The sequence below is a fragment of the Diorhabda carinulata genome, chromosome 4, assembly GCF_026250575.1.
Source record: "Diorhabda carinulata isolate Delta chromosome 4, icDioCari1.1, whole genome shotgun sequence".
NCBI classification, from domain to species: domain Eukaryota; kingdom Metazoa; phylum Arthropoda; class Insecta; order Coleoptera; family Chrysomelidae; genus Diorhabda; species Diorhabda carinulata.
The window spans coordinates 33970499-34114677 of record NC_079463.1 but is presented as its reverse complement, the minus strand read 5'-3'; the positions used below and the strand labels follow the sequence as shown (position 1 = coordinate 34114677).

At 29.1% G+C, this 144179-nt stretch overlaps 8 protein-coding genes and 3 long non-coding RNA genes across 20 annotated transcripts; 6 read left to right on the top strand and 5 right to left on the bottom strand.

Moving 5' to 3' along the window:
- Positions 1-2335: 2335 nt before the first annotated feature.
- LOC130892330 (uncharacterized) lies at positions 2336-7899 on the bottom strand. The gene is made up of 2 exons (XR_009059023.1): positions 7603-7899; positions 2336-2680 (listed from the first exon to the last, which is right to left on the bottom strand). It is a non-coding gene; the product is annotated as an uncharacterized LOC130892330 (long non-coding RNA).
- A 28439-nt stretch (positions 7900-36338) lies between these two features.
- On the bottom strand, positions 36339-40301 carry LOC130892329 (protein kintoun). Of its 2 annotated transcripts, none has more exons than XM_057797709.1 (4): positions 39548-40301; positions 37652-38906; positions 36922-37285; positions 36339-36821 (listed from the first exon to the last, which is right to left on the bottom strand). In XM_057797709.1, the coding sequence occupies exons 1-4, from the start codon at positions 39950-39952 to the stop codon at positions 36623-36625; spliced, it is 2223 nt and encodes a 740-aa protein (XP_057653692.1). In that variant the 5' UTR covers positions 39953-40301; the 3' UTR covers positions 36339-36622. The 2 variants fall into 2 exon arrangements, with proteins under 2 accessions (XP_057653692.1, XP_057653693.1); XM_057797710.1 differs by having other exon boundaries at positions 36922-37282; positions 39548-40294.
- A 477-nt stretch (positions 40302-40778) lies between these two features.
- LOC130892509 (uronyl 2-sulfotransferase-like) lies at positions 40779-43670 on the top strand. Its single transcript, XM_057797953.1, has 6 exons — positions 40779-41057; positions 41258-41607; positions 41869-42026; positions 42121-42243; positions 42526-42692; positions 43412-43670. The coding sequence occupies exons 2-6, from the start codon at positions 41266-41268 to the stop codon at positions 43561-43563; spliced, it is 942 nt and encodes a 313-aa protein (XP_057653936.1). The 5' UTR covers positions 40779-41057; positions 41258-41265; the 3' UTR covers positions 43564-43670.
- Positions 43671-43785: 115 nt separating this feature from the next.
- Positions 43786-61276, bottom strand: LOC130892851 (serine protease nudel-like). 2 transcript variants are annotated; one of them, XM_057798526.1, is made up of 10 exons: positions 60945-61276; positions 48586-48739; positions 47708-47839; positions 46771-47114; positions 46544-46706; positions 46190-46401; positions 45693-45808; positions 45327-45508; positions 44101-44277; positions 43786-44040 (listed from the first exon to the last, which is right to left on the bottom strand). In XM_057798526.1, the coding sequence occupies exons 1-10, from the start codon at positions 60993-60995 to the stop codon at positions 44009-44011; spliced, it is 1563 nt and encodes a 520-aa protein (XP_057654509.1). In that variant the 5' UTR covers positions 60996-61276; the 3' UTR covers positions 43786-44008. The 2 variants fall into 2 exon arrangements, with proteins under 2 accessions (XP_057654509.1, XP_057654507.1); XM_057798524.1 differs by lacking the exon at positions 60945-61276 and adding an exon at positions 49087-49183.
- On the top strand, positions 44818-63212 carry LOC130892852 (uncharacterized). The gene is made up of 2 exons (XR_009059116.1): positions 44818-45197; positions 63001-63212. It is a non-coding gene; the product is annotated as an uncharacterized LOC130892852 (long non-coding RNA).
- A 1981-nt stretch (positions 63213-65193) lies between these two features.
- LOC130893286 (elongation factor Tu, mitochondrial) lies at positions 65194-67916 on the top strand. Its single transcript, XM_057799262.1, has 6 exons — positions 65194-65404; positions 65470-65760; positions 65817-66194; positions 66286-66600; positions 66739-66940; positions 67480-67916. The coding sequence occupies exons 1-6, from the start codon at positions 65368-65370 to the stop codon at positions 67664-67666; spliced, it is 1410 nt and encodes a 469-aa protein (XP_057655245.1). The 5' UTR covers positions 65194-65367; the 3' UTR covers positions 67667-67916.
- Positions 67917-68209: 293 nt separating this feature from the next.
- On the bottom strand, positions 68210-71934 carry LOC130893288 (GTP-binding nuclear protein Ran). 3 transcript variants are annotated; one of them, XM_057799271.1, is made up of 3 exons: positions 71666-71934; positions 70179-70622; positions 68210-68895 (listed from the first exon to the last, which is right to left on the bottom strand). In XM_057799271.1, exons 2-3 carry the CDS (start codon positions 70608-70610, stop codon positions 68680-68682), a joined length of 648 nt encoding a protein of 215 aa, XP_057655254.1. In that variant the 5' UTR covers positions 70611-70622; positions 71666-71934; the 3' UTR covers positions 68210-68679. The 3 variants fall into 3 exon arrangements, with proteins under 3 accessions (XP_057655254.1, XP_057655252.1, XP_057655253.1); XM_057799269.1 differs by lacking the exon at positions 71666-71934 and adding an exon at positions 71050-71453; XM_057799270.1 differs by lacking the exon at positions 71666-71934 and adding an exon at positions 70741-70999.
- Positions 71375-97342, top strand: LOC130893287 (syntaxin-1A). Of its 6 annotated transcripts, XR_009059182.1 has the most exons (12): positions 71377-71575; positions 71887-71976; positions 72405-72504; positions 79411-79485; positions 81059-81241; positions 81739-81812; positions 82412-82549; positions 86358-86468; positions 87730-87800; positions 87893-87936; positions 88790-88860; positions 88950-89133. XR_009059182.1 is itself a non-coding variant. In XM_057799268.1 (11 exons), the coding sequence occupies exons 1-10, from the start codon at positions 71543-71545 to the stop codon at positions 87897-87899; spliced, it is 882 nt and encodes a 293-aa protein (XP_057655251.1). In that variant the 5' UTR covers positions 71375-71542; the 3' UTR covers positions 87900-87936; positions 88790-88925. The 6 variants fall into 6 exon arrangements, 5 of the variants coding, with proteins under 5 accessions (XP_057655251.1, XP_057655249.1, XP_057655250.1 ...); XM_057799268.1 differs by lacking the exons at positions 86358-86468; positions 88950-89133 and adding an exon at positions 86849-86959 and having other exon boundaries at positions 71375-71575; positions 88790-88925; XM_057799267.1 differs by lacking the exon at positions 88950-89133 and having other exon boundaries at positions 88790-88925.
- A 1156-nt stretch (positions 97343-98498) lies between these two features.
- Positions 98499-100449, top strand: LOC130893064 (uncharacterized). The gene is made up of 6 exons (XM_057798838.1): positions 98499-98784; positions 98860-99020; positions 99366-99494; positions 99771-99826; positions 99900-100107; positions 100167-100449. Exons 1-6 carry the CDS (start codon positions 98736-98738, stop codon positions 100377-100379), a joined length of 816 nt encoding a protein of 271 aa, XP_057654821.1. The 5' UTR covers positions 98499-98735; the 3' UTR covers positions 100380-100449.
- A 4757-nt stretch (positions 100450-105206) lies between these two features.
- LOC130893056 (transcription factor Sp9-like) lies at positions 105207-107173 on the top strand. Its single transcript, XM_057798824.1, has 2 exons — positions 105207-105269; positions 106280-107173. Exons 1-2 carry the CDS (start codon positions 105207-105209, stop codon positions 107171-107173), a joined length of 957 nt encoding a protein of 318 aa, XP_057654807.1.
- Positions 107174-109369: 2196 nt separating this feature from the next.
- On the bottom strand, positions 109370-110951 carry LOC130893065 (uncharacterized). The gene is made up of 2 exons (XR_009059140.1): positions 110836-110951; positions 109370-109866 (listed from the first exon to the last, which is right to left on the bottom strand). It is a non-coding gene; the product is annotated as an uncharacterized LOC130893065 (long non-coding RNA).
- Between the last annotated feature and the right edge of the window lie 33228 nt (positions 110952-144179).

Sequence of the window (144179 nt, the reverse complement as noted above, 5' to 3'; positions counted from 1 at the left end):
GATACAAGAAAATAATAAATTTTAATAAATTCTAACGATGGTTTAGAAAATATGTATTCTTAAGAAATTTCATACAGATATTATAATGAAAAAAATTGTAAGAACTCAAAACGAAGATGACAAGATCTTCTACGGGAAATAAAATGTATGTAAGTATACAGTAACAATAAATAACTAATTTCAAAATAACAATTCTGGAATAATTATACAGTGAAAATTTAACATTTATCCACAAAATTGCACTTGAAATTTAAATATAAGAAAATAATTGAAGATTGAAAAAAAAATTAAAGAAAAAAAAACAATTTTAAAATATCACAATTCCAGAAATAAAAAAATGAAATAAGTCCAAAAGATAAAAATATATCCAGAATATTATTTGAGAAATAAATTTTATATTCACAAAAATATTAAACATGAATAATACAAAAATGAAAATAGTAAAGACAGAAATTACTTACATTTGTAAATGATGCACTTCACAATTCACAAAAATTTTCAAAAGGATTTAGAATAATAAGTTACAACGTAAGCTTAAGCGCCGCGAAAATTTATAATGTAATGACATACAATGGATGAAAACGAGGTTTTTATAACAGAGGCCCTTCTTCCTTCACCCAACTTTGTTCTCGGCCAATCGAAACAAGGGTTCGAAAGATGTAGCCAATCCCAACAAAGCGACCAGAACATGTGGGGTGGGGCATTTTTCATTCTTCTTAGTATTTTTGTGGTGAAAGGTTCAAAATTATGAACACCAAGACCGTTTGTCCCAAAAATTAATAGAGAATATTCTACCTTTCAAAAATTTAATTTTATAATATTCTACATTGAAAAAAAAAACAGTGTATAATAATTTTATAATTCAATTAAATGTTTCGGAGTTTACGTTAGATATTTATCACATGATTTTATATCTACAAATTTCAAATTTTTAAGTCGATAATGGAAAAGAATGATGAACATTTATACAAATGAAGTAGCTGTCGATATGAAGATTGGGAAACTTAATTTTTTACACAAGTTTGATTCCTATTTGATGGACTTTGGAAAATTTCCATTTCGTGAAAGGTATTTATTATTATTACACACATACTTTCTTCTGTTAACTTCACCAGAGAATATTAAAAAAGAATAGATGCAGTGTTTTTTAATGATATAAATTAGAAATAATTTACGTTTGAAAATATTTTCCAAATGGCTTAATTAATAAAATAGACTAAAAATAAAATTAATAAAATGATTTTTTTTTCAAATGATTATTGAAGAAATGGAATTTTACTTTCGAAAAATTCAATTTTATAAAAATTTGTTTTAGAAAACAACGATGTATAATAACTTTGAAAAATTTTTCCAAGTGGCTCAATTAATAAAATAGTCCAGAAAATGATTTTTTTTTCAAATTATTATTAAAAATATGGAATTTTAGTTTCGAAAAATTTAATTTTATAAATTTCTGCATAAGAACAAAACAGTGTATAATAATTTTATCAATCAATTATCAAAGTAATCCACAGATCCGAAATTTACAATATTTTATATTTTTAAATTTCAGGTCCAGTTTGGGAAAGAAAGACGAAAATTTATAACAAATGAAATAGCTGTCGATATGAAGATTGGAAAACTTGATTTTTCACACAAGTTTGCTTCCTATTTGATGGACTTTGGAAAATTTCCATTCCGTAAAAGGTATTTATCATTATTACATACATACTTTCTTCTATTAACTTGATCAGAGAATATTAAAAATAAACAGATTCAGTGTTTTTTTTAAATGATTGATATGTATTAGAAATAATTTACATTTGAAAAAATTTTCCATTTAATTTAACTAACTTGAGCAGAAAACATTCAAAATTAAAAAAGAAACAGATGCAGTTTTCTTTTTTTAAGGGTTGATATGACTTAGAAACAATTAACGTTTGAATAAATTGTTCACAGTCGATTATAAAATAAAATGTCCAGAAAATATGTTTTTTTTTCGAATTATTATTAAAAAAATGTAATTTTCATCTCGAAGAATTCAATTTTATCAATTTCTGCATAAGAACAAAACAGGGTATAATTATTTTATCATTCAATTATTATCAAAGTAATTCACATATTCGAAGTTTACAACATTTTATATTTTTAAATTTCAGGTCAAGTTTGGGAAAGAAAAACGAAAATTTATAACAAATGAAGTAGCCATCGATATGAAGATTGCAAAACGGAATTTTTTACACACGCATACAAGATACAATAATTATCACACACATACTTTCAATTTACTTAACTGAAAAAAACAAAAACATAAAAAGACAAATTCATACGAATATTATTCTCCAGATATCTATAATTTTTTTTATATTTGTAAATTTAATTTGTAAAAAATTTATTACATAAAAAATTTTTTTTTCAGACAGGTTAAGTATTGGAAAGAAACGTGACACAGAAAAACGATAATAGAAAATAGAATTTTACATGTATTCATATATTCCTCATGCAGCAGCATTTCCATTTTAGAAACACATATATTTGTAATTTAAAATACATATTTGTTACAAAAATTGAAGAAATATGTTTTATTGTTATTTATTCAACAATCACCTTCCTTTTGGCAAACCGCTTTATCGATTCGCACACTATATATTTTTCGTTTCGTTAACGGGTTAAAATTTCGCATCGAATCGCGCACAAACACCTAAAACAAAAAAAAATAAATTCAAATCTTCCATTTTTTAAAATTGTTTGAAAAATAACCTGAGCGTTAATACGAAATCAAATAATTATAATACATAGATATTATGTTTTTTTTTTCAAAATTTCCGTTAAGCAATTTATTTAATCTATTTTGATAAACATTACATTTTGTCATTAGAGTTTTTGTTGTAATATCTAGTTGAATTAATTACAGCGTTCTTTTATTTACCGACGATTATTATATAAATTTACCCACACCTCTCAAAGAACTAAAAAAAACCTCATCCTCATGTTTTTATAATTATGTTTCGCTTGTTCGAAATAATTTCAAATTATGGACCTCAAAGACATCTAATAAAAAATGTTTTTAAAATGAACCCCTAATACTTAAATTTTTAGCTGCGTTGGCACACCCTGTATATCAATATAATTTTATATCAGATACAAAGAGAAGTAGGCACTTAAAAAAATGTTTTCTACTGAAATTATTACTGAAAAGTAATGAAATACAGCTTTTCAATAAGAGGTGGCGCTATTGGGTATTCGACCATCATGAACAGTTCGGAGAGTGTTTTTCAATTTTTAGACTTTTCTATTTACATTTTCTTCATAATTAAATCATTAACTCAATAAAAAATATGTTTCTACACTTCGATACAACTTTAGTTTTAATGAAAAATTAAATTAGTGTGAAAATAGCGGACGCCATCTTCCTTTCAGTTTTGTAAATAGGTGACAAAAAGTCGAGAGCCGAGACATACGAAATAGTAGAAATTAATATTAAAATAAGCTCAGTATGAGCTTCTCTGTAAAGATGGCGTTGCTAGTGCTAAAAATCTAAACCAAAAATTATTTTATTATTTCTTTAAACTTCTCATAATAGGTAATTGGTTTGTGGTTATTAAATTAAGAAAATCCAAAATTTTGAAAAATAAACCGTCAAAACTTAAAGCTGGAAAGCAAACTTTGTATTCCAAAAGCATAATACGAATAACCTTCCTAGCCTTCAGATCTGGCATCTTTTGAATCTTATGAAATTATAATATAATTTCATTTATCATCGTGTTGTTTAAAATAAGTGAAAAATTCGTCCCGCTCTTGCTCGCTCGCCGAAAGGAAATTTCCATGATAAATAAAACAAGAAAAATTATAATTGGTTCTTGGTTATTACAATAAGAAAATCCTGGATACAATATAAACATCATAATCATTAGAAAATAATAAGCATTCTCAATATACATCTAATAAGTAACACAAATGAAATCATTTCAATGAAAACTACGAAACTAACTGAACTTTCATTTCCCAAAATTTAACTTTTGTCAAACTGTTGATGGGATGGGTATCTTAAATTTTTATTTTGCCTTTATAATATATAACAATTTAATTTGGTGTAGAGATTATAAATATACAAATCCTTTCTTGGTATTCTATTGCAAATGAAATTTTTTTTACTGTATTTTTCAAATGATAACGCTTTGCAGTAACATTGAAAATATGAAAGCTACTACAGAAAGTTCGTATGAAAGTTTTACATAAAAGAATATTGTTGCAATCCAAATAGAGTCATAGAATTAATTGATATATGAAATTGTCCGAAGGAATCTTGAATATTTGAAATAATTTTAAGTTCACTATAAAAATTTCTTATAGAATAACCATTGTTTTCCTGAACATATAACTATTGGCTAAAATTACTAATCAGGGAATAGGATTTCATATTATAATACATCTTGAGTGATTTTTTGAAAAAATTGAGAGAATGGAGCACGAAGAGCAACATTGGTGTTGCCGTATATACAGGATGGTTAGCAATTATATTTCAAAACATAATAGTAAAAGAATGACAGTATAATATTTATGCTGTGATTTGAAAATTTTTCAAAAATATTATGTGGTCCTCGTTCCTATCTTAGTATCACAAAAAAAAGTTTTCGCATCATTTTTCTTTCAAAAACTTACGAAAATATGGTATGGACACGTATATTCGAAACTATCTGTAACAATTTTCGGAAAATTCATAAACGGGAATTTTCCGTGAAGCTCGTTTTAATTGATTACCACTAAGATTACATCAAATTTGTTTTTCGCGCTACCGCATGTTTCAGTTTTTATAAGTGAATTTACATTCAAATTATAAAGAAGAAAATGGTTATTTTCCATATAAAGATACACCTTCATAATAATTCGGGAAATTTGAGGAAACCCCGCTTTGTATTAAACTTTATCAGAATTGTTTGTACTTTCATATCTTAGTTTTTCCTACTACTTTGTTTTACAGCCTTATTTTCAATTAATGATTACAAGTAATTTCAAATAAATATATTATTTGCTTGGTGAATGTAGAATTTGGACACATTAGTATCGGGCGGTTATCGTTCTTAAATAACGATTGAGAGGATATAAAATTTTGTAAAATAATAAACATGAAAGGATCAAAAAGGTTCCATCGAACGTGATGTTTCTAGAAAATATATAATTTTACATTTCGGCAACAATAAAAGTATAATAAAGTTGCATTCCCTGAAATAAGAAAAAGGAAGTCCATCATAAAATATTAAATTCTTTTAACTAAATAACGACATCAATAGAACGAACCTACCCGTATACTAAAAATAATTTTGGGTATTTTTGCAAACTCTGAAACGTGTATTTTTGAATATGAAATTTTGTAAAATAATAAACATGAAAGGATCAAAAAGGTTCCATCGAACGTGATGTTTCTAGAAAATATATAATTTTACATTTCGGCAACAATAAAAGTATAATAAAGTTGCATTCCCTGAAATAAGAAAAAGGAAGTCCATCATAAAATATTAAATTCTTTTAACTAAATAACGACATCAATAGAACGAACCTACCCGTATACTAAAAATAATTTTGGGTATTTTTGCAAACTCTGAAACGTGTATTTTTGAATATGAAATTTTGTAAAATAATAAACATGAAAGGATAAAAAAAGGTTCCTTTGAACGTGATGTTCCTCGAAAATAAATAAATTTAAATTTCGGCACCAATAAAAGTATAATAAAGCTGCAATCCCTCAAAATAATAAAAAGGAAGTCCATCATAAAATATTAAATTCTTTTAAATAAATACCGACATCGATAGAACGAATCTATCAGAATACTAAAAATAATTTTGGGTATTTTTGCAAACTCTGAAATGTGTATTTTTGAAAAAAATGTACAAGACTTTTATTAAGGATCATTGAGAAATAGCATTACTTGATCGTAATAAGAATACTTTTATTATTGATTTATTGACAATTAATTTGATTTGATATGGACATTTTGGACAGCAGATCATGTGTATAGGGTGAGTTACATGTTATAATTCAGTTGTTTCTAGTAAACAAACTGTGCACAAATTCAGAGTTTATTCATAATACGGTATATACCAAAATTAGTTGAACAAATGAAACATATGAATCACATTTTTTAATTTTACACGGAAACTAAAGTCAACTCTGAGAAAAGTTTCATTTACCATCAAGTTTAAAAACAAAGAATTGAGAAATTTTTACCAATAGAACAAAAAAATCACGAGAGGACACAGTTAGGTAATTACAGAGTAATTTATATAAGGGACAACGAGAGAAGAGTCCTTAATTGATTCACAAGAAAAATTAAAAGATGGGCTAAATACTTTGAAGGAATTTTGAATGGAACAGGAAGAACATTGTGGATCTCGTGAAGGAAACAACAATAAAGACATATCAGTGTGTGGTGCAGTAGTACAGCTAAGAGGTGGTGGAATATGTCCAATATTAAAGAAGAAAAAAACGAGGTGTGATGAAACCGAATTTTCATTAATAGAAATATTCGAATAGTTGTTTGAATACAGAGTGTCCTTGTATGGACAATAATTAGGAATTCAATGCTGAAATATACAAGAATTTTTGTTTCGAGATTACTTCTAGTACAAATAACATTCATTATTTTCAACCATTCCAAAGTTTCTCGTCTCCCTGTAAATCTAAATAACCTACATATTTTCTAATTTATTCTAATTTCGTATAACCAAGTTATCCTAGTTGTAAATAAGTCATACCTATCTCTCAACTGATACTCCCTGTATACCTTTATTATCATTATCAATTTTCGTTTATTAGTAATAAACCCTCAACATGTATAGTTATTTTGGTATTATTACGAGTATGTATCTAGAATACTGCGATTTTAAAATTTCTCATAGTGTAGGGTGGTCCTTATCTCTTTAAGAATTCTGTTAAACGTAATCTCATAAATGCCAAAAATAAGATTGAAATGTAAATACACAATTCTTCGAACAAAGACAAAGCATCCAAGAAGGGGCTGCACGGTCATTTTTCGTTATCGGTATTAAACCCTCGATATAATGTAAACAAACTATTCTACAAACAGATAAAAAAGGTTCCTAAACTGCACCGCACGTGTTGTTTTTCAAATATATTATACCTCTTGTAAATTCTCGATAACCAATGTAGAAAAATAAATGAAGGATACTTTTAACAAAAAAAAAGGGTGTAATGATGGTTCATAAATGATAAAAGATTTCTAAAATAAACATACCAGACTCCATAGTAGTAAACCATTAAAAACATTGAATTCTAAACAATCTACCTACACCTTAAGAATTTCTTATAGAATAACCATTGTTTTTATGAACATAAGATGGTTAAAATTACTAATCAGTAAAAAAGAATTCATTCAGATTATAAAAATCCTTAAGTAATTTTTTGAAAAAAATGAGAGAATTTTCCAAAATGAGGTTTAATTTTATGATCTTTGAGTATAAATCTTGCTTGGATACTAATTATACAGAGCGTTCATTACTTTTCAATAATAATGTTTGAGGATGGTATAAAAAAAATTAGTAATTTAACTTACTATGCAAATATTTTACGAAGTTAATTTGATACGTAAAATCATTTGTACTCACATAACTTTGTCCACATAGGAAAGCCTCCATATCCATTTTCCATTTCCATGATATCCATCACTTAAAACCGATTCGCGACACAGCGAAATCGATACCGAAAATTACGAATCACTTTTCCATATCGCGGCCGTTGCCTACCTCATTTATGACATTCATCACACAATCATCTCATTAACCCAACAGATTTGTTCTCAAAGATCAGGAAAATCTCAACAGATTACTCGGAAAGTCATTTGAATGGAAATCACATCTTCAAGTTACTTAATTATCTAATTATCATTTATATTGATCAGAAGGATCCATGTACCACTATTTCGAATCAAAGTGAATTTGAGGTGTATTGGAGCAATTCTATCATATGATTATCATCATAATTATTCATCAAATATTTACTGGACTTAAATGTGTTACAGTAAACGCTGAAAAGAATTGATCAATCCAAAATAACAACGTCAAGATTTTATTTGATCAGTATCATATAATGAGAAAAATTAGTTTTAGTCATAAATATTAACAATCTTCTGTTTGAATGTAAGGGAGTAGTCGAAATTTGGATATTTGTTAAAACTTTCTGAATGTTAAAAAAGTTATTCAAAAATAAATTCAATCTATTTTTCTTCAATAATTAAATCTGTTACTGTATTAATCTCAACAAAATATTCTTAGGATTCCAAAAAACACAAAAACCAACAACATCTGATCAAAGTTCTGCTCACTCAATAAATAACAAAAAAAATCATTTCAATCAAAATTTGATGCAATAATTCGGACCGAAAATTTCAGAAAAATTTGAATAAAAAGTTTTAATAACTGATTTTAGTATTTCCTTCATACGAGGTACATCCACAATTTAAGTTCCTTTTCTAACCTATATTTCGAATAGTCATAGGGGATGAAATTTTGGTATCTTACGATACCCCTAAGCAAATTTCGACACCTCGACAACTCATTTCCACCGTTTGCTCCGACGTTTTGCCGTTTGATTTAGGCACATGCGTGGAAATTAAGAAACAGGGCAAACTCCGAGGATTACTGTCAAATGGTTTTTGTTTTTTTTTTCACGATAATGCCCCATCTCCCACTGTGACGTGACAAAAAAACCGCTCCAAGAATTTGGCTGGGGTGTGTTTGATCATCCTCCGTATAGCTCGGACCTCACTCCTACCGACTTTCATCTCTTCTTATACCTGAAATCTCTCGCTAAAAGTTGAAACGAGCCGGAAGAAAAATTTTCGAAACTACATAGAAAATTAGGTTAACAGCATGAAAAATATGTTTTTTGACCTGCTCGTATGTTCTTTTATAACCAAATGGAACTTTCTTAGTGGATATTCCTCGTATATCATATTGAAATTGTGTTACATTCAATTTTTGGGAAAAATATCAATTTATCAGCATATATTTTGGAATAATGGATGGAGAAAAATTTATTTGATTTAAAATATTGGAAAATTTCATCGTACGTTTAAATGAATTGAATTATCTAGCAGTACCAAGTAGAAACGTAAAATATGTCGTTTGAAATATTTGTTATGAAGAATGGAAAATCATTTTTTTTGTTATTTATCCAACAATCAACTACTTTTTGGCAAACCGCATTATGGAACGTGTCCTACATTTACCTTTCGTTTCGTTAACGGGTTAAAATTTCGCGTAGAATCACGCACCAACACCTTAAACAAAAACATGAATTGTAATATTTTTTCTAAATACCCTTGCAATTAATAAAGTACAAAAAAATTATGCAAATAGATTGTGTCCCTTTTATTTATTCACGTCAAACCATTCAATCAAACACTATATTTATAAACAGATTGCCCCTGTATGTATAATAAATGAAAATTATGTAACAATATATTCAGAAAAAAACTTTTATTACTTCTTAAATCTGTCAGCCACTAAAGTTTTCCCCCTCGTAAATATCAAGTACACAATTTTTAGATGGTACCCGGTATTATAAATTCAAAGTTATATTACCCAAGATGTTGTAATTTATTCGACTTGAGTGAGTTAATTATAAAAGAAAATTATATCAATAAAATCAAATTTTCAAAATGAACTTCACAAAAAATATCCGTGTTGCAAGCAAAAAAGTAAAAAATCACCTAAGTAATCACATTTGTCGAATTCGCCTTCGTGGTTTTCAAGTTAAACAAAATATAACAAGAAAACTTCTCACGGAAAATTACTTTTTCACTAATTTTGCGATTCTCAAATCAAAATTCCTACAAAATTATACAAAATCATTCCCACTAAAACGATATTTTTTGCTTCGCTTCCGAATTCCAATTATACAAAAAATTCCTTTTTTGTTTCAAAACTTGATTTTATTAGTTTTTTACAACTAAAAGTAATTTTTTTTTATTTTTTGTTATTTAACAGAAGCGAGGACTACATTATTTTATTTCTGAAATTATTTTTACCAAAATTTTTTTACCAATTATGATATACAGGGTTTTTCTCAACTTTTTGTATTTTACGATATAATATTAGAAAAATACCAATCATATATATATGTTTTCTAGTAGTTTTCCAAAAAAAAAATTCCTTTCTTACAAACACATTTTTTTGTAAATGCTTTGCAAAGTAGATTATATATATAGGGTGAGTCTTCCGGATTGATCACATTTTTTGAGGAAATGGTAATAATGACGGTTTACAAAAATTTGTAGCAATTTTCTTATAAATTTAACGTATAGGGAATACTAAAAAAAATTACACGATGATAAATTCCAGTATGATACATTCGAAAGAAGAAAAATAGTGAGAATTTCAATTTTGGGCTCACTTTGTATATAAAATAACAAATAATTACAATTTAATCGACTACGATGATATTGCATCATATCAAGAAAGTCAGTTAAACTCTTTTACTTAACTTACAATAAGTTACAGAGGGTTCTTTTATTTACCAACATCTCATATAAATTTGAATACAACTCTCAAAGTACTCAAAAAATTTTGATCTCATTTTCGTATTAAAACGACCCCCTAATACTCAACTTTTTAAAAAAATTGGCGCACCCTGTATATCAATATAATTTTATAGTGGAAACAAAGAGAACTAAACATTTAACAAACAATGTTTCCTAATGAAACTAATACTCAAAATTTATGGAGCCGAACTATTCAATAAGAGATGTCACTATTGGGCATTCGACCTTCAACCACTATTCGAAGATTATGGGATTCAATTTTTTAGAAGTTTCCATTCATATTTCCGTGATGGTGGACACATTATTCAATAAAAATATGTTTCTTCACTCTAACACAACTTTGGTCTTAATAAAAAAATAAATTGGTGTGAAAATAACGGACGCCATCTTCCTTTCAGTTTTATAAATAGGTGACAAAAAGTCAAGAGCTGAGACATACGAAATAGTAGAAACTAATATTGAAATGAGTTCAGTATGAGCTTCTGTACATAGATAGCGCTGCTAGTACTAAAAATCTAAATCAAATTCACGTTTTGGAATTTTTGTAAATAGAATAAGTGACGCAGTTTGTTAATTTATGTCTCGAGTAAATAATAAAGATTTCAAGATAAATTTTCGCCTTTCCATTTTGCAAATCCATTCGAGAGTATTTCGTTACTCGGTTAAATATATACGTAGAAGGAAGTCACCACAGAAATTTCCATATCTCAAATTTTTGAACTTTTTTTTTATTTGAAGAACTTCAAATGCAAAATTTTTGAAAATAAACCGTCAAAAGTAGAGGGTATGAAAGCTGCAAAGCAAACTTTGGTATTCCAAAAGCATAATACGAATAATCGTCCTAGTCTTCAGATCTGGCATCTTTTGAATTTATAATATGATTTCATTTATCATCGTATAGTTTGAAATAAGTGAAAAATTCCTCACACTCTTGCACGCCGATTTCCAAGAAAAATAAAACAAGAGAAATTTCAATAATTTCATAATTTCGTCCCCATTATTAATTGACAATAAGTACAATATAAATTTCATCATCATCATGGAAAAAGACAAACATTTTCATTACACACAATTATACAAAAATGAAAATATTTCAATGATAACTAAGGTTTAATTTGCCACGTATCAACTAATTTCTATAGATATATCACCCTATTGTATAATAAAATAAAAAATATTTAAAACGCCGTTTTAGTTGAAACAATTCTTAATCTTTTCTTTTCTTTTCAAAACTATAGATTCTGAGAGAAACATAAATACAAATTTGATAATAAAGAAACTAAAAGTTACTATTTTCCGCAATCTTTACGATTGCACGAAATTTCTCTGCCTACTGAAATTCCAAATAAATAAAACTCAATTTAAGGTCTCAACATTGTAGTTGTGATATCTCCAAAAAAAAGGTGGAGTGAAAATAATGTTTCATCACTAAAATGCATCTTACTTTTATACAATCATCTCCTATATATTATTATTATTAATATATGTAGATTAGAAGTACTTGAAACAATAAAATAAAACATTTTAGCAAAACCTAGACACATGGTAATTTACACAAAACTGACTCATACTTTTCATGTCGAGTTGAAAATTTGAACAAATAGAACATTTCGTCTAAAAAAATTATCATATATTTGTTATGTTCAATTACTTTCGGGACATCCTATTTGCCAAACAAAAATATACAGATTCTACGTCTTCGTTTTTCGAATTAGTCATTTCATTAGTGATTACAAGTAGGTACATGAAAATGTTTATTAAGTAAAGAAAATCGTAGAATTTATACAGTGATAAATTTATTTCAAGTTTAAAAATTTCTGTTTCATTTTCTACGCAGTAATAAATAAAGCCTTTATCAAGTGCTAAATTTTGGATACATTTAGAATATGAATAACAAAAGGAAACATCTAGAAGAGGTATATCAGTTTGCTTAAATAAACAAAAAAGGGTGGTTGGTTTTCGAAGATATATAATACCTAATTTCACTATAGATCATTGGAACAAATAAAAAGTAGGTAGTAGAGGGTTATTTTTCAATAACACATTTATATTCTTGATATAACAAATGTAGCAAAAAAAACTAAATTCTTGGAAGGATAAAGAAAGGGTCTGAGAAGGTTCCACAATTTATCAAAATATCGATCATAAATATTACATTTGGACTATAAAATAAACATAAGATTTTAAAAATAGAATAACAATCCCTCGGAAGATATTGAAATATCAAATCTAAAAAATATCTTCCACCTACCTACGAATTATTGTACCCCGAGAAGCTCATACAAGAAATTAAATAATTGAAAAGTGAATATTAAAAGTTTTGACTGAACAATTCTCAAAATGCAAATCAGTCACCTGAAAAACATTCTTGATAATTTCATTAGCTCAAAATTTTTTCTATTTGAAAGAACAAAGATATTGAAGCAGCAAAGCACTAAATTCAAACAACAAATTATCTTCTCTTTCCTATACCTACCAATTATTGAACAAGACGAAAAAATACCAGAAAAAAAATATTTGAAACCTTCACTTGGAAAATATGAAACAGAAAACTCAATTATTAGTTTAGTAACAACTCTTTAACTAATTATGTATTGAGTATCTATCAATAAAAAAAAATATGTGAAAAACGATTAGATTAATTTTTGTTTTATTAAAAGATTCCCAGTTTAATGCGCTTGAAATTTCAAAGTTCCAAAAGAATGGCCGCATATTATCAATATATAAAAGAAAATAGTTTTCACTCCATAATCTGAGACCAAATGACAAGAAATATTTTGGGTAGTAAATTTAAAATCAAATAAATAAGACAAAAAATCACTTACCAGTTCACAAATGAGGAAATCACCATCTTGGTAGTTAAGAATTTTCCGGGTATCCATGATTTTCACCACGCAATATTGTATTGAAACATGGAAAATTCTTTTAATGTTTATTTTCAATCCGTTTCACGAAAATTTTAAAATAAAAACTATTTTTTATCGATATACTGAAAATTTCCAAAGTTTGCAATAAAAATTTTCAATATTAGTCACATTTTTAAAACTAGAAATCGAAAGATTTTTTTGTCGTTATTAATCAAACAAATCCGATATCTCTGTATTTTATTTATCTAATAATAACTATTCTGTACTACAATCGAAATAAGGTATTTTAATATTAATATCTTTATATATTTTTATATGAAAAAACACATTACAGTTGAAAAGATTCGGCGTGAACAATAATTGCGTCGACATACAAAGATGGCCGATAAGCTGTCTAGACAGACAAGGATAAACGAACTTTTTGATGCTATATTTTAGATTATCGTTTATTTAATGTTCATAAGTAAATCAATGATTTACACAAGTTCAAATTATCTGAAGAAAATGCTTAATTTTTATTACTTTGAAAATATTAAAAAAAAAATTATAAAACCTTAGCTTTCCATAAAATGTAATACACTGAAATCGTTTATTTCCCTGGAAACTTAATTGGACAAATCTCGTTAATTTTTACATTGAGAGAATTATATCTTACCTATATCAATAAGAAAATAGTTTTCACTTCACAATCGAAAACAAAATTACACGAAATTTTACGATTAGAAAATTTAGCATCAAATATGTCTGCCCGAATTTGTAATACTGTCAAAGTTTCATTATCTCAATAATTAAATGCATTGTTTAAAGCTTGTGACTTCAACATTCATAGTGCGCAGGTCAAAAACAAGTCTAGACATTCGCAAAGAATTCGAAATGGGACAATGATCTGAGAAGGTGTAAAGTTTTGATTTATTAAATAATAAGTAATTAAATATTATATATTTTGTTATATAATTTCCATATTGAATAAAATAGTGTTTTCAAAGATAAAATAAAATAAAGCAAGATATATTTTTAATATTTCTAAGAAAGTTTTAAATAATTATTGATAATAGATATAATATATACAATAAAATATGGCATAGATTTGATTATTACAATTCACAATAACTTAATATCATTAAATGACTATATAAGTATAGGTTGTAGGCAGCAAATAATAGTAATTTCCTTCTGGGAATCTGTATACTCTTAATGTTTTACGACATAACTTCGTTTTTCGAATAGTACTTTCATTAGTGATTACAGGTACACGAAAATTTTTATATTAATTAAGGATCGTAGAATTTGAAACAATGTTACTGAAATTTATTCTAAGTTCCAAAAAATTAGTTGCATATGTATAAAGACCAAATCAAAACATTTTTGTTATCTTGATATTGAGAATTCTGTGATTTTAAAACTTCCTATAATGTAGGGTGGTCCTCATCCTATTGAACGTTATATTTCCTATGAATATCAAAAATCGATTCCAAATGTAAAGTAAATAAAAAATTCTTCAAACAAAGACAAAGGTAAGTAAGAAGGACCATGCACGTGTAATTTTTCGGAGTTTCCAATAACAAACCCTCAATATATATTGTATTATTTTAATTAATTATCGAGAATACTGGAAATTTCTCATAGGGTAAGGTGGTCCTTAACTCCAAATTAAATAAAACAATTAGAGAGAATCGTAGTGAACGTTATTTTTCCTTACACCATATCTACGTTTTTTAATTAGTAATTTTATTATTGATTACAGGTAGGCATATGAAAATGTTTATTAATTGAAGAACGTAGAATTTAAAATAATGTTATTAAGATTTATTTGAAGTTCCAAAAAATAGCTGCATATGTATAAAGTACAAAACAAAATATTTTTGTTATCTTGATATCGAGAATTCTGTGATTTTAATATTTTCAGTTCCTATAGTGTAGGGTGTTCCTTATCCCCAAATATATTTCCTATGAATATCAAAAATAAATTCGAAATGTAAAGTAATTAAGGAATTCTTCCAACAAAGATGAAGTCGTCTAAAAAGGGGCTGCACGGTCAATTTTCGTTATCGGTATTAAACCCTCAACATGTATAGTTATTTTGGTATTATTACGAGTATGTATCTAGAATAATGTGATTTTAAAATTTCCCATATTTCGAGTGGTCCTCATACCCAAATTAGACAAACATTAACAAAAGATTTTGCCGAACGTTATTTCATATATATTAAAAAAAAATATTCCAAATGTTAGGTAAACAAGAAATTCTTCGAACAAAGACAAAGGCATCCAAGAAGGGTCTGCACGGTCTTTTTTGTTATCGGTATTAAACCTTCGATATAATGTAAACAAACTATTCTACAAACTGATAAAAAGTGTTCTAGAACTGAACCGCACGTGTTGTTTTTCAAATATTTTATACCTCTTGTAAATTCTCGATAACCAATGTAGAAAAATAAATAAAGGATACTTTCAACAACAAAAAAGGGTCTAATAATGGTTCATAAAAGATTTCTAACATAAACATACCAGAATTAAAATATTTGGAACCCTGAAGATTTTTTTGGTACAGTTTATTCAAAAGTAATGTTTTGTAGTTATCGAACTTGGTGGGCTTTTATATTCTTTTTCCTATTACTATCGATCTGCATTCGAAATTCTTTATATACTTGTTAAAATTTGCACATTTAAACACCTTGGAGAATAAATACTACGATGTCGATTAAATGAAACGAAAATAACACTCAACTTTGTTGAAAATTCGTAAGAAAATTAAATTATTATTTTAGAATCAATCAATTTTTATACAAATATGAAGAAAAATGCTTTAGTTATTCGATTAATAAGAAGAGAAAAGAATTTTTTGTGTATAAAATGTGAAAAGCGATTCTAAACAAATGAAGGGGTGATGACAAAAAGTTTATTAAATGAAGAAATAATTTCTAACAGTAACTGTTCCATTGAAAAGTCATATTTTCTCCGTGTATTTATCTTACAGAATGATTTGAGATTATTTCCATATTGTTTTCAGTAAATAAAAAGTGTGTACAAATAATTGATTCCGCACTAATACAAAATGATGATGGTTATTAAAAAAATGATCTCTATTTCCTCCAAAATAAACACCCCCACTTTGTAACATAGCTGCAATAATATAAACAACGATTTTCTGTAAATTGGATTTTAATGGAAGAAGATGAATGATGAATTAAACGACTCAAAAGATCTCCAGGTTGTGAATCCTCGAAACTTGATTAATTATCATATTGTTTTTCCAAGTTTGTGTGAGAAGAATTTTTGAGACTTAAATTATTTTGGAGAGACGGTAAAAATATCAGCATTTTCTCAAAATTTGATAATCAATCTTGCCAAATATGATAGTGAACTATTTTGTTTTGGTCAGCTCTGTACAAAATGTAAAACGGTCCGAACCCATAATATTTATTACTTTATTATTTTGTTATCTGTACATTTTGAATGGGTCTTATTGGAAAAATCCATATCTTTACCTACTACTACAGCAATAAAACATCTTGTTCACAGATGTGAGAATATTTTTTCGAAAGGACGTAATGGACTATAACTATAGAAGCCTACGACATTTTTTATAAATTATTAATATGAAATATAAACTAATTTATTTACAAATTTTAACAAAAATGAATTTTGATATTGCCATGTCTTGATACTTGGACAACTTGTTTTATAATTTTGAATATACTCAAAAGAAAAAGATATTTCGATTAAATATAGATGAAACCCAAATTCACCACTCTTCGAATACAAAGTGTTCTTGTGTGAACAACAATTAGAAGTTGAATGCTGCGATATACAAGAATTTTTGTTTCGAGATTACTTCTAGTACAAATAACATCCATTATTTTCAACCATTCCAAAATTTCTCGTCGCCCTGTAAATCTAAATAACCGACATATTTTCTAATTTATTTTAATATCGTATAACCATTGTTACACTATCATTTTCTAACCTATATTTATTTTCCACAAATAATTATATATAAGTCATATTTCTAAACTGTTACTCCACGTATAAATTATTATTATTATATGTAAAAAATAAATCAATAAAATCGTAGCTTTCGATAAAATGTAATTAACTGAATTCACACAAACTTTAGATGGATAATTCTTGTTGATTTTACATAGAGAGAATTAATTATATCTTACCTATATCAATAAGAAAATAGTTTTTACTTAACAATCTAAAATGAAATTACACGAAATTTGACTAATAGAAAATTTAGATGTCTGCCCGAATTAATAACAATGTCAAAATTTCACTATTTAAATAAAAAAATGAATTGTTTAAACTTATTGATGTCAACATTGGTAGTCAATAACAAAGCCACGCCACGCCACGAATACGAACATCAAAGAAAAACAAATAACTTTTAATGTTTATTTTCAATCCGTTTCACGAAAATTTTGAATTAAAAACTATTTTCTATCGATATACTGAAAATTTCCAAAGTTTCCATTAAAAATTTTCAACATTAGTCACATTTTTAAAACTAGAAATCGAAAGATTTTTTTGTCGTTATTAAACAGATCCGGTATCTCTGTATTTTATTTATCTAATAATAACTATTCTGTACTACAATCGAAATAAGGTATTTTAATATTAATATCTTTATATATTTTTATATAAAAAAACACATTACAGTTGAAAAGATTTGGCGTGAACAATAATTGCGTCGACTTACAAAGATGGCCGATAAGCTGTCTAGACAGACAAGGATAAACGAACTTTTTGATGCTATATTTTAGATAATCGTTTATTTAATGTTCATAAGTAAATCAATGATTTACACAAGTTCAAATTATCTGAAGAAGATGCTTAATTTTTATTACTTCGAAAATATTAAAAAAAAATTATAAAACCTTAGCATTCCATAAAATGTAGTACACTGAAATCGTTCATTTTCCTGGAAACTTAATTGGACAAATCTCGTTAATTTTTACATTGAGAGAATTATATCTTACCTATATCAATAAGAAAATAGTTTTCACTTCACAATCGAAAACAAAATTACACGAAATTTTACGATTAGAAAATTTAGCATCAAATATGTCTGCCCGAATTTGTAATACTGTCAAAGTTTCATTATCTAAATAATTAAATGCATTGTTTAAAGCTTGTGACTTCAACATTCATAGTGCGCAGGTCAAAAACAAGTCTAGACATTCGCAAAGAATTCGAAATGGGACAATGATCTGAGAAGGTGTAAAGTTTTGATTTATTAAATAATAAGTAATTAAATATTATATATTTTGTTATATAATTTCCATATTGAATAAAATAGTGTTTTCAAAGATAAAATAAATAAAGCAAGATATATTTTTAATAATATTTCTAAGAAAGTTTTAAATAATTAGTGATAATAGATATAATACATACAATAAAACATGGCAGATTTAATTATTACAATTCATAATAACTTAATATTATTAAGTGACTATATAAGTAGAGGTTATGGGCAGCAAATAATAGTAATTTCCTTTTGTGAATCTGTATACTTTTAATGTTTTACGACATAGCTTCGTTTTTGGAATTAGTAATTTCATGAGTGATTACAGGTACATGTTAATGTTTCTTAATTGAAAAACGTAGAATTTAGAACAATGTTACTGACTAAAACAATGTCAAGTTTCAAAAGAATGGCTGCATATCTTGGTATTATTTTTGATTGTTTATCGAAAATACTGTGCATTAAAAATTTCCCATGGATGGGGGGTGGTCGCCATCCCCAAATTAGATAAACAATATCAGAAAGTATTCTATTAAACGTTATGTTTCTCAGGAATATCAAAAATCAATTCGAAATTCAAAGTAAATAAAAAATTCTTTCAATAAAAACAAATACATCTAAGAAGGTGCTTCACGGTCAATTTTCGTTATCAGTAATAAACCCAAAACATGTATAGTTATATTGGTATTACCATCGATTATTATTCATCTAGAATACAGTGATTTCAAAATTTCTCATAGTGTAGGGTGGTCCTTATCTCCAAGTTAAATAAACATCCTGAAAGGATTCTGTTGAACGTTATCTCATATATATAAAAAAAATATATTCCAAATATTAAGTGAACAAGAAATTCTTGGAACAAAGACAAAGACATCTAAGAAGGGTCTGAACGGTCAATTTTCGTTTATTAGTAATAAACCCTCAACATGTATAGTTATTTTGGTATTATTACGAGTAAGTATCTAGAAAACTGCGATTTTAAAATTTATCATAGTGTAGGGTGGTCCTTATCTCTTTAAGAATTCTGTTGAACGTAATCTCATAAATGCCAAAAATAAGATTGAAATGTAAATACACAATTCTTCGAACAAAGACAAAGGCATCCAAGAAGGGGCTGCACGGTAATTTTTCGTTATCGGTATTAAATCCTCGATATAATGTAAACAAACTATTCAACAAACAGATAAAAAAGGTTCCTAAACTGCACCGCACGTGTTGTTTTTCAAATATATTATACCCCTTGTAAATTCTTGATAACCAATGTAGAAAAATAAATGAAGAATACTTTCAACCAGGGTGTAATGATGGTCCGTAAAATATATCTAAAATAAACATACCAGACTCCATAGTAGTAAACCATTAAAAACATCGATTTCTAAACAATCTACCTACACCTTAAGAATTTCTTATAGAATAACCATTGTTTTTCTGAACATATGATGGCTAAAATTACTAATCAGTAAGAAGGAATTCACTCAGATTATAAAAATCCTTTGAAACAATTGATAAAATTTTCCAAAATGAGGTTTAATTTTATGATGTTTGAGTATAAATCTTGCTTGGATACTAATTATACAGAGCGTTCATTAGTTTTCAATAATAATGTTTGAAGATGGTATAAAAAAAATTAGTAATTTAACTTACTATGCAAATATTATTTAAGTTTATGATTTAGAGTTAGGAAGTTAATTTAATACGTAAAATGATTTGTACTCACATAACTTTGTCCACATAGAAATGCCCCCATATCCATTTTCCATCACTTAAAATCGAATAGCAGCACACCGAAATCGATACCGAAAATTACGAATCACTTTTCCATATCGCGGCGGTTGCCTACCTCATTTATGACATTCATCACACAATCATCTCATTAACCCAACAGATTTGTTCTCAAAGATCAGGAAAATCTCAACAGATTACTCGGAAAGTCATTTGAACGGAAATCACATCTTCAAGTTACTTAATTATCTAATTATCATTTATATTGATCAGAAGGATCCATGTACCACTATTTCGAATCAAAGTGAATTTGAGGTGTATTCGAGCAATTCTATCATATGATTATCATCATAATTATTCATCAAATATTTACTGGACTTAAATGTGTTACAGTAAACGCTGAAAAGAATTGATCAATCCAAAATAACAACGTCAAGATTTTATTTGATTAGTATCATATAATGAGAAAAATAAGCTTTGGTCATAAATATTAACAATCTTCTGGTTGAATGTAAGGGAGTAGTGCAAATTTTTGACATATTCTGAGTAATCTAAGTAATAATTTAGAGAATAAACTTGCTTTAAACACGAGTGAATTATGAATTTTATGCTCAAATGAAATATTTAAATTTAACTTCACATTTCAATAGATCCCTAAAAATTTCGAAAACATTGTTTAGTAAATATAATTGGATGTTTGTTAAAACTTTATGAATATTAAAAAAATTATTCAAAAATAAATTCAAACTATTTTTCTTCAATAATTAAAATCTGCAACTGTATTAATCTCAACAAATTATTCCTAGAATTCCCAAAAACACAAAAACCAACAACATCTGATCAAAGTTCTGCTCACTCAATAAATAACAAAAAAAAAATCATTTCAATCAAAATTTTATGCAATAATTCGGATCAAAATTTCTAGAAAAATTTGAATAAGAAGTTTTAATAACTAATTTTAGTATTTCCTTCATACGAGGTACATCCACAATGTAAGTTCCTTTTCTAAGTTGCAATAAAAACCTATATTTCGAATAGTCATAGGGGATGAGATTTTGGTATCTTACGATAATTATGTAACAATATATTCAGAAAAAAACTTTTATTACTTCTTAAATCCGTCAGCCACTAAAATTTTCCCCCTCGTAAATATCAAGTCCACAATTTTTAGATGGTACCCGGTATTATAAATTCAAAGTTATATTACCCAAGATGTTGTAATTTATTCGACTTGAGTGAGTTAGTTATAAAAGAAAATTATATCAATAAAATCAAATTTTCAAAATGAACTTCACAAAAAATATCCGTGTTGTAAACAAAAAAGTAAAAAATCACCCAAGTAATCACATTTGTCGAATTCGCCTTCGTGGTTTTCAAGTTAAACAAAATATAACAAGAAAATTTCTCACGGAAAATTACTTTTACACTAAATTTGCGATTCTCAAATCAAAATTCCTACAAAATTATACAAAATCATTCTCACTAAAACGATATTTTTAAATAAAATTCTGTTCGCTCTCGAATTCCAATTATACAAAAAATTTCTTTTTTGTTTCAAAACTTGATTGTTGTTGTTGTTTACAACTAAAAGTTTTAAGATTTTTTGTTATTTAACAGAAGCGAGGACCACATTATTTTATTTCTGAAATTATTTTTACCAAAATTTTTTTACCAATTATGATATACAGGGTTTTTCTCAACTATTTGTATTTTACGATATAATATTAGAAAAATATCAATCATATATATGTTTTCTAGTAGTTTTCCAAAAAAAATTCCGTTCTTACAAACACATTTTTTTGTAATTATTTTGCAAAATAGATTATATATATATATAGGGTGAGTCTTCTGTATTTGAGATATAAAAAATATTCACTTTCGTAGCTATTTAAACATCAATCACGTTTACAATCTAAACTTATCTACAGGACGTCCCCAAAATAATCAATTAAACCAAATAGACGATCTTTAACTAATGATTGAACCATTCTAAAAAGATTCTGATATATCATGATATCAAATTAATTTTACCAATTCGTGTATAAAAGTTTTTTTTATCTAGTTATTTATTTTTGTCTTTTAACATAATATAGATCTTGAAAGAGTTACACAAAGTGTACCAAATAATAGTTGATGTCATTAAAAATTATATTTTGAAATAATCCCGAAATATACAGATTGTTCCAACCCCTTTACAAACCAAACATATTAAATTGATAGATAGGAGCCCTTTATAGTATACCGGATTGACCACATTTTTTGAAGAAATGGTAATAATTAGGGTTTACAATAAATTTTAGCAATTTTCTTATAAATTTAACGTATAGGGAATACTAAAAAAATTTACACGAAGATAAATTACAGTGTGATACATTCGAAAGAAGAAATATGATGAGAATTTCAATTTTGGCCTCACTTTATATATAAAATAACAAATAATTACAATTTAATCGACTACGATGATAATGCATCTTATTAAGAAAGTCAGTTAAATTCTTTTTCTTAAATTACAATAAGTTACAGATAAGATAATTTCAAAATATGGATCTCAAATACAACTAATAAAAAAATGTTTTTGATACGTATTAAAACGACCACCTAATACTCAACTTTTTAACAAAATTGGCGCACCCTGTATATCAATATAATTTTATAATAGAAACAAACAGAACTAAACATTTAACAAACAATGTTTCCTAATGAAATTAATACTCAAAATTTATGGAACCGAGCTATTCAATAAGAGATGTCACTATTGGGCATTCGACCTTCAACCACTATTCGAAGAGTATGGGATTCAATTTTTTAGAAGTTTCCATTCATATTTCCGTGATGGTGGATACATTATTCTATAAAAATATGTTTCTTCACTCTAACACAACTTTGGTCTTAATAAAAAAATAAATTGGTGTGAAAATAACGGACGTCATCTTCCTTTCAGCTTTGTAAATAGGTGACAAAAAGTCAAGAGCTGAGACATACGAAATAGTAGAAACTAATATTGAAATGAGTTCAGTATGAGCTTCTGTACATAGATAGCGCTGCTAGTACTAAATATCTAAACCAAATTCACGTTTTGGAGTTTTTGTAAATAGAATGTCACTCAATTCGCTAATTTATGTCCCGAGTAAATACTATTTATTTCGTTACTCGGTTAAATAGATACGTAGAAGGAAGTCGTCACCACAGAAATTTCCATATCTCAAATTTTTGAACTTTTTTTTTATTTGAAGAACTTCAAATGCAAAATTTTTAAAAATAAACCGTCAAAAGTTAAGAGTATGAAAGCTGCAAAGAAAACTTTGGTATTCCAAAAGCATAATACGAATAACCGTCCTAGTCTTCAGATCTGGCATCTTTTGAATTTATAAAATAATTTCATTTATCATCCTACTGTTCAAAATAAATGAAAAATTTGTCGCACTCTTGCACACCGAAAGGAAATTTCCAAGAAAAATTAAACAAGAGAAATTTCAATAATTTCATAATTTCGTCCCCATTATTTTTTGACAATAAGTACAATATAAACATCATCATCATAGAAAAAGACAAACTTTTTCATTACACACTGTTAGAATATATGGAACGCAACCAATTTTTATTTAACTGTCAAATGTTGTTAATGTAAGTTGACGTCTGTCAATAGATCTAATCAATCTTGCTCTTTTATGTGTAAGACTGAAATTATAATAAATTGTTTGTACTGAAAATCATATCAGTTATTATTTTCAAACCACGTAATTTTTCTTTATGGTAGAAGAGCGTGGTTCTGTGGAAATAACAGAAGACTGAAGGAAGTGATTATACAACTGTTAAAATTAAGTTAAGTAATTTGGAAGTTATAAAACTTCATCTTCAAAATGGGTTCAAATTTGTCTAATTTGGAAAAACTAGTCGGAAGAGAAAATTTTACCACTTGGAAATTCACTATGAAAATATATTTACAGCATGAGGATTTGTGGTGTTGTATCGAACTGTCTGATAACAAACCAATTGAAGCAAGTAAGGATGTAAAGGCCAAAGCCAAGTTGATTCTACTTCTGGACCCTCAAAATTATGTTCATGTTCAAGATTGTTCAACTGAAAAAGAGGTATGGGAATGTTTATAACAAGCTTTTGATGATAAAGGGCTCACGCGAAGAGTTGACTTACTAAAAGACTTGATAAATACTAAATACTACATTGGAATCTAGTAATAGTGTTGAAGAATATGTGAGCAAGATCATGAATACTGCTCACAAGCTGTGTAACATTGATTTTGACGTAAACGATGAATGGCTTGGTACTTTGATGCTGGCAGGCTTACCAGATGAATACAAGCCCATGATTATGGAGCTTGAAAGCTCGGGCATTAAAATAAGTGTTGATTCAGTTAAGTCTAAGTTAATACAATAAATTAGTACATCAAAGTCAACAGTCTTTTATACAAATTATAAGAAATCCAGAAGTAATACTCAGCAAGTTAAAAACAGAGGACCAAAATGCTATAATCGCAATAAATATGGTCATTTTGCTAAACTATGTAAACAACCAAAGAAGTTAGCGAATAAAGGAAAAGGTTCAAGTTTTGTAGCTGCTTTCTCAGTAACTGTTAAACAAAATGTGAGTGATAAATGGCTAATAGACTCAGGAGCATCTTTGCACATGACTTGCAGAGATGACTGGTTGTATAATGTCACTGAGCCAACTGTGAAAAGTGTTACTGTGGCAAACAGAGAGCCATTAACTGTAAAAGGAGTTGGATGTGTGGACATTCAAATAAATCAAAAAGATAAAATACAAGTTAAAAATGTACTGTTTGTTCCTGGTTTAGTTGCCAATCTCCTTTCAGTCAGCACAATCGTGAAGAAAGGGCATAATGTTATATTTTATGACAAGGGATGTGACATTCAGAATGCTAAAGGAGAGGTTATCTGTAATGCAGTATTAAAAAATAACCTATATGTTATGAACATAAGTGGAGAAGAGGTTCATCTGACTTCAAGTGCTATGAATTCTAATGACACTTATCTGTGGCATCTGTGAATGGGACACTTGAATTTTTCAGATATTAAGAAACTGCCAAATTGTGTTGAAGGTGTGCTTTGACTTCAGACAAAGGTAATGTGATCACATGTATTTATTGTTGCGAGGGAAAACATGCTCGGTTACCATTTAAAAATGTAGGTTCAAGAGCAGTAAGACCACTTGTACTAATACATTCTGATTTATGTGGCCCTATGGAAAATATTTCATATGGAGGTAAGAAATATTTTATAACTTTCATTGATGACTACACACGAATGGTACATTGTACTTTCTTAAAGATAAAATGAGTGTACCTGATACGTTCAAAAATTTCAAGTCAAAAGTAGAGAATGAATTGAATTGTAAAATTAAAAAGTTACGCACAGATAATGGTAAAGAGTACTGTAATAACAATTTTGAGAAATTTTTAACTAATCATGGTATAATTTATCAGACATCTACTTCGTATACTCCAGAGCACAATGGCTTGGCAGAACGAATGAACAGAACACTAGTGGAGCGAGCAAGGTGTATGTTGTTTTATGCCAACCTGGAGAAGAAACTATGGGCTGAAGCTTTGGCAACTGCTGCGTATATTGTAAATAGATCTCCTACAAAGGCTTTGGAAGGTAAAACACCTTATGAACTGTGGAAAGGTAAAAAACCCAATTTATCTCATTTAAAGATTTTTAGTTCTGTTGCTATGGTACATGTACCAAAAGAAAAACGTCAAAAATGGGATAAAAAATCTGAGAAAATGTTGATGGTAGGTTATTGTGAAAATTCCAAAGGATATCGATTAATAAATCCTTTAACACATAAAACAGTAAAAAGTAGAGACATAACTTTTATTGAGAAGTATACTGAAGATAATAATATACTTATACCTTCCGATGTTGAAGTTGCAGACATGGAGGGCCGGTCAGCCAGTAATAGCACTGCTCCTACCAGTACTAGGATGTCATCTGATATTCAAAATCAGGAAATACACACTCAGGAGTCATCAAGTAAGGAATTTAATGAACCTATAAGTAGAAGCGAAGACTCACTATTTTCTATGAAACAGAAAACTCAATTATTAGTTTAGTAACAACCCTTTAGCTAATTATGTATTGAGTATCTATCAATCAAAAAAAATATGTGAAAAACGATTAGATTAAGTTTGTTTTATTAAAAGATTCCCAGTTTAATGCGCTTGAAATTTCAAAGTTCCAAAAGAATGGCCGCATATTATCAATATATAAAAGAAAATAGTTTTCACTCCATAATCTGAGACCAAATGACAAGAAATATTTTGGGTAGTAAATTTAAAATCAAATAAATAAGACAAAAAATCACTTACCAGTTCACAAATGAGGAAATCACCATCTTGGTAGTTTAGAATTTTCCGGGTATCCATAATTTTCACCACACAATATTGTATTAAAACACGGAAAATTCTTTATCCGATTATTGTAAACACGCCACGAATACGAACATCAATCCGTTTCATGAAAATTTTAAAATAAAAACTATTTTCTATCGATATACTGAAAATTTCCAATTAGAATTTTCAACATTAGTCACATTTTTAAAACTAGAAATCGAAAGATTTTTTTGTCGTTATTAAACAGATCCGGTATCTCTGCATTTTATTTATCTAATAATAACTATTTTGTACTACAATCGAAATAAGGTATTTTAATATTAATATCTATATATATTTTTATATGAAAAAACACATTACAGTTGAAAAGATTCGGCGTGAACAATAATTGCGTCGACATACAAAGATGGCCGATAAGCTGTCTAGACAGACAAGGATAAACGAACTTTTTGATGCTATATTTTAGATAATCGTTTATTTAATGTTCATAAGTAAATCAATGATTTACACAAGTTCAAATTATCTGAAGAAAATGCTTAATTTTTATTACTTTGAAAATATTAAAAAAAATTAAGAAAACCTAAGCTTTCCATAAAATGTAATACCCTGAAATCGTTTATTTCCCTGGAAACTTAACTGGATAAATCTCCTTAAATTTTTACATTGAGAGAATTATATCTTACCTATATCAATAAGAAAATAGTTTTCACTTCACAATCGAAAACAAAATTAAACGAAATTTTACGATTAGAAAATTTAGCATCAAATATGTCTGCCCGAATTTGTAATACTGTCAAAGTTTCATTATCTCAATAATTAAATGCATTGTTTAAAGCTTGTGACTTCAACATTCACAGTGCGCAAGTCAAAAACAAGTCTAGACATTCGCAAAGAATTCGAAAGGAGTCAATGAACTGAGAAGATGTAAAGTTTTGATTTATTAAATAATAAGTAATTAAATATTACATATTTTGTTATATAATTTCCATATTGATTAAAATAGTGTTTTCAAAGATAAAATAAATAAAGCAATATAAAGCAAGATATATTTTTAATAATATTTCTAAGAAAGTTTTAAATAATTAGGCATAGATTTAATTATTACCATTCAAAATAACTTATATTATTAAAAGGCTATATTAGTAGAGGTTGTGGGCAGCAAATAATAGTAATTTCCTTTTGGGAATCTGTATACTTTTAATGTTTTACGACATACCTTCGTTTTTCGAATTAGTACTTTCATTAGTTATTACAGGTACATGAAAATTTTATATATTAATTAAGGATCGTAGAATTTGAAACAATGTTACTGAAATTTATTCCAAAAAATTAGCTGCATATGTATAAAGTACAAAACAAATCATTTTTGTTATCTTGATATCGAGAATTCTGTGATTTTAAAATTTCCCATAATGTAGGGTTGTCCTCATCCCCAAATTAGACAAAGATATCAGAAAATATTCTATTAAACGTTATTTTTCTCATGATTATCAAAAATAAATTCTAAATGTGAAGTAAATAAGAAATTCTACCAACAAAGATGAAGTCGTCTAAAAAGGGGCTGCACGGTCAATTTTCGTTATCGGTATTAAACCCTTAACATGTATAGTTATTTTGGTATTATTACGAGTATGTATCTAGAATACTGTGATTTTAAAGTTTCTCATAGTGTAGGGTGGTCCTTATCTCCAAATTAAATAAAAATTCACAAAGGATTCAGCCGAAAGTTATTTCATATATATAAAAAAAAATATTCCAAATGTTAGGTAAACAAGAAATTCTTCGAACAAAGACAAAGGCATCCAAGAAGGGGCTGCACGGTCATTTTTTGTTATCAGTATTAAACCCTCGATATAATGTAAACAAACTATTCTACAAACAGATAAAAAGAGTTCTAGAACTGCACGGCACGTGTTGTTTTTCAAATATTTTATACCTCTAGTAAATTCTCGATAACCAATGTAGAAAAATAAATAAAGGATACTTTCAACAACAAAAAAGGGTCTAATAATGGTTCATAAAAGATTTCTAACATAAACATACCAGAATTAAAATATTTGAAACCCTGAAGTTTTCTTTGGTACAGTGTCTTCAAAAGTAATGTTTTGTAGTTATCGAACTTTGCTGGCTTTTGTTAGAATATGCACATTTAAGCACTTTGGAGAAAAAATACTGCGATGTCGATCAAATAAAATGAAAATAACAATCAATTTTGTTGAAAATTCGTAAGAAAATTAAATTATTATTTTAGAATCAATCAACTTTTATACAAATATGAAGAAAAATGCTTTAGTTATTCGATTAAAAAGAAGAAAAAAGAATTTTTTGTGTATAAAATGTGAGAAGCGATTCTAAACAAATGAAGGGGGAATGACAAAAAGTTTATTAAATGAAGAAATAATTTCTAACAGTAACTGTTCCATTGAAAAGTCATATTTTCTCCGTGTATTTATCTTACAGAATGATTTGAGATTATTTCCATATTGTTTTCAGTAAATAAAAAGTGTGTACAAATAATTGATTCCGCACTAATACAAAATGATGATGGTTATTAAAAAAATGATCTCTATTTCCTCCAAAATAAACACCCCCACTTTGTAACATAGCTGCAATAATATAATCAACGATTTTCTCTAAATTGGATTTGAATGGAAGAAGAAGATGCTTTAATATACCACTCAAAAGATCTCCAGTTTGTGAATCCTCGAAACTTGATTAATTATCATATTGTTTTTACAAGTTTGTGTTTACCAAGAAAACAATTATGAATTAGAGAAGAATTTTTGAGACTTATATTATTTTGGGGAGACGGTAAAAATATCAACATCAAAATTTGATAATCAATCCTGCTAAATATGATAGTGAACTATATTCTTTTGGCCAACTCTTCATAAATTGTAAAACGGTCAGAACTCATAATATTTATTACTTTATTATTGTGTTATCTGTACATTTTGAAAGGGTGTTATTCGAAAAATCAATAAATATCTTTACCTACTACAGCAAATAAAACATCTTGTCCTCAGATGTGAGAATATTTTTTCGAAACGGCGTAATGGACCATAACTATAGAAGCTTACAACATTTTTTACAAAGTATTAATATGAAATATAAACTAATTTCTTTTCGAATTACAAGCAAAATGAAATTTGAAATTGCTATATCTTACATGGATTTTGAAAATACTCGAGAGAAAAAGATAATTCGATTAAATAAAGATGAAACTGAAATTCAGTAGATAAAAATGCACCTCTCTTTGAATACAGAGTGTCCTTGTATGGACAATAATTAGTTAGAAGTTCAAAGCTGCAATATACAAGAATTTTTGTTTCGAGATTACTTCTAGTACAAATAACAATAATTATTTTCAACTATTCCAAAGTTTCTCGTCGCGCTGTAAATCCGAATTAGTAACAATGTCAAAATTTCGTTATTTAAATAATTAAATGCATTGTTTAAAGTTATTAACGTCAACAATCGCAGTCAAAAAAAAAGTCTAGACATTCACAAAGAATTTAAAAGGGGTAAAATAGTTTTCACTCCATTATCTGAGACCAAATGACAAGAAATATTTTAGTAGTAAATTTAAAATCTTTATCGGATTATTGTAAATACGCCATCAAAAAAAAACAAATCATTTTTAATGTTTATTTTCAATCCGTTTCACGAAAATTTTAAAATAAAAACTATTTTCTATCGATATACTGAAACTTTCCAATGTTTCCATTGAAAATTTTCAACATGAGTCACATTTTTAAAACTAGAAATCGAAAGATTTTTTTGTCGTTATTAAACAGATCCGATATCTCTGTATTTTATTTATCTAATAATAACTATTTTGTACTACAATCGAAATAAGGTATTTTAATATCAATATCTATATATATATATTTTTATATGAAAAAACACATTACAGTTGAAAAGATTTGACGTGAACAATAATTGCGTCGACCTACAAAAATGGCCGACATGCTGTCCAGACAGACAAGGATAAACGAACTTTTTGATGCTATATTTTAGATTATCGTTTGTTTAATGTTTATAAGTAAATTAATGATTCACACAATTTCAAATTATCTGAAGAAAATGCTTAATTTTAATTACTTTGAAAATATTAAAAAAAAAATTATAAAACCTTAGCATTCCATAAAATGTAATACACTGAAATCGTTCATTTTCCTGTAAACTTTAATTGGACAAATCTCGTTAATTTTTACATAAAGAGAATTATATCTTACCTATATCAGTAAGAAAATAGTTTTCACTTCACAATCGATAACAAAATTACACGAAATTTTACGATTAGAAAATTTAGCATCAAATATGTCTGCCCGAATTTGTAATACTGTCAAAGTTTCATTATCTCAATAATTAAATGCATTGTTTAAAGCTTGTGACTTCAACATTCACAGTGCGCAAGTCAAAAACAAGTCTAGACATTCGCAAAGAATTCGAAAGGAGTCAATGAACTGAGAAGATGTAAAGTTTTGATTTATTAAATAATAAGTAATTAAATATTACATATTTTGTTATATAATTTCCATATTGAATAAAATAGTGTTTTCAAAGATAAAATAAATAAAGCAATATGAAGCAAGATATATTTTTAATAATATTTCTAAGAAAGTTTTAAATAAGTAATGATAATAGATATAATACATACAATAAAACATGGCATTGATTTAATTATTACAATTCACAATAACTTTTTATTAAATGGCTATATAAGTAGATGTTATGGGCAGCAAATAATAGTAATTTCCTTTTGGGAATCTGTATACTTTTAATGTTTTACCATATACCTTCGTTTTTCGAATTAGTACTTTCATTAGTGATACAGGTACATGAAAATTTTTATATTAATTAAGGATCGTAGAATTTGAAGCAATGTTACTGAAATTTATTTCAAGTTCCAAAAAATTAGCTGCATATGTATAAAGACCAAATCAAAACATTTTTATTAACTTTATATCGAGAATTCTGTCATTTTAAAACTTCCCATAATGTGGGGTTGTCCTCATCCCCAAATTAGACAAAGGATATCAGAAAATATTCTATTAAATGTTATTTTTCTGATGAATATCAAAAATAAATTCGAAATGTGAAGTAAATAAGAAATTCTTCCAACAAAGATGAAGGCATCTATAAAGGGGCTGCAAGGTCATTTCTCGTTATCGGTATTAAACCCTTAACATGTATAGTTATTTTGGTATTATTACGAGTATGTATCTAGAATACTGTGATTTTAAAGTTTCTCATAGTGTGGGGTGGTCCTTATCTCCAAATTAAATAAAAATTCACAAAGGATTCTGCCAACGTTATCTCATATATTATATCAAAAAAATATATTCCAAATGTTAGGTAAACAAGAAATTCTTCGAACAAAGACAAAGGCATCCAAGAAGGGGCTGCACAGTCATTTTTTGTTATCAGTATTAAACCCTGATATAATGTAAATAAACTATTCTACAAACAGATAAAAAGAGTTCCAAAACTGCAAGTGATGTTTTTCAAATATAAATTTCAACCCAAGGATACTTTCAACAAAAAAAAGGGTCTAATATTGGTCAATAACAGAATATAATATAAAGGAAAGATTTCTAAAATAAATATACCAGAATCCATTGTAAACCATTAAAAACATTGAATTATAAACACTCTACAAACACCATAACAATTTCTTATACAATAACCATTATTTTTCTGAACATATGATGGCTAAAATTACTAATCGGTGAATAGGAATTCATACAGATTATAAAAATCCTTGAGTAATTGCTTGGAACAATTGAGAAAATTTACCAAAATGAGGTTTAATTGTACGATCTTTGAGTATAAATCTTGCTTGGATACTAATTATACAGAGCGTTCATTACTTCAATAATAATGTTTAAAGATGGTAAAATTATAAGTAATTTGACTAACTATACAAATATTATTGAAGTTTATGATTTAGAGTTAGGGAGTTAATCTGATACGTAAAATGATTTGTACTCACATATCTTTGTCCACAAAGGAAAGATATAATTTTTTTAACACTGTTTCCTGTATATTTCCTGTATATTTCCATCAAAAGCAAATCTAGAATACATCTTTGCTTTAAGCAGTTCTGTTTTCATTTGTACCAAATACATGGAGATTTATTATTCTAACTATCATAAAACGATTGCCAAATATATGAATATACAAAAAGAATTTTTCAAAGTTCAATGCCACATCGAATAAATTAGAAAAGTAATATATTGATGAAATTTGAGACATTCAGATACAAATTCACCTTTTTTTCAATTTAAGAGTTGTCAGCTCAAGTTTCATATTTGTTTTCAAATGTATCACAATTCAAGATGGATCCAGCCGAGACTTCTCAGACTTCATATTCATCAATGGTAACATTGAAGTGTCTTCCATAACTTAATCAATAACTTTAATTTGCCTGAAATAGTTGCTTTAGGTCCTTTTGATGTGCTGTTCCAGAATAAACTTTAACCTGCAGAATGATCGTTATCCTAATTTGAATTTAATTAAATAATTTATTTAATACCTGGTAAATTTAATGTTTTACTTGCAACTGTCCCCATCAACGTTTTTTATTATACATTCTATCAAATAATAATGACAAATTTGTAGACACGTTTTGAGTGCAAATCTTCAAATTTCCCATATAAAAAATATCTTAGTCCGATTTTCAGCATTGCTTTTCCTTCCCGTTAAAATATCATGAAAATATAATCAAATTATGTTCACATAGATGTGAAAAATATTATTTACATGTACTACTACGAATTTGGTGTTAATGATGAATAATACAAGAATTAAAATTATAGTTATAAATCATAAATACAACAGAGTTATTGTTATAACCCAATAACAATCCCTAATTCCAAAAATGAACCTAACCTTAATATAATCTTGTTCTATTCGAAAATTAAACATATTTAATGGAGATAGCTCCAAAATATTGAATTCTCCCCTGCAAATCTTAATATTTGAAATAATTTCATTTATATTTTAGTTTATTATTCCATTAATATTCGATGTTTAATAAAAAAGAAGACTATATATCCGATCGAAAAAGAAGAATTTAATATTGAAGAAAAAAGAAGAATTGCATAGTTCAAAAAGTTAACGTCTCTCTGTTTATATTTTCTCTTGTGTAAACTTAAAATAATTACATATTTTGTGATGGATTATACTGTAAGAAGTATAGCTGATTTAATAACACTGATAATAAAATTAAAGTCAAGAGAATTTCAGTCAAACTAAACGAAAAGAAACAAGGTAAGGGTAGAAAGCTGGATATCAAACAAGTAAACGAGGGAGGAAACACTAATCTGAAGAAAAAAATGCTTATCAACTAGTAAAAATAATATAATTTAACACGATAATGAAGTGAGTAGCTCGGAATCTATTTTGAAAACAAAAGAGGAACAAAAAAATAAAAAAAAAGTATCAAATGATGGATGGCAGCACAGTTGATAAATAAAGATAAGGATACTACAGAACCAAGTCCAAAAAAAATAAAGAAAACAAAATTATCAGGTAGCAGCCATTTAAATGGATCAGTTAATGGTGAAGAAGAACAAGTAAATGGAAAAGATAGTTTAGAATGTAGTCTGAAAATAAAGAAGGCAAAGAAAGATAAATTATTAACAAACAGTGTTGTAAATAGTATAGTTTATAGTGAAATGTTTCTATAGATAGATTGTAAAAAGAAAAATATCAAAAGTGTTTTAAAAATATAAATATGGACCAATTGAGGAGACATTAAGGTTTAAAGATATACCCTTGTCATCCAAAAATACCCAAAAAAGTGGCTGCCATCAAAAAAGAATTTCATCCTGATATAAAGAGTATGTATCTATCTTTTATTTTAAAGGTAATATTTAATTTCCAAATCAGATATATTATATTATTTCAAATGCTATCTAAATTTATTAATTAACAGATTCAACATAGGTAACTAATGGAAATTCATATTAAATTTTATTATTGATTACTTTAATATTTTCTCATTAGTATTGGCATTTTTTACAGATTTGTCTAACAAGAAGATGCTCAAAATGCGGTTCAACAAAATAATAATATTTTCAAAGAAAAGCATTTGTGTGTTTGTTGGTGTGGATCTACTACAAAAAATGATGAGTGCAAGGCAATATTTATTGGAAATTTGAATTTCTCCAAGTTTTATTAATGTCATACATATTTTTGAATATTCAATAAGTATTAATTATATTTATTATTTCCTTTGAGATCTAAGGAGCTGTTGAAGAGCAGTTATGGAAATTATTTGAACCTTATGGTTTGATAAAATCAACTGTTAGAATTGTCAGAGACCCTCGTACCAGTATGGGAAAAGGATTTAGCTATGTCAATTTCAAAGATGGCGATGCCGTACAATTAGATCTCCAAATGGAAAATGTGAAACTTTGTGATCAGGAATTGAGAATTAAAAGCGAGTCGTATAACTGGTTGCGGATTTGACAGGCGCTACAAAAACACTTTCAGTAAAAATCAAACAAGAAAATTGAATTTTCACGAAAACCATTGCTCAAATTCGAAAACCGATGTGATTTTCGGAATCTTCATGAGAAATTACATGATTCCACGTGTTTTTTCGATACTTTCCTTTTTCTGATGTGATTAGATACGTTATTTTTAGAAATATCAAATTTGTATATAATTGATTTAGTCTCACCCTTAAGGAGAGGCAACCAATCATACACAATGCTTAGAACTGGTTGTTGTATAAACAGGAAAAAGACAATTAATAGTTTCCGGCGTCGCTCGGTAGACAGCGACAAAATCGTTAAATCATAGAATAAGTAAAAGGTTTGAGGTTTCTTATCAATAAAATATATTATTTTATCTGAGTCGTATAACGGGTTGCGAATATGACAGGCGCTACAAAACACGTTCGTCCTCTGTGCGAAAATGCCCGAACCACACTTTGCTCACAGTTTTCACTGTATAGTAGAGAGGAAAGTTTGTGTCTTGTCGGGCAAATGGCGATGGGTGAATTAAGAGGAGAAAATTGGATTTTCATGAAAAACGTTGCTCAAATTCGAAAACTGATGTGATTTTCGGAATCTCTCTTAACCCAAACCTTACCTAACAAAAAAAAAAATTATGTTTTGAAATTCTTTATTAACGAAAACTGCATGAGGTATAATCGTGACGTGGCCGTATATACAGGATGATCCCTAATTATAAAAGCATTAATTTAAGTAATATTTCAACAAAACTTTTCAAATAATTGGGAGAGATTTTCTCCCATGGGTTTTTTTAATTAGTATACGTTTGACAGTGAGTAATATTACTATTATTTAGAGTTTTTTTCTTCTTCTTTTATTCTAATAGGAAATCATTGAAGTAACTACAACTAATGTTTATAATTATTCTTTGAAAGTGCAGACTTTTGGTCTGATTAGTTATTTTAAACAAAATAAAATTCATAAATTTATTTCAAAACAGCTAAGTAGCAATTTTAGTTATATTTTGATTCTAAAATTATTAAATTATCGTGAAAATTTGTTTTTAAAATGTTCTATGTTATTTAATAAAATAGTGGAATGAAAAAAATAACAGAAAAAAACATTTCAACACTTTTACTGATGATCTAAATGTATAAAATTGGAATATTCAATGAAATCAGTGAGTAACATCAATTTAACATAATATATAAATATGAATAACATGCAATTATTTTTTTTTGTAATTTTTTTTGTACTTTCCACGAATCCAAATCCAAAACGAACAAAAGCAAAATATATATATAGGATGAAACATTTAATTCATGTAAAAAAAATACCAGCCACAAGTCGTCATTATTGCTGCATGTACAAATTCTTAAAACGATCAATAATAAGAAAAAATTTCAATTATCGACTTCCAAATGAAAAATATTATCGTATTTTTTAAAATTGTCCTTTTTGAAATCGCAGTCCTTTAAATCTCCTTCTTTTTTCTCATCACCTGATGCTTCGCTTTCGCTATGACGACGTTCCATTGCCCGCTTTTTATTTCTAGCTTTCCTCTGATTCTTCTTTTTCTGACCTAAAATACTGGAATTTGACCTAAAAGAAAATAAAAAATATTGATATGAGTTTGCGAAAATAATTTTTGTTATGTATCGACGAACTAAATTAAAATAATACACATTTTATCAATACGTACCTAAATAATTGACTCATAACGACATCATTGAACCTGACAGTTTTCTTTTCGGAAGAAGATACTTGACCATCTTCGGGTATAACAGAATCTAGGCTGGTGTAACAATTTTCATAAGAAGAAAATGCATAATTATCTAAACTCGATTCAGATATACTACGACCGACTGAAAATCGATTGGACGATATCCTTTTTAATATACCCTTATTTTTAGATGGACTAAAGCTACTGCAGCTCAATTCATCACCACTCGATTCATAAGACGTACCAACAATGTCGATAGCTTTGGATTGTTTCCCATTTAAAATACCATCATTTTGATCTTGTTCATGTTTTCCCCGAGTTGAAGAATCAATAACACCAACTTCTGTAATAATTCGCAAACATGTACTATTATTTCCCAATTTATACAACACTATACAAAACTTTTCTATTTTTAATAATATCACTTATTTTTTATCATTGTCCTAATCATTAATATAACATCAAAAAGTTACAGGGTGAAAAGACAAACAGAATTAATTTCAATAGCTGTAAACTGTAAACAAATCGAACAACTTATCATTCGTTTTAATATTGTTTTTAACAAAAGTTTAAGGTTCTATATATATATTTTTTCTAGAAATTTTCATTTCTATGATTTTTTGAAAAGTATTTCTTGTTTAAATCGATAATGAAAAATGAAAACGAAACTAAGAAAGGAATTATATTTCAATTAAATTGTAACAATCACCTGATTTATCCCTTCCCTGTTCTTTAATTTGGATTAAATCTTCGGACGATTTCTCTTCTTTAATATCTTCAAGGATCTGATTAATAACAGCGGGTTCTTCTACATATTTTTCCAAGAGGTCATTTTCACTGGATCCATAGAAATAGGACATGATAGGTTTATCACAAATAAGTGATAGCTGTAATATAACGTTATTGTCCCATACTTCAATAGATGTTTGTTCTTCATCGATCTTCTCTGAGGAAAATTTCACGTAGAAAGAATAATGAGACGGATAGAAACTGGAACCTATACTTGTAAATTTAATGTGAACACACGAGCCTCCTTCGAGTAATATTTTATCGACGGATTTGTCGTCGACGTTTTTAACGTTCAAAGTAAATGCAATACTATTTTCGAATAGGTGACAAGTAAATTCGGGTAAATTATAATGTAAACTTTCGTCCAAAAACTTAGTCCGGAAATCGACAGATTTCTCTAGATACACCTCACTAACCGGTTCATTGTTTTCAATCGAATGTTTATCGGCTATATCTTCTTCGGATTCGGGAGTTTCACGGGAACACTGATCACTTTCAACTCCACTATCGCTAAAATCGATAATTGCGGACGAATTACGTTTTACGGGTAGTGTAATGACTAATTTTTTTTTATCTTTATCAAATTTAGCACTGCCCATAGAATCATTAACACGATAAGGCAGAGTTAAGTTTAGTTTGTACTTTGCAGGATTTTCACTAACGAGTTGTACAGTTTTTTCAGTAACATCTAGTGTAATATCTGCTGATGATTTTAACAAAGGCAACATTATATCAACGACAAGTTCTTTTGGAATAGCGGCATTCAATTTCGCTCCCTTGTGTTCTGTAAAATCCTCCATTTCCACATGACTTCTGTGTTTGATGAAATACTTTGGAATAGTATACTCGGATTTTTCATCATCGGTACTGGTTTTCCTTGGCTTTTTATGTTTCTTAGGTGCAGGTTGATTTTTGTCAGCTTCGGCAAATAATTTGTTCAATATTTCTCTTTCTTCTGGAGAATGTTCCGGTATATTTTCTGAGGGTTTTCTTATGACACTAGAATGAATTATGCCTTTGTAAGATAATTTTGGAAATTTCAAATTTTTCTTGTCTAGAATTACATTGAAATTGTTTTCAACAGCTTCCAGCGCCGTTTTGTTCACCATATCTCTGAAAGGTTTATTTTTATTTGCCAAATGGAGTGTATCCGGATGAAAAATCACATCAAATACCTGAAATAATTAATAAGAAGAAGTATTAGGAAATTCTCCACAAAACGAATGACTTTCCATTTAAACTAATTGAATACTGTATTTGTATCAATATCAATTGTAACAATCGGAATGTGTCTTCTACTCACAAAAATCCAATAATTGTAAAGTCATGACGACTAAAACAATTTTACTCAAAATTAATATCCTCACAAATGCAACGTAAATTTAATTGGGTAAGGCATTATTTAAATAAAAATTGGCACAGTATATAATGTTGACAATCAAAGTCTGACCTATTTAATTATTCTTACTACTGTTGTAACTAAATCAAGAGTTTATATTTAGAAGTTGTGCCAGAAGTGATTAAAAAGTTCAATTATACATGTATCATGTGATAAAATTAAATAAAGTACCACAATATTATTGGAATAGTACTTGAGATTATTTCGCACTTGCATTACCTTTCAACAATTACATACTTTGTACCTTCTAATTGCATATAGATGTGACTAAATAAAAAATATAGTTTAGCAGAAATGTAGATGTTAATTCTACAAACTTTCAAAAATATAATGTAGTCCCTAGGTAAATGTTCAACTAAATTATCGAACCCCTATTTCAAGATTGTTAACATGAGCAATAATATTTAAATTAGGTACCTGGCACCGCTGCCTTTTATTATCGACGTCCTCTCTTGGAGGTGACAAAGAATGAGGTAATGACCACGTCAAACCCTTTTCTCCTCCTTTAACTGTTGGTGTAGAAGACGGTTTTCCGACTAATTCGTTGCTGCAAACGTTAACAAACCCTTTTCTGTTTCCGTCAACACTTGTCTTGATAACGTAACAAGGTTTTGGATGAATAAAAGTTATATCGTTTCCTCTTTCTTTTTCTAACTCTGTAATTTCCTTTTCGTAAAGTTCTTTATTTTTAGGATCTTGAATTTCTTCCACGTAATCACTTAGTAACTTTCTGAACTCCGGTTTCTTTAATGCTTCTCCGATACGATTTACCTCGTCACGAGTTAAATTCAACTCTTGCAAACGTTCGAAAGTATCTGACATAATATTAATTAATTGTGCAATTTTCTGATAATAATGATAATTGATAAGATACAAACGTAGAAGCGCAACAACCAAAATAAACAAACTGCGTCTGAACTAGAATTTTCTTTATAACCTAGCTCACGTGGACTATTACTATAGGAACTACGAAATCAGCCGGTTTCTGTTGACAAGTGAAATGATGGAAATAAATATGAATCAAATATTACGAAAAAACGATTAAAATCGATTAGTTAATAAAAATACAATTTAATAGTATTTGTGTTATTTCAAATTAAGAGACTATTAAAAGAGTATAGTTTATAATTACAACTCGATCGGATGATATTTCTCACTGACATTGGAAAACGAACTAACCCAATTTTTAATTATATTTATCTCTTGTATTTTAACATAAAATATCTTATGCACATAATTTTCGTCGTCATTTCCTATATATAATTTAATAAATATGCATTTGGAAATAAATATAAAAAATGTAGAATGTAATACTCTCGCAATGTTATACTGGTTGCATATGTAATAGATGCAATATAGGAAATTTTTAGCACGATCAAATATCATAAATAATAATAAACATATTAGGGATTACTTATCGGTTATATAACTATAATTTCAATCACAACAATAACACAAATTTATTTTATTTTCAACAAAATCGCTTTATATACATAATATATAAAGTTATATCGAAGATATTTTAGTAATAGTAAACGATTTTTTTGGACACAATATCAAGCCTGCACTACGTAAAAACTTCAAAACAATTAGAATTCTTTTCATGACTGGACTAAAACCAAATTGCCTTGCATACCAAAATCAAACCATGGTATTGCATTAAATCCGTCAATTATAGGTACTCCTACTTTCGCTTAAATGTTTTCAACTAAACTGTTAACATTTCATGCAGTGAATTGAAAGTAAATATAAATGTAATCATAATAGCGCGATTCTCTTGAATATCATTCAAGATGTTCAAGAGATTTTTTACCTTTCACCTTTATTTTATACAAATCTGAGTTTAAATTGTAGTCAACCTTTAACGGTGTACGTAGGTGCATTATTATTTATCAAAAAAGTTGGCTAATCAAAAGAAATCTGTATGGTAAGTTTATAAATGTTTTTTATGCTGGTATCTAATTATTAGATAATATTTAAAATATATTCAGTTACCGATAGCTAGCCTAATATTTGCATAAGGCTTGTAATTTAATTAGAATCCATATACATTGCGAGCATAAAAAATAATTTGAAACATTTTAATAGCAAATAACTTGTTTGCATGTTTTACTTTTCACATTTTAGTGCTAAATATGCGCCTCCATCATAAATTACAATGTTTAAACTTGATAATATTCATTATAATAATAAGCGGATGTTTATTTTTCAAAAAAATAGACAACGATTTATCACAAATTACTTTCAAAACAACGGAAATTGCCATTTCATTCGTATACCCAAAACATGTGACGAAATCTTTGGCGCAATTAGGAAAAATGGATGAAGTAAATAAATACATATTATTTTTAAACTACGTCCCTAAATGTGGATCGGAAATATTAATTTTACTTTTACAAAAATTACAAGGCTACAACAACTATAGACACGTAAGGTTGAAAGGTGGAAGTACCAAAGTTTTGACTAATTTACAACAGGTACGTACATATAATGTTGAATGAATGTTTGTATATAAATTAGCCTCAAGCTTGATGTAAAGACTACAAGTTGTGCTATATCGCACCAGCTGGGAATCAGCCAATACGAATTCGCTCCCAAAACGACGCGCCATTTGGGAACGAATTCTCATTGGCTCTTGAGAGATGCATGCGCAGAACGAGTCGAAAATGAGCCCTCGGGAAGAACACACCTTGTAGTCTTTTTACATCATGATATAATTTGAGTATTTTCATTTCAAGGATAATGTGGTGTCTGAAATATACGATACGGTAAAAGCGGTGGCGGTTCCTGTCAGTTTTGATCAACATGTATTCTTTTTGAATTTCACAACTTTTGATAAACAATTTCCTACCTATATAAATTTCATTAGAGATCCAATTGATAGAATATTATTAAGGTAAGTTGATATTACCTTATTACATATAGTAGCTATATCCAATTCTTATTATATTTATTACTACCGTTTATTTTTAATTTTATATTTATTACAGGTCATCAAAAAAACATTATAATTACAAATGTTTTATGAGTAAAAGAAACGATTGCAACATAAATAATGGACAACTCTATGAATTATCGGTTCCTTATTTCTGTGGTCACGATTATCGATGTTTGTAAGTTTTTCTTCATATATGTAATACTCCTATATGGACAATTCTAATTTTCTCTCTCGTTCGAGACACTTTATCTATTCTACGCAAGCTTCATGCGCGCAAAAAATGCGCAGAACTAACTGAAGCGCTCGGGGGAAAGAGAGAACGATACACTATTTGTTTCACTTAATCGGAACACCTTTCACTTATAGAAATTGTGTTGAAAATTAACCTTAATTACGCAGAGTGAGAATTAAAACTTTAATATCTGATAAATTTGCCGAAAAGATTTTTTTCTTTTAGGAATCTCGATAACAATTGGGCTTTGCAAAGAGCCAAAGACAATGTTGTAAAATATTTTCCAGTTGTAGGCGTTCTAGAGGAGTTTAACGTTACATTAGAAATATTAGAACACAAAATACCATACTTTTTCAAGGGAATTCAAAAGTTGTATCAAAATGATTACCTTCGTAAGTATTTTATACACAAACCTTTTCATTTGCAAATTTAACTGAAAATATCTTTCGAAAAGTTTCTTCTTTATTAATTAAGTAATAGTTAGGTTATTTTAATGTATCTACTAGTTATTTGGTAGCTCTCTACCTTCTCTTTATTGATATTAAAAGATTCTTTTACATATAATTATTTAATACTTCTATATGGACAGTTTAAACGGGAAGGAATGTCCCACTATTAAGGTGCCGACAATATACTATTCTACCATTCCAGATACTTCGCACAGCTTCCACTTACAGAAATTGTCTATATAGAAGTATTACATATATGTATATACGAAAGATTTGGCACAAGTACGATAAGAGCCACCCCACAACGATCATCATGAAACTCCATACATTCGATTTATCATATCTATTTAGTGCGGAAACATTTACTTGTGGAGCCACCGGAAGTGACAATTATTTTGCTTACTATTTTCACAGAAACTTTTCTGTTTCAATCGACTTTGGCATCGTTTGTGAACTATACCCAAGACGGTTCTTTTGATATTTGAATAATAGCAATTAGTGTTATAAGAACTGCACGAAAAAGTCGTTTTAACACATCCAAGAACGGTCCAGATTAGTAATTTGGAATAAACCTATATTGAAGTAATAATATTAACTGCCTAATAATGATTTCGCATTAAAACTTATTATTTTTTGTGTTTTTTGATGATATTTCTTTCTAGATTTACAAAATAACCGAAAGAAATTAATTGCACCAAAACTAGTCAGACAAAAACTGGCAGCTGTTTTGGTTAACGAATTAGATTTTTATTTATGGATAAAGAGTAGACTGTTTCAACAATTACAAATTTTGTATGGTGATCATCGGCATTAATTATGCAACATTATCAGTCTTCGAAAGAACAAATATATCAACACTATTTTAACAAACGAGTGAGTCTGTGATATCATCTAATTTTTGATAATAAATATTGTAAATTATGCAGGGTTTTCATCTATAGCCTCCCATCCTTTCCTAACCATTTTCTTTTCCTTGTCTGTTTATGTGGATATCTAAATAGTTTTTTTTTCTCAATGGTATATGATAAAAATGACAAGTACTTAAAACGTTTATTTTTACAGAATTCTAAAAACCTAAGGATTTTTAAATAAATAAATCTATATCTATAAAATACAAGGGGTTAATAGTGTTTTTGAGCATTACAAAATACTAACTAACATACAATTCATTAAGTAAATCCTACAAACTTATTTATTTTAATAAAAATAATTTACAGAATTTTTGGCATTGTACAAGTTAAAAGAAATCATTAAATAAACTATAAATTGCGACTCTTCACGACTGGACATCCTGAAAAAATAAAAAATTACGTATATTTATTTATTTATATAATTGAAATGAACAACTTACTACAAACTGAGCATTGATTTTCGTCTGTACCATCACCGCAACCGTCTCTTCCAGAACAAGCTATTGCACTTGATCGACATCTTCCGTTACCGCATCTTAATGGACAATATTCTGTTCGTCTTCTCCTTGCCCTACCTTTGCAAATATGAGGTGGTTCGTCACTTCCATCACTGCAACCTTAAAATATAAATATCGCTTTAAAATCAAACTAGGAATAATTAGAAATTGTTTCAATTTATCTGGAGATTTACTTTTTTGACCATTTCTTTTTAATAGCCAAACGTAAATTGCGTTTCGGTATTAGAACGTTATTTTCGCACGCACGTTTTCGTATAAAAATTTATTCCAATCTATATACTCACACTTTATTTGTTAATTAAACATGAAACAAAACACGTTATTTTTTTTGTCGAAGAGTCCTTTGGTGTGAGGTTATATCCATTTTTATTTACAATAATCAGTGCTACCAACTTATCGCCTACGTTACGGTGTAATTTCCCTAATGAATATTTTTCTATGAATAAATAATGTTCGTACAAGCCGAAACAGAGAAAATAGTATAAAACAATTGTAACATAAGGCTATTCTAGCATTCGGAAATTGTGCTACAATAGAAAACCTCCTATTACTTGTTTTTAATATACTATTAGTGTATTGATTGTTGACTATCTAGTAGGTTGAGATATAATTTCTTATAGCCCACGTGGTACACTCGATGATAGATGACATATTAGGTTTGTTCTTTGTAACTGTATTGGAAATATTACGAACTAGACCAGTGCATACCAATTAAAGAATGTATCGAGTTAGTCCTATCGGATACAAAGAAAGATATAATGTCGATTGTTGTATTTGATGTTATTTGATGTGATTCAAGCTTTGTACAGTATTGGTAATAATGGAAAACATTTTTGTACTTTTTGGAACAGCGATCTAGCGCCGGTTCTACTACGAAGAACGCTTTAGCGAACACTTCCTGAACTAGTTCTGCCAGTGCAGCTACCAAGATCAAACCTATAAACAACGTGCACTAGCCGTAAATATAATCGTGTGTTAAATCTTTGTGTAAATATCAAAACTATTATTTAATTAATAAGGTATGTACATTTTATATTTAAGTGCGTAACTATATTTTGAATCGTTCGGAAATACATCTATACAGATATTGATAGTGGTGTAATAATGTAGGACGAATGAATTTATAAAGAAATTATAAATATCTTTACTTATAATTGCGTTGCAGAATTCGTATTCTGGCAAACATTTTCCATCTCGACATTGGAATGTGTCTGGTGGACATCCTTTTTTACCAATCGCTTGACAATTCGATTCATCCTCTCCTAATGGGCAGTCTTTTGATCCGTCACATCTATTTGCTCTTGATATACATTTCCCCGACGACTTGCAACTATAATAAAAACACCGTTTCATATAATGATATTAGCTCAAGTTTTTCTTAATAATTTATACTAAATATTATTTCAGAGTCTTTATTGCACTTATAGTTTGACAATATTATAGCGAATCTCATTCAGTTTGCTCTTTAAACGAACTATTTAATATCGGCTTCAATTAAAATGAAAATTCTTTACCTGAAAGCCTCAAGTGGGCATTTGTTGCGTGTGCATTCTTCATCGGATCCGTCACTGCAGTCTTTCCTGCCATCACAAACGAAAAACCAACTAATACAAGTTCCAGTACTTCGACACTGAAAACAATTATAAAAACATATTTTCAAACTTTAATTATTACATAATTCATTCTAGGAATGTTATATTTATATTTTAACCACTATGTAACATGAACCTTGGAAGATTCTTCATTTTTTTTATCATTAAATCACTGTTATTGTTTGTGTTGCGAATGTTTAATAGCGTATATTGCATAATTTATTAAATCTGTGTATAAGACGCCCACTATCAATTTAAATTTCCGTTCTTCAGATCGTAGTATCAATGTTTTGTTCATAACTGATTATTTTACTCATATTAGATACTATACTAAAAAAAAAACATTCACGTAATAGAAAAGAAAAATAAAACAACAAAAAAAATATCATTCAGTAAAATTTTTTTTGAATCATACTTACTTGAAAAGTTCCCGGTATGCACCCACGATTCCTTGCCGAACAAGATTTTGTACCGTTCGTCTTGCTAATACAATCGCAAATACCTTCGAAACATTTGGACGAAGGATCCGCCATTTTGCATTGCATATCGGTTACGCAAGGTAAACCCAAACTAACAGCTTCGTCACCGGTTTCCACTCTTGTTCGTATGCCAGTTGTAGTCGGAGGTACGACTGCAAATAACGCGAGTAAATTATTAAACCGCGAACATCTTTCTATATATATATATATATATATATATATATATATATATATATATATATATATATATATATATATATAAAATTAATTCATTATATAGTGTCTAAAACGTACCTGTTGTAATAGAAGGTATCATTCTAGTTGGAGAGACGGTAGATTTAGGTTCCGTAGTTGTGGATATTCTCGAGATTGTAGTTCTTGTAGTAAAATCCGCGTCTGATACAACCTCTTTTGTAACTTGAGCAAGTTGACTGGTAGTTTCGGGTCCTGTAGATACCTGATAACATTAAATTAATCCTAGAATCAATGTGCTATTGGATAAATGAAATGAAATAACCAACCATTTCAGTAAGTCTATCTTTTTCTGTAGTAACATCTCGATGATTATCATCATCATGTCCAATTACGTTTGATTCAACATCGTGATTTTCAATTTCCGTTTTCTGAGTCGTGGTTGTAGTAATAAAAGTGGTAGTTATTGTACTACTCGACGTTGAAATAGTCGTCGAAGCAGTTGTAGGTTTATTTTGGAACGCCGATCTTACACAAGCGTCACCGACTTGTTTGAATGGCGTATTACAGGAACATCTACCGAAGAGGTTTGGTATTAAAAAATCGCAATGGCTGTCCGCTGTCCATAATCGACAATGTTCGTTACTGTAACAGACGTTTCCAGGTCTTGCAGCTGAAATAAAAAACTAAAATAAATGTACATTCTGTATACATATAAAATTTTGAGTTCATCTTCTATATAAGTATTTCATAATCTGATCTAGGTAATTAATCAATGATGATAATTGAATAACTTCTCAAGTTGGAAGTAAGTGTCATTAATTTCAACGTTAGTAATTGTTAAATCTCACGCAGGCCAGTAGTTCTTATCGTTAAATCTTCAAGTAATATCTAAAATTTCATATCTACATTGGAAGGAAATGAGATACCATTATTCGACAATTATTATGTAATTTTCTTTGAGATAGAAATAACTCGCAGTCGTTTCATTCTCTATATGACAATAATGAATTTTATGGATGTAAAAAAACACAGTGTTTTAGTCACGGTTGCAGTACTACAATTATTAATAGATAAATAATAATACGAGGTGATGTCATTTAAAAAAAAAAGCGAGAGATTATCTAGAGAAAAAAATACATTGGATAATATTTCCGAATGTTTTAAAAGTGGCACAAATAAAATTTTGTATTAAACCTGTCGAATAAATGACTTCAATATGAATAAGTGATAGTATAAATGAAAGTAATTTAGCTAAATACTCACGTCCGAGACAAGTGTGCTTCCGGAATTGCAGGAAACCGTCGACACATCGACACGCTCCTTCTAGACAACTACTGTTGGCCACCTTCAAAGAACACTGTTCCGGAACAACGCAATCATATCCCAGTAGAGTTGCTTAAATAAAAAAAAAAAAATTAATAAACTAGATACTAAAGACTAAAAGGATACAACTGAAATTAATTATCGGGGTTTTAATGATTAGCAAATTAAATTAAACGGTTTTCGTATCCTAAATGACAGTTTGCCCATAAATTTTGTAATTAATTAACAATAATTATTTAATTGAAATAGTATATAATATATAAGTTACGAATGAATGAATGAATAGATCGGCAGGTAACTATAAAATACCACAAGAAGAAAGTGTGAAATATCAGATTCTATTAATGGAAATTATCAATTGGATTCTTGTAATTTGTTCTAATAAAATGTAGCACAATCTATAAAAAAATTATTGATTTTTTAATAAACATACTTTAATATTTTAATTTTCAATTTATCCTTCGATTTACAAAGGAATTTATAGATTTCTTTTTTATAACAAGCTGTAAACGTCAAAATCGTACTGTCAACATTCCTTGTGAATGACGTTTAATCATTTAAACATGAAATCTTATAACACACACTGGCGTGCGCGTTTTGAGAAGAAAATTTAAACTTCTTGAGATCAAATTTTTATTTACGCAAGACTTTATTTGGTCTTTTTACACAAATTTAGTCAATTAAATAATATAAAAACTTTTGACATTAGCGAGATATATTTAGGATTGAAAGAGTGATGCCCCTAAATGTATGCAACACATTTTACAATTTCTATGCGTAATGGGTATAATATACTATTATTTTACTCGAAATGTTACCTTGTACACAACTTGTTTGGTTTACTCTGGCATGAAATGGTTGACAAGCACATCGTCCTCTATTACAAATTGATCCTATTATATCTTCTTTGCATTCCCAATCACTATTACATTCGTCACCTAGCACGTGAGCTTTTGTCGACTGACCACATACCTGTAATATAAATTCGGATTATAGATAATATTTATTATGATTCCCTGTATATACAACCGTATTTCAATTTCGTATAGGTAAGTTGATTAAATAGATAACGTCGTGGTTATAAAACGATAATATATCATGTTCGTTATTATTCCTTGGGCTAAGTGTCAATTATTTTAAACGAAATGTTAATCATCTTCACTATATAATAGTATATTAACGGGAAACTTAATGTTTTTGTCCGTAGGGAAGTTTTATTATTTTTCCGACGTTCATGTTTATTATCTATTTCTTTCTTAAGCGTGTTTGTAATATGGTTCGGTTTCTATTCCTCATTTCGTAGTTTTTTAAATACATACCGGTTGATTCAAGATTTTTTCGAGAAAATCACACGTTTCACTTTCTACTTTTAAAATAACTATTATCAATTGTATTATTCCAAATGAAATCATGGTACTTATATGAAGATAAAAAGACTTTTCCAAAATTGATATATCTGAATATTTATATGTTTCTAAAGTGAAGAAAATTAGCAAGTCAAATTCAATTACAATACTTTTGATAATTATACTTTTTGATTCCACCAATTCTTATTTTTTTTTTATCAATAATAACACGTATCCCCTGCCATCGAAGATTCTTGCTTCTAATACTATAGAATCTCAACGAAAACGTCAAATAAATCGTCAAAGAACATCGTATATTACAAATTATGATTTATCGAGATTTTGTAAGTGTAGTATTACTAAAAGATATTTTTCTGTGGTGGAAAAAATTGTGCAAGATATAAAAAACAATTACACGGTAAGTCCATTTTGATCAAAGAATACATTACAACTTTTTACGGTTCAAATATTTACAAAATATACTATACATAAATTTATGTTCCTTCACTATAATTGTATTGTATCAACAGTTGATAAATACTCGACAGTACACATTAAAAAGTCTCAACAATAAGCTCGTTCCATTGAAAATTTTTGGAAAATAAAATCGACAAAATGAATGAAATAACCAGGTTATTCCGAGTTTTCGGCAATTATTGTGAAATTAATAAAGTTCGCTTTTAGTTTAATCTTGAAAGACAGGTATAAATTGCCAGGGAATCAGGATTTAACAAAGCAAACGGGGCAGTAATTTGCCCAAAATAAACGCCGTCATGCTTGACATTTTTTTTTTTTTTTTAATAAACACCTACTTTTGTTTATCGGAAGTCCGCAGTGTTAAAAGTTACATGTAAGTATTATGTGATGAACAAATAAAGTATTATTTAATTAGCAGTTACCAGTCAGATAGTTGTATTTACCCACTGTGGAATGAAAATAATTTACCGATTTTGAGGTTAGCGAATACAAAGTTTCAATAACTTAATCATAAAGTCATAAAATTTTATATGTTATGTTTGGTATATTATGATGGTAGATTTTGCAAAATTCATTCCTTCTACTATACATTTATAAATATATTCATCGAGTTTTGTTTTATACTTACATCAAAATAATCTTCACAGAAATATTTTGTGGAATTAGTTGATAAAGTAAGAGCATATTGTCTATTTGCCAACCACTTTCTTCCTATTTCTTTATTGTTCGGAACGTATATGAATAATTTGTCTAGTCTAGTTAAAAAACACTGGAGCACTATACAGTATTTATAATACGAGGAATTCGTTATTTATTAAAAAACACAATTGACTGTCATAAACAAACACAGCTGTTTCGCGACGCCATGACAGTCTTGGCCTTTTTCGCGGTCAATTTCAAAAAACTAAAGATACTAACGTAAAAAACCTAGTTTTCTTAAAATAATATATTTTTGGGGTGAAATAGAAGCTATAGTTTTAAACTAATTCCCAAAATTTGTCAACTAGTCTATTAGAAAAAAAAAAAAATAACTTTTAGATAATGTGAGAATTACTGGGTGGACAGATTTGAATTCTATCGATTTTTTATCATGTTAAAGTTTTTGTTGTAGTAGAATTTTCATCAATTTACGTAAAATTTAATCGATAAAATATAAGAGATGCGACCCTGTGATAAACGTAAAAAGAAAATGACATCATTAACCTTAAAATGTCTCCGGTTATTAATAAAAAATTAATATTAAATGTAGTGAAGGTTTAGAATGAATAACACATTGCTTTTATCCTTTTATGCATATCGCCCACTTGATCCTCATCAATTTATACTTTGTTAAACGCAATTAAGTGTGTATTACATGTATGAAAATAAACAATGAATACGTTTCGAGTTTCCCAGTTCATCTCCATTCATTGTTTCGTTTCCTTAGATTTACACGTAAGACAAGAACTTGAATTAATACGAATAATTCATTTAAAACATATATTTAATGCGATCAGTACATCTGTTAACTGTTACATATAGGGTGTGTCTAAATTTATCGCATGAATTTACACACACCCTGTATGTTACGAAACATTCTTTTACGTCTATCAATTTAGATCGTTTATCATTAATTTTTTTACTGACTGAACATTTAGTTTTTGTGACCGCGAAAGTTCTATTTATTCAGTAAAAAAAAAAAAAATGCGAAAAACAATTTTTTGTGATGCGAATTTACGTGATCTATATAAACAACCGTTTCAAAAACCGAAAATGCGTTACAGAGAAATATATTCAATTTATTAAAATGGGCGAGTCCGCTAATGTGACACCTGTTCGATTTATTTTTTATTGTGTATTGAAGTGTGTAAATTGAATGAATCTTGTAAGTCTCGAGTCGATCATTTAGAAAATCTAATAGTCTCGTCGTAAATTTATCGATCCGCGAGAGCTCAGAATCCCCAACTAAATAATACTTCGATGTTGATATCGAGTTAAATATAGTGCTACAACAGAATTAACTTCAAGATGGCGTCACACGAAAAAGAAACAACTCAATATAATATTTACTTTGATATAATTCCGTAAAACGTAAAAACTAATACAGAAAAATATGAATTATTTCAAGTTTAAACAAAATTTAATCACCTAGAATACTAAAATCAAAATTTAATTATTCTATATAGAACAAAAACAAATTATCCCTTGTCGAATGTAACAGTTGGGAAGGCAAGTGTTGTTTTGGCCTGTTGTTTGATCGTTAGTGTCCGGTCTCTGGTGGCACATCTGATGCGTCAAGTTAGATGATATATTCTAACTGTTATTACCAACTTGCTAAATTAGATTTGAAAATTTCATGTTGATATTAATTATCGAAGAATAGAATAGTATATTACGTAACAAGAGTTGTAAGTAACCAATTAAGCACGTGAATGTGAAAAATTTTGTGAGTGCGTAATGGGCTTACAACTCGTGTAACGTACTATACTTTTTCTACGCCCATTCGTAACATGCTACTTAAGACTTGAACGTGTCTTATTTTTAAAGAAATTGTATGTATAATGTGCTGCCTACATTTAGGGACACAAATCTTTCCATTCTAAATATATCTCGGTAATGCTAAAAGTTTTTTAATTGACTAAATTTGTGTAAATAGACAAAATAAAATGAAAATTTGATTGTAATTTGATTAAACCAAGAAGTTTAAGTTTTCTTCTCAAAACGCACGTGTATGTTATTGTTAAACGTCATTTACAAGGAATGTTGACAGTGCGATTTTTGACGTTTACAGACATGGGCGTAGAAAAACCTTAGAAGGGATGCGATATGAAGTTCCTAATAATAATCGTCGATGTTTGTATAAGGATAGTTTTATTTAATTAGATATTAGATTGCAAACGAAATTCTGTGAAATTGAATAGCCGACATATTTGCGAAAAAATACAGATGGAATAAATTATATTTTTTTCAAGTTACTAACAATATGTCGATTGTTAAAAGTATTGAAAGAATTTATATTTATTAAATAAGTTTTCAATTCGAACGAACTCGTAAGATGCTTAAAGTAACAGTTCCATTGAATTAATATGTCCCATTGATCTTTCGAGTTTTATCTAGTAAGATCTCGGACGAGGCTGAAAAATTACCAGGAAATAAAATAAAACTATACAATTGCAGTCACCGAGGATACTTTAAAAACAACAAAACAAATGAATTAACTAGATAAGACTTTTTGTCAATAAATTACGATGAATTCATCATCATAATTTAAATGTCCAAAGAATGAAGTTTATACATATTATGAAAAACATCTAAACGTAGAAACGTTATTACACATATACAATTTTAAATTACCTCGTACAGTTTGATTACAACAGTGTATATTAATAAGCCAGTAAAATATAAGTCCTTATGTGAATGAATAACAATGATAATATAGTGGGTCAATTACTGTACATTTTTTTAAATGTAGCCTAATTTCCATAAAAAAGAAGAAGCAAAGTCATAATACGAAAAGGATGCCTTTATACCGTTCGTTGTTCGTTGCGTTTCCAATTAAACCACGTTCAAAGTTATTTATTGTGCAATAACCTCCACCTTATTTGAGCATTGTTGAGACTTATTGTGAAGTTATTGTTTCAAATTTGCCATTATGAGACCTAAAGGAACGACAACTATCACATGTGAAGACAGTGGCGCATTAAATTCCACGGTAAAAAAAAATAATTGTATAATTATGCTTTTATTTTGTGTCTTGTAGTTTTATATAAGCTATATAATCATATATATATACTAGCTTTACTCATAATTTTAGAAAAAAAAAAACATTCTTACTATCAAGTATAAAAATATTTTGAAAGTAGTGGAATTTCATACCGGTTTTAATTTAATCAACTGTACATCTATTTTGAATAATTCATTTTTTTGTTATGTTTGAACTGTTGTAACATGCGTAAATTGTACCTAGATGATTTAGTTTAATTATGAAATGTCCATATACACGTTATCTTAAGGAGCTATCAAGTCCTCTGGTCAAGGTTATTTAGTCAATTATGTAAAATGCCTTCTCGACGACGATGTTAAATTTTGAACCGTATAACGTTCATATTACGAAAGTATACTTTTTGTTATTCGTAATTTAAATTACTTATAGTTTCTTAAACATGTTCTTAATAATTCAAAAGGAAGATTTTAATAAAAGCGGTGTTTTTAGGATGCAAATTTGAACGGATGCAATAATTAACATATTTATATCCTGTTTTATTTAGATGTGATTAATTTTATGTTCTTTAAAATATTTAAAATTATCGATGATATACTCCAAATGATTTTCAAACATAACCTATATAAATTATCAACGTTGACATTGAAATTCCTTGTTAATGTATATTTTAATTTATAAAAGAATCTATTCAAAATTTAAATAACCAATTTAAGTTTTTTTATTATTATTAATTGACATTTTGATTTACAAACGTGATTCCTGATTCAAGTTCAACTTGACTGTTGCATTTTGGTTTTTTTTAAGACATTGCTTTTTTGTAGAATTCTATATGTGTTAAGAAATCGCTGTCAATATTTTATCTTGTTTAAAAGAAAATATAAGGTAATTATAACTATAAATTTTTTTTAGATTATAAATAATTTATGATTTATATTTAATAAGCATCCTGTATAAAACAAAAAGACAACTAAAAACAAGTTGTAAACGCGAAACGTTCATTTCATACAAATTCTGAGTTAAAATAATATTAACGTAGTAAAAAGTTGTAAATAATTAATCATTTGATAATTCAATATCGTGAGATATATAATCAATTAAACGAATTCTATATTGAAATAAAAAAAATCTGTTCTAGAAAATTTAAAAACACTTCGACAATATGCGATATTTTTAACCTAAGAGTTCTTCTATCGAGTAACAGACGTTAAAATTACATTGGACCTTGAAAACTATAGAAGAATAATTTAAAAAAAAAACACACACACAAACAGTTATCTCATTATTTTGTCTTCTTTCGCATATCTCGAGGGTGTTGCTTTTTCGTGCCCACTACTTCCTAGTTTGTTTACTTTCATCGGCACTTCGAGAATAATTCTGAAATTACCTTTCCAATTATCATAAAATACTTTAAGCGTTTACAAAATATATGTATTCCAAACATTTTTTCTTTACGGCGTTAAAAAAGAAGAAATATGTTTATGTCAAACTAAACATTCTAGGTTATGTACGCAATTACAAACAACGGATACAAATATGTGGTTTATCGTAAGATTTAATCCGCTATTTGAACGGCACCTGTTTTAGTATTATTACCATCTTGTCTGGTTTTGTTTAAAAAAATATGTATGTGAATGTCGGATTAGTTAGAGCACCGGAAAACAGAAGCTATTGACAGTTAATATTTAAATTTTGATTATCTTCGACATGTCAGGTAAATTTCAATTATATTTGGCTCTAACAAATTTAATAATAGCAATTCTTTGACGAGATATCGTAGAAAAAGAAGAAGAAAAATTTATTTTCAACATTCTCCACAAACTCGTTTGATTTGCGACTTAATAGGTATATTAAACCTGTTCTTTATCTTAAAAGAAATCAGTGATATAATTTTAAATTACTCCTTAGTAGTTGGTTTTATCATTTGAATATTTACCCAAAGATTTTTCTAGTAGTTTTTCTACCTATTTTGACACCTTCCTAAACTCGAAACTATACCTGTTTGAATCCCACTTATTATTATGATTTGTGTAATATTTATAACGGTTACCGTTTCGAATTACTAACGAGTCGAAATAAATACTTGTTACATGTGTTGTTGGGGATCCAGTCGAAAATATTTGCAGACTGTATAATATTACAGTTAGTGTCACTGTTTAAGCAAACACGTTTTTAAAATATACGTCTCGCGGTGATAAAAAACACTTTTTTCAGTTATATGAACATTCGTTCTTATTTTGTATACATTAACATCGATTTTTTTATGTTGGTAAAAAATATAATAATAAGAATGATATATTTTATTCTTATTTTTTAAAAGCCACCCTGTATACGCGACACGAATTTTCAATAGACAATAAAAAATCCACGCAGATGGTAAGTACATACCTATATTGGTTTGTAATACCACAATTGGTAATAATAAGTACTGTAAAAGAATTATAAAAAGTTCACCGACATTTGACCCTATCAATTACTTCGATTCATAACGCACGGCGTGTATTCCGAACATTTTTTCTTTACGGCGTAAAAAAAAAAGAAGAAATATGTTTATGTCAAACTAAACATTTTAGGTTATGTACGCAATTGCAAACACGGATAATATTTAACTATCGGTTGCGTGTTGCATCGCGATTTCGTTAGATAGTATAAAACATTAATTTTACTACATCTAATTACCAAGTTTTTATCGACACATTAATGATTTTTGCTTGAAAATAATGAAGAAAATTGCGGATATTTACAATTTACATAACGGGCGTTTTAATGTCTTTAAAACAACAATAGATTGTCGTCACAGTTCAGAAAATTATAGACAATATTTAGAATATTTTGAAACGACTTTGGAATATACTTTAGAATAAAATTTTCCTCGGTCGTTTACTTTAATATCTTTTATAGACCTGTACGTATAAACAATCTTTACCTTTTGATAATATCATTTTCTAAAGTTATTAAAACTGTATATAGAAATATTATATTATTATAATAAATACTTTTGAATTATTTTAACATTTTATTAATATGTATCTTCCATGGAAGAAATTCATTAGAACCAATTTTTGGAAAAACGCAAATTAATCAATCTCGAATTGGATTGTGGATTGGCACGGCGAACGAAAACTAGGGGATTGACAAATCTGAAATAGTTAACCTCAAATAAAGGAGATGTGATTTTGAGGGATTCAAATGCGTAACCCAGAATCGGACCTACAAAAAGTAATTCGAAATACGACGATAGTGTGATTTGGATTGAAATAGTTATGTGTATACCAATAACCGAAAGTGCTACTTGTCGATTGATAATCGTATTTGTGGTGATTCTATTAGCAATTTCAATCTGGTTTGTTATTGAACTGTCAACTGTCAACAATGAAGTGGCTATTCCAGAACGTCCCGAAAGTGTTTTGCAGTACGGAACTGTCAATGTCACTACATGGAACGCTCAAAAACGCAACTTTCGATATGTGAATTAATACGAAACGAACAACTTTTTAGATGGCGTCGTCTAAAAAAAATTTAATTATTCGATACTAAGTCGACTTTATTTATACAAAATCGGTATATAATTAGATAATTAAGAATCATTTCGATCAATACTGTAATTTCATGATGAAATTCAATTCAATCTGTTACGGTTCTGGTTGTTGGACAAATAGAGGGTATCGGGTAAGTGAGTAAATCACTTCTTTTAAATGCATTGAAGAGGAAAGTGCAAGGTGCATATTAAGCGGTTTTTTGGGGAGCCGCAAAACCAATTCGACATTAGGGTGAAAATCAAATGTAAATTTATGCAGGGAAATTACGCAAGTTGGGAAATTAATTTGGGGTTTACTTATTTTTGTGTTGGTGATGACACATGTTCAAATAATGAGTTTAATCCCTCTTCGTACTCATATGAATTTTCTTTAATATATTTTTATTCGATCGTCACGTCAATAGTCTAAGACGGGAATTTAACGAGTAATTACGTAATGAAATTATTATTACGTTTTCTATTCTACAATTATATCTAACCGTACTGGTATCAATAATTGGTACTGTTTACGAAACATGCATGTATTTACACACACTATATACCGCGTATAACTGTTGCATTAACCTTTTTTTTTATATATAGATAATTTCAGGTTTTAAAATAATCATCAATTTTATTCCTATAACTACGTTTTATTAAGTTGAAATTGCTACGATTTTCCCACAACTTGTTAGTAGTTTAATCTAGTTCAAAAGTATCACGACTAATATTCACGTATTTCCAATTTGATATTTTAAAATGATACCTAACACCGATTCATGTTTTCAAATTACATTAAATTTGTTTTTCGAAGATGATCGGTCGCCCGATAAAATAGCGAAGCAAGAAAATCGTGTAAAATTCGTACATTTCTATCGAAAAATAATAAATGAAAAATCATAGTTTCACTCTACTTAATAGTGTGACTGATTTGATTTTTATACCGTGTAACGTCGGAACGACATATATTTTGATATTAAATAGAGAGCATAAAGAATCGGTTAATTTCCGGATAAAATTTATTTATCGGATGAAATTTTTCGGTTAATTCAAAACATTATTAGCAATTTCATAGTTTCCTTGAAATGAACCTGAATATCTACTGGTTTTTGAAGTGTGTTATTTAATTATAAATTAACCACCGTAAAACCGATTCTTGCTTTCGCATTAGAAATCAGACAATATATTTTTTAACTAAACAGTACTATCAGATGCTATTTACAAAAAAGTCTAAGCGGTAAATAATTTTAATGATTTATGGCGTTTTAATAGAACCAGTTAATGATGAAGCGATTGTCTGATTAATATAATGAATAATATTTGTACGAAATTCGCACCTATATATATATATATATACGCCTAGGTGTTTATTCAAATTATAAATAAAAGTTCATAGGTCGATAAACTTTATTCCGAGTTGGATTAAACAAACTTTTATATTTCTTATTTCTTTCCACATCGTTGATATGTGTTTAACCCCCCCCCCTATTTTGAATACATCTTATATTTTCATGCTCCCAAGTACGTAAAATCAGTCCATATGCAAGATTTATTGGATCACTGTATAAAACTATTTATTTTGAGGTTAAGTTTTGAGCTATATCGTACATAGTAGATGTAAACTAATAATAACTATATTTCAAGATTTTCCTACGTCTAGTTATCATAATAATTTAAAAACTTTTATAGTACGAGCTTAGCAAACAAATTTAAAAAATGAAACCATTAATTAACAAAGTTTTTAATAAATATACGGCAGTGGTTAAAAATTTACGTGTATAAAGAATTGCATATATTTCAGGTAAGTGATTTGTCTATGTAGATGACAGCTGAGATCATAGAACTAAAAAACATAACCGATTGTTTCGAGAATCATTTTTTCAGTTGCACGAACGCGGCTTAATAACGTAATATGAAAGACGCTAACAATCAGTTTGAGCTCCGATCCCATTTATTTCTTAGTGCTAAATATGTAATCAACGAATAGTTACAGTTTTTTAAACGTTATATACGTCGATTACCGTAAAATGGCAATTGTAGCCAATCTAACAACACAGATTCATTTTATCCAAATAAGCGTTGCACATTGTAAACAATTAAGTCGGTAATCGTTCTACGGCGGCGTTAAGTTATTATTAAATCGGAACGAAGACTATTTTACAATATATAGAGTGGAGTTTATATTATATAAATATGTGTATATACTGTTTATATAAGACGTTTAAGGTAATTTAGTCTGTAGTAGTTAATAACGAGAATTGTCTTAATGCAAAATAACTTTAAAACCCGAAACAAAAATATACAGGTCAATTTATAAAACACTATACATGGATTAATCGCTTTTCAATAATTCCGATTTTGTTTGTTTATGGGAATATTGATTCTCGTACCTGATGACTCTTCATTAAAAACGCTAATTCATTCTCGAATTCATAGCTGCAAGTGGTGTGTTTATGTGGAAAATGTTCTGTTCACGTAAATGGAAATCCATCCATATTAGGTGTATTTAAACGAAACAAGTTAAGTGCATTTTCAAATACCATCAGAGTTATTTTTCACCGCATATTAAAATACATCGGAATGCGAAAAATTATAGGTGCATTTATAATTTTGGTTATACGAGTTGAACGTACTGGTTCGAAAAAGAATTTTTCCATTTTTCGAATGAAAAGTCGTGTTCGGAATATTAATAAGTAAACATTTTTCGTTGGATGCCTCGTTTGAATATTCATTAACGAGTAATAATTATTTAGACGTATTGCAAAACAGAGAAAAAATTATTTATAACGAGTTTGGGGAAATAGACTTTTTTCTCACTTTTTTTTTGTCGTCGTTAATTTCAAGTGTGGTTGAATGTGAACGAATAACACGCAAATTAATCATGCAACGCCAATAAATATACATATTTTATATAATAAAAACGAGTATAATAATGAATTAGTAACTAACTTGACGATAAATTATACAAAACGAAGATTAAACCGGGCTGGGTTATATCCAAAAACGTGATAAAGGTTCTAATAAAACTTCCGAGTTAATATTTAAACGGTTTAGGGATTTTAAGGATATAATCTCCATTTGATTAATTTATGGGATTATATTATTGAGGATTCACAAACAGAAAGTTTTAAGGATCGTTTTTACTAGCGTTAAACAAGTTTTAATACTGATACGAGGGGATTAAAATTTTTATTTACCACACGCGATCTGGAAGAATCGATTTATTTTCAGTAAAAATTAAATAAATTGTCGATACAAATCATTTTTTTGTTAATAATAATCAATTGAATGCATTTCACACCGAATCATCATCAATATTTAATATAACGAAATAAAATTTGATTGTAACGCCTTATTGTGTATCATTATGATTTAACCTTGGGATTTTATGACGTCATCGATGAAGTACATCATTGAAGAAACTGACATCCGTTCGCTCTCACCCTCCAAATTTCATTACTCGAACGTAATCGTTCAAAAAAAAAAATAATGAAGGGGAATGAGATTTTTTTTCAAAGTACTCAATCACAGATATTTTACGTCGTTTCAAAATTATTTCCCTTTAATAAATAAGACGAAATGATAGGAACTTAAATGTTTTCGAAATTATTTTTTTATGGCAAACAATCAGACCTTCAAATTTCTCAGGCAAAATTAGAACACCCATTGTAGAGGTAAGTTTCTTTTATGCGATTTTCCTAAAGCACACACCCTAAATATATGTTCTCAAATGTACAAATAACAATAGATATTGTTAAAAAAAATATGGGCCGGATTAAATTCATCGCATACGCGCAACTAAACAAAAAATGTACAGAAATAAACAATAATTACAAATCTAAGAATATAATTATAATCGCCCAAATATAAATTTAATAAATGGGCTAAAACAAAATCGTATTATACCTAAAAATAAATTAAAATTGCGTTCTAAAGAGCTGTTAATAAGAAAACACCGCTCCGGTCCTGGATAAAAGCTTCCCTCTGAATAAATACCTGCCAACAATTTAAGGTTCACCTGTAGTTTCGTATTCTTCAGACAAGATTTGTTTGTTCGAATTGAACATTTTTTCTTTTATAACAAGTTCGTACCAGGTATAAATTTAAATACAAATTTAATATTATGTGCAATCTTACCAGAAATAAAATAGGTAAGAGCCAGCCTCTAAATAATTCTTCCAGATTCATTTTTTTATCAAAAAACCAACCCACAAAATTTACTTTAGCGCGCACTCATCAAATACCAAAAGTTTTTTTTTTTTCGCAAATTGGAAATTTCGCAAATAACACGCGTTCGAGGACTTCTTCAGCTCAACGTCGCGTGCTTTCCGTCGCGAGCGCGCGCGCTGAATGGTGGCAGAAGAGAAGAAGATGTTACTTTACTGTTTCGACAGAATAGTAGGCTGGGTAAGCTACAGGGAGGACCAAACCAACAACAAGAAACTGCGTTGAAGCATTCCCGTGAAATAATTTAAAAATGTTGATCTCGACTATAAGTATCTTCGTAATTTTCAATTTTAATAGCTATTTACATATTTTTTAATTGAAAAAATAAACTTTTTATAATGGAAAAGGCTCGGAAAAACTTTATTTTAGTTATTACGACAAACTTTCCATTAATAATATTTCAAATATCAATTTTTGTAATGGAAAACGTATAAAGAATTTTTCTTATTTAACCAAAAGGTATAAAAGGTAGATAAAGGTAGAAACATATTCTAAACTAAAGACCACAAGGTGTGTTCTTCCCGAGGGCTCATTTTCGACTCGTTCTGCGCATCTCTTTTGGAGCTAATTCTCATTGGCTGCTTCCCAGCTGGTGCGCAATAGCACACCTTGTAGTCTTATATTCAATTCAAATTTTTCAAATTGGCGCGTCGTTTTGGGAGCGAATTCTCATTGGCTGCCTCCCAGCTGGTGCGTTACAGTCTTTACGTCATGAAATCGTCCATTTTTAAAATGGAGTTAAAATGTATATATTCACTTGTTGCTCGTATTTGATCAGCATTATATTTTATTGAATTAAATTTATAATTCTATTTAGCGTTTTTTTTATTTCATAAACGTTTAAAGACAAATTAAGTACAGTCTAAACTTTCAAGACAAACACTTTGTATAATTAGCGAAACTGCAAATGAGGCAATCATACAATTCACAAAAACAAAGAGAATGACTAAAACGTAATAACGACAATAAATTATATTAAGTGGATACAGAGTGTTGGTTATATTCGAGAGAAATTTATCGCAGTTCAACGTGAATTTGTTTAACCCTCCAAATTAACTGAAACATCAATTTCAATAATGAAAAAATTAAAGTGGTGATAAAAATAAGGAAACAAACGTTTCAATTGCTTTGAAACGTAAGTTTTACCATTATCTGAATCCAAACTCAAAATAAGAATTGATAAAAATAGACCAGTTCATAAATAAAATTCATCAAGAAGAAAGTACACGCGGAGGAATATTTTTCTATCGGAATTTGTTGTCTGGACTAAAATTACAAAGAAAAATAAATAACGGAAACCTTCTGGAAAGGCAAACATCGTATAAAGAGGCAACAAAACGCCAAAGAAAAAGTTCAGCACCTTGCTGGAATCCAGTCATAATATTTACGTCTGTTGGTGACGTTTCCCTCCATTTTCGCATCCCCCCATACCCCGAACAATTTATTTCTGCTACTGTAGAGATGGGCGAAATATATGTATACGTGTACGCTGGTATTTTATTTCGATAGAAACTGGAAATGTTTTTTCAACTCGCTTAGTTAACTAATTAGATTACATTCTACGTTGTTTCGTTGAAATATAAAATTTATTTTAATTTTTTCATATTATTTATTAGGAGGTTAATTAATATAGTAACTTTTCGATACGTTCAATTTCGTGTCTAACACGGGAAATAAATAAATAAAAAAGCAAACTGTGAGAAACCGCGAATCCTGCGGCGTAAACTTAACTGCAGTATAATTAATTTAAATCGTTACCGCCTCTAGATACAAAAATCTTATTCGAATTCCATAGAGGGTGCATTATTATTATTATCACCCGTATATTACAAAAAGAGATGTTTTAAATATGGAAACAGTTAAACAATAACTATAAATCGATAAGTATTATTCCACACCTCTATTTCAAGACTATATAATGTATCGCCATCGAGAGTCAATCTGTATGTATATCGATCTGTTTCAGATTCAATTGTCATGATGTACCGAAAAGTGGAGATGAGACGCCCAATAAGGACGACGAACATCCTGTTACAATAGGAGGGAATACGACGACGAGGAAGCCTTAGGGTCCCGCAAGTACCTACACGGTGGACGAGAAAAATAAATCGAAGTTTTCTGTAATAAAAACTTGTAATTCGATATCTATTTAATCAATAATAATTCACTACTATCCAATATGATTTTTTTTTTCATTACAAGAATATTTAAATAAGACATAAAAAGTTAATGAGGTGAAAAGATGTTTATTAATCGGATATTTTAGTACCTCACTGTACATATTCCAAGTTTTTAATAATTTTTATTAATTAATCCGCGTGGTAGCACTTACAACTGGTAATATAAATTAGGTTCTTCGTTATCTTTATTTAGTATGCGTTTTTATAACTGCGCCCTTTTTGTTTTGTTTTTTTGCTCTCGAGAGGTTTTTTTTTATGCTTTCGCAGATTAAATTTCATGGAAATGAAAACACTTCTGTGTTAATACGTTGTGAGAATTACAGACGGTCGTGTACGCGAATAAAAATGTAAGAATTAAAGAGAAATGCTGCGTGAATATTCAAGTGATTCTTTTTTTTATTTTTAAATAATGTAACGTTAATAATCGTAATATTCAGTAGTTGTCACCACACTATGCGTGGTAGTATGTGTGAATTTCGTGAATCGAGTCGATTCTCCCACGCTATTTTTAAACCACGCATCGATATTTCGAATATAATCTATCTTAAGGCTCATTGTTTCAAGCTACGAGGTTCTTACAATAAATAACGATGCTTACCTAGCGGTTAATTAACCTCTTCATTTAAATAAACCTTTTGTCACCACTTCAACTTTTCCCTAATAACTCTAATTTTCTTATTTTTACTGCACTACCCTCTGATATCCCTTCCTATTCAATATTCATAAGTCTGTTTCCCTCTTAAATCGAGAGCACGTTCTAATAAAACAATTCTGAAAAAACGCCAATGAATAAAATTCATGAAATTTATGACTTGTGACGTTGTATAAGTAGCTGTGAAAAAAATTAATATTGAACGAGTTAAAGATTTAACATATGATCCTTAACGAAAACCTCTTCACTTATATTCTTTTATAGAAATTCATTCGGTAAAAATAATGTTAGGTGTTTGAAATAACAGTTGTTTTACGATGTATTATTCATTCGAAATAAAGTAGTACGTGATCAGTTAATTCATTTTTAATTTTCAAGTTTCATATTGTAAAACTCCTTATAGTCTATGCGAATTTTTCCGCAAATATATTTTAATAGTGTAGTGTGATTATATTTTTTTATCATTTGATAAAGTTCTATTTCTTTAAAATAAATAATATAGGTACAGTCATTTCTAAAACTATACGAAATTACTGTTCTCTTTTTTGGTAACATCCTGTATTCTACGAGATGATAGGTTTGTTCTTGGTTTCTGTACTGAACTGGACCAATACAGACCAATCATGAGTGTATAGAATTAGTTCGATCGGATACAAAGAACGATATAATGTCGATTGTTGTATTTGAGGTTATTTGTTGTGATTCAGGACTTGTAATATTAATGATAATGGAAAACATTTTAGTACTTTTTGATATTTTACATAGACTCTAGACCGAGTGCAAGCAGTACTTGGTGAACTAGTTCTGTTACTATGAACAGCGAACTAGCGTTGTTTCTTACGTAGAACGCTTTAGTGTACACTTCCTGTACTAGTTTTGCCAATGTAGCTACCAAGAACAAACCTCTAAATTCAAAATAAAGTAAATCATCATAATTTTACATGTATAGAGAATTGCATATATTTCAGGTAACTGATTTGTCTATGTAGATGACAGCTGAGATCATAGAACTAAAAAACATGAGAATTATTTTCGTTTGTTGTTTGTTACGGAATATTAATGAAAAAGTTACGAGAACAATGAATCACGTTATGATTTTTGATATGTATTATCAATAAATGTAGCACTGCAAAAAAATTCAGTGTTCACTATTAGAAACTTCAATAATATAAATATGTATATATTGCGTCACATACGTATTACATATTTTCAAGATTTGAAATTATAAATTATTGTTTTTAGATTTCAGAATAAAAAAAAACTGTCCAATATTTAACTGATTTTTTAAATTTATGTTTAACTGTTCTAATCCAAGTACACTAACGATATAAGAACGACAGTTCTGGCACCAGTGATTTTTCACTCACGATAAATATGTCGTACCATCTCAATAGTCACTAATTTCGCCATTATCCTATGATTAAATAATAAAGCTCATGCCCGGTGTTTTAGACAAAAAATAAACAGTACATTATTTAAAACACGTTTAGTTATTAACAAAATGACTTCAATTATTGTTGCGAGAACTTTGGCACCTGGTAAATATGTTTTATTATATTTGAAGGTTAGCTCATTCTCATGATTTTTTCTTAAATCATTTTAGCGGTACATCGTTCCCTCAAACAGTTATTTACAAGTGGGGCTACGACAAAAATAAGAAACTATTGTAAAACTATACAAGTTGCCACTATTCAATGTAATCAAAAAAGGTTTTATTCCGAAAAAAAGGTGTTCGAACGTATCAAACCACATTGTAATGTCGGTACGATAGGTCATGTCGATCATGGTAAAACTACTCTCACGGCAGCAATAACCAAAGTTTTAGCAGAACAAAAATTGGCTAAAGCGCGCCAATATGCTGATATTGACAATGCACCAGAAGAAAAAGCAAGAGGTAAATTATAAAATTCGTGTCATTTATTATTGTAATATTAACCCATTTTGTTTTAGGTATCACTATCAATGTCGCTCATATAGAATATCAAACAGAAGACAGACATTACGGGCATACCGATTGCCCAGGACATGCCGATTATATAAAAAACATGATCACAGGAGCCGCTCAGATGGACGGAGCTATAATGGTAGTAGCGGCAACTGATGGTGTCATGCCTCAAACTAGAGAACATTTACTATTAGCCAAACAAATCGGTGTTGAACACATCGTGGTATTCATCAATAAAGTTGATGCTGCAGATCAAGAAATGGTGGAATTAGTAGAAATAGAAATTAGGGAATTATTAACAGAAATGGGTTTCGATGGAGATAATATCCCAATTATTGCTGGATCTGCTCTTTGTGCTTTGGAAGGAAAAAATCCTGAAATAGGTGAGATTGATAAATATCATCTAAAATCAAAGTGGTACAAAATTGGGCATTTTTTTCTCATATCTAATCATAACAATTTTATAATTCACAGGTTCCGAAGCAGTTATGAAATTATTGAAAGAAGTTGATAGGTATATTCCCACTCCCGTAAGAGAATTAGACAAACCATTCTTGCTTCCAGTAGAACACACTTATTCAATTCCTGGAAGAGGTACTGTGGTAACTGGAAGATTAGAAAGGGGAATTTTGAAAAAAGGAGCTGAATGCGAATTTGTGGGATACAATAAAGTATTGAAAAGTGTTGTTACCGGTATAGAAATGTTCCATCAAATATTGGACGAAGCCCATGCTGGAGATCAAGTTGGAGCATTAGTTAGGGGATTGAAAAGGGATGATGTTAAGAGAGGTGAATAATAATAAAATTCATGTCTAACATATTCATAATTTATTCAAATATATATAAAGTTGATTATAAAGAATTGCTGTAATTAGTTTCATAATCAAGATGATTACTGATTAAATTTTCTAATAATGTTTTTTAAAGGAATGATTCTGGCAAAACCTGGTACAGTTAAAAGTCACGATCATATAGAAGCTCAAGTATATGTACTAAGTAAAGACGAAGGTGGTCGTACAAAGCCATTCACATCATTCATACAGTTACAGATGTTCTGCAGAACATGGGATTGTGCTGCACAAGTTGTTGTTCCTGATAAGGAAATGGTTATGCCCGGAGAAGATTCTAGGTAAAATTTCATAACAAAAAAGTAAAATAGTTATTAGATTTTTTATTAAAAATGACCAGTACCAGTTGTATTTAAAATAACAAATTAACTGTACATACAAAATTATGACCAGCAATATCTTCCTAAAGATAAGGCCTCACTGCAGGATGCTAGATGGTCACGTGGAGGATAAATGCATCCTGATTACCATGGAATAAAGGCAGTATACATCTGACTGCCGAGTAGAAATCATGCCTCTTTCAAAAATTGCAAATTTCTGCTACAGGACAGAGAATTTGCGAGAATATACATCCTTAATGGATCTACTGGGTCTTTCAAAAACTGAACTAATCACGCTTTCCTTCAGTTTTGCCAGTCTACCAGGATGAAATAACAAACACGAATGATACGAGTGCATAGATACCATTTATGGATGGTTCCTAGTGAGTTATCTACCATCCTACCAACCTTTGTACATTGAGGTCTCAGGTTTAAAGTCAAGCCTCGAATAATTTGAATATCTAATTTTTCCCGATACTTTTGTTATATTTTGATTTTAGGTTGATATTGAAAATGATGAGACCAATGGTATTGGAACAAGGTAAAAGATTTACGTTGAGAGATGGATCACAGACGTTAGGAACGGGCGTAGTGACAAAAACTTTACCTCGTCTTACAGAAAACGAACGCATGGCTCTAACAGAAGGCAAAAAAGCCAGAGAAAAGAAACTGGCGTCTGCAAAATAAGCACTACCTGTGTTAATAACAAGAAAAACTATTTAAAAATAGTGTGTGAACTGTTTATGTTTATTAAAGATTTTTTTATCAGGAACGAAATGTATCTATTAGGACTGGAAAAAAATTCAAATTCATGATTCTCCCATAAGTTTTTTCTTATTATTCCAGTAGTTCAACATTGTTGCTTTTAAATCAATGAATTGTTGAAAAGTATCAACTATTATTGTTTATACCTGAATGTAATAAAGGATAAAAATCATTTTGTAATATATTTATTACCCTTTACGGCCCTAATTTATCTGGAATTAAAAATACATAATTTTTGTCAACGTTTCTTCACCATTTTTTGTTCAACAACCATGCAGAGTTATAAACAAGTAATAAGATTTGCAGTCTTTTCGGTAGTTCATAAGTTTCTTTACGATCTTCTTGAAGTAGCTTCTCCAGTGTAATTATCATGATAATTTTTAATAATTTTGTAATTCAGTTCCAAGATATAATCTCGTAAATAGTCTAAGGATAGGTATTTGTTTTTGTTTGTTTATCAAATAATTTGTTAAGGAAAATTTCTTTATTGAAATTAAAACTATTTCTCTTTACAAAGAACTGTTAAAAATTACAAAAAAATGAATCAAGATACGATATCTCAATCCAACAAACATACCAAGGATTATTCCAAAGAACATTCTCTCTCAGACAAAACTCTCTTAACAAATTTAGAAAATATTTATATATAAAAATATCAACAGTTCTTACTCAGAAATACAAGTACAAATTAAGTTAACAAGTCTTGTAATTTATCAATCCACACAATTGCGTTACACTTTGTTGAATCGCGTGTCTTTTTTTTAACACCCCAGAATGAAACACAAAAAAAAATTTATTCAAACGTTATTTTTATACTCGTGAACGACAAAAATGTATTGAGAATTAGGGCAAATTAAAAAATAAAAAACTAACAAAATTTTTACAATATTCCAAGGCGTTGTTGCGAAAAAATTTCTTTTAAAAGTCAATTTGAATTACAAATCTTCTTCGTCGTCGGGCAACGCAGTTTCTGAAGCTTCGATAAGATCTTTTTCAATTTGTTCTTGCAATTGTGGGTCCATGTGGACTTCGGGGGGAAGTAATGCTGGAGCGGCTACGAATTCCAAGTTGGGATCTCCAATGAGTTTTCTTGCCAACCACAGGAAAGGTTTTTCAAAATTGTAATTAGATTTTGCGGAAATATCATAGTACTACAAAAAAAATGGAAATACAATAAATTTTTCTTCATTAAATGTTGTTTTACACACATTCTAAAAATTTAGTACCAAAAAGACATTACAAAACATTTACACTTATGAAGATACGAAAATCCTTAAAAAAGAATTAAATACATCTGTGAGGAAATCTATCAAATTTATTAAATTAACAACAAAATATCTCTAAAGATTTATTAAAATAATCCTAAAATCCAGAATTGCAATAAACAATAGTGCTCAGCAAAGTTTGGATAGAAATTTCTCTAAAAAGCACATTCACATTCTTTCATATAGTTAAGTGGCTTTAAAAGTCCTGAAACCTACGCCCAAACTGGTGTGTAAGTACAAACAAACTCTGAAAGCACTAGTTAACAAAAATAAAGTACTCTTAGAGTACATCAGGCAATGAGGAAGCAGTCAAAAGAAAGGCAACGACTCTATACCTAAGACCAGAGACTCACTGTGGCCTCTTGAGATGCCACATCAATAACAAACCCGTAAAGAATCAGATGGAGTATCACTGAAGGTCTAAGACAATCCAAAATATTCATAAATATATGAGAAGTCTGAAGAACTTCACAGAATGAACAGAAACGACTGGTGGGAGGTCAAATATCCCCTTAAAACAGCAGAGTATCTACTCTATAAAGTTTCCGTTGACGATCAATAAAAAACAAATTCCTTAATCAAATACAAAAAAAAAAAAAAATAAATGAATGAAGTGAATATTCCTCATAATGAAAAATACTTAGGTAATTAATTGTTAGTATTGATCAATTGATTATATTTCATTATTACATATGAATAATTCTATTTATAGAAAATGATAAATTAGAATGATTCATTAACAACCAAAATTACAATTCCAAGGTTTTAAAACATATTTTGTAAATTTCAGAGGTATTACATTCCGAATGAACAATTTTGAAATATAGGGGATAAGTGTACAGAAAAATGCATTTAGACCTAGTTCATACATAGTACTAGGTCTCTATTTACTTTTAAATTATTAAGAAATTGAAGCAGCCCCAATATTCTCAGTCAAAAAACTGTCGAAAATAAATAGTTCCCAATTTAAACATGAAAAATCTAATACTGACTGATTTCAACAAGAAATAAGATGCTATTGAGCTATTTAAAACCTTTCTGTATAGTTAAATATACGTATTGAGACACATCGTCCCCAAACCAAAAATAAAGAAAATTCAATCACGAAAAACTACCCACTCACTGATGATTCATAAATTAAAACAGAAGTTCAATTGAACGTTACATACCTGTAAGTTCTTCTTCCTATGGAATACGATGCTTTTAGCTTTAACTTTTCTATCCTTGATATCGACTTTGTTCCCGCATAACACAATAGGAATATTCTCACAAACTCTTACTAGATCCCTATGCCAGTTGGGTACGTTTTTATATGTGACTCTGGATGTTACATCAAACATAATAATCGCACATTGTCCTTGAATATAGTAACCGTCACGTAACCCTCCGAATTTTTCTTGTCCAGCTGTATCCCATACATTAAACCGAATTTGTCCGCGGTTTGTATGGAAAACCAAAGGGTGAACTTCTACTCCAAGAGTTGCTACATATTTCTTTTCGAATTCACCAGTCATGTGTCTTTTGACGAATGTTGTTTTACCGGTACCACCATCACCGACCAAGACACATTTGAAAGTCGGCATATCTTGTTCAGCAGCCATGATTAAATATATCTAAAAGAAGTACCTTTTTTAACGGATTTTTGAACTAGCAAAATTTAGTATTACAATCTATTCAATTTTCATTATAATACTTCAAATCTACCATTACATAGGAATACCAGACACATACATTTAATTTTTATAATGATATTGCCATGATATTATCACCACAACACGTGAAAGAAAATCTCGAAACGGATAAATTGCAACATAAAAATATAATAAAAAGTATTGTTAATAACGTAAAAACACGGTTGAGAAATGATATTACAAAGCACGTTTTGTAACTTTTTAATTTCAATGTCGAATGGCGCTACGAGAATGTTACATAGGATTTTGATATCAACGGACCGACTTCACTATAATTTTGCTAGGTTAGTAATAGTTATATTACGAAAATAAATGGTGAGATGCAATCAGCATAAAAAATAATGTTTACCTTGTAAATAAAAAGTATTGGGAAACACCGATGGCACAAAAAATCACTGATTACTTTTGCTCTCTTCCAAAGTCGTTAGAGTTCACAATGGCGTTCACAACAAGATGTGAGATGGTGTTGGGTATGCGCGCCAAATGTTTTACAAATTATAGAGTTTATGTCATTCGAATACATCGACTTGTTGAAAAAAGTATTTAAATTATAATTTTCACGAATAAACTTCAAAATTGATTATAAATTTCAAGAAAAAAATTAATAAAGATTAAAATTATTCAGTGACGTCACGTGAAAATTATACGTCACCGACGCAGGCGCAGAAACCTGACCGTACTGCAGATCTCTATCGATTTTTATTTAGAAAACTGGTGGCCGTTTGATCCAAGTTTTGTCGGGTGTTCGTTCTAGTTGTGATCGTATTTAAACGATAGTTTGAATGGGATTATTTTATAAAACTCAAGTTTCCAGTGGTTTGTGATATTAAGATCGGATTAAAATGACAAAGGATAGATTAGCAGCTCTTGTTGCGGTAGGTCCCGATCTACCTACATATCGCATATCTAGTAATATAATATCAAATAAAGTTACTATTAAAAAATCTAATTTATTTAATATTTACCTTTGATGACAGTTGGTGTAAATTGGAGACAATCGACGAAAGAATTATTTGTTATATTGCTCGGATAATTTCACGAGAAATTATTGATAGATTATCAACAATTAGGTTAGGTGAAGAAAAACTGTTACCGAAATGTCATTCACGTCCTAGCCTCACCTATCAAATTCAATTGAATATTTGTCAGTTTTTCGTTGTAACATTATTCTTTTTTTTGTTATTAGGCTCAAAGCGACGATGATGATGTGGGCCCCGATGATGTTGCCGTCAACGTTGAAGGCAGGGACGGCTTCATGGACGCGTTTTTCGGAGAGGTATGTGTTTTAATTGTATTTTACAAACGATTATTATTTAATATTTACGTCAGAATTCTGGAAAACACCTGACCGATTTTGGAATTACCCATTGACTCATACATTTAATCTTCATAATAGTGCATTGTAAACACACAACCCTACTGTTGCTCATATTATGCATACATAGTTAAAAATTTGAAGTTATGAATATTATTATTATCAATAGATTATTACGTACACATTCATTTAAAAATGTTTTCTTCCATCAAAACAATATTAATATTTTCCAAATGAATCAGTTGCTTTGTTTATAGTTAATATGCAAAAAATGAATTTCTATTTAGTATGAATATTAAAAATCAATCAAATGGGGTAATTCCGTTGAAAATATAAGTAAGGAGACAACTATTATTGTTTGGTCGCATGAATTTTACATTTCTTTACAGGTTGAAGAGATACGGGACATGATAGAAAAGATACAGGCCAATGTAGAAGAGGTTAAGAAAAAACACAGTTCCATACTTTCAGCACCGCAGAGTGATGAAAGTGAGTAAACTGTCGTTTCTTATCTTTCAATCGAATTGAAAATTATTTAATTGATACAATTTATTATAAATAAACCACCTGTTATCATCGTTATTATCTCTTTAGATGAATTTTTTTCACTTGTATTAATACGATTACACAAATTATGAGTCATTTATCACGAATGAACCAAATTATAAATAAAATGATGTATCAATCTCATTTCTCTTGTTCCGCACTGTTCTTAATAGGAATTATTTATGAAATTTATGGTTTAGCGTCCCTTTCAGTCAGAGCTGTATGTAATTCATGTTTGTGGGCCTGAAATTGGAAGCCCCTGCTTCCTGGAGTGGTATTAAAGCAATTAACATTTAAGTCTGATATAATTTCTCAACAAAGGTTGTTAGAAAAGTAACTTTAACCAGAATTAAGGGCGGAAACAATTATCGGATCTGAGGACCCCAAAATGCTAAATCCGGCCCTGTTTTCAGTTCATTTTCCCAAAGAATATCTATCATGTGTATTTATCAGTCTCCTTTGAGGAATTAAATCTAAATAATATATATACTCCCTTAATATTTCTACAGATAGGTTTTGATTTATGGAAAAGGTCTTTGATGTGTAAAATCCAAAATCATTGCATCCACCACAAACTCTGTATCATCTGTGCGACATCGATCTTGCGAAATTGTAGCTTTGTTCGCGATTAAGTTCAAAACATGATCTGTCATTAGATTCATAAGCAATTTGAAATAGTGCGTTCGCGGTGCGTTTCAAAACTCTATGTTCCTGGAGCATAGATAACATAAATAACTAATTCCGAACGTGTTCTGAATACTTCCAATGTATCCCAGCGTGCGCGTTCGTCTTCCACGTCATTTTTGTGGTATTTACGAACTACCCTATATGTTTTTTCTACGTGATTAAAATCCGTGATAAATCACTTTATGTTCACAAACATCTCAAATATTCATTAATATGTCAAATGTCAATCTATACGTGCGTTCAAATGTCATTCAGAGTTTGTTGATTTCGGCATTTCGACGATGTTGATGATATTATATTCGGTTTAAAACGTAACGTCAAATCCACGGGATTCCATATTGAATTAAATTTTACGTCAATCCGTGCGAAATATGTATATTATAAACAGCATTTTCGTACTAAACCAGCTGTATTGTGGACCTAAAATGCTGGTGATGTACGATTACTTTTTTTTTTACGTTAGTGGAACGGTGATTCAGCGATCACGGACGACAGGTTGTGTTATCTGTCACTTGTTTTGTATCGTAAATCAAGTTGAACTTTAGGGATTTCCCATGTTGTTTTACATTACGTTTAATCCCGAACACGTGCTTCATTTTTCATATGGTATCAACGTATCTAAAAACTTTTGGATTATTATATATTCATCTCGTACTTAAACGGAAGTTTCATCTTCAATAACAATCAAAGATGGATAATTAGTGGGCGGTAAATATATTCGTAAGAAAGTTATTTCAGTAATTTCAAATTGAAGATTTTACGCATCCAATATTACAAAAAAAAAATTAGTGGGACAACTATTATTAATCATTTTGAACGCTTATAAAAAAACATTGAAGTGGAAAATCTCTTATTATTTCCCTATCGATCCACAAAGGTCATTACCGGGTTGTAAATACGACTATTTGATTGGTTAGATCATTATTTATAATTGCCGTAAAAAGTTTTAGTCCAAGCGATTAGGTACAGTATAAATTCTTTGTTAGACTTTCCGAATATAAACTAAAATAAATTCACTTTCACTCTTTCCATAGTTAATGACTCGATGTAGAAACAGATTCATGATGATGATGGTGATTAAAATTGAGTTTATGAATGCTGAATACTTTTACGAGGATTGCTGTAATATAAGTGTTTCGAGATTTGGCAACACCGATGTAAATATATCAAATTTGACATTGTCATCGTGAAGTTTGACATTTAGATGTACGTGAAACATTTTCGTGCGTTACCCGTATTTGTATACCCGATTTGACGGGTCATCCGCCGTACAGTCCTCGTTTAATACCCGATGATTTTATTCTTTATAAAATGGGTCGGTATTCAAAGGAATTTCAGAAGATTTGAATGTCGTGAATTGTCGCTTGCATACCTTCGCATTTGCAGTAAAACCAGAAATTGGATTTAAGCATCGAATTGAGGGTTAGCGACAATGGCGCGTAGGGGAAAATACTCGTGGATATCGAGCGACGCCAACGCAAGAATATGTCGACGTTTCGTATGTCGTCATGATGATTCGCTAAATATTTCCTAGTACGTCGATTATATTAAAATCAACGTATTCAAAAATCGATAAATCAAATTTTTATAAGGTACGAAACTTGTTTGTATTGCGATGGTTTTCGTATCATATTGATCCGCAAATTTGATTTTTAACACTGAAAATTATCAATTACTTTTTATTATTTCGATAAATTTTTGGATTTTGTAACAACTCGAAACGTCCAATCGCAATATTTCAACAAGTACCAAAGCCGTTTACGCAAATTCGTGGAAATCGTGTTAAATTCTTTTTTATTTTTTTTTTATATAAATTACGCGCTGAATAATGCATGTACATACATGTACACAATTACGTGAACAGGTATTCAGGTCAGGTTAATTAGTCTTTGACGTTTAGTGTGTTGCCGGCCTTGCGAAGAGAGAGAAAAGTTTTTAAAATTCGTTATTTCATGAAAATTCGATCGACGATGGTGTTTTTTACGCAATAAATGAAATATTTTAAAAAAATCCTATCTTATATCAACTCCATTTTAATCGGTATAAACTTTTTTTTTCTTTTAACCACGTAAAAGACATCGGTATGGTGTTATAACATAGATAATTAAATTTCCATCGACTAGCCGACTGATTCTTTTCGTAAAACGTGTTTTACAACTTATTATTTCATTATTAGAATATTTTTTTTACACTGTATTGTTAAACTAATCGTTGAGTTGAGTCTGTTGACATTTCTCACCCGATTAATTTAAATTTGGAACAATGCATTTAATTTAGTTTGACTGATGAATAGTATCAGGATGATCTACCGTAGAACTATTGTCAATACGCTATTGTAGATCTAAGGTTAATGCCTTTTCGTACCCCCTTTCCAGATGCGCCACTAAATTTATAATAAAACCGTTTGAGAAATTATTCTCGACTCAATATTTATCTATATCTGTGGAATGTTATTCTTGTTAATATATTTGTTTCATTATCATTATCAGCGTCTTCCGAGCTATAAATTTTTAAAGAAAAGTAACGCTCGACCCCATTTTTATCGGGGTAATAAAAAATATAAATCTCGACGACCTCATTTTTCTAGTAAAACGCCAACCGATTTGATTTTACGTTCAAATCTTCAGCTTTTTGCGGGCTCGACTAATATTTTTCACCTCTTAGAGGTATTTTAAATTCGAAAAGGTCGAAATTGGTTTTTGTTTTGGTTCACTCGCGCTTCAATACCTCAACATTTGCCACTACCAATATTTACGAAATTTGTTCAATTACCCTCGTATATCCGTCGTTAATTTCAAAATTTTGTAATTGGATTTAATTGGAAAACATCGAGTCGCAAGTACTCACGTTAATTTAATTCGAAAAGAAAAAAAAATTTATATCAAATCCCTGCGTATCTGTATCGTTTCTCTCGGGGGCGATATTGTGGATTACGAGTGGAAAAACTCCTCGACAAACTCGGTATTGTTTTTACAACCGCACTACAACGAAAAGGGGCTTATCTAAGTTGAAAAAGCTTTTTATCGGCGTTCTCTTTTTGCTCATGCGTTTAATGTTTCGTTGGTTAATGAATGAATTGGATTTTCAAGGACAAATTATATGCGCAAAATAATTTACAGTTTACACCAAATCACATTTCGAAAATATTTTTTTTATAAACTTTATTTCGCTGAGACCGTTCTGTATTAATTCACATACCGAAAGTTGCGTTTCGAGTGTTCCGTGTAGAGAATGTGACAGTTCCGTACTGCAAAACACTTTCGGGTCGCTCTGGAGTAGATAATGTTGACAGTTGACAGTTTAACTTCGATGATTTTGCGTTTTCTCAAATTATTTGTTTTATCCGAAGTTTTGCCTAAATTAATGAATAACAATGAATGACGATGATGTTTTTTCCGTAGGTAATTTATCGTTTTATTATTGTTTGTATTTAGTTAAATTTTGGAAATAACAAACGTTATTACAGACCGGGAAAACAGTTTCCAGTACAAAGTTTGAAGGCAATTATGTAAATACCGACAAGTATAATGTAAATAAAGGGTCTACCAAAGTTCAGTTAATTAGTAAGTTAGTTTGATAGTCACTATATTCGTTAGTACAACATTAAATGGAGAAGTTTGGCTATATTATACCGATATTCCAAGTTTGTGATACGCCTCCATATCGTTGACCTAGTTCATGAATTACCGTGCCTATAAAATAAATCGCGTTTCGAGTGTTCCGCGTAGTTAAAGTGACAGTTCCCTACTGCAAAACACTTTCGGGACGCTCTGGAGTCACACTAGCCATTTCAATGTTGACATTTGACAGTTGACAATTTCACTTCGATGATTTTGTATAATGATTCAATAACAAGATTGAAATTGCTAATAGAATCACCACAAATACGAATATCAAAATCACAAACACATCAACATCTAGTATCTGCATCCAATCCAATAAATAAGTATTAACAAATTGGAAAATATCAATTTATAATATGTTACGTCAAAACAAAATTTTTGACATCGGGATTTTCGTATATATAAATGTAATATTGCAGACACGAAAATATTCTTTGTTTAGAAATCATCAATCACGTTCAAACTGTTCCTTTTTTTGATCACGATAATGTTTCATTGTTCGCGTCTAATAAAACATTTTGAGTATCACATCGACAAGTTTCGAGTGAGTTACGTATTAACGAGAATATTTTTCGACGTAGCGGCAAATATAATATCCCGAAAAGAAAATAGAAAAACAAATTTGTACAATTTGACAAAATTATTATGACAAATATTCAATATAAAAACGTGTATATTGAAAGGATTTTCACAAATGACTTCTTCAAAAAGGACTGGGTTAATTTATGTTATATTTATAAATACCGGATATTTGTTAATAATCAATTCGTAAGATTGTATCTTCAAAATTTCCGTTATACTTTACCCACGTTTGTATTAATTTGCTTATCGAAAATCTCCCCCTTTTCCAAAGAAATAGAACGTTTAGCGAACGAATGCGAGATATCGAAAAATTTCCAAGTTTCCCATCAACTCAATTTATTTAAATATTTTCCGGTTTCTCGTAGCCGTCATTAATTCCGAGACGATCAGAAAAAAAGACCGAAACAAATTTTTGTCGATTTATCGTATATCGAAATACTTAATCTAATAAATTTCGAAATTTGTGAATAGAAAATCGATAATATTTCGATTAATGAGCTTTTCGTAACAATTTGGAAGATGTTATGTTAATCCTCGATAGATGTTCCTTGTTTTATTGTACAATCTAATAATAGCGGACTGATTAATACGGAAATCAACAAGCTGACCAGCGGAAATTTCTTATTGCGTCTTTTTATAAGGGTTTTTGTGTCTGTTGGAAGTGTTGAAATCGCGTGCTTTTGACAAGTCTCCTTTAATTGATTGATCGTTATAACCGGTTTAGGCGAAACTTTAATCGATTTTAGTAATAAAACTATCGAAAGTTTATGTTGCAAAAACTGGCGGATGCGAAAAGCCTTCGCCATTTTATTCGTAAGTAATCCTACTTGTTTTCTTTCGTTTAATTCTTTTTTATCAAAACAATTTTGAAAGATTTTAAAATACAGAGTGTTATTCATCAAAGAAAATTTTAATTCGAAATGAAAAATCTAATAAAAGTGGACGATTCTAATAACTATAAATTTTATCTTTTGAACCGCCATCGGCTACAACATCTCGCGCAGATATCGAACGAAGACTACGTCCAAAATTGATAACCGGATTTCGATACAGCGACGTCCGAAAGGATTTTATTTTCCGGTTGTTTTCAATCTCGATTTTCGAATAAAAAATGGCGAGCGCGCCGGGCGATATTTTTTGGCGACCGTGCTTCGTAATTTTTTCAGTTTCAATTTGTGTACAAAAAGATTCAATGGGTTTTCGATTCTCAACAAATACTTTGGACTGATTCACACTTATCTGGACGCTCTAGGATATCGAGTTTTTGTTGCATAGTCACAAACGTATTTTTACGTTTTTCACTAATTTTAGAAAACACAGGTAAAGTGCAACCGATCGATAACGAAACCACCCGTACACTAAACCGAGCGGAAACAAAAAATTCAAGTAAAGACCTGTCGAAAGTCGGATATGATTCGTCCTCCTTGGACCGGCCGAACCATCCGGCTGCGGATTCAGCCGAGGCCGAACAAGAGGGCGTCTACTGTAACGCAATTTTTTGAAACATACAACTATTTATTAAAAATACGAAAATATGGTTCAAATATGTCCATGTCCTAATTTGTGCTTACCATCAAAAAGGAAATTGTCAATTAATTTCGGTAATTGACTGTTTCGGTAAATTAATATCGATGGGAAACGAGACGAAGCGAAGCTTCCAATTAACGGGCTTAATTTTCCGGAGATACTACACGGTCTGTGAAATGTGTTCTTTGAATGATTTTCACTGGTCTGCCATTAATTCGATACGGGGAAAGTTCTACACTCGAATTTTAAAGGAAATAGATTGTTTCGAGTAAATAATTTACTTGATTTACACTCAGAATCAATCACAATTACCGTAATTATTATTATTTTATACTCTATATTTTTAATTATACGTTGTTTTAAAAGTTTTAATCGCCGTTGATTTCGCGATTAAGAAGACGATTTTTATTTTTTTTTTTTTTTGCTTTAGAAACGAAACAGGAGTTGGAAGACCTAATGGCCGATATCAAGAAAACTGCCAATAAAGTTCGTGCCAAGCTAAAGGGTAAGCATTTTTCACGATTTTCGTATTTAGGTACCACAAAAATATATGATTCAGTTTCTTTCGATACGCCATAGCTTTCCCGTATCGAAATACAATACTCGACAAGCAACTAAATGTCATGTAATTTTCAAATTTTCAAATTTATTTCCAACTAGGATGTCGATTTTCGTTTCGGTCGATTGAAGCTGTAGATATCGAGCGTATTATTAAATTACGTAACGATAATAAGTTTAAAAATTTTTTTCTAATTTATATACATCCTAGTAACGATTTTACGTTACCTAGTTGGATTTAAAAGCGATTTCCAATGAAATATTCGTCGACAGAGACAAAAGCGTTTTCTCAACAACCGTCGGTTGTATGATTGTATTAAATTTTAATCCGGACATTCCGAATTTGGTAGAAGATGATGAATTCGAAACTGTAAACTCCATTTGTACAAGGTGTCCAGATAAGGTATCGGGTATTTGTAAATTCAAGTAAACTTTTATTACTTTTTGATACCGTACGAATTGGAAAAGATGACGTTATCCAAATGATGGCACCTGTTCTAAACGGGAACGAAGATTGCCGATAACACGTCGACCTAAAACTCTTAATATTGCTGCCATTTCTGATCTGATGTTTTCCTTCAATTGGATTATTTTGATAAACCTTACTTTCAATGTATCCGCATACAAAATAGTCAAGCTAAGGGCTAAGGTCGGGACTTCTGGGAGGCCATTTGATGTCACCCCTTCGCGAAATGACTTTATTATGGAATAATTCATTCACAACTTCCATCGAGTTATGGCAAATGGCCCCATCTTGCTGGAACTACGTTCTTGAATTGAAACCTGCAAACTCCTGCAACTCTGGGACCAAAAGTAACTGTCACTATTCGCATTGATTACTCGGCCTCGTTGATCTTCATGAATATAAGGACCAATAATTCCTTTTTAGTAAATATAACGGCTCAAACAACGACCTTTGGGATGTGCAGGGGTCGTTCATGCTTTCGTCTCGGATTCTCGACTACCCAGTACCGACAATTCTGCTTATTAACATGACCATTCACGTGAAAATTTGCTTCGTCGCTGAACAGCTTCGTTTTCAAAGTTGTTAAATCGCAGCATCATTTCGTTCGCATCGATTACCATAGACCGTTTCCTTCAATTCTTGAACCAATTGAATTTTATTAGGTTTTTAAATGCAAATCTTCCTTTAAAATCGAATGTAAAGACGTTTTTTTGACGTTTAACGCATCACGCCACAACTTCTTCAATTGTTTCTTCATCGCGAACTGAATTTTGAATTTTAACTGTCGCACCCGTATTCTCGAACATCCCGATCCATTTCCTAATGCTATCGTCGCTCGGCGTGGCGTGGCGTGTACGATATTTCGCACGACACAGACGTTGAGGAGTTACAATTGAATCACCGTCGCTCCGTTTCGGATGCGGCGCGAAACCAAATACCCGATACTCTTGTATAACTCGCATTATAATAAATTTATATCTGGATATTGAGTAACGCATTCGACGATGTTTTAGGCGTATCTATTTTGTGTTTTTTTTTTTTCCCGTTATTACAGTTATAGAACAAAATATAGAAACGGAAGAACAAAAAAATAAATCGTCGGCGGATCTGAGGATACGAAAAACCCAACATTCGACGTTATCCAGAAAATTCGTAGAAGTTATGACTGAATATAACCGAACTCAAACAGATTACAGAGAAAGGTGTAAAGGAAGAATACAAAGGCAGTTAGAAATTAGTAAGTATTAATCATTTATTTTCTCGTAATTCGAATGTACTAGAATGTGTTACGATGATAAAAAAACATAATTAAATTCCTTATTTTATGAATCGAAGTACCAAAAAGGCAAATAGCTGCTGTTTTTTTTTATTATTATTATTATCTATTCGTAAAAAGTGCCGAGTTTCGTGATGGAATCCGTTGATTAAATTAAAGCAAGAAAATAAAATTGGTATAATGGAGATTGTCGTATATTTAATAAGTTCCTTCCCGTGTCCTATTTTATTTATAGCTCAATTAATTCCTTTCGTTGTTCGAGTTTAATACGTTTGTCGAATGGAGATGAAGAAAACGCGAAACAAAAAAAATCTAACAGGAAATTTTTATGATAGGATTTTTTTTTTTAAATATCTTAATATTTTTTACAGTTTACCGATATATATATCTTTAGTTTCTTTTTCGATAAGACATATCAAAGTATTTTTTTTTTTTAATTGCGTCTTGTCTTTCTACAGCCGGTAGGCAAACAACCAACGAGGAATTAGAAGAAATGTTAGAACAAGGAAATCCGGCGGTTTTCACCCAAGGTGTAAGTTTCTCAACCAATCATTTTATTTACCGTATATTTCAAATATTTAGATGCGTAAATCGGTTCATTTTTTTTTTGTATATATATAGTTTATACGGTTAACAACCTTTATCAACGTCGAGAGGAAATCCAAACAGGCCGAAGAAGAATAAATCGGCGGAAAAAATTGATTTTTCTTCGTCGTACGTTAAGCACTTTAACGAATTGAGATATGTAACATATCTTTGGAGGAAATACGACGAATTTTGATTAAAAAACAGAAAAACTCGAGACTATTTTCAATAAAATACTCGACACCAAGAGTATACAGAATGGAAAGACCGAAAGTCAAGCGAAAATTGGAGTCCTTGGATTCCTATCGGAATATATCAGAAATTACCAACTTGGATCGATTGGAAATAATTTTTTTGCAATCAAATAGTTTCGACTTGTTCAAATTACTTTGGAATATCCATTGAACGCTCGTAAATTGAATGGAACTTTGGGAATGAAGTTAAAACGTGTAATTTATTTGCGTTGTTTTATTTTACCGTTCCGTATTTGTGTAAATAAGAGATTTTGGGGTTTTTATTTTTTTTTCGACACGATTTTTTCTGTAGATCATAATGGAAACGCAACAAGCGAAACAGACATTAGCCGATATCGAAGCGAGGCACGCCGATATCATCAAGTTAGAAAATTCAATTAGAGAATTGCACGATATGTTTATGGATATGGCGATGTTGGTAGAGAATCAGGTACATTATGTTTCCCATTTCGAATTTTTTTAATCGAAAAATAAACGAATTCCGTCGAAAGTTTTATTATATCGATTGAATTTGTTTCTGTATTGAATGGATCGATCGAAATCGATATCTCAAAATACACACACGTACGCACGTTGACTTATAATGAATTCCGTTTAAAAATAATGAACCATAAATTTTCGCGCGGAATTTTATGACATCAACAAAAAAAATTTCTTCAATTTCTTATTTTCTAGACCTTTCTAGACATTCTGTTCTAAAATTAGTTTTTTTTTGAAATAATTTTTTGAAAGAAAGATAAAATTTGACGTTTCGACTTTTTTTATCAAAATATTTTGATAAAGATTTGAAGAAATGAGTAAAAACGTCGAATTTTATCTTTTTTTCGAAAATTATTAAAAAAAACTAATTTTAGTATAGAAAAGACCTAAATTCAAGAACAATTTAGATGCATTAATATATCAAAACGTCTAAAAATTAAGAAATTTAAATAATATCCTTTATACAGAGTGTAATTTATAAATTATACTAAAAATTTGATTCATTATAACAAAAAAATTATTATTAATGCATCTAAATGTACTTGATTTTGAGTATCTTCTGTTTTAAAATAATTTTTTTGTAATAATTTCTTAAAAGAAAGATAAATTTTGACGTTTCGACTTTTCTTTATTCAAAATATTTCGATAAAGACTTAAAGAATTACTCCGAAACGTCAAAATTTATCTTTCTTTTAAAAAAGTATTACAAAAAAATTATTTTAAAACAGAAAAGACCCAAAATCAACAACATTTAGATACAAAAAAAAATTTTATACCTATCAAGTGTTAAAATACAGTCAAATTATACCGGTTGATATACAGTTTGTCCACGTAATTTGTCGGCATATGGGACATAACTTTTTTATTATTAATTTTACGAAAAAAAGTTATTCTTTATAAAATGTTCTAAATGGTACAAAACCTAAAATTCGATCATCAAATGTTAAATTTTTTCAGTCGTATACGAGGTATGTCAAAAAATTTAATTTTTGCTCTATAGTACATTTATTTTTGACAATATCGAAAGCAACTTAAAGGTTGTTAGTGTTCGATAAAAATTAAGAGATAATTGTTTATTTAGAATTGTTTAATAAAATTTATAATTAATAAATGCAAAGCATTAAAGTGCAAACTTGAATTTCCAACGTAATCGCAGAGAAAATGCGGAAAAAAATTTTTTTTTTTAATGTAAATAAACAATTTGAAAGCTATTTTCAATTCTAAACATCTTTTCTTTATAACAATTTTCGATATTGTCAAAAAGAAAAGTACTTTAAAGTAAAAATCACATTTTTTGACAAACCTCGTATACGACTGAAAATATTCAACATCCGATGATCGAATTATAGGTTTTGGACCATTTATAACATTTTATAAAGAATAACTTTTTTTCGTAAAATTAATAATAAAAAAGTTATGTCTCGTATGCCGCCAATTTACGTGGACACACTGTATGTGTCAAAAAAATATAAACAAACGTCGAATACGGTCGAAATAAAATATAAAAACGTTTTGTTTTCGTCGAAACAATTGATATTTTACGATATAAAAATATAAAACGTGTATTTGCGTGTCGAATATTTTTCAAAATAAAAAGAAAAATTGTCAGGAAATAATATCGTTTTATCTTCGTCATTTTTTCCGATTTAGATTCCAGATAATTTGTACGTGTGTGTGTGTGTTGATATCGATTGAGAAAGTTCTTTTTTTTCATATATATATATAAAAAAAATTAGGTGCACGTCAAAAAATTACATTTTACAAACATGAATGAATAAACGAAATTTAATCGTTGAAAATTTAAAATATCTGATTGTCTCTTCAACTGTTATTTCTTCTGAATCGTTTAATACCTTAAAAACTACGTGATAATCAAAAATGTACGAGAAATTACATTCTGATTGGCCGAACGCTTTGATTTCCAAAAATTTTGAAAATTCCAAAAATATTTGCACGCATCCAACCGCTGCTTCAAATGTGAAAAAAAAAAAACGTCGTCGACTTTTAAATTTATTTCTGATCTACAGAAATAAAAAGAAATCATCGGACGATAGTACGGCGGATTACCTACCAATTCGATGTTTTGACTGTTCGAAAACGTTTTTGTTTGAACTGATTTGCGAGTGCTCGAATTTTCGCGATTCGTCTTGTTTGACAGTTTTACGTTGCTCTAATGGAACGGTGACATCTAATCTAATCATTAATAAAAAAAACATTCGGTTCGAGATCTTGAAAGACTCAAACAGTCGATTAACGTTTAATTTCGGGTTCTTACGCATAGATCGATGATTTTTTTTGTTAATTTTGTTTACGTCTAATTACGAAAATCTATATTTAGAAACATTAAACTCGAAATAATCCTCTAATTTTTGTTGTTGTTTATAAAATACGGCGGAAACTCCATTTACCGGACTAATTGTTGTTGTTGTTAGTGATTCGGATAATCGAAAATCCGGATAATCGAATGTATGGAAAAAAAAAACGTTTAATTCGGTTCCAAACCGGTTCCGAGTCGTTAGTGTTTGCGCAAATTCGATTTTTTAGTACTAGTATGTCGAACGTTTCGTAACTTGACTCAATAATACTTAATTATTTAATTATCCCTCAATTAATAGAGCGGATAATCGCGAATCCGTATAATCGGATAGCCGGATAATCGAGTTTCTACTGTACTTTTATAATTTTTCCAGTTCATATGGGCGTGCATCTAATTCAATTTTTTTTTTTTTTTAAATATTATTTCCCATACTTTAATTTTTCTATATAAAATAAAATTAATTAGATAGCATTTATGGGAAATAATCTTGTCTGGAATCTATGATTATATAATATCTTGTTAGTTAAAAAAAGTCATTTAATTCACGTCGATCATTTATTTTATCTCGTTTGAAATTAAAAATATTTTATATACGAGGTCTGGTTATTAAATAACGAGACTGCGCGCCTAGAGGGCGCCCTACACGGGTGAGTGCTATAAATTGTTGTAAAAGGCCTACGGGGACGCGTGTTATTGAGTGGCGTAAACGCTTTAGTGAAGGTACTGAAGATGACGGTTTCAACTCCGAAAACAGTGATCAAAAATCGACCAAATTGTGAGTGCAAGCAATTGTAAACACCAAGAAACGTTTTGGTGCCAAAAAATATGCCTCCCGATTAAAAACTCTTGCGTCAATTGGTCTGCTCAGATTTCTTTGAAAGATTTGCTTTGAAACGGACCCGATTTGAAGTTAAAAGACCCTCGCCAAAGAAAATTTCCAGCACTGCTTCGATCAATGGAAAAAAAAAACGTTTTGGAAATGTGGAATGTAGAATAATTTTTTTAATAACCAGACCTCGTAGAAAAATTTCGAAATTTTTGGTTTAAAGTCGTATTTGAATATGAAAATTAAACTTTTGTAATGAAATCTGCATATCGAAAAGTGAAAAGAAAATAAAATTATCGCGATAACGACACATTTCTACACCTATTCCCAGCGGATTATATTTATTACTAAACTGCATGTTATTTATCATAATAATAATTAAACTTTTATTAACAATCCTTTTCTATTCTATACGTTGATTGAAACTTTAAATCGTTTTACTAACAAAAATTGGTGATTTTCTTTGAATTTACCGGTGGAATTAACAAAAAAGAAAAATAAATAAAAAAGTAAAATAGAAATTAACAAAACACCAAAAACTGCACGTTGTGTTTTTCTATGGGCGACTATCTGTTTAATATTAACACAATATTTTCCACCCGCTGGGCATTTTAGGGTGAAATGATCGATCGTATCGAATACCATGTCGAACATGCAGTGGATTACGTACAAACGGCCACCCAAGATACTAAAAAGGCATTACGATATCAAAGTCGTGCCAGACGGGTGAGTCAATTCATTCCCTCAATTATTTATTAAATATATATATATAATTACATACACGTGGTGTTTCAAAAGATCGCTTCTGATTTTTGGTTTTATACTTTTTTTTTTTATCATCACCTTTCATACCCACGTCCTCCTCTACACCTTTTGCTTTGCACCCTTACTAATAAATGGTTTTACTACTTATATATGTGCCTTTGTCACAATGTTTTGGGTTTTTAACTGTTGTTTGTACGTATATATATATATATACCTATATATATATATGTGGTTGCGATATGTTTTACTTTCTATGTTGTACATTCTCTCTTTCTCTTTCTTTTTTTTTTATTCTTTCGTATCCCTTAACCCGCTCCCGTCCGAACGTATCCGAAAATTAGGGTGAACTCGTCGATAGAGTGGAATATCACGTAGAGAATGCTCAAACTCACGTACAACAAGGTCGCACCGAATTGATACAAGCCGAAGGATATCAAACCAAAGCCAGAAAGGTAGGTGGTAGGGTAGGTTTTTTATTAGAGAAAATGCTTTTCGGATTGTTCCGCGCCCCTTCGAGGTATCCGTCAAATTTCGATATATCTTTTGATAAACCTCGTATATTACTATCGATTAATACGACGTTGTCGAACTTTTTCAATTCCAATCAAATATTTTATTTGAATATATTGTTGTTGTTGACGAAATTTACAAATTTTACTATTTACATTTTCATGTTTTTTTTTTTTTTTTTTAAATTTAACCAATGAAAGTTGATAAATTTATTATCGGTGGTACTTCACGTATAACAAAAACTTTTCGAAAAAATGGGGATCAATGTACAAACTACAGATACAACTTGAATGCGGAAAATGGAAACGGCAGATAAACGCGGGAAAGACAAAATACGTAATTATAACGCGACGTGGGAACTATAAACGATTTTGAAAAAGGAATGAAAGAAAACATAAAAACGTCGAAGTTAGATAGAAAGAAACGATTATAGAATAAATTGAGGAAAAGCAGACGATTTTTACGTGAATTTGTAGAAAGATTGGGGGAGGAAAAAGAAAATAATTGAGTGGATTTCACGGGACAACAGAAAAAGAAGAAGATCGGAAATCGTCATGGACGTTTGGAATAGGAAAATCGACGATAAGAATTCCCGATGACAAGAATTAGGTATTGGATAACTTTGTAGGACGTTTTGTATCCGAATTTGTATATATATATATAAGTAAAAATTATTTATATATTTTTAAATTGATAAATTTTTTTTTTCCAGAAACTAATCTACATCATAATCCTGATTGCAATATTACTCGCCGTAATAGCAATTATCTTAGCTAGCACCCTGTAAGTGTCAAATGGGTTTTTCGTAAAAATTATTTTATCAAATCGAAATATTCCAACAATATTTTTATTATTTTTATTATTTTTTTTTTCAGAAGTTAATCTACTTTATAAAAAAATAATCGCGCCGTAACATTTTGTAAGTTTAATTTCACTTTGATAGTATTTCGTTTGTCCGTGGGTGGTTTTTAAGGAACGTCAGGGTCTTTATAAATTTCGTAACAACTAATTCGAATCGTCAGATCTAAAATAATCGTCCGTTTTTGTTTTTGTTTGTGTCGTCGTAAACTAAAATCATATAACTTGACATACCTGTTTTATCACAAATTTTCCCAGCGATAAACCTTCTCCCGCGTAGATTAATACCGACGGGAAAAAAACTCGACTCGATTAAACTATATTCCTTACAACCCTTTCTATAGTTTAGTAGTCGAGGAATTAATTTTCGCGGGAGAAGGTTTATTGGTGGGGAAATTAATGATAAAACAGGTATATCAAGTTTTGGTGTGTGTGTGTATATAGTGTATTAAAAATGTCTGTCGTCTTATCGTTTCGCGTCGTAGTTTTAACAAATTTGAACAATAGAAGCATTTTCTCTAACTCTTTATGCATCTATCCGTTATCGATATACACCTAAACCCATTTGATTACAAGTGTTTTTTTTTATTCTTTCGATTTGCCGCTTAGACGCTATTCATTTTTTGCGTTGGTTTTTTGTTTTTTGTGTATGTGTTGTACAAATATCATATTCGTAATTTTCGTTATTTATTTTACTAAAGAATCTGCTTTGTTTATATGGAAAAACGAATTAATTGGTAACATTTGAACGCCCAAAATATAAATTTCGATGTGTTAATTTGAAAAAAAAATTATTTGGAATTAATAATGTCGTTTTTCTTTATTAAAAATAGCACGCGTAACTTGAATGAAACCGTCACTTTTGATTTTTTTCTTTTTGTTTACTTTTATTTTTGTTTGTTTCTTTTTTTCAGAAAAAGATCTTCATCATAATCTGCCTCGTAGTAGCTCTCATCATTCTAATAATAATATTATCTGTTGTATTGTAAGTAAATAAAAAGAAAATGTAAACATTGTACAAAAATCGTACAATAATTTGAAAGTGTAATTTCAATAACCGTAAAATTGTTTTAGGAAATGAACATTGTTTATAATGGGATAACAAAAAAAAAAAAAATTGGTGTGCCCTTTCCTATTTTTTTTTTGGAATTACGGACGTTATTATTTTGTTTTAACCGCCGCCCGGTAGATGTCGCCCGTACCATCCTGTTCGTTTTATTTTATTTATCCAATTCAGAGATTTATATATATATATATATATATATATATATATATATATATATATATATATATATATTATAGTGTTTGTAAAAAAAAATTACGCCGATATTTCGAAAACCGCTTTTTTAGGCCAGTAAATCGCAACAATATAGAAAAATTCAAATCCATCGACTGGTCTATTTTTGTAAAACCGAAAAAATTAAATGCGAGTTTGTTTGAAAATATCACATTAGGATCTTTCTGTGAGAATAATATTTAAAAATATAAATTTAAGCAATAAAATTGTTCAGCATCCTGAAAAATACGATTTTTTTTTTTGATAATCGATCGTACTTTTCGTTTTATCGAAACGATGTATAATATAGCAATTTAATAATTAAAAAATAAAAACAAACGTATAGCATTTCAGAAGAAACATTTTTATATATCACCCTGTATATTCCAATTAAAACTAATTTAATCGAAAAAAAAAAAAAAAATTCAATCCACATTTAATAATAAAATAAAATTCATTTGTTTAAAAAGTTATTCAAAAATATATATCGCGCCGTTATACTATAAATATATATATACAGGTTGTCCCAGATAAAATTATCAATTTCGCTCTCATTTTGTTTTTTGAGGTTATCCGATACTTGTCGCTACAGTTTCCATCCTTTTTTCATATTTTTCCGTGGGAAACACTCTCCGTTATTTTCGTTTTCCCTCTCGACGTCGATTCGGATCACCATTTCTAATTCCAAGCTTTCGAAAAGTGTCGGTGATATGTCCGATATGAACGTTTCGGTAAACAACTTATCGTCTTCAGAGACTGTTTAATTTCAGTATCCGAAGATGATAAAAGTGTGTTCGGTAAGTTCTTGACATCCCGGTCCGTGTCATGCACGAATGTATACGGTGTAATAGGTCACTGAGATTATAAAATGTACGATAAAAAATATGGAAAATTTTCCGGCTCTAACCTCCTATTTCTTTATATTTTTTGCATATTACCCGTTAAAAAAAAATAAATATACATGATAATGAACGAATTTTATTGAATTACTATTTTTCCTTATAAAAATTAATTGAATATTATTATTTGGGACGACCCGTATACGTATATAGATTGTTGTTAAATATATAATTAAATAGCAGGGGTATTTATAATTAAATGGTACGTACTAAAAATATTTTTTTGATTTTTCTCTAAAAATCTGTAGCGAATTTTTCCTTTTCGACCCGACATTTTCTTCTTTCATCAGAGCTTTTCTTATACTCTACATTTGATTCTAATATTTTCCATAGTTTTCTAAATATTTCAATTCTTATTTACAGTTTTGAATAATTGAGGTTATGAGTACAGGAAAAGTTCTAACTCATTATCGATTAATAATATTTTATTATTATTCATTTTTTTTCTAATTCTATTATTGTATATTATAAGTATATGTGCAATATTCCGATACTACATGTATAAACATATATATATGAAATTTTTGAAAAAAAAACAAACCTGCTACAATACAAGAGGTATTTTTATTAACCAGAAATAGTTATTATTATGAACACACTGTTTCGCACCAACACTGCCTGATATGAACGTTTCGATAACCGATTTACCGTCTTCAAATACTGAAAGTTTATCTTTAATCCCCGAAGACGGTAACCTGGTTATCGAAACGTACGTATCAGGCAGTATAATTATGTTAAATTATTGTTTATAAATAAATTGAAACAATGATTATATATAAACACACGTTTTTTTAACGAATCTAGCCCCCTATTATCATTTATTAAAACATATATGCTATTTTCAATTTAATTACAATAAAATATTTTTCGTTTTTGTACATTTTGTTCTCCTATGAGATTTAAGTAATTTTTATACTTCGAACTACACATTTTACATAAATATATCAAAATGAAATAATTTTTCAAAAATATCCTAAATGCAAAATGTAGTAATGAATATTTAAAATAAACAAATCACCAAATATTATATATTATTTTTGGTTATTACAACTTTTAATATATTTGCTTCGACTAGTTGATTATTTTAGCCGAAATTAGTCTATTTTATTTTATTAAAATGTAGTTTAGTGTTAAATTTAACAATTACGTCAATTTCAAGTATGAAATGTAAACTATAAACAAATTATAATCCAAAATCAATCTTTAAAAATATCATGCGGTTCGAATAATTATTAATTTAATTTAAAATCTGTTTTATTAAGGGACTAGTATCGGTTATAATTTTCATAGAGTCTTTTTACCCTTATAACCGGTACTAGTCCCCTGAAACAATTTTTTTTTTTTCGTTAATGTTAAATACAATGAAAAAAAAACAGTATTAAATTTAAATAGTATTTTTAAACTTAGGGTTTTATTATAAAATCAATTTTTGTTATGTTGAAATAACAACTTGAAATTGACTCGGAACTTCTGCAAGAATTTAATGTTAATGTAAAAAATGAAACAACGAAGACCGAAATATAACTATTAGCCCAGGCGGTGGAGGAAATTTTTCATCAAAAAAAAACAAGTTATAAGCAAAAAAATTGATTTTTGTCTTCTTCTAACTTCATCACAAACTGTTCTTATATCAATTAGACTATTTTTAAGCCATTTTTGCTTAAAACTTGTACATACGGCAACAGGGCTAAATATTTTTTTCATGTTTGCCATAAAAACAAAACGTTAACTTCTTGTGGAAATATATCCGCAATCAATCGACCATCTTAAGTATGTGGGCATCGTCACAACAAGGTAAATTATTTGTTAATACTCAATAATTTTTTTGTTTATTTTTGTTATCATTTCCCCCTATAAGTGGTAAATAAGTGAAATTACAACAGATTCCTATAAATATTTTATTGGATGGGACGCTTTAAGCTTTTTTTTGCTTTATTTTCAACTAATTTTTAATATTTTGATCTTCACTCATTAATAAGATTACATAAAATGTTAAACTCTGAATACCAATATTCACGAAACTATGAATACCAACGAAATTATTTCTCTTATCGCAATTTCAACAATCAGAAACATACTAAAATTAAAAATATAAAAATCACCCAATCTCAAAAATAATATTATTTGATTTATTTTTCAAATTGAAAAGTTTCACGAATATTGGTAATCTTTTCAAAAGATATTCCGTAAATTTTAGACAAACTATTTTTTTTTCAGTTATAGACTGTGTTCTATATACATTTTTTGTAATATAATCCTATAACAATACCAAAGAAAAAAAATGGAATTGTTTTGTATATATTTGCAAACTATTTACATGTGTCTATTTTATTTATAATATTCTTTGAATTTTATCATTATTATTATTATTATTATAATTTGCAGATTATTTATAATTTATTAATTATTAAAGTTATTTCTTTTTACATTTTTAGTTTCATTTTTATTTTAATTAACAAGCGTTATTTTACTATTGTAAACAAGTTAATACTTGAATCTTTCTTTTATATAAATTTATTTGTACATTCCACATAAATTACTCCTTTTTAAATTTTGTAGAAGAAGATTATGATTCTTATCTGCGTATGTATACTGCTGATAGTGCTCGTATCCGTGGTATACAGCATGTTTTTCTCATAAAAGTAAGTACATTACTATAAATACACGTCAACATTACCATATTTTTCATAGATATTTTCTTATCCACACATAACTATCCCGATTTATTTGTTTTGTGGTTTAAAACTCAAATAAATATCTACACCTCATCTTTGCATTACTGAATATATCGTTTTATTAAAACTGTATATTTCTAATTTCATAAAAATGATCCGCTCTGTATGTTAGTTCTAGATAAGATCAGATAGTTATCGTCTACTAAGTCGTAACAAGAAACACGGGTAGTAGACTTCAGAAATAAATTTTCTGGATACCCCATTCATCATCTCTTATCTGAACTATCAGAAGGATCGAATTTAAGCAAACATTTTTTCACATATTGATAGAAAAAATATGGAAAGTGATAAAGTATGTAGCGAACGCCATCTGCTAGAGATTTGTCCAAGTTTCAATAATAAACTATATGAATGACAAATTGACGTGTAGATGGCAGTATGAGTTTTAAAAACAGAAATCTGTTTAATTATATAAATATCAATATGTTTACAATAATGCGGATTACAGTTTAATATAAATAAATAATCATTTCTAATTTATACATATCGTTTTATAAACTTTTGATAATTTTATTGGTACGGGGTGTCGAAACGTAAGATAACCCTTATTATTTTTTCAAAAGTTCTTCGTATTTAAAGGAATTTTTAGATTATTGATTTTTGGATTATACAGGGTGTCCTAATTCTTCAGTATCGACATCGACAAATGTATATATTCGATACATAGAATTGGACATAGAAAATTGTATTGAAATGGTTTATTATACGTGTTTTAGTGGAATTCAAATTATACGATGATTCAACCCTTTACGATTGATATAATTTTCTTTGTTATTGTTAGCAAACATCTATTATGTTTTAGGATCCCAAAACACAAAAAACAAACACAACACACTGACATCAAAGTTTCAGTACACTCACACACAAACACATCTAATTTTATGGTATATATTATATAGTTCTGGTGACAAAGGGACATATTACGTAGTCTAGTTTATATGAAGAAAAAAAATATACAAATATATAAATAAATATAATGTACGTTGTGTGTTTCGTCATTTTGCAGAAGAAAATTATGATTTTGATCTGTCTCACAATCTTGGCAATAATTATAACGTGTACCATCGGAGGATATCTTGGATTGGTGTAAATTTTATTGGGTAAGTCGTTATTTAAAAACAAAAAAACAATTGAAATTCATAGTGTTGGTTTTGCATTCAGTTTATCTAATTTGGAAACTCGTTTGTCTTGTTAACTCATCCATTTTAATACACATAATACATTAAATATTAATCCTTATTGGATTTCAATGATTTTATTTTCGTTTTCAGACAAGCATAATACAAACCTGTCGCATATGCATACTTATCACAACAACAATTGTGTTTGGTTCCAAATTTAAATAAAAATGGTGTAAATTTATTATTACGTTAGAGAAAATCTAGTCAAGCTGTAATATAGTGAGCTAATAAAAAAAAATGTTTATACTAACTGCATCAAGATTAAAATTTTGTTGTTAAAAACGCAATTAAGAATAGAATAAATCAATGTGTTCTTTTCCGATAGTGAACAAATTGTCACATTAGCTGTGAATTTAAGAAGAAAAAACACAATTTTAATCTGAGAGCAGTAAATGCGACAAATGATATTTTTAACGTCATATCCTTTTTGCAGAATTTGAATAGCAATAATATTCTGATTTTTACTGTGTGATATTCAATATTTTTGTTAAATATTAAAACTTGTTAGCGAGTTTTAGATAATACCCAAAGTGAAAATACATTTCGCCACAACCACACATGTAAAATATACACTGAGAACCATTTACTTACCGTAATCATTGAATTATTATATTTATTTAATTAACTCGTAAAAATTATTGTCGAGATGTTTTTTCATACATTATTATCTAATCTAATTTATAGTGTACAAAACAAATGGAAGTATTCCGCCAAAAAGTTGGAATACTTATTTTTGGGGCATTTAAAAAGTTTCCTGAATATGCCATTTTAGAAGAAAAAAAAATGGTTATATTTATATTTACCCGATTTGGGAATGTAATTAATTTTGTAAAAAATTTCTCAAAATACCTATTACCGATATAGCAGATAAACGTTATGAACATTAAATTAAGGCCGGGTTTCTTAACCTCCGAATAAATCGAGTTATTTGCCAAATAAGTCACAACTGTCAATTGAAACTGTTTAGTAGAAACTTAACCTAAAATATCGTACATGAAAAGTGGTTTGTTTGTTTCTATACTTGATTAGTTCATTTTTGGAAATATTCGTCATACAAATAATTAAATATTTAATATAGATGCTTTCCGAGATTTAGAAGATGAGGAATTGATTGAGGAAATAAAACAAATTCCAGAAGAACGAGTTTATTTCGTTTATTATCGACTGTTTATAACGTTTATTTGCTAATTTTTAGAAAATTCTAGAAACAGTAGAAATAGATGGGTAGACGACAAACAAAAATTGTTCTTTTCAAGAACTATCTGCACAATCAGTAGCATTTGAGAGGCCTAAAACGAAAACGTCACTCGAAAGCAGTACCTTTTTCGAGTACCTGTATTTCTTTACGAAAAAATTTGTTAATAGGTACTGTTTATCTCGTCCCCATTATTTTTTCATTTAAAACACAAAGCCATTAATTAAGAAAAGAAGTCAAACAATGGGATAGATTTGAAAAAGATTTTGAATTATATGAAGACTCATCAAACTAATTATACAACTGAAAAAAGAAGTATGTAATTTCAAATCACGTTTGTAGACACACGAACGAGAATTTCTAAAATGGCTGTTTGCTGTATACAAAAATCTTTCTAATTTGCAATTTTAGACGAATCTATTGAAATTTCATCGGCTTTCTATATATATATATATATATATATATATATGTACATCTATATAAGTATCGAAAATATGTTTCTTGTCTTCCGCTAGTGAAATGCCCGACCCAACCACTGTTTGATACGTGTTTTGTTATCGTCAATATTTTGTTGATCATTCTCGTAGGCTTTCAAAGATCTCTATAAAATTGAACATAACTTGCCTATATTGTCATTTTCAAAAGAATATATTTATATAGGTATGTAGATAATTTTATACTCAATTCCAAAGTTAGCATAGCATTTTGTGAATTAGGTATCTATTTTTTGAAAAACTTAAGTACTTACTCTTTTAATTCTGAAGTGTCCGAATTGGAGATGTTTCTCATATTATTTAGAGAATATCAGAAAAAAAATTAGGTGGATTTCTGTTTCGAATTAGAATAACCGAAATTTTTTGTTTTAAATCGAAAATCATATTTCCCTCTGTACCTATTGGATTCTTTAGAATTAAATTTATCACCAGGATATACTTCAAGTTATATAAGTGTCAATTCAATTTAAAAATAAAAAATATATTTCATCTACTAAATGTAATTATATTAAAAATCTAGCGTCATTTTTGAAATGGTGCATATAAAAAGTGAGATTTGAGTAGTCACATACATTTCATATAAGTAGTTATTCTACGGATATTAAAAAATGTTGTAGTGTATAGATTAATTCGAAAAAAAAAAAATATGTGGTGTTCCGCATTTATGTATGTTAATATCGAATTGATAATAAAATTTATTTCGAATAGACGATTACTAGAAACGGTTCCTTAATATATATATAAACATAAAAATCAGATCTCAACTCATTTTAATAGCTCAAAAATAATATATAGTACAAGCAATGAATAAAATTAATCGCTAATGTTTAAAATTGATTTTTACTTGTAGAATTTACGGAATTTCAAAATTTGAAACTAATCACAACCGATAATCGAGAATTAGGAACTTTTTTAGTAATCTCTTTCGTAGTTTATAGAAGTTCACTCTGTACAAATAATGGCAATATATTTAATCTCCTCTATCTTCTAACTGATATCTATATAGTTCAAAAAACCCTTATCGGGATGTTTGGGTTATTTTGTAATTTTAGAGGCGGAAAGATATGTTAAAAATTTTGATCTCAACTACTGCCTCTCACTTTTATCAACTATTCTTTACAGAAACATTAATAGAAATAGAGGAGATACATTTTCAGTGATTAATGTGTATTTTTATTCCGTTCTAAAAAGGTGCACAAAAATAGGAAAAGAATTGTCTGTTTCGTTTTTCGGTCATTTAAATAGAAATAAATTATTGGTTCGTTTTTTTTGTTCTATTTCAAGTTGTAGATTAAAAATAAGATAAAATATATTGATCGAATTATAACTGTATTATAACAATTATTAGAGTTTTAAGCTAGTTTCATAGAACCAAAATTTATTTCGTTTGTTGACAGTTAATAATTATACTGACTAGATAATAATTCGAATTGTACACAGTATGAATAAACGATTGCTTTTAACACACCGTTTCGTTTTTCAATAGATACCTTTTATGAACCTCGCACAAAATTTTTCTTAGGTCTATGTCAAATAATTTCTTCCTTCTGATAAATTTGTTTGCGTAAATACATGTCGAACGGTACTGCAAAACTAATATCTTTGCACTTTGTAATCAATTGGAACAAATCATTTAATTGTCATTTCTAATGTAATTATTTAAACATTAAAATAATTATTATTACTTTTAGCACCCCTATCTATAGCTTTGTAGTTAAACTTAGTACTATTTATTATCCAATTAAGAAACCTGCAATACCCCGCCACCTATATTATTGAAACTATATAAATTTTGCAGTTACCTAGCAATACAAAATATATAAGAATGATCTTAATTATACTTCTTGCAAATAGGTAGTACTAAGGATCATGAAATATAATTTAGAAATAATTGCACCACCAACTATAATTTAAGTAGTTAAACTTGAATTAAATAAAAATATTTTCCGTATTTGGGCGGCATCTGTTATTCAGTTATGATACCGATAATGCTACGCCGTCAACTATAATGTAGGAACCTAAAAATAAAAAAAAAAATGTAGTTACCTAACAATACAAAATATGTGAGTAAGAACTTAATTATACTTCTTGCAAATAAGTGGCGCTAGTGATCATAAAACGTACCAATGTAATTTAACAATTAAAATAATTTTTGTCACTGTTAACACCACCAACTATTGTTTAAATGGTTAAATTTGAATTAAATAAATATATTTTCGATATTTAGGTAGCATCTATTAATCAATTATGAAAACGATAATATTACCCCGTAGAAACCTAGAATTAAATAAATTGTGTAGTTACCTAACGATACAAACTATGTATGTAAGACTTTATTTATACTTCTTGCAAGTAGGTGGCGCTAGTAATCATGAAACGTACCAATATGGTTTAACAATTAAAATAATTATTTCCACTGTCAACACCACCAACTATAGCAACTATAATTTAAATAGTTAAACTTGAATTAAATAAATATATTTTCGGCATTTAGGTAGTATCTATTATTCAATTATGAAACCGATATTACCCCGCCACTTAGAAATAAATAAATTTTGTAGTTACCTAACTATACAAAATATGGATGTAAACCTTAATTATACCTCTTGCAAGTAGGTGGCGGTAGTGATCATAAAATGATTTATAGGAATATATAAATTAATATATAACTTGATATCATTTAAAAATCAATGAAATTGTTTTAAGCCAAGGATAAAAATTAATTTATAATTGAAAGCATCGATGATTAAACAAATGAAATTACTTTCAGCATTGCCATCTATGTTGTAGTAGTCTAACTTAATATTTCATTAAATCTACATTAACTGTAAATGTTGAAGATTGTCAACAACATATGTTTTGGTTTGGTTATGGGTTTGTATCCAATAGATTAAATGTATTTTGATACAAGAGATTATCCAAATTATTAAAATACAATCAAAGCAGTATATTATTATAAAAAATTTGATAAAGAATATTCAATTTTAAATATAGTGTGGAGACAGTTACGACGATTTTTTCAAAATTTTCCTTTTATCCCACTTATTTTAATACTAATTTTGGTAGCTCCAGCAATCCTAATGTTTAGAAATATAATATTTTTGTGCTTAACGGTTTTGAATACTTCTGGTAAGTAAACAAATCATACAACATATTAATGTTAATCTACTTTATTTATTATTTTGATCAAATATTTTTATTGAGGTGCTCGATCTTATCGTGATAACGAATGGAACGGCAATTGGTTTCCCCATTCACCTAACAAACAAGATACAAATCCTCCGTTTGTTAATACAAATACCATGACAAGAAACGACAATCGCGTTGAAATGGGCATAAGTGATCCCCAATGTGATGATGGAGAGGTATGTAAAAGTATGAATTTACTAATACTCATTTCTTCCTATGAACTAGGATAGTAAGTTGTACAATTTGCACCAAATTAAAATGAAATCCATGTGCGGAAAGTGGATGTTTTCTATTTTTTTGTCAAGATGACAAACTTGTGGCTCTTGATCCATTATCAGATTTATATATCAATATCTTAGAATTTAAAGTAAATATTAATGAAAATTAATAATTATTTTCCATATTTTTGTTAAAAAAAAAAGGTATCTTGGTGTTGTAATTATATCTTTTGTCTTTATTTTAAAAAATTTCTTCAATTACATCAAATTTAATAATGAAAATGATTTACATCCAATTTTTAGACTAATTTAAATATTGATTGGGATAATAATCCAGTGAATTATACTTGCCTAGACAGAAAAGACTTATACAAACCTAGTAGTTACATTCATCCTGTTCATACCGTTGAAAGGATACCTACATTTTATGTGGTAAGTACTATTCATATTCAAATCATAAACATGCAAAAAATTTTCGAGTTTAAGAAGACTCGAAGTATTTTCTACCCATATTTTGATTTCAAAACAGTGGTTTTCAAACTTTGAAGCCTTCGGGCTTTAATTTTTGTACTGAAATCGATTTCGCAGATAAATTTCGATAACCGTTTCTCAGACTCTAATAGATTTTAAAGAATTTATTCTATTTAATTTGTAATTTGTAACTTTGATAATGAGTTTGTTTCAAATTTGACGGTAAATTTTTTCCAGGCTTCTCATAAATGTATGAACGAATCAATACAATACAGTACATCAATTCCAACTTTGTAAGTTGTTTCACATTTGTTTTATACCAATTTATATACATGATGTTTTTTGTTTTCAATCTACTCTTAATAGTGGTACACATCGTCCATTATGGCCTATATACGGCGAATACAAATTCCTTCCGAAACAGCGATGGTTACATAACCTCGAACACGGTGCCGTCGTTATGTTATATCATCCGTGTGCTAATAAAAACGAAGTTAAATTACTCAAAAATTTAGTCAAGGGATGTTTATTCAAACACATTATAACTCCTTATAATTTATTGAACCCATCGAGGGTAAGTTGTACAATCGAAATTCTAATTCGTTCTAGAAAAATTTTTTATTTGACTTACAGCCATTAGCTTTAGTAACTTGGGGACATAGTTTGGAAATGTCCAAAGTATCCGAAAATTTGGCGGTAAGATTTATAAGGGAACACGCTCTCAAAGGGTACGAATCAACGTTCAAAAATGGCCAATACAATTATGGAATTTTACAACGAGCTGATTTCGTTAGCGATTTATACGATTCGGTCGTATGTCCAACGGCTACGAATATTATGAAGTAAATATACTTAATATTATTTACGACCGAATTATTAAACATTATATATGCTATAAATAAACAATATCTATTTATTTCAGTAGTTTTATTTACCGTTTCTTTTTATACATACGCTCCGGGAAATTAAACTACATTTGGCAACCTCGCCGGTCATCTTATTAGATTTATACTTCGTTTAAAGCCGGTACCGCACGATCGGACATATCGGACAACTCTGTTAATTATTTGTTTACAACAAATGCTACATAGATGGCGTTATCAGGTCAAAAAATAATTCGTTTCGATATAAGATTTACATAAGTAGAAAAAAGTAAATTATATTATGTATCGTGTATTATTGAATAATGAAATTTTCAAAGAATGAATATTAACATAAGTATTTAATTCGGAATAAAATATATTTACATAGTCGTAAAAGGCACTCGTGATTCGAGTGACGTCAACTGTCATAAAAAAAAGATTTTAGTACGGCGGATTGATGAAGAAATTGATAAAAATCAAATAGTTTAGTATGAAATTTAAGTTAATTGAATTGTTTAATTGTGAGGTTTATTTAGAGTTTAGAAAATATTTCGAAGATATATTAATTCTTCAAAAGGGGATTGATATTATGATGTAAGTTTGATAATAGTATTCTAAAATCTTTCGTAGCGTTAAATTTTAAACTCAAGCTACTTTACTATTAAAAAATAAATTGAAACTTGTCGTCTAATTTTAGTGGTTCTCAATTTCATAAGATCAATTTACTCGACAATGATATTCTTTAGAAGCATATGTTTACACAAAGGACATTCTGCCGAAACTAGATCTTAAAAATGCCTCTTGACCTGGCACTTTACAGTTTTCTCTGACACTTTACTTTTGTCGGGTCATTTTAGCTGCAGGGGGCGACTGGTCACAACTCTCGTATACGATATACCGAGAAATTATTACCGACCGACTAGTTCTTTGTTTCTCGCCGAAAATATATTGGCTTTTTTTTTTTTTAATCACCTGTCTAATTTGTTTTCAGTTAAAAGGAATTATCTTTCGACTATAGAGACGACGCACCTTTCCAAAATAATTTACGTACAAGTTATCTATAAAGAATCGTTCAAAATTACATAATAAATAATTTATTGAAGAAAAAACGTTCGGAAAAATCTTGATTTTACGGAATTTTTTCAAAATTTATCTTCCTTCACATCCATATGTACAGCATGGACATCTCGGACGATCTGTAGTGCACACACAATTTGTTTAATTTGTTCATTCGAGGACATATGTGGTCAATGACCTCTTGGCCGCCTATAAATAAGGCTTCAATTTTCATTAACTGAATTTTTAATAAAAAATTGATCATTTCTTATTTTGTGGTGGGAGTAATTGGTACCTAATCCTCTGTATCAAAGGCTTTTGTCGACTCAGAACAGATATCGAGTGTCAAGTGCGTTCCCATGATTATCAAAAGAGATTTTTTTTTTCTTTCGCAAAAATGGGCACCTATAAAAGTTACAAATTTCAATAGAAGAATAGGTTAACACGGATCGTAGTTTGTAGTGGGCCCTTTTGTGATTTTTCGGTTCGACAGTGATGTAACAGGTTATACATGTGCGTTATACCAGGGGTTCTCAAAAAACTTTCGTTCGAATAATCGAAAACGTGATTGTTTTAACACAAACGTTTATAAAATACTACGGATGATACGTTCAAAACGCAAATAATTAAAATATAGATTTAAGAAAATGAAAAAGTCTAATTTCATTATCTTATTATCTTTTGGAAACTTTCAAAACTATTTTTACTTGAAAACGATCATTTTTTAAACATTTTGAGAATCGTTCGCTGAATCCTCAAACCGAATGTGTTCGTCTAGTAATACCAGTGGTTCTCAATAAACTTTCGTTGGAATTAAAAAAGAAAAAATTGATCGAAAACTTGATTGTTTTAACAGAAACGTTTATAAAATACTACGGATGATGCGTTTAAAACGCAAACCATTAAAATATAGATTTAAGAAAATGGAAAATTGGAAAAATATTTTCACTCGAAAACGATCATTTTAAAACATTTTGAGAATCGTTCGCTGAATCCTCAAACCGAATGTGTTCGTCTAGTAATACCAGGGGTTCTCAATAAACTTTCGTTGGAATTAAAAAAGAAAAAATTGATCGAAAACTTGATTGTTTTAACAGAAACGTTTATAAAATACTACGGATGATGCGTTTAAAACGCAAACCATTAAAATATAGATTTAAGAAAATGAAAAATTGGAAAAATATTTTCACTTGAAACGATCATTTTAAAACATTTTGAGAATCGTTCGCTGAATCCTCAAACCGAATGTGTTCGTCTAACACTTTTTAACAATGCAAACTGTCATTTGGAATTCTAGTAAATTGTCTCCCGTAGAGGCCCGATTTGTTCCGGATTAGTTGTTTCTTTGGTTTCACGATTTTACAAAAATGATAGACAGTTTTATAACGAAAATTATGGTTCGTCTCTGAAACGTCCAGATGTGTTACCATCAATTAATAATAACATAAATATATTTGTAATAAAACACAAAAAAAAAAACATTTTGATATAAGAAAAACTCGAAAATATAAAACTTCCAATAGTTTATAATTAGGTTAGGTTAGGTTATGTTTATGATTAAACGTCAAAACATTTATTTATTTCAACTTATCAAAGTATGTCGATGACAATTCTTATAAAACGAATATCAATTATATACCTGATATATTATATATTATATAGAGAGGTAACGCGTATTCTTTTTTATAAACCATCATTTTTTTTACGACAAGGCAGGTCGGTTAGTTAGTATACTTGTGTTTATCACATTGTATACTTTTCAAAATTGCCATGATGCGGTTAGGAAACATTCCTCGAGGCATGACGGTCATTATCGAATGTAATTTTCGCATTGCCAGCGTCGTAGACCCGAATAAATTCGTAAAAATAATATCCGAGTATTTTTTTGACTATTAAACCGTCTCACATCATCGGACAAATATAGTTATTTCAATGATTTATTTGCAATAACAAATCGTCTCATAAATGCTAATTCGTCGGAAACGTTTATCGGTAATTGTAATAAATTAAATAAAAGTTTCATCTACGACAATGTATTTTCGTTTCTGCCGAAAACGGTAAATCAAAAAATTCGACCATTTCACGTACATAAATCACCGATGTTACCGGGGGCCTGTTGACGACCGCCACTGGACAATGAGGGACGCATTTGCCAAAAAGGCAACGGTTACCTAAGGCTTATACATTGTATTCAACAAAAAAAAAAAAAAAAAGTCATTCAGTGGCGGATTTCATGTTTTGATAGGCGTGAAAGCTCGGCACTCCTTGTGAGGTTGTTATCCATTGTTTATTTTACTTTTAACAAACATTCGGGCGTTGCTTTGTCAGATTAAGCTTTTTACGTGAATATTCATAATTTACATAATCAACAAGATTTGTTTAAATAATCAATTATACTTTTATATGATATAGCGAGACGGTTTGGTTGAAAGAATTTATTAAAAAATCGATTTATAAAAATTTTTATAGTTTATTATCATTTTTTTCTATATAACCGGTTATTACAGACAGGTTTTCCTAATATTATATAAGGTTAATAAGAAATTAATCTGGCGTTCCCATCGAAAGTGAATTTAACCCTTTAAGGTCACCCGATAAAATTTAATTTTGTCCTAGCAGGTAAATTATGAATAATTTCGAAATATACCATTAAATTGGGTACCGATTATTATTATTCCTATCGTCAAAAATAATTTATTTATTTAATTTCTTCCCGAGAAAAAATTGACGTTTCACTATTTATTTATTAGTCAATGTCATCTGAAAGTTGTTCGTTCTGTATTAATTCACATACCGAAAGTTGCGTTTCGAGTGTTCCGTGTAGTGACAGTTCCGTACTGCAAAACACTTTCGGAACGCTCTGGAATAGATAATGTTGACAGTTGACAGTTTAATTTCGATGATTATCGTCGTGCAAGGTACTAAAAATATTACCAGCTTTTTAGTCCTTGACGTATTACAATATCAATCGAATAATTCAATTGAAAAGTAAATTTTTCGTTATAATAAGTTTGTCGTGGCCATCGGCGAGATGGTATCGATTATTACAAGATTATCTTTCAAAAAACACACCTATAATTATAAAATAAAATAAATTTCGTATGACATAAATCACCCGATTCACTTCGATTTCGATATTCGGCTCCAGGAGATAACCATCGCGGATCGACAATAAGACAATGCCGTCTTTGATCCTGAAATATCATAAAACTGTGAACGGTGGTGGATAATTGCACTCGTTCCGTAAAGATTATATAAAATATCGGTTTAGACAGTTATACGTGAAATGATCGGATATACTTAATTGTAGATAATTTGATCATATTCCGAACGCTTTCTGAATATCTTTTTGACGTTTCAAACGCGTATGCTTTGAATATAAATACGAAAAGAAAACAAAATTTGTTGATATAAGTAAAAAGAAAAATGTTATTGAACGCGCTCGTAAAACTTTATATTTATCTACGACAAATTTCGAAATATTATTTTCGAAAAATAAACGAGATTTATTTTTATCAGTTTAGTGCAATTATCGTCGTTCGTGGTTATTAAGAATACAAGTCATCGTCTCAACATCCCCTTTAGGTCCGGGATAGCCCGGAGCTGGTATATACGCGCGTTGCGCAATTCTCTTGCGCATCCACGCCCACGGTCATCAAGATCGTCATCTGTTTCTCCTAGGCGACGCCGCAATCTCGGCCAAGTCAGTTATTAGTGCATCGTTTAAGTGTCGAGATTGTCGAGGAAGTCCACGATGATGGCATCTTCGGTTCCACTACATCAGTATCATCAAGGTGGCGCGACGCAAGCGCATCAGGTGCGTTCATTATAATCATAGTAATCTCCGAATAACACCCCTCATTAGTGTGTTTTGTTTTTATTTGTACTCGATTCGTTTATTTTTATCGAAATGTTATTGATTCCGGTAGCGGTTTTATACTTATACGGAGTTTCGCGTGAAAAATTAGTTTCATTTTTTTTGAATTCGAGCTTTCGAAATTATCAATATTTATCGATTTAATTATATTACAATTTAATTAAACCGTAGATTTGACCGCTTCAAATATTTATCGATAATAATATATAAGACACGACAAACTTTCTAGGTTAACTTCAACTTCTTTTTTATTCGAATAAACTAAATTGATAAAATAAACGAAAAAACCGATGAAACGTCAATATATAGTACATCGATTATTCTATTTCAGATTAAATTTAATTGTCGAGTTATTAATTTAAATTAGGGTGTTGTCGATACGAATATTTAAGCAAAAACATATTAGTTTTAGTTTAACCTTTTTTATTTTATGTTTTCGCGTAAATTTCAATAATTTTTACATATTTTCCGTTATGAAAATATATATCGAAAATCATTTAGATATCGGCATGTTCACCTTGAAATAAAAAGCAACGACCTTCAGTTCCGAAACTGCTTATTCATTATAGAGGTATATAGAAACTCAAATAAAAATTTACCATAAGTTTTAATCACCTCAGCGGTTTAGGACTTTCGTTTTTCGTACAAATAACCCAACAAATTTATCAATTAAATCGTTGAAGATGTAATTTTTTCATTATTATATTTATTTACGTGAAAAAAATTTATTTTTACAACATATTTCGATATTTTGTCCAATTTAGTTTCTTTTAAAATCAATTAAAATAAAAAAAAAAAAAATTGATTTAAAATAAAAATCGTCGAAATTCTATATTTTGGCGAAGGTGCCGGTCACAACACTTTTATCACATTTCGTACAAATACTATTATGTGGTTTAGAAACATTCTAATTTTGTACAAGGAATAAAAAAAGGTTTTTGTTGTTGCAGTTGAGCCCTTTAAATCTATTGGCAGCGACTTGTAATCGACTCTACAACCATCAACCTTATACCCAGCTCTCGCCGGCGTCGGCGACGTCTTGTAGTAGCGACGGTTACGTATCATCTCAAATTCCGATCGAATCATCAAGATCCCCATTGGAGTATTCACCCCATTATCAACCGAGCTACAACCACGGTTATACCAATCAATATTGGTTCCAACACTCGCCGCCCCACGGCGATATAGCGACAAGCGGATACCAACCGAATCACCAGAGTATAAATCAGCAATACCAGTGGTCCCAAACTAATTACATGAGTAGTTTGGCCTCAAAGATGATCGTTAAACCGGAATTGAATTATTCATCTAAAGCTCGTCGATGTATTAAATGTCAATGTCCGAATTGTATTAACGAAGAAAACGGTTTGAAGAAACCGAGCGCTAAGAAAGTTCACGTTTGTCATTATCCGGGTTGCGATAAAGTTTACGGAAAAACGTCGCATCTTCAAGCGCATCTGAGATGGCATACGGGCGAAAGACCGTTCGTTTGTAATTGGTTGTTTTGCGGCAAAAGATTCACCAGATCAGACGAATTGCAGAGGCATTTGAGAACGCACACCGGCGAAAAACGATTCGCTTGTACGATATGTTCAAAAAGATTCATGAGATCCGATCATCTAACCAAACACGTCAAAACGCATAAAAACGGCGCCGTTAGTCCGGCAAAGAAGAACGAAAAAGAAGTTACCAAAGACGACGATAATGAAATTAAAACGGAGGATCCTCGACCGCAATTCAAATTGCAACCGGTTTCCCAATCGCGTTACGATACGCAATTAATACATCACGCGCAACCCTCGTATAATAACGGAATGTATTTACATAATTACAACGAACAGTGATTTTCGAAAAAATTATCATTTAGGGACCAATTTGTATAAATTTTTTGTATATATTTATCTATTTGTATATATTAATTAAATTTATTTTAATAAAAATCGAATTATTCATATCGAATTTTCGTTTTTTTCCCATAAAGACGTAGTAGTAGTTCGAAAAAAAAAAAGAAGAAGAAAAAACGACGTGTCAAACCGATGTATTTCGATACGATTTTTTGGTTATAATCATATTGAATATTCATTATAACGATTTAACTATCGAATTTTTTCTATACACGAAACTGGTTCGGAATATTTAATTTTCTTAAATTCGGATTCGAGCTGTTGGCCAACGCCACCTATGTCGTTTGTAAGGAAGCATCGTCGGTTGTTCGGCGTACCGCAAGATGGCCGTTCGATCGGTATAATTGAGGGTGCTATTAACTGGGCGGGTTTTACGGATGCATGGCCGCCCCGGCCAGAGGAGGGCATCGAAGCAAAATAAAGACAAAAAACGCAAATTATAGTGAGATTTTATGTACGCGCGGTGGGGTTGTGAGGAAACGAGCATTCGTTGACGGCAGCAACTAGCCTTTCGAAAAATTAACTCAGTTTCAATCAAAACACATGAATGTATATGCGTAGACAATTTGACGTTAACCGTCTATTGTTTTTGTAACAAAAAAAAAAAAAATCGTACATTTCGATGGCTTCGTCATCGCGTGTGCCGTGCTGAATCTTCTGCGTCGTATCGAGATATCTTCTTCTTTTTTTTTATCTTTTTTTTTGTTTTGTTTTTTTTTTATAGTTTTGGCGGTTTTGTGAGTGTGTTTGTTGTGTTGTAGTTCGTGTCTACCTGTGATTTTTCAACTGTCAAACTGGAGAGCAGGACGGATAGAGATAAGGGGCGAGGATCCCCGGAAATGCTTGCAGTAAGTTTTCTTTTTATACACAATAAACTGGATATTTTCGCTTTAACTCACAGAATCCGTATTGTCGTCTCTCTCGTTCGCGCCAGCGCTTTGCGGTAACCGTTAAAGCCACTAAACATTTAATTTAATAATCATATATACGAATAATAATAATACTAAATGCTAATATTTACGTAATTAGTTTTCATTTTTGAAGTTTTGAAAGTAATAGTGTCGTTTGGTTCACTTGGAGAAACGATTCTAAGGTTATAGGTTATGTAACGACACGCTACGACCCGCAAGAAAAGAATAGGCTGAAGAACCGACTATTTTCTAATATAAAACCTCGCACTGAGTGTTTTTTCATCGGCTAATACATATATATCTATATTTACACGTTGAATAAATAGGTAAAACAGTAATTTCGTAAATAGTACGGTAAAATACTCAAAATTTGGGAACCGAAGTATTTAATATCGTTAATGGTATTAGGAGGTATCATATTTTGAAACAATTCGTGTTATATTACACCCAGTTGCTTAATTATTCGTTGTTCAAGCAATTTTTATTATTGGCGTCGCTGATACTGTTCAACATAACCTCAATTACAACAATTTATCATTTGAGGATTATTAAAAAGTGGAATGCATCATTGTCCGTCAAAAACAAGTATAATAAATTCAAAATTGATTCTGTGGTTCATAGTTATGTGATATACCGTGAGATTGAGGCTTATTTAGACTTTAATACGACTATTATCAACAATACGATCATTTAGATATAAAAAAATGAATTTTATATTATCAATCGATGTTAAAAACATAATTTAGAGTGTATTTACTTCCCTTGGAAACCCAAAAACGTTTTTAAATCTTGTATTTGTCAAAAAAATCGAATTCTGTAGTATAAGTAGCTTCAAATGCGGTTATTTACGTTATATATGACCACCCTGTATGTGTATTATTAATATAGTACAGTAAAAATGCGGAATTACGTCAAATTTACTTTAATAATCATCCACATCGATCATAATTTGTATATTTAATCAACTACGATTGCTTGTGTATGTCTATTAAAAACAATATGATTATTTAGATGTGAAAAAAAATAAATTTTACATAATTTACGATGTCAAAAACATATTTCAAAGTATAGTTACTTGCCTTGTAAACCTAAAAACGTTTTTAAATCATGTATTTGTCAATAAAATCGAATTTTCAAGTACAAATAGCTTCGAAATGCGGTTATTTACGTTATATATGACCACCCTGTATGTGTATTATTAATATAGTACAGTAAAAATGCGAAATTACGTAAAATTTACTTTAATAATCATCCACATCGATCATAATTTGTATATTTAATTGACTAAGATTCCTTGTGTATGTCTATTAACAACAATATAATTATTTAGACATAAAAAAATGAATTTTACATAATTTACGATGTCAAAAACATATTTTAAAGTATAGTTACTTCCCTTGGAAACCTAAAAACGTTTTTAAATCATGTATTTGTCAATAAAATCGAATTTTCAAGTACAAATAGCTTCGAAATGCGGTTATTTACGTTATATATGACCACCCTGTATGTGTATTATTAATATAGTACAGTAAAAATGCGAAATTACGTAAAATTTACTTTAATAATCATCCACATCGATCATAATTTGTATATTTAATGGACTAAGATTCCTTGTGTATGTCTATTAACAACAATATAATTATTTAGACATAAAAAAATGAATTTTACATAATTTACGATGTCAAAAACATATTTTAAAGTATAGTTACTTCCCTTGGAAACCTAAAAACGTTTTTAAATCATGTATTTGTCAATAAAATCGAATTTTCAAGTACAAATAGCTTCGAAATGCGGTTATTTACGTTATATATGACCACCCTGTATGTGTATTATTAATATAGTACGACAAAAATGCGAAATTACGTAAAATTTACTCTAATAATTACCCACATCGATCTTAATTTGTATATTTAATATACTACGATTGCTTGTATAATATAAATATCCATGTCTATTAAAAAAATTATATCTTATTTAACTAAAAAGCTTTATTATTATTTCCGTAGAGTGGTTTTGGGGATATTATTATTGCAAATGAAAAAGGAAATAACAATTTTATTAAATTTCATTTCGATATAATGCTATATATAGAATACGATAAAACAATAAAATTATAACCTCAATTCACGGAACGTTGATTAAATTGTAAGCTTCCTAAACTGACCGATAAAAATCTTTCGACCTAACCTAAACCTAAATCACTTTAACTCGGTCCAGTTTATAATCGAGCCCTGTAAGCCCATATCCCTAACAATCACCCCTCGTATTAAATAATATGTCAAACATCTCTCCCTACCGAATATAAATAATACGCTGTCGGGCTTCGCGGTCCGATCAGCGGGATACCGGCGCGCTACCGTCGAGCTCGTCTATTATCATTTAGAACTGGCGCACTCGATCATGTTTATTGGATTAATGACGAGATGCTGGATTGTTAACTAATGTCGACCGCACTCGTGTCTGCACAAGATGTGGCTATTTTGATTTGTCGAAACGTCCGAAACGTTTCATATAAACGGAGAGCTCAATTTGATTGATTGTCAACGAGGAATCTTTCGATGGTAAATAATTGATCGACCGCTTTGAATTTATTACCACGTGCAATTGTCACGTCGGTGGCACTACTAGTGGACGAATTGGTAATGTTTATTAACGACGATGAACTTTTAAAAATTATTATTTGTGACTTACCCCATTACCTCGAATTAATTGAAATAAACACATGTGTTGCTTTGATGCTTATTTCTTCAATTCTTTCTTAAATAAGCAATATTTCTTGACCCATATTAATTAACCTCTATTATGTTATTCTAATCAATCAGAATTGACAGTTGTGACAGTGACATTCATGACAGGTCTATCATAGACATCATAAACCATAGATAAATGAAATAAACCATATTAAAACTATAGAAATACTATTTCTTTATATAAAAATGTGTTAGTTTTGTGGTAATTTCATGTAATAATCTATTTACATATGTCAAACATCCAATATTTACGAAATAGATTGAGAAACAATAAAAAAACGATTTTTTTAGTTGAAAATATCATTATAACCGAGTCGATTATAATAACAAAAACAACAATACGTCAAATACGATTCAAGATAATTATTTCATATTTGAAAAAAATCATTTTTATGGATACTATTTTCAATTGAATCAAATATTACACGTAATCCGGTTTTTGGTTAAGAAACCTCGAGTTAGGGGATGTTTTAATCGATCCTGGATCTTTTTTGAACGCCGATTTACAGTAATTTGAAATAAGATGTCTGATAATTTAGATATTTTCAATAAGGTACTAAAATTTAAGATTGACGCCGGTACTTCCGCTAATTTGTTTTTTTACCCGGCTTGTTTACAATAATAGCGTGGTTAATTCACCAGAAAATGTAATTAAGAAGCGGCTGATTCTTTGTTCAACCAATTAAGACTCCGTTCTTCAAATTACATATCAAATAATGTAATAATTAATTAAAAACCAGGTAATTGAGTCAAAAGGTTCTTATTTCATTCTTAGTGAGATACTTTTTGAATTGTTTTCAATTTTATCACGTTTTTTTTAATGTGTTATTCGATAGTTTTTTTTTAATCTGTTAATATATTAAAGTTAAAATTAACCAATACGGTTTACGTTTATATATTTATATACCTACCAATGGGATCGACGGAACCGAGTTTTTATCGATCATCTTTTCGATTATTATCGATAATTACCTCTACCTTGAACTTACTTGATTAGAAAACGTGTTTGTGTGCTCGATGACGATGCCGTGAACGTAAAGAGTTTATTTAATATTTTCCCGTATATACCAACTCGCCAGATCAGTTCTCACTTTATCATTAACGTATCCTTCAAATTTTTCGAAAGGGTCTATACGCGAAAATGGTTTGTCAAATATACATTGTGTTTATCGATATTTTTTATTATAATAAATCGATTATTAGGGAACGATACTCGATACTAATAGAATTGATTTTTCCTTCGATTATGTCGTAAAAGCCGTTCGATTTTCAACGTTTTTAATAGAAATAAATTGACGTTTATTTATTTACATAACCTAAAATAAGATTCATTTGTTGGATTTTAATATTGAGAATAAAAACTAGTGGATAGTGAATCGAAATAGTTTCGTTTCTTATAAAATCGATTTTTTCAGTTTTCGATTTGAATCGATATATTATATAAACCACTACATTTGAGGTATTAAATCGAAAAGTATCGAATTTAAAGTTGATTTTAATTAGAATCGATTAAAAGAACGATATTTCTTCAGTCGGTATCGATTTTCAATGAATGATTTTGTGTATTTTCGAGTTTTCTACAACTAAATTAATCAGACGTCGATTAGAATCGATTAAGAAATCGATATATTCTTCAAACATCAACATTTCTAGTAATAAATCGAAAAATATCGATTTTCAATGAACGATTTTGTGTATTTTCGAGTTTTCTGCAACTAAATTAATCAGACGTCGATTAGAATCGATTAAGAAATCGATATATCCTTCAAACATCAACATTTCTAGTAATAAATCGAAAAATATCGATTTTCAATGAACGATTTTGTGTATTTTCGAGTTTTCTGCATCTAAATTAATCAGACGTCGATTAGAATCGATTAAGAAATCGATATATCCTTCAAACATCAACATTTCTAGTAATAAATCGAAATTATCGATTTTCAATGAACGATTTTGTGTATTTTCGAGTTTTCTATGACTAAATTGTTCAGGCGTCGATTAGAATCGATTAAGAAATCGATATATTCTTCAAACGTCAACATTTCTAGTAATACATCGAAAAATATCGATTTTCAATGTACGATTTTGTGTATTTTTGAGTTTTCTATGAGTAAATTAATCAGACGTCGATTAGAATCGATTAAGAAATCGATATATCCTTCAAACATCAACATTTCTAGTAATAAATCGAAATTATCGATTTTCAATGAACGATTTTGTGTATTTTCGAGTTTTCTATGACTAAATTGTTCAGACGTCGATTAGAATCGATTAAGAAATCGATATATTCTTCAAACATCAACATTTCTAGTAATAAATCGAAAAATATCGATTTTCAATGAACGATTTTGTGTATTTTCGAGTTTTCTGCAACTAAATTAATCAGACGTCGATTGGAATCGATTAAGAAATCGATATATCCTTCAAACATCAACATTTCTAGTAATAAATCGAAAAATATCGATTTTCAATGAACGATTTTGTGTATTTTCGAGTTTTCTACAACTAAATTAATCAGACGTCGATTAGAATCGATTAAGAAATCGATATATTCTTCAAACATCAACATTTCTAGTAATAAATCGAAAAATATCGATTTTCAATGAACGATTTTGTGTATTTTCGAGTTTTCTGCAACTAAATTAATCAGACGTCGATTGGAATCGATTAAGAAATCGATATATCCTTCAAACATCAACATTTCTAGTAATAAATCGAAAAATATCGATTTTCAATGAACGAATTTGTGTATCTTCGAGTTTTCTATGACTAAATTAATCAGACGCCGATTAGAATCGATTAAGAAATCGATATATCCTTCAAACATCAACATTTCTAGTAATAAATCGAAAAATATCGATTTTAGATGAACGATTTGGTGTAGCGGTTTTCTCATTGAAATTTATTATAACAACAGTAGTTAAATAAAACTTAAATTAATAAACTTTATACCGAAGCCCCCTCGATCATCTAAAATTCCTATAAATTTGATTTTATTTTATTCTGTTGATGTAATCGAACTTCCCGAAGATTTTTACATAAAATATCGTACGAAAATTAATTAAATGAAAAACGATTATTATTTAAAAATGATTTGCGATGCGAAATCTTTCTCGATTTAATGAAGACCACCTAAATCCTCGTGTCTTATGCAATAAAAACAAAAACAAGGATTTAATTACAAGATATCGTGTTTGCAATATAATTTACATCCTTCGGGCCGGGCAGGATGTTTTCAAGTAATTTACCAGTTTGTTATCATGTCTTAGTAACCTACTAAATATTTTTATTTTTTCCTCAATTTATTTGCGAAGCCAGATTCATTTATTTTTGTAATCGGTTTTATACATTCAGAACCAAAAATAAAATAGTATTTCCAGAGAAAATCTCATTAATTTATTCATCCAAAAAAAATATATATATATGTGTATATATTTAAATAAAAAAAGGACTAACTTCCTTTGTAATATGACCTTCATTAAAATATATTTCCTTTTAAGCGACGTTCGAAGCTATAAAAAAAGAAATGTGTTTCTACTAGAAAAGCTTTTTCTTCGATGTGTGTTTAGTATTCAATTGAGACGCTTCCCGGTCAGCGTAATTCCAAAATCTGAAAATCGAACTCAATGATTCGGAACACTCCTCAACCGGATAAAAGACTTTGATTCAGCACTTTTGGAACGTTCTTCGTTACATTGAAGGGTGAAAATACTATCGATTTCAACAATAAAAAAAAGTGTCTCATTAAAAAATATATATCGAAGGGTCTTCTTATTTTATACAAATAATAATTTATTGTTGTAATTTCCAACTATACTATAAATGTTGATGTTTGAAGTATAAATCGATTTCTTAATCGATTCTAATCGACGTCTGATTAATTTACTCATAGAAAACTCAAAAATACACAAAATCGTACATTGAAAATCGATATTTTTCGATGTATTACTAGAAATGTTGACGTTTGAAGAATATATCGATTTCTTAATCGATTCTAATCGACGCCTGAACAATTTAGTCATAGAAAACTCGAAAATACACAAAATCGTTCATTGAAAATCGATATTTTATTATTTACTACTAGAAATGTTGATGTTTGAAGGATATATCGATTTCTTAATCGATTCTAATCGACGTCTGATTAATTTACTCATAGAAAACTCAAAAATACACAAAATCGTACATTGAAAATCGATATTTTTCGATGTATTACTAGAAATGTTGACGTTTGAGGAATATATCGATTTCTTAATCGATTCTAATCGACGCCTGAACAATTTAGTCATAGAAAACTCGAAAATACACAAAATCGTTCTTTGAAAATCGATATTTTTCGATTTATTACTAGAAATGTTGATGTTTGAAGGATATATCGATTTCTTAATCGATTCTAATCGACGTCTGAACAATTTAGTCATAGAAAACTCGAAAATACACAAAATCGTTCATTGAAAATCGATATTTTTCGATTTATTACTAGAAATGTTGATGTTTGAAGGATATATCGATTTCTTAATCGATTCTAATCGACGTCTGAACAATTTAGTCATAGAAAACTCGAAAATACACAAAATCGTTCATTGAAAATCGATATTTTTCGATTTATTACTAGAAATGTTGATGTTTGAAGGATATATCGATTTCTTAATCGATTCTAATCGACTTCTGATTAATTTACTCATAGAAAACTCGACGATACACAAAATCGTTAATTGAAAATCGATATTTTTCGATTTATTACTAGAAATGTTGAAGCCTGAGGAATATATCGATTTCTTAATCGATTCTAATCGACGCCTGAACAATTTAGTCATAGAAAACTCGAAAATACACAAAATCGTTGAAACTGAAATTTACTAAACAAAATCAATTTTATAGGAATTTTAGATTGTCAAGGGGGTTAGATATCAAGTTTATTAGTTTAGATTTTATTTTACTACTGTTGTTATATTAAATTCCACATGGAAATTTTCCATTTTTCCATTTTATTCGATTAATCACTTGTTTTATTGGACATCCATTTTATTCAAGCACTTTTGAAGTTTCGTTAATTTTTTTTCTCTCGAAGAACGCCCCTAGAATAAGGATCTTTCTTTATCATTATTATTTTTTTTTTTTTTTCGTTTTCCTTCTTGGATTTTTTACGTTTTATCTTACCCGCCATATTCTCACAAAAATCATAATCTCCATAAACATTAACCCGCTTCTAATTTTTCACAGACCCTTTCTCTCATTCTCAGAAAAACTCCCCCTATAATTACGGCCAATTAAAAAATATTTTAAATCGACCATTAGTTTTGCCTTGGTCGAGAACGCTTTACGGGTACCATCGGAACAAGAGAGAAAGAGAGAAAGGAACCCAACGCAACAGTACCTACCTACTACCCGCTATTCATTTACTTGGTGGCAGTTGTACCTCACCAAAGAGATATTTAACATATCAAGATACGAACATTTAATTACATATTATTCGGATGAATACTGTGATTTTCGAAAGTAACTGTCAGAAGGACTGATTAAAAGGCGTTTTTTGTTTTTTGACTCTTCGGGCCATTGGTACGCAATAAGAAGCTTTGTCTTATCTAATACGGTTTTAAATATCGGTTAGATACTCGGTTCGGTTTAATTTATTTCATTGCAACGAAAAATATCGATTAATAAAGAAGGAACGAGTAGGTAGAATAGATTTGAATAAAAAAGGAACTTATAATCAAACATATAAACAAAAATCTGTTCTACTCGATTTATTTTTGTCTTCGAATAAATAAAAAATACGAATTTACACGCCAAATTTACAAAATTTGCTTTAATACAACAAAAATTAATGGATATTAAACAAATTATACCCGGACGCGTTTCTCCAAAATAATTTTTGATGCTGTTCATTTCACATTCACATCAAAAGCGTATTCAAAAGAACACGACGAATAAAAACAGTAACAAAATTACAAACAACTCGGATTTCTAAATATTAAAGGATTTATCTATGGAAATCCGGGTTGGTTGCAGCCCCCAACTGAATTCCCAATTGTTGTAGTTGATTTAACGAGATTGTGGTGTACTGATTGGATCCTTGGTGTGGTCGATTTCCAACTTGGTAGTTGTAAAACCGATTAATAAAGAAGGAATGAGTAGGTAGAATAGATTTGAATAAAAAGGAACTTATAATCTAACATATAAACAAAAATCTGTTCTACTCGATTTATTTTTGTCTTCGAATAAATAAAAAATACGAATTTACACGCCAAATTTACAAAATTTGCTTTAATACAACAAAAATTAATGGATATTAAACAAATTATCCCCGGATGCGTTTCTCCAAAATAATTTTTGATGCTGTTCACTTCATATTCACATCAAAAGCGTATCCAAAAGAACACGACGAATAAAAACAGTAACAAAATTACAAACAACTCGGATTTCTAAATATTAAAGGATTTATCTATGGAAATCCGGGTTGGTTGCAGCCCCCAACTGAATTCCCAATTGTTGTAGTTGATTTAACGAGATTGTGGTGTACTGGGTGCGGTCGATTTCCAACTAGGTAGTTGTAAAATCGATTAGTAAAGAAGGAACGAGTAGGTAGAATAGATTTCAATAAAAAGGAACTTAAAATCTAACAGAAATTTGTTCAAATAAATAGAAAATACAAAGTTTTCTTGGACAAAACAAAATTAATAAAGATAATTGAAATTTTGTTAGTACTATAACCTAAAAAAGATTTAATAAAAACTTACCAGCGAATATAAATAATATTATCACGAATTTTATTTTGGTTTCAACACTTTTAGAGTGTAGATAGATAGAGGACGATTTAGTAACGAAATTGGAGTTCTATTGAATTGGAATAGAGTGAGAAATAAATAAATATTATTTTAATACGGGGTATCTTCTGAAAATGCTTTTCTCTAAATTCTTCGACGTATCTAAAAACTTATCTCGAATATAATAAATCCATTTATTTAATGTTATATTTTGTTTTTTTCCCTTTCGAAACTTATACGAAAGAGATACAAAAATGAATTATTTCTCTATTGATTATCGAACGAAAAAATCGAATTAATATTTATGGGACTGGTCGTATCTACTTAATTATTTTTTTGATCAATCTTGAAGTGTTTCAAAGAATACCTGGTCTATATTATGAATGTATACACGATTTAAATTACCTGGAACAGCAATCCCATTCGTATAAATTATATAAGTCGGTTGTGAATTAATATTTGGGGTAATATATATTTATCTAAAAACATATAATCAAAAATCTGTTCTATTAAGAAAAACTTATCAACGAAGCAGTTTCTATCGAAAATATTTTGATAAAAAGGGATTTTCGGGGTTGTTTTCAACCTTTTATTATTATTAATGAAAAAGGAACGAGTAGGTAGAACAGATTTGAATAAAAAGGAGCTTAAAATCTAAAATATAAACAAAAATCTGTTTTATTAAGAAAAATTTATCAACGAAGCAGTTTCTATCGAAAATATTTCGATAAAAAGGGATTTTCGGGGTTGTTTTCAACCTTTTATTATTATTAATGAAAAAGGAACGAGTAGGTAGAACAGATTTGAATAAAAAGGAGCTTAAAATCTAAAATATAAACAAAAATCTGTTTTATTAAGAAAAATTTATTAACGAAGCAGTTTCTATTGAAAATATTTCGATAAAAAGGGATTTTGGGGGTTGTTTTTAATCTTTTATTATTATTAATCAAGAAGGAACGAGTAGGTAGAACAAATTTGAATAAAAAGGAATTTATAATCTAACTTATAATCAAAAATCTGTTCTATTAAGAAAAATTTATCAACGAAGCAGTTTCTATTGAAAATATTTCGATAAAAAGGGATTTTGGGGGTTGTTTTTAATCTTTTATTATTATTAATCAAGAAGGAACGAGTAGGTAGAACAAATTTGAATAAAAAGGAATTTATAATCTAACTTATAATCAAAAATCTGTTCTATTAAGAAAAATTTATCAACGAAGCAGTTTCTATCGAAAATATTTCGATAAAAAGGGATTTTCGGGGTTGTTTTCAACCTTTTATTATTATTAATGAAAAAGGAACGAGTAGGTAGAACAAATTTGAATAAAAAGGATCTTAAAATCTAAAATATCAACAAAAATCTGTTCTATTAAGAAAAATTTATCAACGAAGCAGTTTCTATTGAAAATATTTCGATAAAAAGGGATTTTGGGGGTTGTTTTCAACCTTTTATTATTATTAATGAAAAAGGAACGAGTAGGTAGAACAGATTTGAATAAAAAGGAGCTTAAAATCTAAAATATAAACAAAAATCTGTTTTATTAAGAAAAATTTATTAACGAAGCAGTTTCTATTGAAAATATTTCGATAAAAAGGGATTTTGGGGGTTGTTTTTAATCTTTTATTATTATTAATCAAGAAGGAACGAGTAGGTAGAACAAATTTGAATAAAAAGGAATTTATAATCTAACTTATAATCAAAAATCTGTTCTATTAAGAAAAACTTATCAACGAAGCAGTTTCTATCGAAAATATTTCGATAAAAAGGGATTTTCGGGGTTGTTTTTAATCTTTTATTATTATTAATCAAGAAGGAACGAGTAGGTAGAACAAATTTGAATAAAAAGGAATTTATAATCTAACTTATAATCAAAAATCTGTTCTATTAAGAAAAACTTATCAACGAAGCAGTTTCTATCGAAAATATTTTTATAAAAAGGGATTTTCGGGGTTGTTTTTAATCTTTTATTATTATTAATGAAAAAGGAACGAGTAGGTAGAACAAATTTGAATAAAAAGGAATTTATAATCTAACTTATAATCAAAAATCTGTTCTATTAAGAAAAACTTATCAACGAAGCAGTTTCTATCGAAAATATTTTGATAAAAAGGGATTTTCGGGGTTGTTTTTAATCTTTTATTATTATTAATCAAGAAGGAACGAGTAGGTAGAACAAATTTGAATAAAAAGGAATTTATAATCTAACTTATAATCAAAAATCTGTTCTATTAAGAAAAACTTATCAACGAAGCAGTTTCTATCGAAAATATTTTGATAAAAAGGGATTTTCGGGGTTGTTTTCAACCTTTTATTATTATTAATGAAAAAGGAACGAGTAGGTAGAACAAATTTGAATAAAAAGGAATTTATAATCTAACTTATAATCAAAAATCTCTCCTATTAAGAAAAACTTATCAACGAAGCAGTTTCTATCGAAAATATTTTGATAAAAAGGGATTTTCGGGGTTGTTTTTAATCTTTTATTATTATTAATCAAGAAGGAACGAGTAGGTAGAACAAATTTGAATAAAAAGGAATTTATAATCTAACTTATAATCAAAAATCTGTTCTATTAAGAAAAACTTATCAACGAAGCAGTTTCTATCGAAAATATTTTGATAAAAAGGGATTTTCGGGGTTGTTTTTAATCTTTTATTATTATTAATGAAAAAGGAACGAGTAGGTAGAACAAATTTGAATAAAAAGGAATTTATAATCTAACTTATAATCAAAAATCTGTTCTATTAAGAAAAACTTATCAACGAAGCAGTTTCTATCGAAAATATTTTGATAAAAAGGGATTTTCGGGGTTGTTTTTAATCTTTTATTATTATTAATCAAGAAGGAACGAGTAGGTAGAACAAATTTGAATAAAAAGGAATTTATAATCTAACTTATAATCAAAAATCTGTTCTATTAAGAAAAACTTATCAACGAAGCAGTTTCTATCGAAAATATTTTGATAAAAAGGGATTTTCGGGGTTGTTTTTAATCTTTTATTATTATTAATGAAAAAGGAACGAGTAGGTAGAACAAATTTGAATAAAAAGGAATTTATAATCTAACTTATAATCAAAAATCTGTTCTATTAAGAAAAACTTATCAACGAAGCAGTTTCTATCGAAAATATTTTGATAAAAAGGGATTTTCGGGGTTGTTTTCAACCTTTTATTATTATTAATGAAAAAGGAACGAGTAGGTAGAACAAATTTGAATAAAAAGGAATTTATAATCTAACTTATAATCAAAAATCTCTCCTATTAAGAAAAACTTATCAACGAAGCAGTTTCTATCGAAAATATTTTGATAAAAAGGGATTTTCGGGGTTGTTTTTAATCTTTTATTATTATTAATGAAAAAGGAACGAGTAGGTAGAACAAATTTGAATAAAAAGGAATTTATAATCTAACTTATAATCAAAAATCTGTTCTATTAAAAAAACTTATCAACGAAGCAGTTTCTATCGAAAATATTTTGATAAAAAGGGATTTTCGGGGTTGTTTTTAATCTTTTATTATTATTAATGAAAAAGGAACGAGTAGGTAGAACAAATTTGAATAAAAAGGAATTTATAATCTAACTTATAATCAAAAATCTGTTCTATTAAGAAAAACTTATCAACGAAGCAGTTTCTATCGAAAATATTTCGATAAAAAGGGATTTTCGGGGTTGTTTTCAACCTTTTATTATTATTAATGAAAAAGGAACGAGTAGGTAGAACAAATTTGAATAAAAAGGAATTTATAATCTAACTTATAATCAAAAATCTGTTCTATTAAGAAAAACTTATCAACGAAGCAGTTTCTATCGAAAATATTTTGATAAAAAGGGATTTTCGGGGTTGTTTTCAACCTTTTATTATTATTAATGAAAAAGGAACGAGTAGGTAGAACAAATTTGAATAAAAAGGAATTTATAATCTAACTTATAATCAAAAATCTGTTCTATTAAGAAAAACTTATCAACGAAGCAGTTTCTATCGAAAATATTTCGATAAAAAGGGATTTTCGGGGTTGTTTTTAATCTTTTATTATTATTAATCAAGAAGGAACGAGTAGGTAGAACAAATTTGAATAAAAAGGAATTTATAATCTAACTTATAATCAAAAATCTGTTCTATTAAGAAAAACTTATCAACGAAGCAGTTTCTATCGAAAATATTTTGATAAAAAGGGATTTTCGGGGTTGTTTTTAATCTTTTATTATTATTAATGAAAAAGGAACGAGTAGGTAGAACAAATTTGAATAAAAAGGAATTTATAATCTAACTTATAATCAAAAATCTGTTCTATTAAGAAAAACTTATCAACGAAGCAGTTTCTATCGAAAATATTTTGATAAAAAGGGATTTTCGGGGTTGTTTTTAATCTTTTATTATTATTAATCAAGAAGGAACGAGTAGGTAGAACAAATTTGAATAAAAAGGAATTTATAATCTAACTTATAATCAAAAATCTGTTCTATTAAGAAAAACTTATCAACGAAGCAGTTTCTATCGAAAATATTTTGATAAAAAGGGATTTTCGGGGTTGTTTTTAATCTTTTATTATTATTAATGAAAAAGGAACGAGTAGGTAGAACAAATTTGAATAAAAAGGAATTTATAATCTAACTTATAATCAAAAATCTGTTCTATTAAGAAAAACTTATCAACGAAGCAGTTTCTATCGAAAATATTTTGATAAAAAGGGATTTTCGGGGTTGTTTTCAACCTTTTATTATTATTAATGAAAAAGGAACGAGTAGGTAGAACAAATTTGAATAAAAAGGAATTTATAATCTAACTTATAATCAAAAATCTGTTCTATTAAGAAAAACTTATCAACGAAGCAGTTTCTATCGAAAATATTTCGATAAAAAGGGATTTTCGGGGTTGTTTTTAATCTTTTATTATTATTAATCAAGAAGGAACGAGTAGGTAGAACAAATTTGAATAAAAAGGAATTTATAATCTAACTTATAATCAAAAATCTGTTCTATTAAGAAAAACTTATCAACGAAGCAGTTTCTATCGAAAATATTTTGATAAAAAGGGATTTTCGGGGTTGTTTTTAATCTTTTATTATTATTAATGAAAAAGGAACGAGTAGGTAGAACAAATTTGAATAAAAAGGAATTTATAATCTAACTTATAATCAAAAATCTGTTCTATTAAGAAAAACTTATCAACGAAGCAGTTTCTATCGAAAATATTTTGATAAAAAGGGATTTTCGGGGTTGTTTTTAATCTTTTATTATTATTAATCAAGAAGGAACGAGTAGGTAGAACAAATTTGAATAAAAAGGAATTTATAATCTAACTTATAATCAAAAATCTGTTCTATTAAGAAAAACTTATCAACGAAGCAGTTTCTATCGAAAATATTTTGATAAAAAGGGATTTTCGGGGTTGTTTTTAATCTTTTATTATTATTAATGAAAAAGGAACGAGTAGGTAGAACAAATTTGAATAAAAAGGAATTTATAATCTAACTTATAATCAAAAATCTGTTCTATTAAAAAAACTTATCAACGAAGCAGTTTCTATCGAAAATATTTTGATAAAAAGGGATTTTCGGGGTTGTTTTTAATCTTTTATTATTATTAATGAAAAAGGAACGAGTAGGTAGAACAAATTTGAATAAAAAGGAATTTATAATCTAACTTATAATCAAAAATCTGTTCTATTAAAAAAACTTATCAACGAAGCAGTTTCTATCGAAAATATTTTGATAAAAAGGGATTTTCGGGGTTGTTTTTAATCTTTTATTATTATTAATGAAAAAGGAACGAGTAGGTAGAACAAATTTGAATAAAAAGGAATTTATAATCTAACTTATAATCAAAAATCTGTTCTATTAAGAAAAACTTATCAACGAAGCAGTTTCTATCGAAAATATTTTGATAAAAAGGGATTTTCGGGGTTGTTTTCAACCTTTTATTATTATTAATGAAAAAGGGACGAGTAGGTAGAACAAATTTGAATAAAAAGGAATTTATAATCTAACTTATAATCAAAAATCTGTTCTATTAAGAAAAACTTATCAACGAAGCAGTTTCTATCGAAAATATTTTGATAAAAAGGGATTTTCGGGGTTGTTTTCAACCTTTTATTATTATTAATGAAAAAGGAACGAGTATGTAGAACAAATTTGAATAAAAAGGAATTTATAATCTAACTTATAATCAAAAATCTGTTCTATTAAGAAAAACTTATCAACGAAGCAGTTTCTATCGAAAATATTTTGATAAAAAGGGATTTTCGGGGTTGTTTTTAATCTTTTATTATTATTAATGAAAAAGGAACGAGTAGGTAGAACAAATTTGAATAAAAAGGAATTTATAATCTAACTTATAATCAAAAATCTGTTCTATTAAGAAAAACTTATCAACGAAGCAGTTTCTATCGAAAATATTTTGATAAAAAGGGATTTTCGGGGTTGTTTTCAACCTTTTATTATTATTAATGAAAAAGGGACGAGTAGGTAGAACAAATTTGAATAAAAAGGAATTTATAATCTAACTTATAATCAAAAATCTGTTCTATTAAGAAAAACTTATCAACGAAGCAGTTTCTATCGAAAATATTTTGATAAAAAGGGATTTTCGGGGTTGTTTTCAACCTTTTATTATTATTAATGAAAAAGGAACGAGTAGGTAGAACAAATTTGAATAAAAAGGAATTTATAATCTAACTTATAATCAAAAATCTGTTCTATTAAGAAAAACTTATCAACGAAGCAGTTTCTATCGAAAATATTTTGATAAAAAGGGATTTTCGGGGTTGTTTTTAATCTTTTATTATTATTAATGAAAAAGGAACGAGTAGGTAGAACAAATTTGAATAAAAAGGAATTTATAATCTAACTTATAATCAAAAATCTGTTCTATTAAGAAAAACTTATCAACGAAGCAGTTTCTATCGAAAATATTTTGATAAAAAGGGATTTTCGGGGTTGTTTTTAATCTTTTATTATTATTAATGAAAAAGGAACGAGTAGGTAGAACAAATTTGAATAAAAAGGAATTTATAATCTAACTTATAATCAAAAATCTGTTCTATTAAGAAAAACTTATCAACGAAGCAGTTTCTATCGAAAATATTTTGATAAAAAGGGATTTTCGGGGTTGTTTTCAACCTTTTATTATTATTAATGAAAAAGGAACGAGTAGGTAGAACAAATTTGAATAAAAAGGAATTTATAATCTAACTTATAATCAAAAATCTGTTCTATTAAGAAAAACTTATCAACGAAGCAGTTTCTATCGAAAATATTTCGATAAAAAGGGATTTTCGGGGTTGTTTTTAATCTTTTATTATTATTAATGAAAAAGGAACGAGTAGGTAGAACAAATTTGAATAAAAAGGAATTTATAATCTAACTTATAATCAAAAATCTGTTCTATTAAGAAAAACTTATCAACGAAGCAGTTTCTATCGAAAATATTTTGATAAAAAGGGATTTTCGGGGTTGTTTTTAATCTTTTATTATTATTAATGAAAAAGGAACGAGTAGGTAGAACAAATTTGAATAAAAAGGAATTTATAATCTAACTTATAATCAAAAATCTGTTCTATTAAGAAAAACTTATCAACGAAGCAGTTTCTATCGAAAATATTTTGATAAAAAGGGATTTTCGGGGTTGTTTTTAATCTTTTATTATTATTAATGAAAAAGGAACGAGTAGGTAGAACAAATTTGAATAAAAAGGAATTTATAATCTAACTTATAATCAAAAATCTGTTCTATTAAGAAAAACTTATCAACGAAGCAGTTTCTATCGAAAATATTTTGATAAAAAGGGATTTTCGGGGTTGTTTTTAATCTTTTATTATTATTAATGAAAAAGGAACGAGTAGGTAGAACAAATTTGAATAAAAAGGAATTTATAATCTAACTTATAATCAAAAATCTGTTCTATTAAGAAAAACTTATCAACGAAGCAGTTTCTATCGAAAATATTTTGATAAAAAGGGATTTTCGGGGTTGTTTTCAACCTTTTATTATTATTAATGAAAAAGGAACGAGTAGGTAGAACAAATTTGAATAAAAAGGAATTTATAATCTAACTTATAATCAAAAATCTGTTCTATTAAGAAAAACTTATCAACGAAGCAGTTTCTATCGAAAATATTTCGATAAAAAGGGATTTTCGGGGTTGTTTTTAATCTTTTATTATTATTAATGAAAAAGGAACGAGTAGGTAGAACAAATTTGAATAAAAAGGAATTTATAATCTAACTTATAATCAAAAATCTGTTCTATTAAGAAAAACTTATCAACGAAGCAGTTTCTATCGAAAATATTTTGATAAAAAGGGATTTTCGGGGTTGTTTTTAATCTTTTATTATTATTAATGAAAAAGGAACGAGTAGGTAGAACAAATTTGAATAAAAAGGAATTTATAATCTAACTTATAATCAAAAATCTGTTCTATTAAGAAAAACTTATCAACGAAGCAGTTTCTATCGAAAATATTTTGATAAAAAGGGATTTTCGGGGTTGTTTTCAACCTTTTATTATTATTAATGAAAAAGGAACGAGTAGGTAGAACAAATTTGAATAAAAAGGAATTTATAATCTAACTTATAATCAAAAATCTGTTCTATTAAGAAAAACTTATCAACGAAGCAGTTTCTATCGAAAATATTTTGATAAAAAGGGATTTTCGGGGTTGTTTTTAATCTTTTATTATTATTAATGAAAAAGGAACGAGTAGGTAGAACAAATTTGAATAAAAAGGAATTTATAATCTAACTTATAATCAAAAATCTGTTCTATTAAGAAAAACTTATCAACGAAGCAGTTTCTATCGAAAATATTTTGATAAAAAGGGATTTTCGGGGTTGTTTTTAATCTTTTATTATTATTAATCAAGAAGGAACGAGTAGGTAGAACAAATTTGAATAAAAAGGAATTTATAATCTAACTTATAATCAAAAATCTGTTCTATTAAGAAAAACTTATCAACGAAGCAGTTTCTATCGAAAATATTTTGATAAAAAGGGATTTTCGGGGTTGTTTTTAATCTTTTATTATTATTAATCAAGAAGGAACGAGTAGGTAGAACAAATTTGAATAAAAAGGAATTTATAATCTAACTTATAATCAAAAATCTGTTCTATTAAGAAAAACTTATCAACGAAGCAGTTTCTATCGAAAATATTTTGATAAAAAGGGATTTTCGGGGTTGTTTTTAATCTTTTATTATTATTAATCAAGAAGGAACGAGTAGGTAGAACAAATTTGAATAAAAAGGAATTTATAATCTAACTTATAATCAAAAATCTGTTCTATTAAGAAAAACTTATCAACGAAGCAGTTTCTATCGAAAATATTTTGATAAAAAGGGATTTTCGGGGTTGTTTTTAATCTTTTATTATTATTAATCAAGAAGGAACGAGTAGGTAGAACAAATTTGAATAAAAAGGAATTTATAATCTAACTTATAATCAAAAATCTGTTCTATTAAGAAAAACTTATCAACGAAGCAGTTTCTATCGAAAATATTTTGATAAAAAGGGATTTTCGGGGTTGTTTTTAATCTTTTATTATTATTAATCAAGAAGGAACGAGTAGGTAGAACAAATTTGAATAAAAAGGAATTTATAATCTAACTTATAATCAAAAATCTGTTCTATTAAGAAAAACTTATCAACGAAGCAGTTTCTATCGAAAATATTTTGATAAAAAGGGATTTTCGGGGTTGTTTTTAATCTACGAAACGTAATTTTTTGAATCTTCATTATTTTTCCCCCAATTAACACAATATTCGATAAATATTTTCATACATTTTGTTATAGTTAAGTTATTTATTAACAATAAGACCCTCTTAGATATTCTCTCGAGAAAAATACCGGCAAATGGGATAATAAATTTTGAAGCGAGAGATCACTTTTCCTAGCACGTGTGTCACATTCTAGGACACTAATATATATATGTGTGGAATAGTGGACGTCGGACAGCGCGGCGACGCCCATCATTATCGACAAACCATATCGAAAACATTTCCACAATAATTCTTTATCCGACTGCGATGTGCTAAAGTCGTTAGTTTCGGATGACCACCATTCCTTGATTGGAAACGGATGTTTGAGATGCGTCTCATTCTTAAACTCGGAGACTTTTGTCACGAGACGTCATCAATTTTATTTACTTGATTCGTATTATATCATTTTATTAATTTAACGTTAATACAATTAGTTTTTATTTCATAAATCTTTTTCCTTTTTCATCTTATATGTATAATAAAAAAAATAGTAAAGCCTGTTTCACACGTATGGATCCTCTAACTTCACGAGCAATTCATTAATTGATCTAATCGATATCTTATAGTAGATATTCAAAAAAAAAAATAATCTATTATCTAAACATGACCCCCCTTTCACCACCACAAACCTAAATAAACAAAAAAAAGAACGTTGCTAAAACAGTGTACGTGCTAGACGGTTCAAAACCGAACCGTATACGTATAAAACGGGCCTAATAAGTTTGTTAATTTATATTTGATTGTTGAATTGATCCGTAACGAATTAATTGTACGGCATATGGTAGGATAGGAAACGCGTTAAACCGCACATTCGCGTGCTATTTTAGCTAGGGTGAAAAAATAATAAAAATATTATTAAACGACTTTCAAATTTGCGGCGAATTTTCGACGATTGATAGACCGAGAAATTTCGGTGGTAACGTAGTTTAATTTTCCGTTCATTATGCGGTTTCGATTGAAAAGAATCATTTATAGTAAACGTTTTACATTCAAATCAACAATTTACGAAACGTTTATATAAAATACGTACGTACTAGGTTACTTTTTCTGTCAATTATTTGACAATTGACTGACTTATAAGTAGTTAATTCCCGATTATTTCTATGGTTTTCCCTATATAGATATATATCTGTGATATTTATGTTTTGTAGAACGTAGGTGTTGATGTCGATGATCCGGATTAGAATTTTTTGTTGTACAATGTCATAAGTCAAACATTCAAAAATTTGTACGTCACTTTTAAGGAAATTTTCACTTATAAGGATAATTTACAGTAGAAAAATTTGATTTAAATTGATTTGAAGCCTTTTTAATTACAAACAATTATTTATATTGTTTATGGTTTTATCGTGAATATAGTTGACGTTTTATCAAACATAACATCTGTTCATAATAAACGACTAATATATTCGTTATAATAAAAGTAGGTACTACAAGTCTCGGTACGTTCGAACCAAGTAATAAATTTGTTTATCCTGTCGAAATTAATTAATTTATATTTGAATTATCATCATTTTCTGGTATAAACTAACAATTATCCGATACCGGATAGTAATTGTTTTAATTCAATTATGGAATCTGCTTTATCACCGTTTATGTTTTATTGCTAATGAAAATTCTGATATTAGATAATGTTAATATCACAATAGAAAAATGAAGAAATTATCAATTCGAAAATATCGAGTACATTTACCGAATCATCGTAACTAATATTTCTTTACCTAACCGAGACTAACCCTCAAATTACCATAACTTAGTCGGCGTCTTTGCCCATTTACCTTTCTTTCTTCGGTGATTAACTTATTTAACACTGTGTTTGTTCAAAGCCGACTTGTTAATAACCAAAAAGAGTGTTTCCACATATAAAATTCATGAACAAAGATAAAACAAAGCTGTTTTTAGAGTGCTCTTTTTGACAGATCGATCGTCATTTGTTTCCTGTTGACGTACGCGTCAAATTTCGATTTGACGTTTGAAGTTGATGTTAATTTTGGAATAAAAAACGGAAATTTAATGTAAATGTAGATGTTTGCAATACGATTTGCTTAAAAAAATTGATTGTAATTAACCAAATGACGTTGTATAAAACAAAATATGCTTTTAGAGTGCTCTTTCTGACAGATCGGTCATCGTTTTATATTTCTCGTTTGTAAAACGCTCTCTATAATGACGTACGCGTCAAATTTCGATTTGACATTTGAATCTGATGTTAATTTTGGAATAAAAAACGTAAATTTTCGATATCTAATCGAAACGTAGATGTTTGCAATACGATTTGTTTAAAAAATTATCTCTAAATTGATGGTAATTTAACCAAATGACGTTGTATCAAACAAAGCTGCTCTTAGAGTGCTCTTTCTGACATATCAGTCATAATTTATATTTCTCGTTTGAAAAACGCTCTCCATAATGACGTACGCGTCAAATTTCGATTTGACATTTGAATCTGATGTTAATTTTGGAATAAAAAACGTAAATTTTCGATATCTAATCGAAACGTAGATGTTTGCAAAACGATTTATTAAAAAAATTATCACTAAATTGATGATAATTTAACTAAATGACGTTGTATAAAACAAAACTGCTCTTAGAGTGCTCTTTCTGACATATCAGTCATAATTTATATTTCTAGTTTGAAAAACGCTCTCCATAATGACGTACGCGTCGAATTTCGATTTGACATTTGAAGTTGATGTTCATTTTGGAATGAAAAACGGAAATTTCCGATATTTAATGCAAATGTAGATGTTGTGCAAAACGCTTTGCTAAAAAAATTGACGGTAATTCAACCAAATGACGTTGTATACAACAAAACTGCTCTTAGAGTGCTCTTTCTGACAGATCGATCATAATTTATATTTCTCGTTTGAAAAACGCTCTTCACAATGACGTACGCGTCAAATTTCGATTTGACATTTGAAGTTGATGTTAATTTTGGAATAAAAAACGGAAATTTAATGTAAATGTAGATGTTTGCAATACGATTTCCTTAAAAAATTGATTGTAATTAACCAAATGACGTTGTATAAAACAAAATCTGCTTTTAGAGTGCTCTTTTGGACAGATCGGTCGTCATTTGTTTCCCTCTTGATGTACGCGTCAAATTTCGATTTGACGTTTGAAATTAGTGTTAATTTTGGAATAAAAAAACGTAAATTTTCGATATTTAATGTAAACGTAGATGTTTGCAAAACGATTTGTTTAAAAAATTATCTCTAAATTGACGGTAATTTAACCAAATGACGTTGTATCAAACAAAGCTGCTCTTAGAGTGCTCTTTCTGACAGATCGGTCATAATTTATATTTTTCGTTTGAAAAACGCTCTCTATAATGACGTACGCGTCGAATTTCGATTTGACATTTGAAGTTGATGTTAATTTTGGAATGAAAAACGGAAATTTCCGATATTTAATGCAAATGTAGATGTTGTGCAATACGATTTCCTTAAAAAATTGATTGTAATTAACCGAATGACGTTGTATAAAACAAAATCTGCTTTTAGAGTGCTCTTTTTGACAGATCGATCGTCATTTATATTTCTCGTTTGAAAAACGCTCTTCATAATGACGTACGCGTCAAATTTCGACTTGACATTTGAAGTTGATGTTAATTTTGGAATGAAAAACGGAAATTTAATGTAAATGTAGATGTTGTGCAAAACGATTCGCTAAAAAAAATTGACGGTAATTTAACCAAATCACGTTGTATTATCTGGCGGGATTATCATCTTTCGCGCCGTTGTAAAAAGAAAAAAAAGGAAAAGACAGAAAACACGTCGAAGACACGGTCTGCGGTGAATAAAATAAAATGTGTGTGTTATACCATTACTGGTCTCAATAATAGCGACATTAAAAAATTCTTTAGATCTCTTCGATAAAACCACGTGGGTGGAGATCACACACGTGCCCTACGGACAACATTTTTAGTCTTCGGTTCTCATTTTATTGTTCCAAATTTTTTTTTCCTACAAATTTCAACTGATTATCGAAGTATCCGCCGTACGTATACACGGCGTGCTAAAATAAACGAATTTAATCAAATATTTCGAGTTTTCTGCGTGTAGTTTTTGCCGCAATGCGTAGTTCAACTCCACCCAATTCTGCAATCAACCATCATTATCATCATCGTCAGTAATCCGATACTTAATTTAATCAAATTAATGCTTCACAAATGTTTCTAGTCGACTAACGGGGATCAAAGTGACGAAATTCCAAAGCGAAGTTGTAAATTGACATAGTAGTATCAAAGGTGATACAACAAATGCCGCCCTTCTATCAAATTATAGACCTCGCCGTCGAGGGTGTAATTACATTTCGACTACGAGAAAATCGCTACGAAAATATACCGAGTTTTTATATATTTTATATATTTTGCACATTTCACTATTTTCACCCTCATCTCGGCCCGGAACGGCGTCGTGCACCTCCTTCCAATAAATAAAAGTCGGTTAACACAAAGTATAATAGTGTATTTAAATTTGATCGCTAATATCCCCGTTTCTAATTAAGGGAGGCGAAAGGGGCGGGGGAGTTCAAATGCCGCCGGCATGGCGCCTCGGCTTCCGACTACTTCTTATACTTGATACCTGACCAACTGGCCAAATCGATTTCACACTTTGTCTATAACATCGTCGTACACTGAAAAAGATATTTCCATTTATACAAATCTTCTTGAAAAAAGTTCGAAAATACTTTTAATATCACAAAAAAAAAATTACATTCTTTATCGGTTTACGTACGATGATGGTTTCTGGTATGACTTAGTCGCTCGAAAAATACACCACAACGCGTGGGAATCGGCTCCGAAGAAGACAAAGACAGTTCCACCTGCAGGTGACGATTTTTCGGGGGATGATTTTCGATAATTATCTTGAAAAAGGAAAAAATAATCAACGTCGAGTATTATACGATTATATTGTAAATTTTCAAATGAAAAATCAAACAAAAACGGTCGTTTCGTCAAAACAAAGCACCAGGTCGATAACATCCGTTATTTCAAACGCTAAAATTAACGAATTAAAGTTTGAATTGCTATCTAATGCATCCTATTAGCCAGATTTAGTCTCCTCGGATTATTTTCTGTTTCTATTATGCGTCGAGAAAGTTTTAGTTGTCAAATATGTAGACTAAAAGTGTTGTAGTGTGTAGTAGTGTTTTCTCTGTGTATATTATACGTTATCGTTTTTTTTGTGGTACTTTTTGTTGACGGTAGAACTAATTAATGTCGTATTGGAGCACACACAAATCGGTTTTATGTCTCAAAACACCCATTTAGGGCGCGGTCGATGTTTGAACGTTAAACAAGTTATAATAGAAAACAGCCCTTGACGTCAGTTTAGGTTTTTACTTATTTATGACGCGAATTAATTGGTTTTTAAGGGTTATTTATAATAAGACGAATATTAATTTTAACGTTTCCGAGATTTTACATCTTTCGGAATAAAAAGACACAAACGTTAAAGGTCAATTGCGTTTCAAGGCTATTCAAAAGTCGGTAATTGCTTCAAAGAATTCCGTTCTAATTGTAAATTGGAGGGTAATTTAATTAATTAAATCGGACACTAGTCAGTATATATATATACGATGGCATTTAACCGCCGGTTATTATTATAGAAGGAAACAAACAGTTTAAAATAAAACGAGGTTCCCTTATTATAAAATGAAATTTTAACAATTTCTACGTCGGTCGTTTTGTGTTGGTTTCTAGGAAAGCGTTCGTGCACGCAACTGTTTATATCTAGATCTGTCAAATCGTTGAAGCACAGCAAAAATACTAAAATGTTCCTAAGAAGTCGCTAGACAGTAGCGACTCGTAAAATACTTCGAAACATTCGCAAATTCGTTGAGCGCATTAATATCAAATACGATTTTTTATTAAATAAATTCATTTGAACTAAAACTTAACGATTATACGTAATATATAACGATTTCCGAGCGATTCCAACAAATTTTAGAATGAGAAACGGATATTTTCGATATTTAATCTAGATGTAGATGTTTGCAATACGATTTGCTTAAAAAAATTGATTGTAATTCAACCAAATGACGTTGTATAAAACAAAGCTGCTCTTAGAGTGCTCTTTCTAACAGATCGATCATAATTTATATTTCTCGTTTGAAAAACGCTCTTCACAATGACGTACGCGTCAAATTTCGATTTGACATTTGAATCTGATGTTAATTTTGGAATAAAAAACGGAAATTTCCGATATTTAATGTAAATGTAGATGTTTGCGAAACGATTTGTTTAAAAAATCATCACTAAATTGATTGTAATTCAACCAAATGACGTTGTATAAAACAAAGCTGCTCTTAGAGTGCTCTTTCTGACAGATCGGTCATCGTTTTATATTTCTCGTTTGATAAACGCTCTCCATAATGACGTACGCGTCAAATTTCGATTTGACATTTGAATCTGATGTTAATTTTGGAATAAAAAACGTAAATTTTCGATATCTAATCGAAACGTAGATGTTTGCAAAACGATTTGTTTAAAAAATCATCACTAAATTGATTGTAATTCAACCAAATGACGTTGTATAAAACAAAGCTGCTCTTAGAGTGCTCTTTCTGACAGATCGGTCATCGTTTTATATTTCTCGTTTGATAAACGCTCTCCATAATGACGTACGCGTCAAATTTCGATTTGACATTTGAATCTGATGTTAATTTTGGAATAAAAAACGGAAATTTTCGATATCTAATCGAAACGTAGATGTTTGCAAAACGATTTGTTTAAAAAATCATCACTAAATTGATTGTAATTCAACCAAATGACGTTGTATAAAACAAAGCTGCTCTTAGAGTGCTCTTTCTGACAGATCGATCATAATTTATATTTCTCGTTTGAAAAACCCTCTCCATAATGACGTACGCGTCAAATTTCGATTTGACATTTGAATCTGATGTTAATTTTGGAATAAAAAACGGAAATTTCCGATATTTAATGTAAATGTAGATGTTTGCAAAACGATTTGTTTAAAAAATCATCACTAAATTGATTGTGATTCAACCAAATGACGTTGTATAAAACAAAACTGCTCTTAGAGTGCTCTTTCTGACATATCAGTCATAATTCATATTTCTCGTTTGAAAAACGCTCTCCATAATGACGTACGCGTCAAATTTCGATTTGACATTTGAATCTGATGTTAATTTTGGAATAAAAAACGGAAATTTCCGATATTTAATGTAAATGTAGATGTTTTTTTTTTATCAAATAAACTCATTTGATCTAAAACTTAACGATTATACGTAATATATAACAAGCGTTTGCACTAATCATTGCGAAAATTTTCGGAAAGCCCTCGTATTTTCGTTTCGTGACTACCTTTCGTGGTATTTTCAAAAACGAATAGCATAAATGTAAATAAGCTGTTGTTGAATTAAAAGGGAAAACGCTGTTTTATAAAACGTTTTCCATTAGATTTATTTATCATGTATGAGTGGAAATATCTTGTTCGACATTTATAGAGACCGAATAATATTTAAACATAAAAGAACATCAATTGTAAAATATTTTGCAGGTCGTAATCTCTTCAGATATTCATTATCTGAAGTTGCCGAAAGTTCCACAAAATAAGTTCGCGAAATTGCTCCTTAGTCCGGTCCTGTCCAGATACAAACAAATTTTGAAATTCGCGCGGAGCCTTTCATCTGTTTTGTTTTATAAATGGTGAATGCGCTTTTAATGAACTTTTGAATAATTTGAAGAAAAGTTTTTGTTTCTTTTCGTTCTAGACCTTTGTAGAATTTTATTTAAGTATATAAATGATTTGTTTAAACGGAGTTAGTTTAGTTTTAGATAAATAGTCGTAGTGAAAAGAACGAATCATAGTATTTGGGGGTTCTCAATTCGCTTCGACTGAATATCTTTATGTGACTTTTTGTGCATTTAAACATTCGAATTCCCATCAAGCTAAAACTAAGTAAAAGTTTAAAATAAAAATTGAAAATAATATTTGTATGTTCCCCATCATTTCCGTGTATGGAAAAAAAATTATTCAAGGTAAATGGTAAAAAAAGAGTTTTTCGCGTTTATCAGTAAAACGATAAGTTTTAGCATGAAAATACCTTAGACAAAAATTGTAGATTATGGAACTATCTACAAAAAACGTATTGATACTTTTTTTCCTACGAGCCACCGTTTCTGAGATATAATGATTCAAAAAGTTGCAAAGGTGAAAAAAATGAGTTTTTCGCAATTTTGCAGCAAAACGGCGAGTTTTATCATAAAAATATTGAAATCATAAATTGTAGATCTTAAAATTATCTATAAAAAATGTATCAATACTTTTTTCTCTACGAGCTACCGTTTCTGAGATATAACGATTCAAAAAGTTGCAAAGGTGAAAAAAATGAGTTTTTCGCAATTTTGCAGCAAAACGGCGAGTTTTATCATAAAAATATTAGAATCAGAACTTGTAGATCTTAAAATTATCTATAAAAAATCTATCAACACTTTTTTCCCTACGAGCTACCGTTTTTGAGATATAACGATTCAAAAATTTGCAAAGGTAAAAAAAATGAGTTTTTCGCGTTTATCAGTAAAACGATAAGTTTTAGCATGAAAATACCTTAGACAAAAATTGTAGATTATGGAACTATCTACAAAAAACGTATTGATACTTTTTTTCCTACGAGCCACCGTTTCTGAGATATAATGATTCAAAAAGTTGCAAAGGTGAAAAAAATGAGTTTTTCGCAATTTTGCAGCAAAACGGCGAGTTTTATCATAAAAATATTGAAATCATAAATTGTAGATCTTAAAATTATATATAAAAAATGTATCAATACTTTTTTCTCTACGAGCTACCGTTTCTGAGATATAACGATTCAAAAAGTTGCAAAGGTGAAAAAAATGAGTTTTTCGCAATTTTGCAGCAAAACGGCGAGTTTTATCATAAAAATATTAGAATCAGAACTTGTAGATCTTAAAATTATCTATAAAAAATCTATCAACACTTTTTTCCCTACGAGCTACCGTTTTTGAGATATAACGATTCAAAAATTTGCAAAGGTAAAAAAAATGAGTTTTTCGCGTTTATCAGTAAAAAGATAAATTTTAGCATAAAAATACCTTAGACAAAAATTGTAGATTATGGAACTATCTACAAAAAACGTATTGATACTTTTTTTCCTACGAGCCACCGTTTCTGAGATATAATGATTCAAAAAGTTGCAAAGGTGAAAAAAATGAGTTTTTCGCAATTTTGCAGCAAAACGGCGAGTTTTATCATAAAAATATTGAAATCATAAATTGTAGATCTTAAAATTATCTATAAAAAATGTATCAATACTTTTTTCTCTACGAGCTACCGTTTCTGAGATATAACGATTCAAAAAGTTGCAAAGGTGAAAAAAATGAGTTTTTCGCAATTTTGCAGCAAAACGGCGAGTTTTATCATAAAAATATTAGAATCAGAACTTGTAGATCTTAAAATTATCTATAAAAAATCTATCAACACTTTTTTCCCTACGAGCTACCGTTTTTGAGATATAACGATTCAAAAATTTGCAAAGGTAAAAAAAATGAGTTTTTCGCGTTTATCAGTAAAAAGATAAATTTTAGCATAAAAATACCTTAGACAAAAATTGTAGATCATTTTATGGTCTACAAAAAATGTATTCGTTTTTTTTTTCTTACGAGCCACCGTTTCTGAGATATAACGATTCAAAAAGTTGTAAAGGTAAAAAAAGTGAGTTTTTTGCATTTTTCTGAAAAACGGTGAGTTTTATCATAAAAATATTGAAATCAGAAATTGTAGATCTTAAAATTATCTATAAAAAACCTATCAACACTTTTTTCCCTACGAGCTACCGTTTCTGAGATAAAACGATTCAAAAATTTGCAAAGGTAAAAAAAATGAGTTTTTCGCGTTTATCAGTAAAACGATAAATTTTAGCATGAAAATACCTTAGAGAAAAATTGTAGATCATTTTATGATCTACAAAAAATGTATCAATACTTTTTTTCCTACATGCCACCGTTTCTGAGATATAACGATTCAAAAAGTTGCAAAGGTGAAAAAAATGTTTTTCACAATTTTGCAGCAAAACGGTGAGTTTTATCATGAAAATACCTCAAACAAAAATTGTAGGTCATAAAATTATCTACAAAAAACGTATCAATACTTTTCTTCTTACGAGCCACCGGTTCTGAGATATAACGATTCAAAATGTTATAAAGGTGAAAAAATGAGTTTTTCGCAATTTCATTTTGTAGTATGTTAAAATACTATTACGAACAAGCTCGCGAAATTGGTTTTTAAACCGGTCCTGTCCATATACATTATTTCCCAGCGGATGCCCAAAATCCATCAGAAAAATTTTTGTGAATTATTGTAAAAAATTATAAGATAAATTGAAATTACGTGGTAATTAATTTCCTTTTCGGGTTAACAATCTACCATCTACAACATCAAAAGTATTTGAAATTTCTTTTTATTCGAATCGACTGTTATATATTTTTCCCTACAACAAGAAACAACTTAAAAAAAAATGATTCGAAAAACTAAAAAAATAAAAAAAAAAACTTGGGTCAACGACAGCTGTCTACCTTGATCGCTCATTTCCCCTTTGGTCCCATTACTTTAAAATTGCTCTCTCGCTATATACCAACCGATAACCCATCAAGATCTTTTCGTTACTTCAGTGCCTATCTTCAATCTAATACGCTTTCGATTAATATTGATCGCAGAGTTAATTTATTTCAAGACAAAATTGTGTTTCGAAAAACAACCAAAAAAAAAAACTGATCAATATCAACGACTAGAAGATTAAAAGTGCGTGCTTATGATTCAAATTTATTTTTTTTTTCTTTTTCAAAATCTAATCTAATAATAAAATTTCGTCCCTGTATGAAAAAATGTAGGAAAATCGCGTTGTTCGGTCTGGAAACTGGATCAGGATCGTATAAAATTGTGCGTACAACGAGATGCGTACAACATCGAAGTTTTAAGGGTGAATTTTGGGGGTGTATAGCTCCCCCGCGATACTACCGAAGGGCTAAGGGTTGAAGAGTAGGCGTGTCTAGTGGTATAAATCAGTAAACCGCATCACGAAAGTGCTTCTAAGACCCTCGACGGTATCCCTATTTTATCTTCTACGCAGGTCGACGTATCCTAGAATTTTTCTTTCGTTAATTCTAACCCAGTCAAGAGAAAAACAAAATTTTTTTCTATTAGACGAATGCGAGATATACAAATGAATGTGAAAAGGAGAAAAAATGTTGAAAAGCTTACGTACTAGTACAAATCTGCGTCCGAAATTACAAAACTCCCGTCGATGTTATAAATAAACAGACTAAATAAATAAGCTTCTTCGTGATCAACCTGGTATAAACCGATATCAAAATCATTTAATTTTCTGCTAATGTTTCAATAACAGTTATAAAACTTTGTTAGAGTTTTTATCGATTTTATCTAGAGCAGTTCCAGCAGCTATTAGGTTCGAAATTATGCTATAAAAGTGAGGTTATGTTAAACCAAAATTATAGTTCAATTCATAGGTTTTTCATCAACGATTTATAACGTTATATTTAAATAAAATTGTACGTACTAATTTTGTAAAAACAATATTTTATTTAAGCATGATAGTACAAAAAATTAAAACTAAACTATTATGGTATTTGGGGGTTCTCAAGTCGTTTCGATTGAATACCACAGTATATCATGTGATATACTGTGAGATCTAATGAATAATCCGGTCAATTTAGACATTCGACATAATTCGAAAATTATAAAAAATGAGTTTTTTGAAATTTTCAACAAAACGGTGAGTTTTATCATGAAGATATCTTAGACAAAAATTGTAGATCATAAAATTATATATAAAAAACGTATCAATACTTTTTTCCATACGAGCCTCCGTTTCTGAGATATAACGATTCAAAAAGTTGTAAAGGTAAAAAAATGAGTTTTTCGTAATTTTCCAGCAAAACGCTAAGTTTTATCATGAAAATACCTCAAAGAAAAATTGTAGATCATAAAATTATCTACAAAAAACGTATGAATACTTTTTTTCCTACAAGCTACCGTTTCTGAGATATAAGGATTCAAAAAGTTGTAAATGTAAAAAAAATGAGTTTTTCGCAATTTTTCACCAAAACGCTAAGTTTTATCATGAAAATACCTCAAAGAAAAATTGTAGATCATAAAATTATCTACAAAAAACGTATGAATACTTTTTTTCCTACAAGCTACCGTTTCTGAGATATAAGGATTCAAAAAGTTGTAAATGTAAAAAAATGGGTTTTTCGCAGTTTTTCAGCAAAACGGTGAGTTTTATCATAAAAATACTTCAAACAAAAATTGTAGATTATAAAATTATTTACAAAAAATCTATGAATACTTTTTTTCCTACGATCCACCGTTTCTGAGATATAAGGATACAAAAAGTTGTAAATGTAGAAAAAAAATGAGTTTTTCGCAATTTTTCACCAAAACGCTAAGTTTTATCATGAAAATACCTCAAACAAAAATTGTAGATCATAAAATTATCTACAAAAATCGTATCAATACTTTTTTCCTAACGATACACCGTTTCTGAGATATAAGGATTCAAAAAGTTGTAAAGGTAAAAAAAAATGAGTTTTTCCCAATTTTTCAGCAAAACGGTGAGTTTTACCATAAAAACACGTCAAACAAAAATTGTAGATCATAAAATTATCTACTAAAAACGTATCAATACTTTTTTTCCTACGAGCCACTGTTTCTGAGATATAATGATTAAAAAAATTATAAAAGTTGTATTTAATGGTTCTTACAACATTAAAATGAACCGAAACTTGTAATAAATTGTTCATCAAATAAATTATGAATTGACGAAGATGTTGCTAAAATTTGACGATGTTTTTCTGCCACTTTGGTATTGCTCGTACAATCAGCGATTAAATACGACAGTAAATCTGAACATTATAACTTTTACAAATTTTTGAATCGTTATATCTCAGAAACGATAGCTGGCAGAAAGAAAAGTATTCATACGTTTTTTGTAGATAATTTTATGATCTACAATTTTTATTCGAGATGTTTTTATGGTAAAACTCATCGTTTTGCTGAAAAATTGCGAAAAACTCATTTTTTTTACCTTTACAACTTTTTGAATCCTTATATCACAGAAACGGTGGCTCGTAAGAAAAAAAGTATTGACACGTTTTTTATAGATAATTTTATGGTCTACAATTTTTGTTTGAGGTGTTTTTATGGTAAAACTCACCGTTTCGCTGAAAAATTCCTAAAAACTCATTTTTTTTACCTTAACAAATTTTTGAATCCTTATATCTCAGAAACGGTGTATCGTTAGGAAAAAAGTATTGATACGATTTTTGTAGATAATTTTATGTTCTACAATTTTTGTCTAAGGTATTTTCATGATAAAACTCACCGTTGTCCTTATAATCGCGAAAAGCTAATTTTTTTTAACTTTTGACCTTGAATAAATTTTTTTCCATACACGGAAAAAAATATTCTATATTCAATTTCAATTTTAAACAATTTTAATAATTTTCAGCTTGATGCGAATTTATGTAACTTCAATCTTTCGGTCTAATTTGACCGGACTATAAAAGTTGTTCGCACACAAGGCACTTCGAACCAAATGTTCGTCGGTCAATAAATAACTTTTTGTCTTTTATCGTGTAGCAAGTCGTTTAAATGAGTAATATTTTGTAAATTCACTTTTAATTGTTGCTAATTACATCCATATCGCATACACGAAAATAAACATTGACGTACATTATACAAGAATCAATTATATTAATTTTTCTAATTAAATTTGAATGATATTTCGTTTACACGATGTAAATTCGTTCGAAAAATTTCTTAAATAAGTTTGTGGTTAAAACAATTTTACTGTTTTGCACGGCGTCGCAAGAAACGAATGCAGAAGCCTCAACTTTAACACGTACCGAGACGAATTATTGATATTTCGATTGTTCCCATAGTTAAAAATTCCGATTTTTTTTTAAAGGGCGTAATTTTTAACGAGTGGGAAACAAATATTCGCATGTTGAAATATGGGCTATTCGTTTAGAATACGTATGCGGGCATTACATGTATGGAAACAATTAGATATTTCTCGAAACTTGTTAAAAGAAATGAGATCACGCAAAGTCCACTGAATATGAGTGTGTACGTCGAGAAATTCAAGTATTTTATTGTTGTACGGCTGCTTTACACTAGACGGTTGAAACGAATTTCCTTTTGTTAATTTTTTCGTAGAAATTTACAATCGAAAACAAACATTTTACCAGTAGACCGAGTTCGATAATTTTCAAAACAAAAAAAAAATAATAGTAGTTGAATAAAACTCATGGAAAATTAATTTAATCGAGATCTGAGTTTTAAAACGTAAAAAACATTTACTTCCGGATATACCGGAAGCGGCCATTATCTCAGAATGGCCAACATATATCGAACCATAGATAAATTTGTTCCACAGATCTCGTCAAGATTTATGTATGTGTGATAATTGACGCATGCGCAGTGCAAAAAAGTATCATTTATAAATATAATATAATAAAATGTAAAAGTTATAGATTTAAGTCCAATTAAAATATTTGTTCGGAGCAAACTATTTTCGTTTATTTTTATTTCGGTCGTTAACCGAATTTTCATTTTATCTAATGCGTTTGCATACTTTTGAGACGGAAACTGTTCTGCGCTTGCGTCAATAATCGTACACAGATCTTGGTGGTATTCTATCGAACAAAGTGATCCATGATTCGATATCTGTTGGTCGTCCTTATATAATGGCCACTTCCGGTATGTCCGGAAGTAAATGTTTCCGATATAATGAATCGATTTCCCGTATCATCGTTAGTCTAGTGTATAGAGTTGTGCGGGTGAACAACTTTTGTATTTACGTTTTATACACATAACCTCAAAATTTATGTGAAAAATTGAAATAACCGAGTTTTTTGATTTTTTTGATGGAAAGTTATCTTCTTATGTCCTAAATATAATTTATTCGATTTGAAATATTCATTTTTTAACTTTATTTTGATTTCGTATCGAGAATTATCCCTAATTATCAATTGAAATAAAAAAAAATCGGAAAGAAACTCGCACATTTTTTAAATATTTTTGAAAATTTACACTGTGATTAGTTAGGTTTATCAATTTAACACGATATCTCAGATTTTTTATGTAATTAGAGTGTAAAATTTTCATAATTATCTAGAAATTGTATATAATTGAAAATTAAATCAAAATAAGGTTATATTTAGTACATAAGAAGGTAATTCTCTAAGAAATTTCATAAAAAAATGTTTTTTGTAAAAGATAAAAATATAGAAGCAAAAATCCGTTTTTTTTTGAATTTTTCACATAAAATTTGAGGTTACATGTAAAAAGTGTAAATACAAAAGTTGTAGATCTTTTTATTACCTACAATTTAACTATTTACCTTTTTTCCATAGGATTTGTAGTTTTGTCGGAAATCGAGATAAACCGTTTTTTACCCCCTCGCCTTTCTTCATTCAAATCACCCCTAAATTATTATTCCTTGCATTTTTAAAGGCTTTCACCCTGATCTATAGACGCGAAAAAACTGAATTTCGTAAATAGTTATATCAATTTATTTATTGATAAGTAGAGTTGTCGTATGAAATTTATAAATTACCACATTCACCTCGTATATAAATACTTTTTTGAATATTATATAAATATATATACAAAATGACTAAGAGTCTCCTATACACATACGAAATGACAAATTTCTACTAAACAACTCATTTTATCAACTTCAAACATCATGTAATATGTTTTTTTAAATAAATAGAATTGAAAATTTATTTACGTTAGACGTTGTACAACACAGAACATAACTTAAGCAGAAACGCCACGTTAGTTGTTATTCTATGTAAACAAATCTTGACAATTGACATTGACAGTAACGTCACATTTTTATTAGTGTCAAAACTAAATTTGTGTTGTTGAATTTTAATACACAAGTTTTGGTTTGTCCCGTCCGAAAATAGTTTTTTTTTTGGTACCAGTTTGTAATTATTGAGTAAATAATTAAAATGTCGCGTGATCAATTATATTGCCAATAATAATTAATATAACGAACTATATCTGCCACAATCGAAAAAAAAAAAAAACGTTTTTGACGTGTTTTGCCGTATATCCTTGATCATGGACAGTAAAAGTAGGACATTACTTAATATTTGATAGATAATTACCCCACAACTTGATAATTGACATGCCATGTCGCGTTTATAAACCAATTAAACAAGTTCATTACGATTTAAAATTATTGTCATTGAAAAGTTTTATGTTTAAATTAGTTTTAATGTTTCCAAATATGATAATACCGTTCTTGGAAATTGTTGAATCGTACGTACGCTCATCATTGAATCGATGCGGTTCAAATCAGGAGCATACAGTGGCTACCACGCCGAGCGAAATATTCGCAACAAGAAAAGTTATGTCGAGTCTTATTTTTGGAGTTGAGGTCTCACATTATAAGTTAGAATTTCATACACTGAAGGTAGATTAATAAATTTACGATATATCTAGTAATATTTATAACCCCCAGTAATGTTAGGTACCTACAAACGATGTTGTTCAACATATATACGAACACATAAATCCACAGTGAGCCGGTTTTTAATCAAGTCTATATGTACCTACGACCGAAGCAGCAACGACTCTCACTTGTTTTTTTGACCCTCGCTGGCCTCCCACACCGGCCGAGACCAATTAAAAAATAGCTGCACGCCGACCAGGTCTGACCAGCTGCTTTTTCGACCAACCGGTCGCTTCC

What these genes read in the sequence shown, in the direction of transcription:
- LOC130892329 (XM_057797709.1), bottom strand. Translation starts at nt 39,952, where the DNA reads ATGTCAGATACTTTCGAACGTTTGCAAGAGTTGAATTTAACTCGTGAC. An exon ending in ACAGGGAAGGGATAAATCAG is followed by an intron (nt 37,286 to 37,651) that starts GTGATTGTTACA and finishes GAATTATTACAG; the next exon opens with AAGTTGGTGTTATTGATTCT. An exon ending in GTTATGAGTCAATTATTTAG is followed by an intron (nt 36,822 to 36,921) that starts GTACGTATTGAT and finishes ATTTTCTTTTAG; the next exon opens with GTCAAATTCCAGTATTTTAG.
- LOC130893286 (XM_057799262.1), top strand. Translation starts at nt 65,368, where the DNA reads ATGACTTCAATTATTGTTGCGAGAACTTTGGCACCTG. An exon ending in AGGAAAAAATCCTGAAATAG is followed by an intron (nt 66,195 to 66,285) that starts GTGAGATTGATA and finishes TATAATTCACAG; the next exon opens with GTTCCGAAGCAGTTATGAAA. An exon ending in AAGGGATGATGTTAAGAGAG is followed by an intron (nt 66,601 to 66,738) that starts GTGAATAATAAT and finishes TGTTTTTTAAAG; the next exon opens with GAATGATTCTGGCAAAACCT.
- LOC130892509 (XM_057797953.1), top strand. Translation starts at nt 41,266, where the DNA reads ATGCGCCTCCATCATAAATTACAATGTTTAAACTTGATAATATTCATT. An exon ending in TTTTGACTAATTTACAACAG is followed by an intron (nt 41,608 to 41,868) that starts GTACGTACATAT and finishes TTTCATTTCAAG; the next exon opens with GATAATGTGGTGTCTGAAAT. An exon ending in ATTGATAGAATATTATTAAG is followed by an intron (nt 42,027 to 42,120) that starts GTAAGTTGATAT and finishes TATTTATTACAG; the next exon opens with GTCATCAAAAAAACATTATA.
- LOC130892851 (XM_057798524.1), bottom strand. Translation starts at nt 49,179, where the DNA reads ATGATTTCATTTGGAATAATACAATTGATAATAGTTATTTTAAAAGTA. An exon ending in AAAAAATCTTGAATCAACCG is followed by an intron (nt 48,740 to 49,086) that starts GTATGTATTTAA and finishes TTTATATTACAG; the next exon opens with GTATGTGGTCAGTCGACAAA. An exon ending in AAATCAATGCTCAGTTTGTA is followed by an intron (nt 44,041 to 44,100) that starts GTAAGTTGTTCA and finishes TTATTTTTTCAG; the next exon opens with GATGTCCAGTCGTGAAGAGT.
- LOC130893288 (XM_057799271.1), bottom strand. Translation starts at nt 70,610, where the DNA reads ATGGCTGCTGAACAAGATATGCCGACTTTCAAATGTGTCTTGGTCGGT. An exon ending in ATAGGAAGAAGAACTTACAG is followed by an intron (nt 68,896 to 70,178) that starts GTATGTAACGTT and finishes TTTTTTTTGTAG; the next exon opens with TACTATGATATTTCCGCAAA.
- LOC130893287 (XM_057799264.1), top strand. Translation starts at nt 71,543, where the DNA reads ATGACAAAGGATAGATTAGCAGCTCTTGTTGCG. An exon ending in GATTAGCAGCTCTTGTTGCG is followed by an intron (nt 71,576 to 71,886) that starts GTAGGTCCCGAT and finishes TTTTGTTATTAG; the next exon opens with GCTCAAAGCGACGATGATGA. An exon ending in ATCAAAGTCGTGCCAGACGG is followed by an intron (nt 86,469 to 93,791) that starts GTGAGTCAATTC and finishes GTCATTTTGCAG; the next exon opens with AAGAAAATTATGATTTTGAT.
- LOC130893064 (XM_057798838.1), top strand. Translation starts at nt 98,736, where the DNA reads ATGTTTAGAAATATAATATTTTTGTGCTTAACGGTTTTGAATACTTCT. An exon ending in GGATACCTACATTTTATGTG is followed by an intron (nt 99,495 to 99,770) that starts GTAAGTACTATT and finishes AATTTTTTCCAG; the next exon opens with GCTTCTCATAAATGTATGAA. An exon ending in AGTACATCAATTCCAACTTT is followed by an intron (nt 99,827 to 99,899) that starts GTAAGTTGTTTC and finishes TACTCTTAATAG; the next exon opens with TGGTACACATCGTCCATTAT.
- LOC130893056 (XM_057798824.1), top strand. Translation starts at nt 105,207, where the DNA reads ATGATGGCATCTTCGGTTCCACTACATCAGTATCATCAAGGTGGCGCG. An exon ending in GCGCGACGCAAGCGCATCAG is followed by an intron (nt 105,270 to 106,279) that starts GTGCGTTCATTA and finishes TTGTTGTTGCAG; the next exon opens with TTGAGCCCTTTAAATCTATT.